This window comes from Macrotis lagotis, chromosome 4 (genome assembly GCF_037893015.1).
Source record: "Macrotis lagotis isolate mMagLag1 chromosome 4, bilby.v1.9.chrom.fasta, whole genome shotgun sequence".
In the NCBI taxonomy this organism is placed as follows: Eukaryota; Metazoa; Chordata; class Mammalia; order Peramelemorphia; family Peramelidae; genus Macrotis; species Macrotis lagotis.
Genome location: NC_133661.1, coordinates 226918415 through 227062593, shown reverse-complemented (window position 1 = coordinate 227062593; position 144179 = coordinate 226918415). Strand labels below are relative to the sequence as shown.

Below are 144179 nucleotides of genomic sequence, written 5' to 3'. Positions count from 1 at the left end.
AATAGTAATTGCTCATAGGTAGCCAAAACCAAGATTTAATAGAAATGAACATTTCAACCTTAATTAATTTACTTCCTTAGCGCCATAACAAACAACCAAAGAATAACTTTATAGAATTAGAAAAAAATAATAATAAAAATCTTCTGGAAGAACAAAGATCAAGAATACCAAAGGAATTAATGAGAAAAATTGAGAAGGAAGGTGATATAGTAGTACCAGATAATAAACTATACTATAAATCTGTAGTCATTGAAAGAATTTGGTACTAAGTAAGAAACAGAGATGTTGATCAGTGAAACAAATCAGGCATCAATATATGGAAACAAATGAGCACAATAACCTAGTATATTATAAATCAAAGATCTTAACTATTGGCATAAGTCACTTTTCCACAAAAACTATTGGGATAAAACTAGAAAGAAAATATAAACTAAGTATAGACCACCATCTCATACTATAGACCAATGTAAGTTCAAAATGGAGAACATTTTAGACATAAAGGGCAAATGATAAGTAAATTAATGTACCATGAAAGAATTTACTTGTGAACTCTATGGGAGAAGAGTTCATGATCAAATCAATAATGGAGCAGTTCAAAAAGAATATAGAATGGATAAAATTCAAAACTTTTTTGCAAACAAAATCAATATAGCTTAGAATGAGAAGAAAAAGCAGAAAATTGGAGGAGGGGGGTTTGCAGCAAATATCTCTGATAATGATCTCATTTCTAAGATATTTAAAAAACTGACTCAAATTTATAAGAAAAGTACTGGGTCATGTGAGCAATAACATAGATAACTAGACATTTTTCTCTGATTTCTGTGACTTCTCAAAATTCTCCGAAATAGAAATTATGCACTAAAGATAAAACAACTTGATCTATCTTCATAATCTAGGACACACAGAATCCAAAAGTTTTTTAAAAATCCAAAAACCTATTAACTAACATTCATAAATTCTGACCTTACTGAGCTCCACTCCCTCACCAATCATGCTTCAGGCAGCAAGGCTGTATTAGCAGACCCACAGAACTGATTTAGGCTTACAACGAAATCCATCTCCATATTCCAATTCCCCTTCCTTCTCTCCAGTACTAAGAAGACCCCAGTTTTAGCCTATGGGAGTTAACCAGAGCTTTGAATGACTGACTGCCTGCCAGTGAAACAGGTTCCCTTCAGGAACAAAAGCCTGCCAGAGACCACAACCCCAGAGCACCAGTGCTGCAAAACTCTAATCTGACAGTACAGGGGTAGAAAACCTTTCACTATCAGTGAAGAAACTCTCTGAACTGTGTTGCCATGGGAACTCAACACTGTACCACCAGCATGAAATACCAGTAAAATGGTAGGCAACCTATGAGATTAGAGCAACAAAGCTCTAAAGTGCCAGTGCCAGGGCAGAGAACTAAAGAACAGAGGGAGTGGGAGAGGACTTCAGGACAGAACCTCATGTGTGTGGAAGCCTGTTCCACACTAAAGGAAAGAGCATAGCATCCAGGGTCAACTTCTGACCACTCAAAAGTCACTTAGAGCAGAGCCTTAGGTAATGAACCATTATTTACCTAGTGTGGGGAAAGATGGAGATATTTTGAGATCCAACCCCTAAGGAAACCACATCAAAAGGGATAGAGTCAGAAACTGAATAGGGGAAATCAGGGTGAAAATACCAACAATATCATTACTAGGCTTATCTTTCAAAAAAGATCAAAGAAAAAGGTAAATATGTATAAAATATATGTATATATGTATTCATATATTTATACATATGTATAAAATATTTATAGTAGCTTTTTATAGTAGACAGTATAGAATTGGAAATTGAGGGAATACCCATCCATTGGGGAATACATAAGCAAGGTGTGATGTATGGTTGTGATGGAATATTACTCTGTTATTTTTTTTAATGACAAGGGTCATTTATTTAACAAAAACTACTGGGAAAGTTTGAAAACAATATAGCAGAAGCTAGATTTAAATGAACATCTCACACTACATACCAAGGTAAGGTCAAAACAGGTACATGATTTACATAAAAAGGGTGATACCAAAAGCAAATTAGAGAGCATGGAATATTTTATCTGTCAGATTTACAAATAAGAGAAGAGTTTAGGACCAAAGAAGGGGTAGAGATCATTACAAAATTGTAAAATAGATAATTTTGAGTATAAATTTTTTTTTAAGTTTTTGTACAACAAAACCAATGCAACCAAAATTATAAGGAAAACAATACTGGGGGAAAGTTTTAAAAGTGGTTCTGATAAAAGTGTCAATTCTCAAATATATAGAGAACTGAATCAAATTTATAAAAATACAAATCATTCTCCAACTGATAAGTGATTGAAGGATAATGACAGGCCATTTTCAGATAAAGAAATCAAAGCTATCTATAGTCATATAAAAAATGGTCTATATAACTATTGATCAGAGAAATGCAAAATTTAAACAACTCAGCAGTACTACCTCACATCTATCAGATTGATTAGTATGACAAAAAAAGTAAAATGTTGGATGTTAGGGGAGATGTGGGAAAACTGAGACACTAATGCATTGTAGTTGGAATTGTGAAGTGATCCAACCATTCTGAACTCAGGTCCTTCTAACTCCAGAGCAGGTGCTGTATCCACTTAGCTACCCAGCTGCCCCTGACCAACCATTCTGGAGAGAAATTTGGAACTAGCCCCAAAAGCCTATGAAAGTGTGTATACCTTGTAATATAGGAATACTATTTCTAGGTCTATATCCCCAAAACAGCCAAAAAAGGTAAATAAATATTTTACAGTAGCTCTTTTTGTGGTAGCTAAGGATTAGAACTCAGGGATGCTCATCAATTGGGGAATGAACAAGTTGTAATATGTGATGGTAATGGAATATTATTAAACTATAAGAAATGATAAGTAGGATGAGTTCAGAAAAACTTGAAGACAACACAAAGTGATAGATGAAGTGAACAGAACCAGTAAAACATTGTAGACAGTTAACTTCAATATTGTTTGATGAAGAATGGCGAATGTCTTAACTATTCTCAGCAACATAGTGATCCAATACAATCCCAAAGGACCAATGATAAAGCATTCAATCTGCCTCCAGAAAAGGAACTGATATTGATTGAAAATCTCCTGAAGAATGCTATTTTTTCACTTTTTTCATTTTATTTTTTTATTTGAATTTTCTTGCATAAAATGACTAATTAGGAAATATTTTGCACATTATATCTCATTGCTTATTATCAGAGAGAGGAGCAAAGGAGAGAAAGAATTTGGAACACAAAGCTTTAAATAAAATATTTTTTAAAATGAAAAAAAAAAGAAACATAAAATGTTAAAAAATTGATGAGGGGGCGGTTAGGTGGCGCAGTGGGTAAAGCACTGACCCTGGAGTCAGGAGTACCTGGGTTCAAATCTGGTCTCAGACACTTAATAATTACCTAGCTGTGTGGCCATGGGCAAGCTACTTAACCCCATTTGCCTTGCAACCCCCCCAAAAAATTGATGAGGGAGATGGTTTCAAAAAAAAGTAGGAAGCCTTAATATGAACTAATGCAAAATGAAGTGAGTGGAACCAGGAGAACATTATACATAGTAACAGCAATATTGTAATGCTGATCAACTGTGAAAGACTAGCTACTCTAAGCTGATCTAAGAAAATTCCAAAGGATATGTGAAGAAAAATGCTATCTACCTCAAGAGAAAAAAACTGTTGAATTCTGAGTGCAGATTGAAGCATATTTTTCTCACTCACTTTAATTTTCTTGCTTTTTTTGGCAACATGACTACAAATGTATAATTGAAATCATATGGCCTGTTTTCTCAATGAATCAGAAAGGTGCTAAAGGGGAAAGATGGAGAGAATTTGGAAATCAAAATTTTTTAAAAAGTTAAAATTATATATAATTTTATTAATAGAAAGAGAACTACGAGAGGGTATAGAATAATGGTGGACTGTGTCCCTTGTAAAATTGACATTGTTCTGAAAACGAGTCACAAGGTAAAAGGGGAATCCATGGAGCAATCTTTACAAGGCAGTGACCAAAACTGTTTAGAGGAGAGGGTCTAGAACGGATTTCTTGGAAATTTTGATTACATGAGGAATATAGAAAAGTGAGAAAGACCAGATATTTATAGGGGTTGTGAATCAAAGAATAAGGATGTAGATAGATAGAAAAAAGAAGAGGGATAATAAAGAGAATGGGAGAAATCCTTTCTGGGAAGGAGCATAAAAAGTGAAATTTAGACAATTAATGGACAGTTTTAGTGAGGAAAAAAATAGCAGGGAGGTATGGGGGAGGACCTCAAAGTAAAATGGATAACATATGAAAGGAGGGGAATCATGGGTGAAATAAAGAGAGCCAGTGAGAACTTAAAAAGATTGAGTTCAAGTAGCTGAAGGAGCATAGTACTGTACTTATAGCAGAAGAAAAAGAATCATAATTTGAAAAAATCCAATATTAGTAACAGAGGCAGAAAAATATAAACCTAACTCTCATAGCTTCAAATGCGAATGTATTAGACAATCCTATAAAACAAAAAAAAAGTGACTGCTTAAGTTAAAAACTCTATAATCTGTTGCATACAGGAAGTACATTAAAAAAATAGAGATGGGGTGGCTAGGTGGTACAGTGGATAAAGCACCGGCTCTGCAGTCAGGAGTACCTGGGTTCAAATCCAGTCTCAGACACTTAATAATTACCTAGCTGTGTGGCCTTGGACAAGCCACTTAACTCCATTTGCCTTGCAAAAACCTAAAAAAAAAATAGAGATACACAAGACAAAATTGAGGGGATGAAAAAATTACTAGCTTTCAAGTTTTAAAAATCAGGAGTTTCAATCATGCATGCAAAGTGAAAGCAAACATTCACAAAATAAAAAGAAAAAAAACAATCTTATCATGTTGAAGAGAAAAATAGACAACAAATGCAGTAAAAAATTTATATACTACAAATGCCTTAGCATCCAAAAAAAATTATCTGAGCTACAAGAAGACATAAATAGTAACATAGTAATTACTAGACAAGAGATTTCAATATCCCTCTATCAGATTTAGATGAACTTAATAAAGATAAAGACAAAGGAAAGTATGGAACCAAACAAATTGCTGCATGAACTACAGTTAAAAGATGTATGTCATCTTTTAATGGGAGAGGGGAAAAAGTACATATTTCTCAACACCAATGGAATTTTAACATAAATCAAACATCTACTAGGGTACAATGATATTACAAACAAGTGAGTACATCTATTACAGATCAAACTGTAATAAAAATAGAAATTATTTCAAGAAACACAAGCAAAAGATATCAGGGTGGCTAGGTGGCACAGTGGATAGAGCACAGAGCTGGAGTCAGGAGTACCTGAGTTCAGATTTGGCCTCAGACACTTAATAATTACCTAGGTGTGTGGCCTTGGGCAAGCCACTTAACCCCACTGCCTTGCAAAAAACCTAAAACAAAACAAAACAAAACAAAATATATGGACCCAAATGAAGACTTAACAAAGAAAGTCTATATAATGAGTGAATCAAAGAACAAATCATAGAAACAGTTATGTAAAAGAAAATGATAATGATAATATACCAACATTTCTGGGTGTAACTAAAGCTGTCCTCAGAGGGGAAATTATATCCTACAAATATACATTAAAAAAAGAACAAAAGATATTAACGCATTTAAAAAATTAGAAATCCAACAAGTTTTCAAAAAGTAGAGCTCTTAGTTGGGAAATAGATAAATTGAAAACAAAAAAGACAGAAATGTTAACTAAATACAGGTTCTGTCAAAAGACTAATAAAATTGATATACTTTTAGATAATCTGATTTAAAAGAAGAGAACAGAAACTCAAATCAATAAAATAACAAATGAGCAAGGTGAAACAGTACCAAAACAGGATGAAAGGAATAATTAGAACATGTTAGACACAGTTATATATTAACAAAACTAAAACCACAAAAATTTATGAGAATACTTTCAAAAATATGATCTAAACTGTCAAAAGATCAGATATAGAACTTAACTCAATCTAAAAAAATAAAAAGGAAATAAATCTAGCTATAAAAGAAGTATCAAAGAAAAAACTCCTCGTCTTGATGGATTCACTCGAAGTTTTTTTTAATAATTATTTTATTTATTTTTTAATTTATTTTTGTTAAAGATATTATTTGAGTTTTACAATCCCCCCCCCCCCCAATCTTACTTCCCTCCCCCCACACCCCCCCATGGAAAGCAATCTGTCAGTCTTTACTTTGTTTCCACGTTGTACCTTGATCCAAATTGGGTGTGATGAGAGAGAAATCATATCCTTAAAGAAGAGATAAGAAGTCTAAGTCACTCGAACTTATAAAGAGCATTTACTACCTATACTTCACAAATTATTCTCAAAAATTGAGAAAGATCTCTATTTGAAACTTTTTTATGAGACAAATGGTTCTAATGACTAAACCAGGAAAAGGTTAAGTGTGACTTAGAAAACAGAGCACTCCTCTGAAGTCATGTAGAGAAGGTGTGACCTTGGGACTCTTTCCTGGCAGCAGCCCAAGCCAGCCCTGGGGCTGACATATTAGGGTAATCCCTGCCCTTCCCAGCTTCCACCAAATTAGAGACCTTTGCCTCATTCTACCTTTTAAGTAGGCAGAGAGCCCACATTTGTCAGCACTTAGGCTGAGACAAAGGACTGTGGTGACTCATTTCCGAATAGTAAGAAATGCCTGAGAAGATTCCCCATTCACATTTAGTTGATGGAGCAATTATTTGCTGGATGGCAGTTGTAATTATTCTTTACTGCAGGTAGGTACTCTTCAAGAATCCAAGCTAATAGGATTACTGGTTACTGACTGGCTTTTGGAACAAGTCATTTTCAGATAATTAGCAAAGCATGTTCAGTGAACTTTCAACCTTGGGTAAATTCCTCTTGAAGACTACTTAAAGACTGCTTGGAGATATGGTAAATGTCATTGTAGTAACAGTGGTATCTCCCCGCCCCGTCCCCATGATTGTTTTAAAATAATTCTTGCTTGGGTAAATTTCATGATTTTACCTTTGTCATTATTCCTCAAATGATGAAATGAATCTGAGAAGGGTTGTCAGAGAAAATGAGTTGTTTAGGTCACATAACCAGTATAGGTTTGAGAAAGAATTTGAACTCAGGTCTTTCTGACTTTTGGTACAATTCTCTATCTGTTGAACCATTTAACTACCTCTGAGGGGCAGCTTTATGGATAGTCCATGACCAAGCAAGAGACAGGCTTACTTGTTGTAAGTTTTTTTTTTTAATTTTCTCATGGTTTTTTCCCCCTTTAGTTCTAATTCTTCCTTTACAATAGGACTAGTAATATATTCTATATAATTATGTATACTATTATGATTGCACATGTATAACCTATATCAGATTACTTTCTGTCATGGAGAGGTTGGAGGGAAATGAAAAATGTGGAACTCAAAAGCCTGCAAAAGGATGAATGTAATTGAAATTTGTATGTAATTGAAAAAACAAAATAACATTAAAAAGAAATCCTGTATGCTCCACAAGAACAGGGACCATGTTTTATTTAAAATTCAATTCTCTCCCAGATATAGATAGATAGATTAGATAGATAGATAGATAGATAGATAGATAGATAGATAGATAGGTCCATTTTGTATTTTCTCTTATATTTTGTCATGGATTGCCATGACCAAAGAAGCTGTCCCTTAATGGCCAATTTTTTTTAGTCATGAATCTTTCAAAACTGAACCCCAGACTGCAAAAGGCCTTTTGCTAGGGATGAAGCTCAAAGAATTTCTGACTTCACAGGATCTGTTACATATAGTGTTCAACTAGTATAGCCTTTGAGAACCCAGGGTCAACCTCTAAGCCACAATGAGACATTGGGGTGGGATTGATTTCTCCTCCATTGCCTTGAAGGTATAGCGCCTCAGTACCATTGACAGTCTACCACTTGTGGCAGAAGGGTATTCCTCTAATTATTAGTCATTTAGAACATTTTTTCATAAAGGCTATTGCTAATTTTTTACTTCTTCATTTAAAATTTTTATTCATAAATTTTGACCATTTATCAATTGGGGAAAAGCTCTTATTCTTATAAATTTAACTCAGTTCCCCTCAATATTTTAGAAGCAAGACCTTTATCAAAGAATCTTGCTCCAAAGATTTTCCATCTCTTAACTTTCTTCTAATTTCAGCTTCATTGTTTTTATTCATGCAAAAAAATTTTATTTTATGTAATTAAAATTGCCATTTTAGTTTCTGTGAGCCTGTCTCTTGTTTGGTCATGAACTTTCTTCCCACCTATAGGTCTGACTGGTAATTTCTTCCATGTTTCACTAGTTTACCTGTTATATCACTCCTTATGTCTAAATCATGCACACCAATAATTTTGTTATTATTTTTCCTATAAGGCAATCCTTTGGTAGTATTAATGATCCCTTAATAACCAAATTTAATGGCCTTTTCTCAGTTTTCATTCTTCTTGACCTATCTGCAGTTTTTTACACAATAGATCAACCTTCCTTCATACTCTCTTCTCTCTAAGTTTTCATGACATTACTCTCTAATGATTCTCCATCTACCTATCTGAGCTCTCCTTCTCAGTCTTCTTTGCTCAGTCTTCACACAGTTTTCTTCTTCACACAGAGCTCTATTTTTGGACCCTCTTCTTAATGATCTCATCAGCTCCCATGGATTCAAATATTATCTCTGAAATTTGAGAATTTACTTATCTAGCCTTACTCTCTTCACTGACCTTCAAGTTTGCATCTCCAATGGCCTATTATATAACTCAAATAGGACATCTTGTAGACATCTTGGACTCCAATGTCCAAAATGTCCAAAACTGAACTCATATTTTCTCCCATAATCTCCCTTTCCAAACTTCCCTTTTTTTCTACTAGAGTACCATCACCCTCTCAGTCCCTAAGCTCAAATTCTGTATTATCTCTCACTCTCCCCTTCCTCAAAGCCAATCTGTTACCAAAGCCTATAAATTTCACATTGACCACATCTCTCTAATCTGCACCCTTCTCTCCTAAGACTGCTTATAATAAGGTAGTCCTAAGACTACCTTATTATGAATCTTCATCTCCTCATGCCTGAACACACACACACACACACACACACATCCCTTCTCAATCTCCTTATACCCTATACCACTCCATATACAACTTGATCCAGTGACACTGGTCTCCTGTCTATTCCACCACCAAGACACTCCTCTCAACTGTAGGCATTTTCACCTGTTTTGTTTCCAATATGTGGAATGCTTTCTCTCCTCTGTCTCTGTCTTCTGGCTTCCTTGACTTTCTTCAAGTCCCAGTTAAAATCTCACCTCTCACCTCACAGTAAGTCTTTCCCAAACTCTTTTAATTCTAGTACCTTATTATTTCCTATTTATTTTTTATGTAGCTTGTTTTTAGATATTTGTTTACATAATTGTTTCTTCCATTAGATGGTGAGCTCTTTGAGTGCAGGTTCTGTCTTTTGCCTTTCTTTGTTACTGTAGGGCCTAGAATATAGGAGCTTTTATAAATGCTCATGGCTGACTGAAATGAATTCATTTTGTTTGTGTAGAAACTTTGCAATTTTATGCAATCAAAATTGGACATTTATATTTTCTGTAGTCTACTCTGTCCTTTATTTGGTCAAGAACTCTTCCACTTTCTCTATTTGTGAAAGATATCTTTTCTCCTTATTCCTCTACTCTATTTATGATTTGACCTTTCATATCTAGGTTTACTTATTCATTTGGAACTTATGGGGTGAGATGATGATCTAAATCTGTTTTTTGTCCGACTGCTTTCTATTTCTTCCAATAGTTTTTTTTTAATCAAATAAGGAGTCCTTCTCCCAGTAGACTCCTTGGGTTTATCAAATACTTATGCTACTCTAATCAATCACTTCTAAGTCTTCTTTACAGAGATAGCTAGGTGGCACAGTGGATAGAATAAAGGATCTGAAATCAGAAAGGTCTGAGCTTAAAGTTTAGCCTCATACATTTACTAGCTGCGTGACACTGGGCAAGTCATTTAATCTTGATTTCCACATCTGTAACAAGGGGATAATAATAGCATCTGTCTCCCAGGTTTGTTGTGAGAACCAAATTAGATAATAATTGTAAAGGTTTTAGCAAAGGGCCTGGTATATATAGGGAGCTATAGAAATATTAGATATTATTACTATCACTTAGATTGATCAATTTTTAGCTATTTAACCAAAAGCAAATAATTTTGATGCCTACTGTTTTGTATTATAGTTTAATATCTAATACAGCTAGGTTTCCTTCCCTTCCCCCCCCTTTTTTTGCATCATTTCCCTTGAGAGTCTTAACTCTTTGTTCCTTCTGATGAATTTTATTGTTATTTTATCTAGTTCTGTAAAGTCAACTTTTGGTAATTTGATTTGGCATTAAACTGTAAAATAATTTAGATATTATTGTCATTTTATTTTATTACACTGGCAAATCTGCCAGTCTTTATAGACTGATTATATGTGATTTATTATATATTTATTACATATTATATATGTATGTGTTACATGCATGTATATTATATGCAAATAAAACTTTCTGAACTTCCACATACACACTTGCATACATATATATATACACACACTCTAAATTACAGTCAAACTATCCTGATTACTATCCTCTAAATATGATATTACATCTTCCACTTTTATATCTTTGTACAGGCTATTCTCCATATCTGGAATGTACTCCCCCCTCACCTCTGCTTCTTGGAACCCCTTGCTGAGATCTGAAGAACAGAGTAATCCTGACCACAAGTGTTTGCTCTTTATGTTCCTCATCACTATTATGCTCTGTCTCCTTTCTTTCCACAGATGCTGTGTGTATCTTTGGAAGACTTCACCCCAGGTTTATGGGGAGAATAGCTATGGTTCTTACTATCCAATCTTACCAATTGCTAAGAATTATTGATGACTGATTGTTATGGGGAAAGAACTATGGTGGGAGTTTATATACTATCATTTAAGGAGTCTAGACTCATAAGGTACGCAAAACCCCAAGGGCAGCAGCTGCTCTCTAGAGACTCAAATTATGAACCTGCAAATGCTAGTAGGGAGAGTATCCTAGAAGAAGCTGCTACATATAAGATCATATTTGTCTTTAAAAATCCATAGTGATCTAAAGGTCTATGCAGTTTTAATTTAATAAAGTTTAAAACTACACAGGTTTGGGAGGGGGACAGAGGCAAGATGGGGGCATGAGAACAGGCTTTCCCTGGAGCTTTCTCAAAAATATTTTTTAAAACCTTAAAATTATGACTCTAAATTTTTGAAAGACAGAAACCACAGAAAGATCCAGTGAAGCAATTCTTCAGGCCAAGGTAACCTGGAAGATTGTGGGAAAGCTCTGTTCCACGGGGTTGGAGGAAGTGGCGGTGCAGCCAGGATCACCATGCTGGAGTGAGGAAGCCTTCTGGGAACAGCCTGCAGGGAGCCTGCGTCCCTGGGAGTCCTGGCTCCTTGCAGCAGAACCAGGTTTCTGACCTGCCAACCCAGGGAACACCAAGCACAAGTTGGAAGATCAGCATGGAGACCTCTATGAGAGTGAGCGGGAAGCCCAGACCAGCTTGGCCCTCAATGCAACCGTGACCATTAGCACAACCCAGATCCCAGGAAACGTAAGCAGGCCCATGGAGCTGCCCAGCAGGGAACTGCCCAGCAGGTGGTACCAGAGAGCTCACCATGGAAAGTAAGGGGTTGGAGGGAGACTGTTGAGCTCTCTCCTCTGTCCCTGGGACAGAAATCTTGTACTTTGTCCATATTCAGAGTCACAGTCTGGACCCCCATACTACCACAGTAGAGCAGGGACCTTCCTCACACTCCAGGGCAGAGGGGGGGTGCTTGTGGTCATCCACAGACCAAAACAGGCAGGAGAGCACTCAGAGCCTCTTATAAAGCCTTGAAGGAACTAAGGTCCTTACGGGGTATCCCAAAAAACACTCAAAATCTCAAGAAGCACCCCAAAACCACAGCACAGACTGGTTAAATGAGTAAACAGAAAAGGAACCTGACCATAGACAATTAATTTGGTCCCATGGAAGATCAAAACACAAACTCAAAAGATGACAAAATCCTAGCTTCTATATCCAAAGCCTCCAAGAAAAATAGGAGTTGGTCTCAGGCTATGGCAGAGGTCAAAAAAGATTTTGAAAATCAAGTAAGGGAGGTAGAGGAAAAACATGAAAATGAAGTCAGCAGCTTACTCAAGGAGATCCAAAAAATGCTGAGAAAAAATGTCAAAAACCAGTTTACATAAAATGGAAAAAGCAGTTCAAAGACTTATTGAGGAGAGAAATCCTTAAAATGCAGAACTGGCCAGATGGAAAAGGAGATAAGAAAGCTCTCTGAAGAAAACAAATCCTCCAAATGTAGGATGGAGCTAAAGGAATCCACTGACTCTGTGAGGAATCAAGAGACAATAAAACAAAACTAAAAGAATGAAAAACTAGAAGAAAACATGAAATATCTATTAAAAAAAACAATTGATCTGGAAAACAGATCCAGAAGAGACAATTTAAAACTTAATGGACTACCTTAAAGTCATGATCAGGAAAAGAGCCTTGACCTAATTTTTAAAGAATTTCTACAGGAAAATAGCCCTGATATCCTAGAAGCAGAGGGTAAAATAGAAATTGAGAAAAAAATCCACTGATCTCCTCCTGAAAGAGAACCAAAAAAAAATAACCCCCAGGAATAATATAGCCAAGTTCCAGAACTCCCAAGTCAAAGAGAAAATATTACAAGCAGCCAGAAGGAAACAATTCAAATATCATGGAGCTGCAGTCAGGATTACCCAGGATTTACAACTTCTAATTAAGGACCTGTAGGGCTTGGAATATATTATTCCGGAAGGCAAAAGAGCTTGGAATGCAACTGAGAATCAACTACCCAGCAAAACTGAACATCCTTTTCCAAGGGAAAATATGGACTTTTAATGAAACAGGGGAGAATTTCAAATGTTCCTGTTGAAATGACCAGAGCTGAACTGAGAGTTTGTTCTTCAAGTACAGGACTCAGGTGAGGGTGATAAGAAGGGTAAATTACGAGGGATTTAATAATGATGAAATGTGTATTCCTGCATGGAAAGAAGATACAGATAATACTCATATAAACCTCATTTATTAGAGCAGTTAGAAGGAGTTTATATAGGGGCAGCTAGGTGGCGCAGTGAGTAGAGCACCAGCCCTGGAGTCAGGAGTACCTGAGTTCAGGTCCAGCCTCAGACACTTACCTAGCTGTGTGGCCTTGGGCAAACCACTTAACCCCATTGCCTTGCAAAAAGCTTAAAAAAGAAAAGAATGAAAAAAATAGAAAAAAAAAAAAGAAGGAGCTTATATAGACAAGGTACATGAGGGAGCTAAATTTGAAGGTATAATATATTTTTTAAATGGAGTCAATGGGTGAAAAGGAAATATACTGGGAGAAAGGGAAAAGAGAGGTAGAATGGGCTAAGATATTTCATGTAAAAAGAGTCAAAAATAGCTTTTGCAATGGCACAGAAGCTGGGAAGGCAAGGAGGAATGAGGGAGCCTTCATTCTCATTGGAAATGATTCAGAAAGGTAACATACATACTTCATAATGTATAGAAATCTAGAAGAAAAATAGAGGGAAAGGATCAGGAAGGGAAGGGGGGATATAGGTGATAGAGAAGAAGGTATAGATCATGGGAGAGGATGGTCAGATATAACACGTTTTTCTTTTTTACTTTTTGCAAAGTGGTGGGATTTGATGGCTTGTCTGGAACCATGGGGCCATGTGGTTGCTGGGTCTCTGGGGTGGGATGTAGGCTTGGGGCCTCCTGGCCCCAGGGTTGGTGCTCTGTCCTTTGTGCCACTTGGCTGCCCCACAGCACATTTTTGAAGAGAGACAGAATGAATGGAGAGAGAAAATATAATAAATGGTAGTGGGGAGGAATGGATGAAGTAACTCCTCTGATGGACTTATGATAAAGAATAAGATCCATCCCAGAGACAGTTGATGGTATCTGAACACAGACTAAATTTTTCTCTTTCTTCCACTTTGTTTCTCATGAGGTTTTTTATTTTTGTGTGAGTAGGAGGATTATGTTTACTCTTATAACAAAACTATTTTAGTAATGTGTAAATAAATAAAAATATAAATTAAAATTTAAAAAGAAAAATAAAAAAGAAGAAAAAACTACACAAGTTTGAAACACCTTATTTAGTCTTTCTCTTATTGCAGATAAATTCCTTGAGAGCAGGGAGTATTTAACTTTTACTGCATTTACTATAGCTAGCACAGTGATAGATACATGGTGGATTGTTAATAAATGCTTTTTGATTAACTCATAGAATCATAAAAAATTGGAATGCAATTTAGAAATACATTTCAATAAAATAGAATAATTCTTTGCTGATATGCAACTGTAGAAGAGAATCCAACTCTTCAATAAACCATAAGTATCCTCTGTATGTATGTAGAATATTATATTGGGTGCTAGAAGAGATAAACAATTTAAATCTGGCAATGGTCCTGTCCTCATGAAACTTGTTTTCAGTACAGTTAGGGATAGAGTAGCATTCTAAGTTAAAGAAAATATTGTTCCTCTGTTCAAATTCCATGGGCTTCCTATTGTCTCCAGGATCAAATACAAAATCCTATGCTTTTTGATGTTCAAAAACCTTACTTAAACTAGCCTGTTCTTTCCAGTCTTGTCACCTATCATTCTGCAACTACAAATGTATACAACTTTATCAATCAAAGATATGCTTGATATGGAATAAATCATATTTTCAAGTTGTCTATGCAAGTAGAATGCTATTTCAATGTGGAAAGAAAACAATTTTGTATAAAATAAAGTGAATTAAAAATAAATTGCCCATGGGGGCGACTAAATGGTGTAATAGATAGAGCACTAGCCCTGGAGTCAGAAGGACCTGAGTTCAAATATGGCCTCAGACATTTAAAATTTACTTAGCTGTGTGATCTTGGGTAAGTCACTTAACCCCATTGCCTTGCAAAAATCAATATTAAATAAATAAATAGCCTAAGTGAGCAAATTCTACCATTCAAGTATTACAATCAACTAAAATTGACTTCCTTTTTTCTGAATTTAAAAAAATAATCTATGAATTTAGTGGGGGGAGAAAAGTGGGGGAATTAAGAGGATAGTATATACATATATATATATATATATATATATATATATATATATATTACCATCTAACATGTCTACCATAGTGAATTCCCCATTCCTATTGAAGCTACAGATTTACTCATAATATGTTCTAGGAAAAAGAGCTATTTATTGCATATTTTCTGTCTCACATACTAAATCCTAATAATTCATTGCAAAATTGTGAAGAGTTTGGTCTATTTTATTTATGTTTCATCTGTTTTCACACTTCTCAGGCAGGCTTGTCACCTTCATTCACTAATGATTTCAAGAAATGACTCAAAAGCAACATGTCTTACAAAAGGTATAACATTTTAGATGTGTACACATAAAGGAATTCAGTCTTGAGCAGAGATTATGAAAAAGGATAAAAACATCACTTGTACAAAACTTCATAGCAGTCCTATTTGTGGTGGCAAAGAATTGGAAATTGAATGAATGTCCATTAATTGAGGAATGATTTAATAAACTATGGCATATGTATGTGATGGAACACTATTGTTCTATTAGAAACCAGGAAGGATGGGAATTCAGGGAAGCCTGGAGGGATTTGCATGAACTGATGCTGAGTGAGATGAGCAGAACCAGAAAAACATTGTACACACTTAACAGCAACATGGGGGCAATGATCAACCTTGATGAACTTGCTCATTCCATCAGTGCAACAATCAGGGACAATTTGAGGCTAACTGTGATGGAGAATACCATCTGTATCCAGAGAAAGAATTGTGGAGTTTGAACAAAGATCAAGGACTATTACCTTTGATTTTTTTTTTGGGGGGGGGGAACCTGATATCTTACTGTCTGATCTTGCTGTCTCTTATACTTTATGTTTCTTCCTTAAGTATATGATTTCTCTCTCATCACATTCAATTTGGATCAATGTATACCATGTAAAGACTGTCAAATTGCTTTCTGTGGGGGGGTGGGAGGAGGGAAGTAAGATTAGGGGAAAAATTGTAAAACTCAAAATAAATAAAACCTTTAAAATGAAAAATAAAAATAAAAAAGGTTTTAGTTTAACTGAGGCAATGCCCATTTTTTTTTTAGATTTTTGCAAGGCAAATGGGATTAAGTAGCTTGCCCAAGGCCACACAGCTAGGTAATTATTAAGTGTGTGAGACCGGATTTGAACCCAGGTACTACTGACTCCAAGGCCGGTGCTTTATCCACTACGCCACCTAGCTGCCCCTCAATGCCCATTTAGTAACTGAGGTTAGATAAAAAAGAAATGAGGCAGTGATGGATCTCTTTAACCTAGTCCAAAAAAAAAATCTGGGAGGGGAAGACCCTCAGGGTTTCTGACCAAAATAGAAACAATTACTATTTGCATCTGTGTTGCTAAGAAAAGTTGGGTCATTAGTAGTTGATTATTGTTCTCTTAACCATTTGTCATTTTTCTTTGGTATCATATTAGCCAATCTGATTGGTGTGAGGTAGTAACTCAGTTATTTCTGATCAAAAATGATTTGGTTCACTTCTTAACAGATCATCTATAAATATTAACTTAGTTGTTTTAGCACAATACCTGTAACATAGTATGCCTTTAATAAATGTTTATTGGTTGAATGCTTATGGATCTTATAATACTATGTGTTTTCTTGATTAGTCTAGAAATTGAGTTCTTTCAATTTTTTTTTTCTTGAGCTCATTGTTGATTCTTTTAATCTATGGTTATCTCTACATGACCCTATTTGGGAGTTTTCTTGGCAAAAATATTGAAGTTAAGTAGAATCAATTTCCTGCCCTGGAAATTCCTGAGTAAAGTTGATTTCTTGTCTTAGAAGTTCAGGAGAAACAGTCAACAAGCTATAGATGTACTATATGCCAGACATTATGCTAAGTTCTAGGAATTCAAAGAAAAGTAAAAAACAGTTATTGCCATCAAGGGGGAGACAACATGTAAAAAAACTAGATGCACTCAAAATTTATATTGAGTGGAGAGAAAGCAATCTGAGAGAGGAAGGCTTTAGCAGCTAGAGTCAAGGAAAAGGTGAGATGATCTCAGTCTTGAAGAAAGGCAGAGAACCTAAGAGAAAGTGTTCAAGGGGCAAAGCATTCCAGACCATAGGAGATAGCTATTGCAAAGGAATAGAGATAGGAGATGGTTCTGCGGGAGGAACTTCAAGTAGGCCAGTATAGCTATACCATAATATATGTAGAGGGGAATAATGTATAAGAAGACTGGAGAAATAGGAAGAGTGAGGGTTAATGAAGATTTTTAAATTCCAAACAGAAATTTATATTTGATCCTAAAGAGAGGGGGAAGCACAATGAAGCTCACTGCTCAGGTTGATGAAGTCCTGGTCAAATCCATGATCTAGAAAAGTCATCTTAGTAGATTTTTTGGGAGATGCTATTAGAGTAGATGGAGAGTGTATTTGCCTGGACTATTGCAATAGCGAGAAAGGTAATGAAGACATGGACTACAAGTGGGTGCAGAAAAGTGAATTTACCATTAAGATCTTGTGAAGGAGGGGAAAAGATCTGACAAGAGATCTTTTCCAGGTTCTCTGAATTATTCAATTGATACATTGATAGATACAGTGACAGTTGCTTCTTCTTCTTAGAAGAGTCATACCTGGATTCAACTCTAAACTTCTGTTTTAACCAAAAGCTAAGGTGATCAAAAGAGCATGGAGAGCCCATGGAAGTGATGGAAACCTTGCCACTGGCCTGACTGCCCTCCTATCTCTTATAGAACCTAGTAAAACATTTCCTGAATGTTTATTGAAATTTTTGAGTAAATAAATTTTCAGAAAGTTTCCAGTTATCTCTCATATCTTTATATGTGTTAACTGTGTTAATAAACCTAGTCAACTAATTTAAAGTCACTCTACAGAAATCCCATGGGGGGTAGGGAACATTAATTTTAATGTCAAATACAGAAAGTATATCTGTTAAGGTATGAAAATTTTACAGGGTTCTCCAGAGTAAATATAGTTGGAGTATATATGGGTACCATATAAACTAGTGCATGTAATAAGAAAGGGTGTGTATAGTGAAATAAATCATGTCAACAGATGGAACTTTTCTCTAGGTTGGACTTTAACTAAAAGTTGGCTAGAGAAAAAGTTATAACCCTGTTTTACCCTGGTCATAATGAATAACAGAATAAAGTGAGTAAAATGTTTATTTAATAAAGGGCAATTTGGCATAGAGTACAAATCATTGGCCTTAAAATTCAGACTTGGTCAAAAATTCCATTATGATCTGTCACTTTCCAGCTGTAAAAACACAGGTAAGTCACTTGAACACTCCAAATTTCAGTTTCCTCAACAGTAAAATGAGTATACTGCTATTTACACTATATACTTTCTAGGGTTATTGTGAAGAAAGCATTCTTTAAACTTTAAGATTATCTAAATGTCAGTTACTATTAATTCATCTAAATGAGAATACTCCAGACAAACTTTTGGATTTGCTGATTAAATGTGGCAAATATATTTTTCCATACCAACTCTTGTGTGCTCATGTATCTGTAGCAGATACTCAAGGTATTTTGGAACCCTAAATATAAGTCCTGTTCACATGAACCATCTGGGTTCTGGAAAGGGTGTAGAAAGAAGCTTTTCTTCCCTTTGCACCTCTGAAGGGACATGTTGTTCTATATTTCAAAGAAAAAAAGGGAGGGCTAGTGTGAATAGTTTTTATAAGACTGTTAGTGACATTGCAAAGAGTGCAATCTAGCATTTTCCCATTTTGTGGTATAAATGTGAGAAAAAGAATCTTTTAAAGAGTAGATAATACTTTAAAATACTTTTAAAAGTAGATAATAAAAAGTAGGCAAAGAGAATATGTCTATGAAACTTAAGCTAGAGATTTGTTGATCAACAAATTTGATTAATTTCCCCACAAATTTTTCAAAAGTGGATTAACTTATATTTTTGAACATAAATCCTCCCCAAAATAGAAAAAGGAAATGGAAATGATTACAAAATGACATTGTCTCTATGTATTTCAGGAGAGTAAAAAAGCAATCCTTTATTTAAAAGCAAATGGGTGAAATGGTCCTTCATGATTCCATATCTATTCACAATCCAAGTCACAGAGATCCAAGAGGCAATCTGTAGCATGTTAAAGATTAAATAAATATCAAGTAGGTAGAATAGGAAAACCACCTATAAAGGTGTGATTTCTGAGATTCCAAAATCCCTGCTAACAAAGGCCCAAAATTTAACAGAAAACAAAGATTTTCATTCCTAAACCATCAGGGCTCCATTTTTATTTTTCATTTTTGTTTTTCTTGGGGCAGGGATGATGTGTGCAATTATCCCAGGGCCTCTGGTAAGTGGGGAATAGGAGAATTAAAATACAAATATCCTTGGGACAGAAGCCACGATGATTTAAATTCATACAAAGATAAGAGTGATTAGTACTAGGGCCTTTCCTGAGAGTGGGGTCCAGTCAAGCAGTATTTATTAAGAAGCTACTATGTGCTGGACATCATGCTAAGTGCTGGGGACACAAAGAAAGACAAAAACAGTCTCTATTCTCTAGGAACTCACAATCTCATGGAGGAGTTCCAAATCTCAAAAGTAAATTTTGAGAAAAATCAGTATGAGATCATTGAATGCCTGAAGTAGAGGAGTAAAAGAATCATATAGAAAGAAGAGTTAAAAAAAAAGTCTAAGAAACAGTGTGATTATAAGGTTCTTCCACTGCCTACAGATGAAAACTAGAAAAATCTTTACAGTTAATTAGCATCTGCTTATTCTTAGAGTACAAGGCACCCTAAGCAGGCAGAAACAGTATCTCCTAAGTATTTCATATTCTAGATATCAACAATTTTCACAGTTATACTTTTTTAGGGGGGAGTCTTTTTTTTTTGCTTTTTTTTGAAAGACAGTGGGGTTAAATGATTTGTCCAACGTTACACAGCTAGGTAATTATTGTCTTCTGAATTTGAACTCAGATCCTCCTGACTCTAGGGCCTGTGCTCTATCCACTGCTCCACCCAGCTGCCCCACTATTATACATTTTTTTTTGGCAAGGCAAATGGGGTTAAGTGGCTTGCCCAAGGTCACACAGCTAGGTAATTATTAAATGTCTGAGGCCAGATTTGAACTCAGGTACTCCTGACTCCAGGACACTTAATAATTACCTAGCTGTGTGGCCTTGGGCAAGCCACTTAACCCCATTTCCTGGCATAATAATAATAATAATAATAATAATAATAATAATAATAATAATAATAGACAAAAACAATCAGGGACAATTTGGGGCTGTCTGTGATGGATAATACCATCTGTATCCAGAGAAAGAACTGTGGAATTTGAACAAAGACCAAGGACTATTACCTTTAATTTAGGGGGGAAAAAACCTGATATCTTACTGTCTGATCTCGCTATGTCTTATACTTTATGTTTCTTCCTTAAGTATGTGATTTCTCTCTCATCACATTCAATTTGGATCAATGTACAACATGGAAACAATGTAAAGACTGGCAGATTGCCTTCTGTGGGGGGAGGGGGTAAGATGGAGGAACTGTAAAACTCAAAATAAATAAAATCTTTAAGCAAAAAAAAAATAATTGGCATAGAGGTAATAGTTGATGAGGTTGCCAAGGACTTTACCAAGAGAGAAGAGGGCCACACAGAGAGAGTCTTGGCAGCAAACATATTTAAGAGAGCAGGAAGAAGAGCATGAACCTAAGAAGGCACTGTCAAGCAGGTAAAAGAAAAACAAAGTTGGCATTAGCTAATAATTAAAAACAAATTGAAAAAGTAGTGTAACTTTTCAAGCTCTATCAGCCCAAGATATTATTATCCACCTCTGGACTCCTGACTTCCTTACAAAACCTTTCCAGAGAGAACCAGTACCTCCATCTTAACCCATCTAAGGTCTCTCCCCACCCCAGGCCTTCTTCAATATTCCAAAAGCCATCTCTGGACCACATTTGCTTCTTACTTATAACTGCTGACCTCTCTTGTCTCCAAATGATAAGTGCTCAGACCATAATTTTTAGAGTTAGCCTCAAAACCATCTGTCATGAGGTTGGATGTCAAAAAAAAAGGACCTTGAAAAGTTTAATCACCTACCTTAAACATAGAACCTTTTTCCATCCACAGATATTCTTCCTGGACTCATTCTTCAATGGTCATACACTTTCATATTCTCATCATCTGAATGATTCTGAACCTTTTGCCAACTCTTACATTCCCATGAATTCTAACCCAGCTCCTCCTTCCATTCAATTTACAAATCTCTTCACCCGTTCCACTGTCCTTATAAAGACCCATTTCATAATACGCAAACTTGCTTTCATCTTAAACCTTTTCTCACTTCCATCTTCTGGTACTCAGTGATATATGACCTGGTTCCCTTCCCTGCCTCCTTAGCCACCCTTTTAGTACTGGTTGGACTTCAAATTAAATTCTCTGATTCACTGTTCATGGTAAAGAGTGAGAATAATTGTTTCCCATTACTACATCTAGACTCTTCCTCTGCCATCATCACTCAACAATCTCTCTTCCATTGAGTTCCACAGTATTTAAATTTATCAACCATTCAGATCCTGGTTGCCATTATCCCTCAAATCTTAAAATTTTCTCCTTCCTTCTTCAGCGAATTCAGTGCCTGGATCATAATCTTTCCCTCTATCATTATACTTGCCCTTATATTAAAGGACTTCAGCATACATACTTACATCTAATTACAATGTTTTATCACTCCATCTTTCACTCTCTGCCTTATAACTCCTAACTCTTTCAATTTCTATAACCTGCACCCCTTGTTCTTTCTCAGACTGCCACTCCTAGCACTGTTTACAGTGTCTTCCTTTCTCTAACTCTTGGTGAATCAGAGCAATTTTACACTATCCCCTAGACTTGAATCTTTTGCCCTTTTGTCCTATGACCAATCATGCTTTGCCAAACTCCAATCTCGATTGCAATGAGGCAGTCTTTTGACACATACCTAAATTAATTCACTATCCCACTCATCACAAAAGTTATATATTTTTCCAAATAGTTTTCTCTCTCCTTAAACCCTAAAGAACACCTTATCCTCTCAGGTGAAGATTTTTCCTCATACTTCACTGAAAAAATTGAAGTCATTCACTGAGAGCTCCCTCTTCTCTTTGCATTATTACACATTATTCAGACATCTTCCCTTACTATCTCCTCCTTCATTCTTGTCTCATTTGAAGAAGAGACCCTTCTCTTTGTAAAAGTTACATACTCCCTAAATCTCATCTCTCTTCTCTAGCAGCTTGCCTCAATTGTCTCCTCCCACCCAACATCATAAAGCTTTCCTCATCTTCTGGCTCTATCACTTATACCTTTAAATATGTTCATATTTCCCCTCATTCTTAAAAACCCCTTACTTGATTATAACCTACCTATTATATCTCTTCATGATTGGTGATAGGACAAAGGATCAAAGGATTCAGTTCTTCAGAAGAGTGTCAAATTACATTGATTCTCTAAGGGATTGAGATAGAAAAAGGAAGACACTTGCTACACTCTTTGAGAAAGCCACTTCTACTCCATGTTCTTTCTTCTTAAGCACTCTAAGCCTTCTGCAGTCTGGCTTCCAACATCATCATTCAATTAAAACTGTTCTCTCCAAAAACACCAAATTTTTAATTGCCAAACTAATGACCTTTTTTTCAATTGTCATCCTTCTTGACTTCTCTGTAGCCTCTAACACTGTTGACCATAATCTTCCATTGAATAGTCTCTCTTCTCTAGGTTCTCTTGACACTGCTCTCTCGGTACTCTTCCTACTTGTCTAGACACTTCTTAGCCTCTTTTGCTGGATAGTCATACACTGACTGTGTTCAGAATTATCTCCCTTTTTTTTCTCTACCTCCTGACTTCCCTGGTTTCCTGCAAATCCCAGATAAAATTGATCCTTCTTAAAGCTAGTGTTTTCCCTTTGTTGATTATCTTGTACATAATTTATTATATGTTATCTCCCTCACTAGACTATGAGAGCCTAGAGAATAGGAAGGTGAGGTTTTTAAATTATTTGTCCTTTTTTTGTATTGCTATTGTTTAACACATGGTAGATACATGTAAATGTTTGTGGACTTGATTTTATTGTTCCCAAAAATCCTATCTTAGATACCTGTCTCTTCTCCCTCTATACTATCTCTTTTGATGATCTATCAACTCCTATGGTTTCAGTATCCAGTCCTTACCTCTCTTCAGAGCTCCATTCTCATATCACCAATTACCTTTTAGACATTTCAAACTGGATGTCCTATAGGCATCTCAAGCTCAATGCATCTATCTTTTCTTCAAAACTTTTCTCCCTTCAAAACATCTCTTACTTTCAAGAACACTACTATCTTCCCAGTCACCCATCCAGGCTTATAATCTTAGTGTCATCCTTTGCTCCTCTCTAAAACTTATTCTACCTATCTAATCAACTGTCAGGCAAAGGGTATGTAGAGTTTAGTGACTTTGTGGATATAATTCCAGATTGCTTTCCTGAACAGTTAGAACAATTATCAGCTACATTAGGAAATTTTCTCTCCCACAAACACCCCCACCAATTGTCATTTTCCTTTTTTTTGCCAAAATGATGTATTTGTAGTGAATTTGTGTGAAGGGTGAGACTACAGTCAAGAAAATCGGTTAAAATTTATAAGAACTACAACATCAAGAGACAACATGATATAGTAGAAAGCTATCTGGACTTGGAGTTAGGAGATTTGGATGTGAATCTTGGCTTCCATAGTCATTGCTTTCACTGGCAAGTCACCTTAGCTTAGACTCAACTTTCTCATATGAAAAATGAATATTTCTATTATCTATTTAACAGTTTTTGAGAGGAATGATATGTAAGCCTGAACATGTAAACAGCGCTTTCAAATTTGCAAAGTGATTTATATACATACTTCTCATTTGATATAAATTATTACTGTAAGCCTTGTCTCAGACTCTCATGAACATTAATGTTCTGTACACCCATTTGGGAATATTTTTTCACTTCTCTTGGTTTGTAAGATTCAACTCATACATGTAACCTGGGGAATCACTCACCATAAAAATTTGAAAGAAGACTTCTTGGGTTAGTTCTAGGAATTTTAACTTATTTTAATCTAGGAATTGATCAGTTTCTTTTACTCATTTCAAATCTACATTTTTCAACAAAATACTCTCCAAATAAGGAATTATGTAGTAAGCCAGCATAAAAACTAGAAGGGGGAAATGAGGAAAACTCATTGACCATTTTGAATTAACATATCCAAATAAGAATTATTGAAGTAAATTCTTTGTAGCTAGGAAAAAACAGGAGATTCTGTGGTCCTTCCGTCTACATTTGAATAAATGGGTTGGTAATATGGTAGCTCTCCTCAAATTGGGTGATGGTGGAAGCTATACTAAAAAAAGGATTCTTAATTTTCTCTTTTTTGTACAGTAGAATTCCCATCTCCAACATGTGTTATAAATGCTTCCTATGGAAGCATAGTCTTATCTATTACCTCTGTATACAGATCTAAATTTTAGGATTTTCTTTTTAGTTCTGAGCAAAGGAGGAAGAATAGAAGGCAAGGATAGTTTCTGGCTTATCTCATGGTTGATTTTGAACCTGATCTCATATATAAAAATGTGTACTCTTTGGCTGAACTTCTGGAAAACTCTCCCTTACACAGGTGGTCATAAGATGATGCAAAGATCAAAAATGCTTAAGTTTGTCATGACCTGCATTCATAATTTAACTCAATTCTCCCAAGAAAGTCTTCAGGTCATTTTATAGCTGCCTCATACAGTGAATTAACATTCACTCAAGTTTTTTTGTTAAATGCATCAAATCTTGGGGTATCTTGCATCTATGAACTGGACTATCAGGTAACTGTCCATAGCTAGAACAGTCTCTAAAACAGATAACCTCAGGATATTGAGACCAGCTCACCATTTGCAAGTTTACAATAGACAAAGAAAAGCTTTATTTTTGAAGAAGGGAAAAACCCAAGTACTGATATGATCAATTATTACCTTTAATGATCTATACAATCTACTTAAAATTCCAAAAATGAGAACTCCTCTGGTGGAGTCAGTCCTATCATGATTCTGTCTTTTCCCTAGGGTAGTGGTGGAGGGGACAAGAAAATTGATAAAATTGTCACAGAGGTATGCTAGTAAATATTTAACAACTGGCTCACTAGAAAGTAGAAAAAAATAAGAACAGTGTATGCAGGACACATTCTTAAGTTTAATCTGCATTCTTAGTATTCTAACCATTACTTTATTAAGTCTAGACAATCAAGAAAACAATAATTAAAACCCTGGGTTGTAACATTTGTTGATTTCCAAGGTGCAGATTCTCATGCTGAAAATTTAATAATTGGCTCTTGCTAGCTGCTCAAAGCTGAATTCAGCACTCCCCTGAATTGTCCTTTTCCTCCTCATCCACTTTCTCTTCTGCTTCCTGACAATCTTCATGGTGCTTCCCCACTCTATATTATGTGAAATTTCTCAAGGATGAGGGCTCACTAATTTTTTGGTTCTATATCCCCTTAGCAAGATAATTCAACAGACATTCAATAAGTACCTACTGGGTACTTGGTAGACTGGGTGATGTAAACTTTGGGTAAGATAATGTTCCTGCACACATGGAGCTTGGCGTTTAGTAGAGGGATAAGTTGTGAACCCTGTCAGCAGTTAATACACATTATATCATAAACACTTGATACATTATTAGTAGCAGTAAATATTCTTTTATTATTAATCAATCAAAAAGAATTGTCCAGTACCTATCATGTGCCAGTTGTTGTGCTAGAAACAAAGACAAAATGAAATGGCATCAACCTTCCAAGAACTTTTCATCAGAAAATAACACATGTAGGGTGGTAAAATATATAGGAAATACAAAAAAGATAATTTTAGAGGGAGGTACTAGAAACTAGTGGGGAGTAGGAAAAGACTTGTGTAGAAGGAGGCATTAAGCTGAACTTTAAAGACAGGAATTCGAACAGACAGAAGTGAGGAGTGGGTTCATTCCAGGCCAGAGAGACAGACTATACAAAAATATAGAGGCAGGAGATGGTCTGCTACATATGGAGGAAAAAGAAGTACATTTTCTGGATCATCAAATGCATAAAGGGGAAAAATGCACAATAAGCCCAGAAAGGTAGGCTGGAGCTAGGTTGTGAAGATCTTTAAAAAGATAAACAGATGAGTTTATAGTTGAGCCTAGAAGTAATGGGAAGCTGGAGGGGGGGTGTCAAATAAGGGAAAGGAATGATTGAACATAGATTTCAAGTACAACAAATTGGCATTTGAGGAAGATGGATTGGATAGGAGAGAAACTTAAAACAAAGGACACCAATTAGGAGGCTATTGTAGAAATCCAGAAAAGAAGTGATAAGGGTCTAAATAAAATTGGTGCTGGGGTACTAGGGGGGAGTAATGAACGAATAGTGTACAGGCCCTGGAGTTAGGAGGACCTGAGTTCAAATTCAACCTCAGATATGTAATATTTACTTAGCTATGTGACCTCGGACAAGTCACTTAACCCTATTGCCTTGCCACAAAAAAAATGGTGTCTGTGTAAATAGAAAGAAGGGAATATAATGAGAAATATGAGGGAAACAATTACAAGATTTACTTAGAGTAGATATATGATGTGAATGAGGGTAGGATGTTAAGAATGAAATTGGAAGTATGATATAGGAATTAACAGTACTAGGAAGGTTCAGAAGAGGGAAGAATTTAGGAGGAAAGCCCTGTTGAGTTTAAGATGACTATAGAACATGAAATGAAATAGCCAATAGTAGGGGCCGCAGGTGGTACAGTAGAAAAAGCACCAGCCCTGGAATCAGGAGGACCTGAGTCCAAATCCTCAGTTCAAATTCTTAGCTGTGTGACTTTGGGCAAGTCATTTAACCACATTACCTAGCAAAAATAAAAAAACCCAATGGTTACACTCAGTTCGGGATCAGCAGCCAGTTAAAAGGAGGAAGAGAAAGAAGAGAAAGATAAAGTGCAAAAAAATATGCTTTTATCTGTACACAGAGTTAATCAGTTCTCTCTCTGAAGGTAGATATCATTTTTCATCATGAGTCCTTTTAAATTGTTGTGGATCATTGTATTGATTAGAGTAGCTAAACCTTTCACTTTTGATCATTATAATATTGCTGGTGCTGTGTATGTTTTCCTTCATTTTGTATCAATTTATATAAATATTTCCAAATTTTTCTAAATTAATTCCCATCATCATTTTTATAGCTTAATAATATTTCATCACAATCATATATCACAACTTATTCAATCATTCCCCAATATGAGCGACCCCTCAATTTCCAGCTCTTTGCCACCATAAAAAGAGCTGCTATAAATATTATTTATATATATACATATATATATGTGTGTTTGTCCTTTTCCTTTTTCTTTGATCTTACATATATTTTTAATTTGAGGAAAAAGAAATGGAAGGATGAAGAAGATATCTCAAAGTTGTATTCAATAGGATTGACAACTAACTTCTTATGGCCAGGAAGGAAAATAGTAAGAGATAGGTTTTAAGCCTAGGAAAATATTGGTAGAAAGAAAGGAACTAATGAAATGGGGAGAATGTAAGGTGATGTTTGTGGAAGGTAATTTGCTGCAAATGATGAAGAGGATTTTTATCAATGGTATATTTAGAGGAGTTGACCTTGGTAAGAAGGGTCATGTTTTCATTCAACACTGGAGTAAAGGAGATAATGGGGGATGCAGTCAAGGGGTTGTGAGATGTGGAAAAGGGTAAAAGAAAGAGGCCATGAATAACATTCTCAAGTTTCTCCCTAAAGTAGGAGTCAAGGTCCTCATCTGTAAAGACTGAGAGAGTGAGTCGTGTGGGAGCCTTGAGGAGAGAAGAAAAGGTTTGATGATAAGGATAGAGAATCAACCAAGAATAGGGACATTAGGAGAAAGGATAGGAATGGTCCAGTGCATGAAGAATTTACCTTAGGTTGTGAAAACCAAAATCTCATTATTATTAGGTAAAGATCAGTTTTACTGAAAATCTGAGAATTGTAGAAACTTAGAATTGAAATAAACCTTAATGGTCATCTAATTTCATCTCTCTCCTATTACAGGAATTCCTTAGAGAGCATTTTTGATATGTGGATGCTTTGATGCTTCCAATGACAGAATTCATGAAAGTCCTTGTGTGACTTGTTACAGGGAAATTTATATAAGTAGTTGACTCAGAATTTAGAGTTTGAGATAACCAGTTACCTTTTCTTTTCTTTAACACTTCTCTAAAAAAATATTAATTGCCTATTTCACTGAGAGATATAGATTTGACAGCAGCTTTATTTTTGGTTTCACAGTCATTAGAATATACCTATTGTGAGAGTGAAAAGGATGTAACATAAGCTAAAGTTGAGAACTCAATACGTAGTTATAAATTAATGTTTCAATATATAATTTTGAAGTCATGATCCTTCTTAAAGACAAAATTTCCAGTCATAAAATATCATTTAAGAGCAATATCTTTAATAGTGACTTTCACAGAGACTTGCATGTACTGATGCTGAGTGAAGTGAGCAGAACTACAAGAACATTCTATATACTAACAGCAACATTGTGTGATAATCAGCTATGATGGACTTGCTCATCTCATCAGTAAAATAATGAAAGACAATTCTAAAGGACTTGTGATGGAAAATACTATCCTCATCCAGAGAAGGTACTATGGAGTCTAAATGCAACTCGAAGCTTAGTATTTTCAATATTTTTATCTCTCTCATTTTTTTCTCTTATTGATTTGATTCTTCTTTCATAACATGCATTAATAAGGATATACATTTAATATATATATATATATATATATGTATAACCTATATGAGATTGCTTTCTATTTAGAGGAAAGGAAGAGGGAGGAAAAGGAGGGAAGGAGAAAAATGTAAAATTAAAACCCTCACAAAAAAATGACTGTTAAAAAAATTGGGATTTTCACAATCTGAAAAAAAACCCTTAAATTTTTCTATTTCCATTTACTTAGTGACTTTTCTGTGCAATTGATTGTTGGCTTGTCAAAGGTTTCATAGAAAGGGATGTCTAATCCTCTCTTTTCACTATATATGTTTGTGTGTGTTTCTATGGGATTCCTCTCAAAGAATAAATATATATTGTTTTACATAAATATATATTGTTTTTTCTAAATAGAGAGAAAAGAAAAAGCAACAAAACCAACCAAAACATTAAAAAATATAATTTCCAAATCCATAGACCTTCCACCTTTTCAAATTGATGGGGGTAGATATATTCTCTGACACCATGTCCAGCTCTTTATAATTTATAATATTCAATTGCTTTGTGGTTGTTGTTTTCTTGTTTATCATTACTGTAATCATTCTGTACATATTGTTTTCTTGATTCTGCTAATTTTATTCTGTTCATGTGAGTCTTTCCACATTTCTCTGTAATTTAGCATTTTCTTTATTTCTCACAGCACAATTAATATTCTCTTATATTAATGAATCTCATTTTGTTTGACCATTCCCATTTGAAAGGCATTTATTTTGTTTTCAGTTCTTTGCTACCACAAAAGGTACTGCTAAAAATATTTTGGTACATATGTGTGTGTGTGTGTGTGTGTGTGTGTGTGTGTGTGTGTGTGTGAGAGAGAGAGACTTTATACCAATGACTTCCATAGGGTATATGCCTAAGATTAGGATCTCTGTGTCAAAGGGAATGGGTATTTTAGTAATTTTATTTTCATAATTCTAACCTGCTTAGCAGAATGGTTGTGTTAACTTATAGTTCCAATAATATTCACTAGTGTTCCTATCTTCCCACAATCCTTCATTTGTTATTTTTGGAAATTTGCTGAATGTGAAGTTAAAACTTGGGGTATTTTTATTTGCATTTTTCTTATTATTAATGATTTGGAACATTCTTTCTTGTAATCATTAATAGTTTACAATTCTTTTGAATGTCATTCCATATATTTGTAATTAGCGCTATAGCTTAATTTTAAAGGGATAATATTTTAAGAGTAGAAACAAATGACACTACAGAATTTTAAAAATTAAAATTGAACACAAATATGTTTTCCCTCCTAAGGAAATTTTTACTGGACTATTTGAACTATAATTTATTTTTTATGTTTACAAAAGTATACTTTTGAGTTTGTTTAAAATGTCTTAAAATTCTGGGCATTAGTACAAAATCCAAAAATATACAACTAAAACAAACAGCACAGCACAAGATGATTACAATCATCCAATAAGAACATACAATTCACTTGGATATGCCAAACTTGGAAAACAGTGTTTTACTGTGTTCTGAAAGTCAATAAACTAGGACTTGGTCTGACCAAAAGTGAGAAAGAATGAAATATATAAAAATAGATAGATAGATAGATAGATAGATAGATAGATAGATAGATAGATAGATGATAGATAGATATAGATAATTATGTTGAAATGATTAGCAGAAATGTTAACCCTAAGAAAGAAGAATAATCAGGTGGCTAGGTAGCACAGTGGATAGAGCATTGGCCCTGGATTCAGGAGGACCTAAGTTCAAATCTGGCCTCAGACAGTCAATAATTACCTAGCTGTGTGACCTTGGGCAAGTCACTTAACCCCATTGCCTTGCAAAAACAAAACCAAAAAAAAAAAAAGAAAGAAGAAGAATCTCAGACAATATTTGTATCCAGCACTAGAAGAAGCTTTGTGCAGCTAAAATGGTAGAGTTAATACCTGTTTTAACTTCTCTATGATATAGTTTGTTCTATGCTTAATACAGATTCAGTGACTCAATCTGAGCCTAATGATTAGCTATAATATACCACACAGATTTTAATAGCCAAATATAGATACTTCTTAATGGATCTAAGTCTCAATTCATAAAGATATTAATAATTAAAATTAATACAATTATTTAATTTACCAAAAATCAATTGGCAGGCAGTATATACTGTGATAGAGTATACAGCATGTTTCTTGGAATAATTTCCTTTTAAGCTTCTGAGTCACTATTTTTGCCACAGATTATGAATGGTCATTAAAAGTAATCCTTGGATTTCTTGGAACTTATCTAAACTGGAACTTGGGAAGGAATAAACAAATTTTTATTTGGACCCATTTAAATCTAAAAGTTTGGATTGAGAGAAACCCTAAGCATAAATTATCAGGGAATATGCATTTTATTGTCTTTTTTTCTTGTGGGAGAAAAATAGTCATTCCATTTTTAATATATGAAAAGATTTCCTATTATTTAAATTCACAAAACTAAGTTCCATGGTTAAAACTTTTGAGGCTCTTTCTGTGACAGAAAATAAATACCACTACATATTGGCAGGGAAACTGAGGGAGTGAATTCTATGAACACAGCCTAACTGACACAGAAAACCAGATATTCTCATCGTTATTCAGCTTATTAAAAGGAAAAGACTCACATTCCACAACAATGGATGAGTAATTGATCATATCCTTCATAAGTGTTGTACGTTCGTAATTACCATGCAATTACTTCAAAGAAATGTTCATTTCAAAGGAAAAAAGAAAAACTATGGATTTTCATTTTGGAAAGGAAATGTCCATTTCCTAATGATTATTGGCAACAATAAGCTTAATGGAAAATTTGAGTGGAAAAGTTTCCAAATTTAGTTTACCAGTAAAAGCTTAATCTAAAGGGGAAAAACATTTTTTAAAATCTCAACAACAGAAGAAAAATGAAAAAGAATGAAAATGCCATCAAACTTGAAGCATAAATGACAAGCAGATATACTCAATATATACAAATATTGTCCACATAAACAAATATATCATTTTTTGGTAGTGTCATTTAGGATCCATCAGACGGCAAGAATACATTTCATCATAATACAGTTAAAGTATATACTAATAGTTCTAAAATAAATAATATGCAGCATTACTATTTGGCTAATAAGTCATGAAACAATAGCAAATAAGGCAATATATTTAAGAAGCATCAATGTTAGTTAATGCATAGAAAACCAACCTCAGATTCAAGAAGATCTTGAAGTTTCAACCCTGACTCAGATAAAATAACTCTCATTTCTCATTGTGCCCAGGTGTCTCTCTAAGACTATAAGTTTAAGAACAGTTGTGAATCTGCATCTATATTTGAATAAAGAGTTTCCTTATCCTGAGTTCCCTATACAAATTAAATCATAGGTTCAGACTTTAAAAAATGCTCTGTCACTATTAATAAGAGAAATGCAAATTAAAACAACACTGAGGTGCCTCATACCTATTAGATTGGCTAATATGACAAGAAAGGAAAATGAAAAATTCTAGAGGGTATGTGAAAAACTAGGGACACTAATGCAATTGGTGGAGTTATGAATTGGGCCAACAATGCCTAAGGACTGTGAAACTTTGTACATCCTTTGACCCAGCAACAGGTTTGTATCCCAAAGGGCCAAAAGAAAAGAAAAAGGACCCATAGATATAAAAATATTTTTAGCATGCATTTTTGTAAAGAATTAGAAACTGAGGGGATACACATCAATTGGGTAATGACTGAAGAATTTGTGATATATGGTTGTGATGAAATACTTTTGTGCTGTAAGAAAAGATGAAATGAATGGTTTCAGAAAAACCTGAGAAGACTTGTATGAGCTGATACAAAGTAAAGTGAGCATAACTAGGTCAATTGTACATAGTAATATTGTAAAGATGATCAGCTAAGAAAGACTTTGTTACTCTGATCAATATAATAATCACATAATTCCAATACATGATGAAAATGTTATCATCCTATATTCTAAGTGAAGATTGAAGCACATTTTCTTTCATTTTTTTGCTTCTTTTTTTCAGTTCTGGCTATTGTGGACATATGCTTTGCATGACTTCACAAGTAAAAGTGGTATTGTATATTTTTATCTTCTCAATGGGTAAAAGAGGGTTCAGGAGGAAGAAATTTAAAAAATTAAAATAAATAGATGCTTTTTTAAAGGAATTTTAAAGGAATTTTTTAAAGGAATCATTAGACTCTTTAAAACCATGATAAAAAAATATGGACATATTTTGAGAAATCATAAAGGAAAACCAGTTCTAATAAATCTTAAGTATAAAATATAAAATGAACTGATCATCTTCTGAAAGAGATCCCAAAAGAAAATGTCCTAGGAATGCCAGAACCCAGAGCTCACATAACAAAGAAAATATACTAATGGTATCCAGAAAAAAAGTCATTCAAGTACCAAGGAACTATAAAAATGATTACACACAAGAGATGGTAACTTCTACCATAAACAAGAGCAGATCTTCCAAATGATAGGCTTACAACCCAACATAACTTATCCTGCAAAGTTCAATATAATATTGCATGGAGGAAAATGAATCTTTAACAGAAGAAAGAACTTTCAGTGCTTTCTGATGAAATGACCAGAGCTAAGTAGGAACTTTGAAATATAAATATGAGTCCTAAAAAATTTATAAAAGTAAATGTATATGAGCAGCTGGGAGGAGCTATATGATGATGATGATACTGTGCTAACATTCTAATAAAGGATGAACAAATGATCTTTCAAAACTTTAAGGTCTACAAAGGATATTGAGGGAGTCATATAAGAAAAAGTGATGACCTGAGAGTGTACTAGTTCTATTTTTGAGGGTTTGAAGAAGGGAAAGATAAAGGAAAGCTAAAGGAATGAAATGCTGTAGAAAGGAGAAATGGGTAAAAATTTGTATTTCTCAAAACTGGAAAATATGAAAAGAGGAGTATACAAATAAGGAAAAATTGAAGAGTGAGGAGAGAGTGAATATCAGATGAAGCTCACTCATACAAATTTGACAAAGGAAAGTTGAAAGCACACATAAACATATACCAATACTCATCTACAAACAATTTGGGGTGGAAATACATCCAATTCAATAGAGACATAATCAGGGATAATTGGAAAGTGTATGACAGAGAGGATAATAAGAGAATAGTTGGGTGCAGAACAAATTTCCTGATATTAAAGACAGAGTTAAAGGGGGAATCACTTCAGATTACTTCTTAAACATTTGGGGAATGTCTAAACAAAGTATTGTATTTAACTATAAGGGAATTTTATTGTAATAAAAGGAATGGTGACAGAGGCTATGTCAGAGAATCAGAGAAAGAAATGAGTGAACAAGTTATACAAGGTCAGGAACATTGCAAAGAAAAAACAATTTTGAAAGACTTAAAAACTCTAATTCACATAATGACCTACCATATCTGCTAAGGACTTATGATGAAGCATGTTATTCACTTCCTTAAAAGAGAGGTGGTAGATACAAAGTGCAGAAACACATATCTGATAACAATTTATTTTACTTAACTCTGCTTAATTTTTACAAGGAGTTTTTTCTCTTTTTTCCTCTGTTCTCAATTTGGATGGGGAAGAATTAGAGGACAAGGTTAGCAATAGTGATTCCAAAAAAAGGAGGACCATGTAACATTTGTAAAAATACATAGAACAGTAAGTTGTTCAAAAAGAAGCACGGACAGGTAGGACAGTTTTGAAAGTGACATGAAGAATTTATTATATTTTTCTTTAAGTCAAGTGGTGTGAAATTAATTAATAGTTTTATGTAAAATCTTTTTCATGTTCTGTTTTATGTATGGAAATGTTCTTTTGGGGGATAAATTCAGAATAAAACCTTTATTTTTTTCCAAAAAAAAGGAGAGAGAATAGTGAGTATAAGAAAAATAGAAATTAATTCTAATGTAACCAATGGCCAAGAATTCCAAGTTCTATTTTACATAGAGTTGGTTTATGATTGAGAGGCTTTGCAAAAGGTATTAAATGAAAAAAAAATTAGTAAGCAACAAAAATCATTGTTACAATGCCTTTCAGCATTTATTTCCATGTTGTTATCCCACCCCCACACCTCATTCCATGTCTAAGGAGCCCCAATCTACATTTTCAATTAACTACTATGTTTTTACATCACAGAGAAGAAGGACACAGATCACTCACAAAACTGTTTTAGGGACTAGTAATGGGGAGATTCTACTTAGTTTCTTCCCTTTTATCTTGGAATAGCACCTGAAGTTTAGGATATGCTGACATTTCTAAAGAAGTAGAGATTATTTGTCTCGCCACCAACTCTACTACCCAGACTAATCATAGCATGATCTAGTAACAATTTACATTTCTTTTTTTATCTTTGGTGTCTGCCCAGGTTAACCTACTTCAGATACTCTTCTGCCTTTTAAAACCTAAATACCACCTTTATTAACCAAAGTGCTTTATGAGTGATGCCATCTTGCTGTAGCACTCATGCACAGGCTTCTGGAAGAAGGTATGAGGTCCATGCCCAGACATAGCCTTACATTTGGGTAACAAGAATCATATTCCAAGTGCCCAATACATAAGTTGTGTTCAACAAATTTTTATGAGAGATGATAATCAAGTATAGCAATTAAACTAAAATCTCTGACAACATTCTTAATGTGTTTAAATTTTAAAAAAACAAACAACATAAAGATTATTCTTAATCTATCAATAGATTTATTTTGGTACCATTCTCAAAAACTTATATTGATTTACACAGGCTTAAGACTATCTTCACTTAACTCCAATGCCTTGCAAAAACCAAATAAAAAACAAAAATCAAAACCCCAATATCTTTCTGAATTATGAGATAGAAGACTCTCAAATCTAAAAATCCAACATTCTAAAGTGATTTTTTTCAAGGCAATGGGGTTAAATGACTTGCCCAAGGTCACACAGCTAGGTAATTATTAAGTACCTGAGGTCATATTTGAACTCAGGTCCTCCTGCCTCCAGGGCTGGTGGTCTATCCACTGTGCCACCTAGCTGCCCTAAAGTGATCTTTTTTCTTTAAAAAAAAAATACATCTGAAATTAAAAGTGTTAGGGGGCAGCTAGGTGGCACAGTGAATAGAGCACCGGCCTTGGAGTCAGGAGTACCTGGGTTCAAATCCGACCTCAGACACTTAATAATTACCTAGCTGTGTGGCCTTGGGCAAGCCACTTAGCCCCATTGCCTTGAAAAATCTAAAAATAAAAAAATTAAAAGTGTTTCCTCATCATCCCTCTAATCATTTTTTATTATTATTTTTACCCAAATTAAACTTTAGAGCAGAAATTTTTTTTGGCAAGGCAATGAGGGACTTGTCCAAGGTCACATAGCTAGGTAATTATTAAGTGTCTGAGATCAGATTTGAACTCAGGTACTCCTGACTCCAGGGCTGATGTTCTATCCACTGCACCACCTACCTCCCCTTAGAGCAGAAATTTTTTGTTTTGTTTTGTTTTATAAACCCCTACAGCATTCTTGGTGAAGCCTATGGGGCCCTCTTCAGAATGTTTTGAAGTGAATAAAATAAAATACATAGAATTATAAAGAAACCAATTACATTAAGATAAAATTATTAAGATATTTCTTAAAAACATGTTTATGGACCTCAAGTTAAGAACCCTTCTTTAAGATGGGAGGGGCTATGCCTTATTCCTTATATATTGTTAGTATTGGGAGGGACTTTGGAGATAATCTTGTCTAGTTCCCTCATTTTACAGGTGAGGAAATAGAAACACAGAAAGGTAGAGTGACTTTTCATGATCACGTGATAACGTAGTGATATAATTGGGACTATAATTTAGTTATTTCTGAGTCTCAGTTCCATGATCTCATACCAAGTTATCTTACCCCAAGTATTACAGTAATGCTTTGCACAATAAATGTTTATTGTTTATGATTTTCATTTAATTAATTAATTAATTCTATAGGTTATGCTTTTTTATGTTAAAGAAATCTTTAACAGTAGAATCAAAGAGGCTTATTTTACAGACTTTTATATAGGTATGAAGAAATCATCCTGGATTCCTAGAAGGCATGTGAAATTTGCTTCCTTTTGGGAAACTTCCAGTTCCTTTGAACTGCAGTGGCCTTGCTTTTGTGCTATAAGAATAGTCATTAAACAACAGGTTCCAGCCAGTGGCAAGGAGTGGTAGATATTTGTAGCCCTTGTTGGGTCTCCAATTATCTCATCACCGATAATTATACATAGGCAGGAAGAAGAGGTTTGCAGTTGTCAGGGTTTCCCCGCCCCCATTTTGGTACCAAGTTTGAAGCAAATGGATGTGTTTCATGTGGTGCCTAGGAGGGGATTCCCCTTTGTCAGCCCGGATGCAACAAAAATTAGCATTTGCTCATGCAAATTTAGAGCACTAGCACAAACAGAGAGAGAGTCAGAGTACCTGCTGTGCCTCCAGCTAAGCAGCTCTGTAAAGCAATTAACTACAAACTTTGTAACACAAAACACATTTTCAAATTCAAACAAAAATTCATATATGTAAACTAGTGTGAAACTTACCTATTATAAGAAATATTTTAAATAAGATTTTAAAAATATAATCATAGGTCATAGGATCAGAAATGGAAGGGCTATTAGAAGTCATCTAGTTCAACATTTTTATTTTATAGATAAGGAAATAACCTAGAGAGGTTAAATGACTAAGGCCAAAGTCAAGTTATGAACTATGAGGGAAGAAAAAGAAAATGTTTCTGATTACCTTTACAGATTCAAGATGAATTAGATTAATAAGTGCTAGATAAAGATTCAGAAGATTTGAGTCCCAGTATTATGGCCTACTTCTTTTTCTCCCGGTCTAAATTTCCTCACCTGCAAAATGAGATAGATTACAATGACCTCTATGATCTCTTTCATTTCCAAATTTTTAATTCTAGGATTGTGGTTTTGTCAGATTGTTAGGTTCACACATCAGCTTCTGAGAGATGGCTATTATGAATGCAAACACCATGATAATAATATAATAATAGTGTTTTGTCCTTCATTTTCAAAGAAGACCATGACCTCAGGTAGATGTCATCTGGGTTCAGTGGTCAGATATGAATCAGGACAACTGGAGATGGCTCTGGTTGCCAGGCAATCAGGATAAAGTGACTTGCTAAGAGTCAAGTATCTGAGACCAGATTAGAACTCCTAGCCTCCTGACTCCAAGGCCAGTGCTCTATCCACTGCTTTGAAGTAAAAAAATCCTCAATGCTTTGAGTTCTATATGTGTCCTTGGGCAACTGACTTCACCACTCTAGTCCTGTTTGCCCACGGTAAACTGAAGGCATTGGAGTTGTAAATCTAAGATCCTTTCCAAGTCTAATGGGTCTACAAGTTCTATGAATTAATGAATTGCAACTCTTGCGCCATGAATATACAAAGAAAAATGGATATTTGAATGTCTTTGCCTTTCCAAATGTCAGTTATAAAATGCCAAGTTATCTAATCATTATAAGCCTGAGAAATTCAAACACTATAGTAATTATCATATTATTAGAAGTAGATTACATGAAAGAGACCTGAGTTTTTTGGTCTTATTTTGTAGGGAGTAGTTTATGGTGGCTTCCATGTTTCCTTGGTATTGCCTTTTACTCTTTCCTCCCCTTTATACATACATACATACATACATACATACATATATATATGTGTGTGTGTGTACACACACACATATATATATATATATGTATAACCTATTATCCATCTTGTTGATTCCTTTCCCCTCCAAGCATCTAATATTTATCCCCTCTATTCCCACCAATACTACCCTAGTATCAATGACTTTTTTTTCAATATTCATATTTCTTGAGCTCTCTGTACCTTTGACATTGTTGATCACCCTTTTCTCGATATTCTCTAGGTTTTGGGGATACTAATTTCAGGGCTTTATTCTGAGATCTTGATTCAATTATCATTTCTATGTTGATGATTTGTAAATCTACTTATCTAACCTTATCTTCTCTGTTGATCTCCAGTCTTGCATCTCTGATTGCCTATTAGTTATCTTGAACTGAATGTCCTATAGATGTCTTAAACTTAAAATATCCCAAACTGAAATCATTATCTTTATGCCCCAGGATCTCCCCTCTTTCAAACTTCCCTATTGTGGTCAAAAACACCTCTATCCTCCCAGTTCTCCAGGCTCATAAACTATATGTCATCCTCACTATCTCTCACTTCTCCATTTCCAATCTGTTATCAAGACTTATTAATTTCATCTATATAACATCTCTTGAAGAGATCTAGTTTTCTCTTCTGATTCTGCCACTGCCTTGGTATACAGGTATTCATCTCCCCATACTTAGATTGTTGCAGTAGCCTGTTGGTTGTTCTACCTACCTTCAAGTCACTACCCACTCCTAGTCCAACCCCTATTCGGTTATCAAAATCTTAAACTTTAGTATAGCATGGATCTGATATATCACCGCCCACTACTCAATAAACTCCAGTGGTTTCCTACCTGTCACTTCTAGAATCAAATATAAAATCCTGTGCTCTTCAAAGTATTTATAACCTATTCCTCCACCTTTCCATTCTAACACCTTAAACTGTCATACCTTGCCCCTACCCCTATGCATTTTTAGTCCAAGAAACTCCTCGCTTTTCCCCAAATAAGACTTCCATCTTATGGCTCTGAGCATTTTTACTAACTGTCCTTCTGGACTTTCCATCTCCATCTCCATCTCCCGACTTTCCTGCCTTCCTTCATGGAAGTTATCCTCAATCTCTCTTAATTCTAATGCTTTTTAGTTCCTATTTATCTTATAAATAATTTTTATAAAGAGTCATTTGCTCCTACTCTCCCATGTTAGATTGTGAGCTCCTCTAAAACAAGGACTGTCTTTGCTTTTCACTTGTCACAGTACCTGATACATGACTTGACCCTTGCAGAACCTCCAAGGTTTTCACAACCCCTCTATAACTCCACATTATAGTCTGAATCCTTTCTTTTTTCGCTTCCAAGTCCTCCGAAGCTCTGCTTCCTTTGCCAATTCTCTGAGGATTTTCTACATTCTGGGGCTGCTCTCTCTTTGCAGGCACAGCCACAGAGGCTGTCTGCCTCACTTCTGTCTGTGCATCCCCCGGGGCTCACCAGAGCACCTCTCCTACAGAGTATGAACTCCATAAAGGTTTGTTGCTTTTTTACTATCCCTCTCCTTCATGCACTCTGTGAACCAGTTAAATAGGGTGAAATCCCTTCCCCCAGCATGATCTGAAATCACATGCCTCTGTGCCTTTGCTTAGGCTTTTTCTCCTGGGACATGGAATGTTCGATTCCTCCTCGTTCTTTTATTGTCTACCATCAGTGCTACCTGGTGCTCTATAAAAACCTTCACTAATGTCTCCAGTTAGCAATAATCTTCTCCCTCAGATCTTACATATTTTGCTTGATAGAACACAAATGTATTATGTAATATTATGTATCACAGTTCTGTATTTTTCTTGGGACAGTTGGAAGGATTGGGAATATTGCAGGTTAAGTACTTTTCAAATTTTAAAAACTTTTTAAATGTGATTCCTCTCCCCTTACTAGACTGTAAGGAAATAGTCCTATATCTTTTATTTATTTATTTTATTTTTTATTTTTTTGCAAGACAATGGAGTTAGGTGTCTTGCCCAAGATCACATAGCTAGGTAATTATTAAGAATCTGAGGCTGCATTTGAACTCTGGTCCTCCTGACTCCAGGGCCAGTGCTCTATCCACTGCACTACCTAGCTGCCCCTAATAGACCTATATCTTACTTACAAATTTTCCTTCAAGTCTAGGATTTTACTTACTACATCTAGCCAGAGAAGGGAAATTATCTAGGTAGTAGCAGCTTTGGAATTTGCCTTTTGAGTAACCCCAACTTTATTTCACCAGTTCACAAATATGGAGTTTAGAATTTCCAGAAAGATTTGTACATTTTTTTTTCATTACAAATGGAGTGCCAAGCTGCAGCATGAACTCAATAAATGTGCAAGTTCTAATGCTCTCTGCCTCTGTTATTTCTAATTCATTGCCTATTTATGTGAAATAAGCAAATCTTGGGGATGAATGAAAACACCAACATTATGGGTTTTTTTCTCCTAGGTTACAACTAGGTTACATTTTGGTAATAACATTTCCTCTAGAATTGTAGACAACTTTCTCACCCTGGAAGCTATATTTCTTGATAAGGCTAGATGGGTGCTATAGAACACAGGATGGGTAGAAATCCAATTATGACTTATATTTGTTTCATTATTCCTATTCCAAGCTATCTGTCACTAGAAAATCAGAACTCAAGCTGATTTGTTCTCTATAAAATTAATGTAACTTCAGCTGAACCTTGACTGCTACATAACATTACAGAAATTGTAGCTTAGTGTGTCTGAAAAAAAAGCCCCAACACTGAATCTGGAGTTATAAGACCTGAATTCAAAGTGCTGCTTCAGTACGTCATACCTAAGAACCTCCTTAGACCTTCATTTTTCTTATCTATAAATTTAGAAACTTGGACTAAGTAATATATAGCTCCCTTTAAAACTAAAATCCTATGATCTTAATCTCTTAATCACTATCTCATTTCTTATGTCTAGCCTAAAATCTTTTATTTTCTACTCAAGTCCCCAACTAATCCCAGATCCTGCAGATATGAACTTTTCACTATATCAAGAAAGACAAATTTTATGAAATGTGAACTTCTATTGTTTAGTTTTCACCCCATTATGTGTAACTTGGGGTTTTTTTTGTATAAAGTAAATTTGACATTGAAATTCCCACACTGTCCTGCTTGTCTAAGTTCCTCATACTCAACTTAATTTCCTTATATTTTTTCTATTTATTTTTAAATGATTTATTGATGCTCTTTTCTTCTTTCCTTTTTTTCCCTATCTCGTATCATTAGCCCTTCAACACCCCCATCTCCTACTCCTAACAACAAAAAGACAAAGAAAAACCCTTTCTTGTAGAACCAGTCATACAAAATGAATTCATATAAAATGTGTCTGCATACTTAATCCATTATTTTTCAACCAAAGGCTGGGAAGCAAGGATCATCATTATTCTTGGGGAGGTCTGACTGGTCATCACGTTGATCATTCTTAAATTTTTTACAGTCATTTTCCTTTACAATGTTCTAATTTTCATATAAATTTTTCTGGGTTCTATTCATTTCTCTCTCAGTCCTCCCAGGTTTCTTTAAATCAATCACTTTCATTATTTCTCACAAAGTAATAATGGTCCATGATATTAATATACCTTAATTATATAGCCATTCCTCAACTGATGGGAACTTTAGTTTGAAGTTCTTTGCTTCGATAAAAAGCATATTTTTCAATACCCTTTAATTAAAAAATATTTATGTACATTTGAGTTTTCCCTCTTTGTTCTGTTGGGGGAATTGCTATTATTGAGTCACAGGGTATATAAAGATAAGTATAATTCCATTTGCTTTCTAGAATAATTGAATCACTGCAGCACCAGTGTGCTAGTATATTCATGGCACTCCAATAATTGGCATTTTCCTCTCCTTTTTGTCATTCCTCCAATTTTATGAACAATCTCAGATTTTTTTTTTTGAGATTTGTTTTTTGAGATGAAATATTAGAATTTTTTAATACAAATTTCTATTTAAAGTAATTTGAAGCATTGTTTTATATGATTGTTGATAATTGGTCTTTCATCTTTAACATAATTTATCTATTGAGGAATGGTTCTTTTTAAATATTTATCTATTTCTTCCATAGCTTAGACAGCAGACTTTTATCAGAAAAATTTTTTGTAAAGGTTTTCTTCCAATTTAATACTAACTCCATTGATTATGTTTGTGTAGTAGATCTCCAGTTTTATTTAGTTAAGAAATGTCCATTTTAACTACTGTGATGCTTTCTCACCCATATTTGGACAAGAACTCTTTCTTTATCCGTAGTTAGGAAAGATGTGTCCTTTCTTTCTTCTCTTTTATGAAATGACCTTTTACTTCTAACTCATATCCATTTGGAGCTTTTTGTGGAATATGGTATGAGATGTTGGTCTAAACTTCATTTCTGTCAGACTGCTTGCTAGATTTCCCAGAAGACTTTAACAAATAGTTTATTCTTACACTAATAGCTGGCTTGCTTAGATTTACTGAATACTATGTTTCTGGGTCATAGAGATATAAATTTTCCCCCAGGGAAAAGGTCAAAGCTGGAGCAATAGGAAAAGTTGCAACAAGATCAATTTAGAATTGATGTCAGGAAAAACTTCCTAACAATTAGAATCCAAAAATGAAATAACTTATCTTTTTTTTTTTTAGGTTTTTGAAAGGCAAATGGGGTTAAGTGGCTTGCCCAAGGCCACACAGCTAGGTGAAATAACTTATCTTGAGAGATTTCCACCTCCTTGGAAGTCTGCAAATAAATACTAGATGACTGTTTATTGCTTATGTTATAATGGAGATTATTTTGTGTATAGGTTAAACTAGATGCTTCTGCAATCCCTTCCAGCTCTTAAATTCTTTGATTTTGAGTGTCATGCCTGCATCTTGAAAATTTAGTATGATATCTCATTGCTGCAATTTTATTTAACAATAAAATATTTCTATAATTTATTCTTTTACCAACCAATAATTTTAGGCTAAAATTTGTCTTCATTTACATTTGAATCCTTGGTCAAAGACCTTTTATTGATTATAATTTAATCATATTGTAGTAAGCAAATGTGTTTAATATTTTTTTTCTGTATTTGTTTATAATGGTTTATACTTTAGCATATGGTCAATTTTTGTAAAGACACTATAATATAAAGACATATGCACAATGAGCTATAGGTAAATTTCCCTTTCCCTCTCCCTAACCCTGCGCATCACTGTTGAGTTTAAGGCATTTCTACACCAAGTTCTTTGTATATTCAACCCTCCTTTATCCAATTCATGTAAGAATGAGGTTAGGAGATGTAAGCTCTGTTTTGTATCTCCATGCTTGTATACTTCTAGCACAGTGGATGAAACACTAGACCTAGAGTTAGAAAGACCTTGGGTATCTACTGGGTGACCCTGGGAAAGTCACTCAACCTTTTTCTGTCTTCTATCTAGGGTTGTTGTGAGGAAAAATAAAATGTTTGTAAAACATTTGGCAAACCTTCAAGTGTTATATGAATACTAGCTACATAATAAATTACTTACTCTTCTTCCTTACTTCCCTGGTATATTTGCTTTTCTTTCCTCTTCAGAAAAAAACAACAAAACAAAAGAAAATCATACCCTCTGTCTTTTTTAACTCCCTTTGACCCTTGAAGATCTATAATCATAAGATTAGGAAGGATACTTTTCTCTTCTTTTACCCATTAAAATGTAAGCACTTCATCTTCTTTTAGTCCTTTACCATTACTAAAATGCATGTAATTTTCCTGGGATCTTCTTGATTGTTTGCATTTCAAGTTTGATTTTTGTTACAATATTTTCCTAATTAATGCTTGAAAGATTTCTGTTATATTAAAAAGTTTATTTCCCCCCCTAAAGTATTATACTCAGTTTTGCAAAGTAAGCCATTCTTGGTCTTAAACCTTTGTCTTTTGCAATTAAGAGGTTCATATTCTGATTTCTCTGTCATCACATTCAACTGAGATCAATGTATAACATGGAACCAATGTAAAGACTAACAGAATGCCTTCTGTGGGGGGTGGGGAGAGGGAAGCAAGAATGGGGGAAAATTTGTAAAACTTAAAATAAATAAAATCTTTCTTAAAAAAAAGAGGGGGTGGCTAAGTGGCGCAGTGGATAGAGCACCAGCTCTGAATCAGAAGTACCTGAGTTCAAATCCAGCCTCAGACACTTAATAATGTGTGGCCTTGAGCAAGCCACTTAACCCCATTGCCTTGCAAAAACCTTAAAAAAAAAAGAGGTTCATATTCCAAAATTTTTTTCTCCTTTCTAAGTAATTTCTGGCAAGTTTTACATGATCCTGACTATGGTTCCTTGATACTCAAAGTCTTTCTTTCTGTCTTCTCGCATTTTTTTTTGACTTAAAAGTTTCAAATTTTGTCTGTGACATAGGCTTTCTTTCAGTTGTGATCAGTGAATTTCTTTCTATGTTCAATTTTTCCTCTAGTCCTAATAGATTTGGCAGTTTTCTTTTTATAATTTCTTGAAATGCAGTATTCAGGATCTTTGTTTGCTCCTGGATTTCAGGGAGTTGATGATTCTTAAATTTTCTCTCCTTAACCTGCCTTCCAGTTCAGTTGGATTTTTGACTTTGTTCTAATATACTTTGCTACCTCATGTAGTCACTGAGTTGTTTGCTCCATTCCATTTTTCAGGGAGTTCATTGGTTGGGTAAAGTTTCAATTTTAACCTTAGGAATCTTTATTTCATATCTAATTTTATTTTTATCTCAAGCTTCATTTCTCCCTGACTCTTATAATCCTGTGACAACTATTTTTTCTTTGAGATTTCTCTTAAAGTTGGGTGGGACTGTTTTTCTACTGGTTTTATCCCTTGGGTTTTCTTTTAAAATTGTATTCCTTCACTGTTATACTTTTTTTCCCTTCTGTGTATTCATATTTTCAGCTTTAGTGAATCACTGTTTTGAAGTTTTGTACTTAGGCTAGTCCCCTACTACTGTCTCAGATGAGGTATATAGGCCGTGATGACCTATACAAAAGCCTAGTTATTGCTATGGCATTGATGGCCAATGCCACTTCATATATAAGGTGTTTGATTTTAGATCCTACTCTCTACCTAAAATCTTGTCTTTTTTTCTCAGGTTCTTGGTGGTCCATGGCCAGTTCTGTGTTTGGTCAGTCTCTGTTTATGTTCAAGATCACACTTCCCTCACTTCTGCATAATCCTCGAGTGCTGACACCAAAGCATTGAGCTGATATTATATCTTGTTGTAGCTCCTCCTGCTCCCAGGAATACATGGTCTCTAGTCTTGTCTTCCTGTAGAGTGAGTTTTAAGAGCTAATTCTGTTGAAGCTCTCTCTACTTACCCCCACCAGCCTCTGGCTCTCTTTTTTATACAGTTCAAGTCTGGACAAAGGAACTTACTTCTCTTTCTTTTCCACTTCCTTTATCATTGGTCTTTCTGATGGTGTTTTCAGATATTTGACAAATTTTATTTTGGAGAATCTAGCATCTTAGAAGGGGTGTGGAGATGGGTTTTGAATCACAAGTACTATATAAGTATCAGCTATTAATTACCATAACGGAAATGAAGACTAGGAAAAGAAGTTAGGACCAGACTTATAGTTATCTTGGTGTTCCATTGATTCCCACATCATGTTGCAAACAATCTAACAAAAAGTTGCAGCAGAAATCCAGAGCCATCTTTATTTTGAATGTTCTTACCTACTTGTGTGCAACATGTGGTAGAGTCTTCCAAATTTGTATTAGATTATTAGTCACAACTGACCATACTGTATCCTGATCACACCATCATTATGTCATTGTTCCCCTTTGAAAACAGACAAACATCAACACAATGTTATGACATCTAGAAGAAAGCCTCCAACACAATGGATAAATCCTCTGTGAAAGATTTATAAGAGAATAGAACAGTAGCTACAAAGAATGAGAAGTTTAGGGTAGGTAGCCAGAAGCATATAGTATTATTAATATCAAAGATTCTATATAACTTGAAAAGGCATAAGAGGTAAAAAGAACTCAGAGGAAACCCAAGCAGAACACGGAGTGGACTTAGAAGACTAGTTAGAACGTAACTATCAATATCAATAGCTCTAACCTCTAGACCTGTAAACTAGCACTGGAAAAACATTATATGGATGTATAATCTACTTTTTTCCTACTATAGAATCCATTCAAAAACTACCCCACTCATACATAAGTAGCTGCCAAGTCCTGTTCTACCTCCACTATATATTCCATTCTTTCCTTTCCCAATATCATCCTACTTCAAGTCACCTAGATTCTCTTTCTCTCTCTCTCTCTTTCTCTCTCTCTCTCTCTGCCTGATCTAATCTATCCTTCAAATTATCAGATTAATTATCCTAATGAATATATACATTATATAAGTCCATAAACTTTATCAATCATTTGTTCAAAAATTTTCAATGGGTTCAGTTTTCAAGACTGTACAAACTAAATACATTCTACCTTTCCAGCCTTACCTTACACCATTCTGTTTACCCCTTATTCTCTGAATCTATCTTTGAATCCATCATTGTTGCCTGTGGAAGTTCTACCTTCATCTCAAATATTCCAATCTCAATTAATGTTAGACCATTGAAATCATCTACTCTTTCATTATAGATGAGAAAATAAAGGCTGAGAAAGAGTAGGCTACTTCATGAAATATTAAAGCTAATTAATAAATTATTTTAAAGGTTACAATGTATCACTACAAACTTGTGAAGGTGGTGACAATATTATTATTATTCCCATTCTACAAAGGAGGATAATGATAGTGACAGCTTAAATGATTTTCCTAAGGTTCCTAGTACAGTAGAAAAATACATTCTATTGTAGACCATGTATTGGGGTTGAAACTGTGGCTCTGCTTATTACCTACCAAACTTGGGGGCAGGTCACTTTCTGAGCCTCAGTTTCTCCATCTGTAAAATAAGGTTATTCACCATGACTTCTATGATTCTTTCCATATCTATATATGTAATTTTTATTAAGTTTTAGAACCAGCATTTGAACCCAGATTGACCTACTACAAGTTCAGTGCTTGCTTTTTTTTTTGCAAGGCAATGGGGTTAAGTGGCTAGCCCAAGGCCACACAGCTAGGTGATTATTAAGTGTCTGAGACCGGATTTGAACTCAGGTACTCCTGACTTCAGGGTCAGTGCTCTATCCACTGTGCCACCTAGCCTCCCCAGTCCTCTTTCTAATGTTATACTGTCAATAGTAGGAGTAGTGCTAGATAATAGGTTTTTGACTCATACAAATTCATATGTATATAAATGTATATGTGACCTATCTGTTTATCATCTATCTATCTATGTATCTATTTCTCTATCTAGTTAAATAGCTATCTATGATGGATATTCCCCTCTTGAACTCTATTCATGAAGCCATAGCACATTGAGAGATATTATTTTATTATTATATTAAAAACAATTATTAAACTAGAATCCAGGTGTTTTTTATTTTCTCATTTATGGCCCAACCCTTGGGTAGGTCAATCAGTTTTCTGAAGGACATAGCTGATTGAAGTGATTACTCCTAATCCCCCCAGGAAACATGCTCTCCAATTTTGGGCCAACCCCACCCAACTAGAATGGAAAGGGAGAAAAGGGAAGTGTAAACAGAATCCAGTTGGAGCCAGTTCTTGATCCAAGGAGAACAGCTCTGTCCTTGAACCTCTCCATTAGAATTTAGTGTGACCTAGCTCATGAAGAAGAAAACCAACCAGAGTGGTCTGGGTAGAGACAGATTCCTTTCTCCATATTGTTGGAGGTGCTGAGTCTCATAATCAAGTCATGTTCTCAACAGAAGGAGCATAAACCACCTAGCCCACCTCTTCATTAAATGTCCAACCAATCAGGGCTGATTTCTCCTGTCAAGGAAATCCTCTTTTTTTTATAAAGGTATTTAAAGTATTCAGTAACTTCATAATTTTGACCTTGGTTACTAAAACCTCTGACCATCAATTTATTATTAGATAATTAATAAATTGATTATTAACTGTTTATTATCAATAAATTGATTATTATGTACCCAGAAACCCAAAAACTTTCCAGTTTTTCATTCACCACAACAAAGTCAGGACTAAATAAATAACTATGTAACTGAATTGAATGTTTTGGTAAACAATGTAATAATGATAATGATAGTTGCAACAGTTACACAGTGCTTAAAGGTTTGCAAAGCCCCTTACAGATATTTCATTTGCTATTCACAGCAACTGTGTAACATAGGTATTATTACCTCCATATTACAAATGAGGAAACTGAGGCTAAGAAAGGACATTTTCCAACAGTGCCAACAGTGGCATCTAGGTGACTGACTATATCCCACCATTGTCATACAGCCACTAAAATATTATGCACAAATATCAACTAACATTTATTTATAGATGATTACTTTTTTGCAGGGGTGGAGGTTCAAACCTGTGATTTTATTGGTATATAGAATTCCCTGGTGTGAAATGTCCATCTATCAATTGAGATCAGCAAATTATGACTTTTAATCTTTGGGACTAAAATTTAAAAAAATTTTTGCATATTTGCAGATAAAATTAAAATAGGTCAGTGTGAGGAGTACACAAAATGCTATGGAATCAAGTAAAGGAAAGAGTTCATCTTGCCTGGGAAGGGGAGAGAATGAGAAAAGGGGAATTAGAGAAAAACTTTGATAGAGAAGGCATTTGAGCTGACCTTTAAAAGATGGTAAAGATGCTTTCGGAGATGAGGAGGGAAAACAGTCAGACATAAGGAACAATATAAGTAAAAGTGCAAAAAAAAGTAGGTAACCCATTTAAAAGATGATGAGTAGTATTTTTAAAATTGCTTTTCATAATTGTACTTTATTTTTTGTGTACATGGTAAAAATGTTATTTATGTTTCCCATTTTTCATGAATTATATGATGAGTAGTATTATGAGATAAGGTAAACTGGAACCAGGATGTGTGTAATGTCTTAAATGCCATTTAAGATTTGTACTATGTATATTCAAGACAAATGAGAGCCCATAAAGGATTTAGACCAATGGAGTGATAGGAAGTATCATAGTTTTAGAGTTGGAAGGACACTTTAGAAGTCTTCAGCCCCCCTCTTCTAAAAGATGAGGAAACTGAGCCCTGAGAGTTTAAATGACTTGCCCAAGGTTGTACAAGTGGTAAGTGGCAGAGACAGTGATTGAACTCAAAACCAGTTTCCTTTCAACAATAATAAAGTTAATCAGCAAGAAATCTCACAGGATAAATTGGAGGGAAACAAGATCAGAAACAAAGGAAACTATTAGAAAGTTATTCTAATTGTCCAGTTAGGAAGTGACTAGGGTTCTGGCCTTGGAAATGGTAAAAAGGGAACAGACAAGATATATTATGGAGATAAAACTGAAAGGATATCTCAAAATAAACAAACAAGATAATAAACAACCACCAGAAAAACATACAAGGGACAATTTTGGAACTCTTTTTGTTAACTGTTAATAGTTTTCATTTAGCACCTGACAACTAATAGGATATAGTTACATGTAGGACCACTTTTTTTGCGTGTCACTTTAATCATTTTTTTCCTTTAGTAGTTTGTTATTTTGCTTTTGCTTATGAATTTGTTGTATTAACTTCAATTCTTGTTTATATATATATATATATTAACAAGTGATAGGGGATTGGCTAATGTGAGTCTAGTCCTGGGTTCATGGGAACATTAGACATAGAATGGAAGAGGCACATTTGTAACCGCTTTCCTTTCAGTTTACTAAATAGGTAAAGAAAAGTCTTTTAATTGACTGCAGAGCTGGAATTGAAGGTTCATTCAAAAGACACTAATTGGCCCATGAATCTCTTCCCTTGGTTGTGTTCCAGTGAGGGCTATGAATGGCTGTAGCCTTCTGAGTCTGACGCCCTCTCCTTTCAGTTGACATGAAGCCAGGAGCATATCTTTTCCATGCTTTCCTGTCTCTCTTGTGTCTATTCATTCCTGTTTAAAGGTGAAGGAATATTGCAGATATCTGTGGTCTTGTGAGCTTTGAAAGTTGACAAGAGTGAATCTCCAGAGATACAAAAACTGGAGTCCATACCAGAGTTTGCCAACAGCCAGTCCTAGGATGCTGACCCAGAGCTGGGGAGCAACCTGCTTTATTCAGTCCAACCCTGAATCTCTACTGAATCCTGCAAACAATGGATAAACCTAGTCCAGAGGCAATGCCATATTCAGAAGTGAAATTGGGGAGCCAATTACTTTTGCAGCAACTATTTTAAGTTTTTGTTCATTTTTCCCCAGAGATCAAGATGGTAGAGAGAGTGCTCTTGGTTCAGAATGGAGAGAGTGATGGGAGTGGGATGGAAATATTTGTACTTTTGTTCTTGCTCTATCTTCTGAGTAAATATCTTTGTAAAATACTTTTGTTAAAACAACTGGTTAAATTGGTAGTGGGGTGGCAAACACTGGATCAATCAATAATATAAAGGAGCTAACAGTAACCAGTGCTGATGATAGGCAGAACACATAGGAATGGGGTTCAAGTTGAGGCAGAAGTGTAACCAGACTTGTCAGTGGGAATGAGAGGTGAAATAAGGTCTTTTCTTCTCACACTCCCCTCCCCACCAGTCTAAATATGTTACATGGATATCAACAGAAGTTAAAACAAACTTTATCAATAAAAATAATGAAAAACAAATCCTGTTTCTGGCACTTACCACTTGTATGACCTGGGGCTGTTTCCTCATCTTTTAGAAGACAGAGTTGAAGACTTCTAAATGTCCTTCCAACTCTAAAACTATGATTTTCCTATCATTCCATTGGTCTAAATCCCTTATGGGCTCTCATTTGTCTTGAATATATAGTACAAATCTTAAATATCATTTAAGACATTTCACATTCTGGTTCCAGTTTACCTTATCTCATACTACTACTACTACTTCCTCAGTCTCAGTATTTCCATACTCTGCCCTTTAGTTTATAACTCCCCTAGAATCTCCTTCCCACCCAAATGCAGTTTTTATTTTTTAGTGGGAATAGCACAGGATGAATAGACACTTTCCCCCCAAAACTGCCCCTCTTCCAATCTTCACTCTCCTCTGAAATTCTCAGAATCTCTGGATTAATGAAAATGGTTTTCTAGAAAACTTTCATATATGATATGTACACTTTAAAAACCAGAAAACAGAATTTTTCTAACCTGTTTAATAGGAATCCATTTGTTTAAAATAGTTTAAAAAAAGAGCTTCCAAGGACAATTGGACAGTAGAGATGGATGAAATTGAAAATTATGATTTAGTAAGCAATAAAGATGCAGTTAAATATATATATATAATATATATATTTGCAAGGTTATCTTTTTTCAGTGATGATAATCATTAAAATCAAGTATCAAAATATCCCTTAGAACCAGATTTCTGAATAACTATTAGTGTCAAACATTTTCAAAAATGATGAAAGCATATTTAATCATGATTTAAAAAAAATCTTTTGTATGGTTATTTTTTTGGGGGGTTTTTGCAAGGCCATGGGGTTAAGGGACCTGCCCAAGGCCACACAGCTAGTTCATTATTAAGTGTCTGAGGCTGAATTTGAACTCAGGTACTCCTGACTCCAGGGTTGGTGCTCTATCTACTGTGCCACCTAGCCACCCCTGTATGGTCATTTTCATATTCTTTCATCTTTATCTCCTTTTAAATTTCAATTTATGTATTTTTATAATTATTAAGTATAACAGGGAACAAACAGAATTTATGAATAAATATATCAGGAACATATTTTTTTTTTCTTAATTAAGAAGGTTGTTTACTCAAAAAGTTTGGAGACTACTGCCTTAAGCAATAGGAAGCCATTGAAAAGATCTGCCCAGAGGAAGAATACAGTCGGATCTATGCCTAAGAAAAAATCTATGTGAAGGATGATTTAGAGGCTGGGAGAGTAAGCAGCAGGCAAACCTGTTAGGTAGAAAACTGATTTTAGAGAGACTGTTGTGGGAATAATGAAGATTGGTATCTGATTGGACATGAGATGAGGGAGAAGAAAGAGTCAGGTATAATACCAAGGTTTCAACCCTTGGAGAGTGATGAAAATAAAGGTACCATTGACAGAAATAAAAAAACTTGAAAGAGGAATTCATCTGGGGGTGGGGGGGAGCGTTCTAATTCCAGAGCCTACTAGCATTAAGTGTATGTAAAAGGACAAAGCAAAGACTGTGATGTCTACATATGCCAAGATTTTAACATCTAAAAACATGATACTAACAAAGCACACTCGGTGGCTGCACGTATGAGTAAATTTTATATGGCGATTATGCAAATATTCAATTTTATTTCCTTCATAATATCAATTAATTCACATCTCTGATTTCAAACTCATATACTTGTAAAAACGCTGTTAATTTTGAAGCAGAATTCCTTGTGGGAAGGTGATGACGCAAAGTCATTCTAAAAGAAAACATTCTAATAGATCAAAAAAGCGACCACTCTTAAGATTGGGTCAAGAAGCTAACTTTTACTCTTTTTCCATTCAAATGGGCAATAAAGCCACTTGCAGATGTTAATGCGGAAACGACTGCAATAAAAGAGCTCTGCTCCTCTAAGCTGGTAATTAGAGAATTAACACTGGCGACGTGAACCTTGGAAGGGAAAAGGGAGCAATTTCTGAAAAATACATTGGGGGGTGCTAATCGCTTTCAAAGCTTCACACGCTGCCAGGGACCCGCCCTTCCCCGGCCACTGCCTCTTTCCTGTAGCCATGGCAACGGGCACCCCGAGCCCCCCGTTCGGACCGGCGCCCCAACAAAAGTCAGCGGGCCTTTTCCTCCCTGGCCAGCCCACGGCGGTGCCCCCGACACCACGTTTAGCCGCTGCCAGGGCAGTGCCCAGCTCCCCGGCTCAGCCAGCCCTATTTGTGGAGAGTTTGGGCGGGAAGGCGGCACAAGGGGCGCGTCCGCGCGGGCTCCCTGGCAGGCTGGCGCCCAGGTCGGGCTCGGCGCGGGACTGCCCCCCTCATAGCAAAGCGGGCACAGACCGCCCTCGTTATCCGCCAGGGTGCCAGCCTGGAGGAGCGCGGGAAAAGGGGCCGAGGGAAGCGCCTGGTCGTTAGCTCCTCCCGCCGCTTCCTGCCGCAGGGCCCCCCGGCTCCCACGCCCTCGGCCTGGGGGGGAAGGGGTGCGCGGACCCTCAAATGAAATAAAATGAAATAAAATCCCCGGCGCAGGATCGTTTCCCCCGCGTAGCAAAGTGCCCCAGGCGCCCCGGGCCGAGCCCATTGCCATCAGTAAAGATGGCGGCCGCTAGGCGGTAGCTCTCTCCCACGAATAGATTCCCGGGCAGGGAGACACGGAGGAGGGGGGCGGGGGAGGGCGGGCCGCTTCGGCCAATCACAGCCGAGAAGCTCCACGGCGCTGGCGGCTGTCATCGCGACTTGACGCATTGCGGGTGCGACGCAACCAATCGGGAGCGCCGGCTCTTTCCGGCCAACCGCTGCAGGGTCGCCTTAGCCTATCAGGCCGCCCTTGACAAAGGGAAGGCAGAGCGGCGCCTCCACCGTGCGCCAACGAAGCAGCCGGCTTTCCGGCGCTGGGCGTGCGTGTCGGCGCTGGGCCGTGGCGCTGAAGCGGTACCCCTCCGCCGGAGGATGTAGTGCGTCCCTGCCCAGCGCGCCCTGCTTCCCGCCGCGCCCCTCCCCCTCCTCCGTGGAACGCGCCTACCCTTGGCGCCCGGCTCGCCGCGCAGCCCAAGCTGCCTCCCCCCCCCCCCTGCCTCTCTCCATCTCCCTTCTTCCTTCATTTCTGTCTTTTTTCCCCTTTTATAAACATAAGTGTAACTGTGCCGAGCCCCGCACCCTCCCTTGTTTGACCATGAATGGGGCCGGCGGAGCCCCTCTGCCGCGCGGCTGCGCACTGCCAACGGGCTCGTGCTTGCCTCCCGCGGCCGGCCGTCGGGGACCCGGGAGCGCCGCCGCCCTTCCTTCCCGGGACGGGGCCCGCGCCCGTGTGCTCGCGGCGCAGCCTCTGGCCCGGGGCGGGACCCGCCGCTCCCGGGCATTCTTGGCGGGGCTGCGGCCGCCCGGGGTTGCCGGGCCCAGCCTTTGGGCCGACCGGGGAGCGGGGGAGGGCGCCCCCAGCACCTGCTCCGGCCGCTCCGTGACCGCTCCTTTCCTCCCTTCTGCCTCTCCCAGGAAGGGGGTTTTAGCCCAGCCTTCACCATCCTCACTTGCAAAGCTAGCCCGACCCTTCCTTTCAAAAGAGAGAGAAAATGAAATCCAGGGGCTCGCTCGAGATGACTTCACTGGGAGGGTGCTAGTTTCCCGGTCCCCGGGGGTTCTTTTCACCACACACCACACCTGAGCCAGGTGTGACATTAAAAAAGGGCAGAGCTGATTTGTTCCGGTGCTTCTCCCGGAGGGCCCTTTAATGTTGGCAATAGGATCCGGCATGCAGAGAGACTAGTCCCGAGCCCTGGGGGTGCCGATGGACTGCGGGCTCCCTGGGAGCCCCCGGGGTGACACAGCTCCCGGGAAAGCGGACTCCCCCCGGGCCGCGCCGGGGACGCGGGGTCCTGGGCCAGAAAGGCCGGAGTCCCAGCCTAGGCTCTGGAGCCGGCCTAAGAGAAAAGACAGTCCGACTTCAGCCCTTGCCTCGCGGGCATCTGCTGAAGGAAACGTGGTTTTGCCCGGAGAAGACTAAAAACGGGACTTCCTTGTGGCTTCCAAACCACAACCATTTCTGAAGTGACAAGTTCACCAGCTGGTGTCCAGATACCGAGCACAAAGACAAGCAGTCCTGCCCCTCGAGGAGCTTGCCTTCCTTCTATCGGGGGATCAGAAGATGGAGGCACATGCATTCCTGGGGGGGTTTAAGGAGGGAGGATCGGGGACCTTCTTTTAGTCGGAAGGGATTTTATGAGACGGAAGGTTATTTGTTCCTAGAATTCTAGAATAGACGACAAGGAAAGCAAATTGCAAGGAGACTGAGTGTTGTGTGTGCCAAACACCAGAAAGACCGATTTAACTGGACTGCTGTCTAATAGGTCAAGAATGTTGATATTTGAGGCTGGAAAGGTAGGTTAAGGGCTAGGTTGTAAAGGGCTTTAAAAGCCAAACAGATGGGTTTATATTTCATCTATTAACTGGTCTCTGGGGTATTTTCTACCTTTGACATTTCTGATTCCGTAATATTAACTGTTGGCAATATTCATCTTCAATCAATCAATAAACATTTATTGAGTAAGTGCTTATTATGTGCCAGACACTGTTAAGACATGGTGAATTGATACAAAGGAAGAATGAGGCGGGGGGGGGGGGGGGGGAGTTTGCCCTCTTAGAAGCTTACATTCATTACAGAGACAACATGGGGATAATTAGGTACATTCAAGATACAAGCTACATGTAAGGTAACTTTAAAGGGGAAAGCACTGGTGATTATGGGGGAGAGGGATGACCAAGTCTTCCACAGAAGATGCTATTTTAGTAAATCTTAAAGAAAGCCAGGGTTTCTAAGAGGCAGAAGTTAAAAAGGGAGATAATTCTAGGGATGTGGACAGCCAGAGAGAGTATATAGGCAGAGAAATGGGAAAAGGTGCAGCAAATATGGCTGGATTGTAGAGGGTGTGGAGAGTAGTGATGTGTAAGAATAGGGAAGGGGCCAGGTCTGAAAAATGCCAAAGGAGTTTTATAGGTAAACCTGGAGGGAACAGGGAGGCATTGAATTGTGGAAGCGTCTTCAAAGCAAACCATAAACATTCAGAAGATGAAATAGTTATTGGCCACTCTGCCCTTCCATATTGAAGGGGTGTATGTGTATAAATATACACATATATATCACATGCATGTATATGCTTATATACAAATTGTACAGCTCTTCCAAACTGAAGTACTTTCAGACTTTACCCATCTTCTAATTCTATTCAGCTTTTGACCACATCCAAATCCTCATAGAAGCTTAACCCAACATGTTGGAGGTCTTTTTTTCCCCCTAGATTTTCTAACCAATGAAAATATAGCTCTAACCCACCTCCTTTTCTGATTATACATTTCTTTAATGTCTTATACTATATTTCTCCATAATGCTTTCTTGGAGACATGTTGTCTCCTACACACACCTACCATATGTCTCCCCAGTGCACTTTAAGATGACGTGCTCCACTAGTATTTTAAGTCCAAAAGTTCTGACTATATTCTGTTTTAATTTTTTAGGAATTTTTAGGATGAAAAACTTTTAGTTTTAAGCTGAGAGAAGCTAAGAGGACTGGCATTCTAAATAGGTAGAAAGACACATTTAATAGCATTATTTTCTATTGTACTAGCCATTTTTGAAATCTTAAAACCATCAGAGATGGTAGCATCATATATAGGGCAATTTTATTGCACATTATTATCTTATGAAGATTACAATTGTGTAATGGCCATACATGGGTATTTTATGTTGAGATTTTTCTTGATATGTGGTTATATCTGATAGCTGCAGTACTTGCTGCTATTTATCTCTTGTCTCTTAGGTTTTTACTCAAAAATTTTGTTCAAGGAGATTTTCTGTTTCAAAAATGTCTATTATTAGGCCTAAAAAGATGCTTGATAAATAAGTGAATATCTTAGCTATTTTTCCAATAGTCTTTGATTCTGAGAAGAAAATAAGGTATCTATAGATAAGGTGTCTGTAAATCTCAAGGACTATACAAATGTTATTATTCATCAGGAAAATCTTTGCATGAATGTCTTTTTTCTTTTTTCATATATATAGATATAGATATAGATATAGATATAGATATGTCATAAGGAATATTTGACCTAAGGCCAGATTATATAGTATCTGAGATAAGGTTGAATTTGAACTTCTCTATTCAATTCTTGGCTTCAGTTTCCTCATCTGTAAAATGAAGGAGTTGTTTTAGATTCCATTCTGTACAACCACCATTATTAAACACCTGTAAGGTACAAGACAAGGAACTAAGGATACAAAGAAAGACAGAAAACTAAAACAGCTCTTGTACTCAAAGAGGTTTAATGGTCTCTAAAGCTGCTTTCAACTCTAATAATCTGATCTTTTATGGAGAACTTAACTTTACTCACAACAGTCCTTCTGTGAAGGCAGATTAAATGAGATCATGGATATGAAAGATCATGGATATGAAAATACAAGGCATAATAGATATAAATTATAATCCTAGTAATGTTTTAGTATAATTGACTACAAATATAGATATTTATATACATAGATATGTGTGTGTGTGTGTATATATATATGATATATGTGTGCATATGCTATAAAGCAATATAGAAATGAGAACACATTATTTGATTCTCAAAATTATCCTGAGAGATGGATAGGGTAGGTATGAACATATATTATCCTCATTTTAGAGATGAGAAAACAGGCCCAGAGAGGCTGAGTTTACTGTGGGTATAATAAACATTTACTATCCAGTCTACTTTCAAGATTTTATCTCTTACCTTAAAGACATTTAAAATTTTTGCTTTAACCTAACTGTATCATGGACAGGTTTCTGATAAAATAGAATGAGGTGCTTATTTTAGATTAGATTAGAATTAGATTCCTTAAGACAACTATTACACTGTTAAAAATATCTTATTCATATGAAGTATTAATTCAACTCCCAAAAGAACCAATCAATATTTGCTACATAGATCAGATGGAATTTCTTTTAATCTTTCAATATAATTTGAATTATCGGGTTCTCAATTTTTAATCATGAAAAATATCATGATAGAGTACTTTCCTTATATATCAGAATCTTCTGCAAAACGATTCTTTATAGGTCTTGCCAACCTTTGTTTTTTTTGAGAAGTCAAAAATTTGGAAGAAAAATAATTGCAACCATTTGACTCATTCAAACAAAAGATTCATTTTCTCTTTTGTACTTTTTTTTTTTTGGTATAGAAATGACCACTTTATGGTGTGGGTACACATGCATATACATATACACATACATCTATACATACAAACATATATGTGAAATCTATATTTATCATTAGCAATATTAAAACAGTACCCTACCTTCCCATGATGTCCTCTACTGAGCTATCAGAGAAACTTCTTTAGAATTTAAAAAAAAGAATTGAGTTCTTTCAGCCTAAGGAGGGTTAAGCAATTGTATTTTAAGCATTTTTAATATAGCATCATTCTCTGGAGGAGGAATTTTTGTGAGCTCAGTTTTCAATCTGTGTAATAAAAGTTAATGTATTAAAATACAAGGGACCAAGACTCTTACAATCTTCCTTCCAGATCATTTCAAGTATATTAGAGGCTTCTTAGGATATTAAGACTCCAACCATATGACCTCTGAAATTCCCAATAAAATTAGGTTAAGATTTGTATCTTACTCTTTTTTTGCATTTAGTCTTAAAAATTTTTTAATTAGGATGCCATTGTAGAGCAAAGGTTCTTAACCTTTTTCTGTTTCAGGACCACTTTGGCATCGTGGTAAAGCCTATTCACTCCTTTCTCAGCGTGTTTTTAAAAGAATAAAATAAAATACATAAAGAGGAAACCAATTATTTTGGAATATAAAAACAATTCACCGACTCTTAGTTTGGAATTCCAATAAAGGAATGTCACAATTCTCCAGGTCTCAAAATGGCTATGGAAAAACAGCAAGATTGCTTTTGGACTTTGTTTTCATATAGGGATAGGCTATCCTGAATTGTTCACAGTGCTTAGGCCTTATCTATACTGCTTGTTTAAAAATCTTTGACCTTCATTTAAATTGCTGACACTTTCCTGTTGTTAAGCATTATCTTATGTTTCTTAGCTTCAGTCTTCTTGGGGCAGTGTTTCCCTTTCTGGTTCTCAGAAATTCTTAGAAGCCAGTTAGTGAAATAAAATCCTGATGTAGTTGTGTATTTTTGCTTACTCTAAGAGTTTTTGGGAAAATAAATAAAAAAGTAATTTAGCTATTTTAATGTCATGTTTTTTAATAGAATGCTGAATTATTGTTGCAGCAAAGTGCTAGCCTTAGTAATCCCCCTATTTTTCAAGGTAAGATTGAAGTTGGCTTATAAAAATCTGAACTCTTATAACCTTAATTAATTAAAATGGTTAGGACTGGGTTCATTAACTCAGTTGGCTATCTTATAATGCTGTTGTTTCATAAAAGGTTATGAAACCTTTTAGTTTCAGTGGAAGAAAAATTCAAGATCATTTTTATGTCCTCCTAACCAAATGATTTTACCTCCACTTGCTACCACCCCCAATAGAAGTTGCTGACAAGGGGGAGGAGGTGATAAAGTGAAAAAGGCTGAATGGAAATCCATGTCACCACTATAAAAGCCAAACCAGAGGACACACTCTCAACTAGATAAGGTACAAAGTACTTAGTGCTGCTAAGTAATGCTTTTGATTTTCTTTTTTTATTTAAGATTTGAGAAACAAAAATGCTTTTGATAATATACATGTAATCAATTTGTTCATGAATTGCTCTGGTCAAAAATATGGAGTGGATCAATATGGGAAATTTATCATGGATATTTATATTTGTCAGTTCTAAATTAAGGTAGAAAATCAAGAGTTGCTCATACTTTTGAGTTTTAAAATAAAAAAAACTTGGCAGAAATATTTGACAATTATTTATTCTGAGACAACTAAGTGGTGCAGTTCATAGAGCACTGCAGGGCCTAGGATCAGGAAGAGTTTAGTTCAAATCCAGCCTCAGACTTTTACTAGTTGTGTGATCCTAGGTATGTCATTTAACCTCATTTGCCTCAGTTTCCTCATCTGTAAAATGAGAAGGAAATGGCAACCATTCCAGTATCATTGTCAAGAAAATGCCCAAATAGGGACTGGAACAAGGGAATATTATTTATTTTAAATGTTGTTTTCCATGTTTCCAGCTTTCCCAGAACAGGTGCAAATGCTAAACTTTGTTAGAGACAGAATTTAAACACGAAGTTTTAAAGTAAATCAGTTTTCTGAGTCACTAAATCTCTTAATGTGTTCTTGAATACCTTTGATGATTCAGCAGCATTCTGTGGGAGTGGAAGTGGGAATAAGGGGAGACCAAAGGAGACCCGTGGGGGGGGGGGAATTTATACAAACCTGAGAGATTAAAGCCTTACTTGAGTTCTTCAGAAGTTCAGAAAGTCTCAGAAACAATTCAAACATTATCCTTATGTCTGAATTCTACCCTGAATTTCTGTATTGAAAATATTTCTTCTAAATTCAGAAGGTAATTTAAATTAGGTAATTTAAATGATTTAAATATATAGATATTTGTATATCTATATATTTGTGCATGCACACACACACACACACAAACACACACACACACACACATATGGATGACATGAGATTTAATTAGTGTAGGGAACTCCCTGTAAGGAAATCCTGTCTTCTAATCTGCCTGTTCTGAAATTTATAGTCTTAGAATTACAGAGGGTAGGGGCAGCTAGGTGGCTAGTGAATAGAGCACCCTCTCTGGAGTCAGGAGGATCTGAATTCAAATCAATCTCAGACACATAACACTTACCTAGCTGTGTGACCTTGGGCAAGTCATTTAACCCCATTGCCTTGGAAGAAAATCTAAAAAAAAGAATTATAGAGAGGTTACATGATTTACCCTGGGTCCCCAAAGCCAGAATATGTAAGAGGCAGGACTTAGACCCAAGTCTTTTTGACTCAGAGGATGGATCTCCTTTCTTTACATCATCTACAGGCATTTAAACCAGAGCAGAAGAAGATTGAATTAGGAGTCACCCCATGAAACATCAGTGGGAATGGGATGGTGAAGGGCCTATGTAGCATATTGAGTGTAAAAACCTATCCCCCCATCCCTTTCCAGTGATACAGATGTGTTTTGACTGATAGAGTAGTGAACCTGTTTTGCTTTTGCTGAAGGAGCATGCAAGACCAAAGATTCTTGATTGATCCCTTGTCCCTATGATAGGAGAGGAACAGCTAGACCAAAAAGCATTGACCATTGAGCCAAAGGAGACTTCCTGCCCGGTAGACTTAAAATAATAATAATAACAATAATAATAATAATAATAATTTCTGCACCTATTTGTCTTCTACTGAATATGTGTTTAGGATGCTGATAGCTCTTCTTTAGACTCCTCTCACAGAAAGAGAGGGAATTTCCCTCTTTCTTCCTCTCTCCAGGGAAGTTTGTGATAGTTGAATGTATGTGGCAGAGAATGCATTATTTGACAGAGTCCCAGAGTGGACCCCAAGTCTTTAATTACCTTTTTCTGATTTATGTTTCATTTTGTTGAGAAGTTGGGAACTTCTGTGCTAGTTGCTTTGAAGGAGATGATCTCTATAATAATCTCTTACTGGAGAAGTTGATCACCAACAGGAAGATGCTACAGATGAAAGAGACCTAGGCTTTCCAGAATATTGGGACCATGAATGAGTTCTTATGCATGTAGATCAGAGTTGAAAGTGAAATGCCTATTCAGCAGTATCACAGTTTTTAAAGGCATATATTTACATACTTTCTGTTTTAAGTATTTCTTTTGTGATGAAGAAATAAATAGCTTTCCTATACTTGATCTTTCTATATTGGGTATGTTTTAGAAGGACTTGTATGAATCCTGTTTGGGGAAACATTTCTGATTTGTTTCAACAATTTCCCCCCAGCATTCTACTCTGGGATGGGGGCATAATGAGTCAGAGAATATTAGAAAAGTCTGATTCTTTCTCTTTAGATATCATACTCCCCTAGATTTGTAATCATTCTATAGAAGTTCATATGCCGAAGTCTTTGTCAGGAAAGGATGCTGCTACCACTGGGACCTGGGTCCCAGTTAAAATTGAAAGCTAAAATTATATAATTTAGAAAAGTTGTTATACTTTTTTTCCTTTCAAAAAACTTTGGATCAATTTTTAGGATATTTTTTTAAGTTGCTGTAATTAAGTAATTAAGGAGAGTGATAGAGAAATGGAAAGTAGGCATTTTGGAACACAAAAAATTTAGCCCTGTAATTTGCAGTCCTTTATGCATAGAAACCATTTTACAGTATAGAAATGATTTCAAATGCAATCATGATTTCTACAGTAAGACACTGCCATTCCCACCACAGCAGTAAACTCTGGGTACCAGGTTTATTAAAAATAAAATGACCCAGTGTCTCTAGTTAGAGTAAATGGAAGAAACTCTAGAAGAAACTTTACTTAAAGGAAATCAGTTCCACTTTCCCAATCGTGTCAAACTCTATTCATTCCAATTTTTTCCACTACTGGAGTCAGAGAATGGATCTATGTGAAAATGTGAAGAATTTCCTAGCAGAGAGGGAACGCTTAGGGAATTGGGTAGCTGAGCAGCAATTCCCACCCTAATTTAAACTTGGTCAGAGTCTCAGTATGAATAAGGGTCAGAGTAGGAAGAATCAGTTCACTAATAATCACTGATCATTTAAACTCTTCCTAGCCCATTTTTAAAAAGAAGTAGAAAAGTGAGTGATCTAACAGAAATCAATCAAGAAGAATTTATTGGATGCCTCTTATGCTCTAGGCCAGTTCTTTATTGGGGTATCCTTGAAGTCAGAACGATTTTTATAATACTAAAATGTCTTAACTTTCTAATACAGTAAATATTGACAAACATATAAACAAATGCTCTTTTTTTAGTTTGTTTTTTGTTTTTTGTTTGCTAGGCAATGGGGTAAAGTGGCTTTCTCAAGGCCACACAGCTAGGTAATTATTAAGTGTCTGAGACCAGATTTGAACTCAGGTACTCCTGACTACAGGGCCGGTGCTCTATCCATTGTACCACCTAGCTGCCCCCCTAAACAAATGCTCTTTAGGAGGTCCTCAACTGATAAGCAGATAGATGATTCCTAAAGACAAAAAAAAATTGAGAATCATAACCATAAATAATGAGGATACAAAAGTAAAGGCAAAAGTAAAACAATCCCTATTCTTTGGCCAGGGGAATGTACCAATTATGTGTTTATAGAAGATAATTTGGTGGGATGGCCCTTGCAACTGGGGATGTGGACGTGGGTCAGGAAAAGTGTCATATAGGAGGTAGGACTTGAGCTGGGCCTTTAAGGAAACTAAGGATTCTAAGAAGTGTGGAGTGGGGGAATACAAATACAGAGGAACTGGTGAGGTATATAAGGAATAAGAAATCCAAGGTGTGTAGACCTAAGTGTATGTGAAGGGAAATAGTACATGAGTTTAGATGATTAGGCTAGGAAAAATTGGGAAAGACTTTAAAAATCAAACAGGAATTTGTGTTTTATCCTAAAAACAAAAAGGGAGTCCTTGGAATTTATTGATTAGGGAAGTGACATGGTTATACCAGTATTGTAGGAAAATTACTTTGACAGTTATGTGTAGGATATTTGGAGTGGGAAAAGATGAGACAAGGAGACCAAATTGGAAGCTCTTATGAGTCCAGGCAAATAGCATCATGAAGGGTTAAACAAGCCTGAAATGACTGAACAGCAAAAGCTCAATGCTATGCATTAAAGAGAGTATCCATGCTAATGAAATGTTGAATCTACCACATGTGAGCTTTATTATTATTATTATTATTATTATTATTATTATTATTATCATCATCATCATCATCATCATCATCATCATCATATCATTCTGCCTTTTAGTGAAGCCTTTCTTAATTTCTAAAGTATTTATTGTCTATGCTACTCATGTCGTTAATAATCTTTTCTAGTGTCTATCCCCTGACCTTCCTAGACTTTTTGAATATATTCCCTTTGGCACTTAACAGAGTGTCCTGATTGAAGTAATCATTCATTATAAACTTTGAAATTATGGTGGATTCATCACTTAACATAAAAACCCTCACACAAAAGTTCAAAAGACTGGAAATTTCCCTCCAATTATTTTAATATCTTGGAAAGTACCAGTATGGCATGTGGGATTATCAGTCAATAAACATGTATACTATATGTCAGAAACTATGGTAAGTACTAGATTGTCAATATTTTTCTTAGTATTAGGACCTAGTTACATTCTTAGAAAATATTTTTTACATAACTTCTTGCAAAAAAGGTTATTTTTGGTTATATGCTATAACCAATTTATGCCTATCATGATCCTTTTTTATTGCTCTTTGGGCAATTTGTTATTAAAATAACAAAATCAAAATTTTATCAAACATTGTGACATTTCACAATTTGTAGCTATATAATATCAATAGAACATTGGTGTTAAAGAAATAAGTTTTTGTGATAGCAAGCCATTTGAAATTACTGAAAATCCTGCAAAATTTCCCAAATGTGATCTAATCCAACATTTTACTCCTTTGGGCTCAATTTATTGTCCATCGCTATTGCTTGTCCAAGATGTGTGTGTGTGTGTGTGTGTGTGTGTGTGTGTGTGTGTGTGTATGTATGAATATGTAAACATATATATGTGTATATACATACACACACACACACACACACACACACATATATGTACTCAGTTGGTAGACCTGGGACTGAAACTGAAATCTTTTGAATATAAAACTTAGGCTCTTTTTCACTACACTACTCTGTATAAGGGCCTAGTGAATGGTTAAGCCAGATTAAGGCCAAAATTAGAAGGACCTTGAATGCCAGCCTGAGAAATCTGAACTTTATCCCGTAGGCTTTAGGAAGTTACTGAAACATTTAGTGTGAAGTAACATGTTTTAGGAAGATTAATATTTTGGGAGAGTAATGTGATGTGATATGACTGTGCCCAACAGATGATAAAACCTAGAACCAAGATCTCATCAGCCTGGAATGAAAGCCTAAAGCTAAAAGGTGAAATTTGCTCTAGCCGTTTTCTGCCTGGCTCAGAAGTCATTCCTTGGAGGGATTAACTCTTTTACCTCTGGAATTTTGTCCCTGAGATCCTACCATACTTATTGAGGAGTACCTCACATCATTAACTATAGGTTAAGGTAAGACTGACTCTAGCCATGTTTCACTTTATTCCCCAGTCATTTTCTCTCAGACACTTTACCTTGTACCTTCCACCTATCTTCTCCACTCCTTGTCCACCCTTTCCAGTTCTGGAGCCATAATCAAGTTAAAATTATCATTGCTACTGAAAAGGGTTATTGATCTATACTCCATGGATACATTCACCATTCCATAACTTTCCAAACCAAAATTCCTTCCCTTTAAGTATTAATGTACTCCAGTAGAATGTAGGTTCCTGAGGGAAGAGATTGGTTACACTCTTGTAATAGTATCTCCAGAGCTTAGTGCACTGCTTGATATATAGTAAATACTCAATTAATGATTTTTCATTCATTTATTTGTAAAGGCAAAATATTACATTTGGATTTTTTTAAAGTACAAGTATAAGATGAAAGAAGAGATAAATGAATGGGAAAAGTATTAAGTACTTATACTAAGTAATTGAAGGATGTCAGTAGGCATTTAATAAATCCTTTTTGACTTGATATATCAGAAGGTTCAACATTAAAGTGGGTGGTAAGACTTGGCTTTCAATCTTATTAAAAGGATTGTAGTTGATGATTCCTTTGTTCCTTTAAGTGATGTGAGTGACTATGTCCAAACACAGAGTGGGGAAGAAAGGGGGCTCAACTGTCTATCTCATCACTTCTGGAAAGGGGGTAGTAGGTTCAAGGGAAGAGGTAGATCATGAACTCTTGGTTCACTCGCAATTGGAGACTAGGGATTAATATACAACTAGAGAGGAAAAGGAGAAGGGGATACTGGTAGGAAAGTTAAAGGGAAGTGCTCCCCATGTTGTTAGCTATGCTGAGCTCTAGGGTACATGTTAGGAACTGGACAGGAGCAGCAAAGCTTGGCTTGACATGGTTGGAAAACAGATCAGGGTTCCAGTAGACTGCAAGCTCAATGTAATCTCAGAACTCACTCAATATCTGAAAATATCATTCATACTGAAGACAATAACATTCCTAATATATTCTGTTCTTGTTAAAACAAAAATCTCTGGTATTGTGTTCAGTCCTAGGTATGATATTATTAAAGGGACTTTGATATGCTGGAATATATTTAGAATAAAACAACTGAGATAGGGAGGGTACATAAAACTATTTCATATGAGAATCAGGATGTTTATCCTAGAGAAGAAGAAGAAAAAAACTTTTTTGGAGGAGAGGTTGATTGTTGTTTTCAATTATTTGAAAGACTTTCTTGAGGAAGAAGGATATTATGGTTGGTCTAGACTTTAGAGAATACAATTAGAACCAGGGAGAAGAAATTATAGGAAGACAGAATTTGGTTGAACTTTAGGAAAAATGTCCTAAGAATTAGAGACCTTTCTCAATCCATTTTAATTCTAGTGCTGTCCCTTTTAATTATTTCCAATTTATTTTTTATATAGCATTGTTCATAATTACCTGTTAGATTGTGAATTCCTTGAGAGTTGGACTCTTTAAAAATCTTTCTTTGTATCTCCACCTTTTAACATAGTATCTGGTACTTAATAGACATTTTATAAATATTTATTGACTGATGAATATGGGAGATAGTGCCTTTGGAGGTTGCACTGGAGATATTAAAGCAAAAATTAGATGATGACTTTTTGGTAATATTGTAGAAGGGATTCATGCCTTCAGATTGGACTATATAACCTCTGAGGTTCTTTCTAACTCAAATTCTATGAGTCTTTTATGGGGATACTCTCTTAAAATATAAGTTTAAGATATCTCATGCTATTATCCAGATAAAAGTGAGAAATCTGGAATACCTGAAGCCTAGTTAATACTCTCTAACCAATAGTGCTGTAAGTAGCAATTTGTGCTTGGGATAAGCAGCACAGAACATATCCTGAATCCAACTTTTTTCAAATAATTTCATTTTAATAGAAGTTAAAGACCCTGGGAGATTACCCCACAGTATGATGACAGCAAGACTCTAAGTGACTATGTAACCTCTCTTGGGGAATCCCTATTAAGAAGGGAGAGAGCAGAGTAGAGCTAGAGAGGAGTAATCCTAGGATACAGTGATGGTAAGGGTAGGAAGGAATGGGGGGTGAAGGGGAAGAATCATGGCATCTAGTAGTAGCCTTTCTAAAAATGAATTATTCTGACGATGCTAGGCTCAATAGTTACTATGCTGCTAAAAGACTAAACATGACTTCTAATTTTTGGCATTCTAAGGCAAATTGGTTACTATTTGCCATTCTGATGCCAAACTTTTTTTTTGCAAGGCAATGGGGTCAATTGACTTGCCCAAGGTCACACAGCTAGGTAATTATTAAGTGTCTGAGGCTGGATTTGAACTCAGGTCTTTCTTCTGATGCCAAACTTAATAAGATCATTAAATTTCCATTTGAACTAATTAGTTGTATCACTCTATAGGATCACGATTAGCATTAGCTAGTACTTCTGATTTATATCTCATTTCATGCCTACTAAAGACTGTATAAGGATATATGGATACCTAAGAGATCACCAAGTCCAATCAATATCATTTTACAGATCATAGAATAGAGACTCAGTTTTGTTCAGTCATGGGTACAGAATCAAGTTGGAACCCAGATTCTATGACTCTAAGTCCCATATTCTTTCAATGTTTTAAATTAATTGCCTACTATGTAATAGTTATTAAGGCTACAGATACAAATGAGACATATTTCCTCCCCTCAAAGAACACATTTTACCAGCCCATCCAGTGACAGCATTGTCAATGAAGTCCTGGTTTCTAATCAACCTACTGGCAAAAATGTGAAATGTCTGCTTAGCAACTAGATAAGAATTAGTTTCTCTGTTACAAAACCTAGCCTTTGGTCATAGGAATAAAGAAATACATGAAAGTCAGTATGAACCAAAGTTTTTATAAGTACAATGCAGAGAATATATTGCTTGATTCAATGGCATTTCTATACTTTCTAGAATGGTGTAGACTATAGGTTTTGGAGATGATGTTAGTCAATTTAATCAATAAACAATGTACAAAAAATAATACCCACTATGCCAAGACCATTGTTTTATATTTTGCAATTCTCAATTCTGGTTTCTTAAATTCTACAAAACCTTTATTTATCTGTGGTTTTTAGCTCAGTTGGTTAAAGTACAGTACTAATGAAGCCAAAGTCATGGGTCCAACTCCTTTAATTGCCAGTTAACTTTGCTTTATTCCATGGCTATGGAAGTCTCCCCTGACCCCTGCTAGCTGTCTCACGTATTCATGACTTTGGTCACAAAGGAGGACCAGGAAAAGAGTCAAGAATTTTATCATTACTAGGAAAACAGCGGAAAGCTCATGCCCTATTGATGTTGGATCATTTGAGTCATCTTTGCATATAAAGGGTAACACTTTTTTTAAAAAAAAATTACATTTGACCAGTTACTTACATACTGCTTTTCATTATTGTTTGATTATCCAGAATATGGAGACAGACTGAAATTAAAGTGGCTATACAACATAGTAAAAATTATGATATTCTTTGGAAATATGGTCCCTCTCATTAGAAGTGTAAATTAATTAGAACTGTAGCTCTAACAGGTAGCAATAAGTATACTTGTGATAAGTTACTTTGTATCCCCAGTCTAGCAAAGTACTCAGCAACAATAAATACTTGTTAAACGTAGAGCTATTCTAAAGAAACAGATACAGTATTTCTTAGAATGATACCCTTTTCTATATAAACACAGTCTAAAATTTAGTTATTGCACAATTATGCATTTATTATCAAACAATTGAGTTAAGTGGCTTGCCCAAGATAACACAGCTTGTATGTATCAAATGTCTGAGAGTGGATTTGAACTTCTCCTAACTCCTGGGCCAATGCTCCATCCATTGCATCACCTAATTGACCCTGCATAAGTATTTAGCCATTACATTGGTACATGATTGATAACATCAAATTTCAAAGTACAAAAAATAAATCTTGTTGATGAGGAGAATAAAGGTTAAAGTATATAATCCTGTACACACATAAATCTAAGTTAAACTCACATAAAACACAGAATTCAATACGAATGACTTTGATCTAAATACTGTCTCTAACCACTAGATAATTTATGACACTTCATCTCAGTTTACTGATATGTAAAATGAACTTGCAGTAGATGATCTCTGAAAGTCCCTCTGTCCAATTTAGATGTCTGGCTATATAGAGGCACATAATGAATACAGGTTCTTGAAAGCTCTATTAGTGAAAGGCTTGTCAGGTTCTACCAGATCAAATATGGGTTGGTGATGAATTATATCTCTATTGTCCTAAGACTTGTCTAGCTAGGTCTGACAGAAGGACTCACCAGAGTTCTGACAACAATGTGGTGATTTTGGGGTTTCTTTTGGCTATAGCTATCTGTAAGATATTAGGAGCTAGAGCCATATAGATGAAATTACGGATAATCCAAAGTATCAGAAAAGAGAAATATGGTATAATTATTTATTTTGTTTTGTTTTGTTTTGTTTGTTTTTCAGTTTTTTCAAGGAAATGGGGTTAAGTGGCTTACCCAAGGCCACACAGCCAGGTAATTATTAAGTGTCTGAGACCAGATTTGAACTCAGGTACTCCTGACTCCAGGGTCTGTGCTCTATCTACTGTGCCACCTAGCCACCCCTTGGTATAATTATTTAAAAACAATTTTTATATTTCACTTTGGAATTTTTTTTAGGGGGGGATATAGATTGCATTTACTAATTATATGTGTTAACTTCCCTAAGACAATTCAGAAGGATTCTGGTTGGTCAGGGAAACCAACATGTAGATAATAGATTCATTGATAATTTACTATAATAACTTTTATTATAATAATACAATTAAAATAATAATTACAGTAACATAATCACATAATAAATTTGACTGGATTACTCTATAAATAAACCTCAATGTGAAACCCTTACTTACTCTCAATGCATGAGATTTTTATTTATTTATTTAAGGCAATGGGGTTACTTGCCCAAGGTCACATAGCTAGGCAATTATTATGTGTCTGAGGCTGGATTTGAACTCAGGTCCTCCTGACTCCAGGACCTGTGCTCTATCCACTGTGCCACCTCGCTGCCCCCTTAATGAATGATATTTTGAAGATGCCTTTTAATATATGTATAAGTATACATACACACAAATGCTCACAAATACACATATATGTTTACAGAATTAGACATCATTTAATTCAATCCATACCTGAACAAGAATATCCTCTCCTGAAATCCCCAACCTTTGCATAGAGACAGACCTCTTATAATATGTGAGGACCCATTTCTGTGAAGCATATGAACTTAAACATCTTATCTCAGTATATGGGGTAATAGTGTTCCCTTAAATATGAAATAGATGCCTTTAGTCTTTGAACATTGCAAATACAGTTTGATTTTATTGTAGTTCTAATCATTTTGTACTTTTTTCCATTTTCCTGGTTCTCTTGATTCAGTACTTACATTCAGAGACAGTTCTATGATATTTACAAGCGAGTTAATGACAAAATGATATGCGAAGGGCTAAGGTGAAAATAATAATGGACTGGGAGTTACTAGTTGGATGTTCTAGTGTTTCTGGCACTAACCTAGTTGTGTAATCCTGGGCAAGCTAGTCATGTAAACTCTGAGCATCTTTATTAGTCTGTGCAATGAGGAGGCTAGGCTACACTTGATGACCTCTAAGGTTCCTTTCAGCACTAAAATTTCATGGTTCTGTGAAATAAATATGCAATGCAATAATGCAATGCTATTTATATAGTAGAGAGATTCCCTTGCCATAGCATCATGCATTTAGAGCTAGAAGGAACCTTAGAGACATTCTTATTTAGTCCCTACATTTTGCAGATGGGGAACTATGATCTAGAAGAGTTAATATAGTCACATAGCTAATAATTATTGGTAAAGTTTAAACTCAGATCATCTTGATTCTTAGGCCAATGAACTATCTAACTATACCACAATGCCTCAAATACATCCTCCAATTACTGGGACTTCCTTTCAAATTACTTTGAATTTATTTTGAATATATTTTATACCTACTATCTAAATACATATTGTTTCCCCAAGTAGAATACAAGTTCCTTGAAGACAGAGATTGCTTTACTTTTGTCTCTGTATATCAAGTCTAGGATAATACCTGGCATGTAATAAGTGCTCAGTAAATTCTTATTTATTATTAATTGATTTTGTAAAAAAATGTGATATTAAGACAAATGTTAATTGAAACAGTTCTATGGGAATAATGTTATAAGCAGCTGATCACTTTAAGGGAGTATTCGACTGTAATATTATCTTGTTCCTTGAGTGTTGTACACTGGCACATTCTTATATATTCCCTCCTTTTGTGAATCTTAAGAATTTTGTTTTTACATCATCCAATACATTGTGTTCACACTACTTTACATTCTGTTTTTAAACCCTTAACATCATTGTATTTATTTATTTGTTTAGGTTTTTTTGCAAGGCAATGGGGTTAAGTGGCTTGCCCAAGGTCACACAACTAGGTAATTATTAAGTGTCTGAGGTCGTATTTGAACTCCAGTCCTCCTGACTCCAGGGCTGGTGCTCTATCCACTGAGCCATCTAGCTGCCCCAACATCATTGTATTTAAACATTTCCATAAAACCTGTTCCACTTAAACATCTTGGCAGCATGAAATTTTTTAGTCCTCACTGATTTATGATCTAAATTTATGGGAAAGCTATAGAATTTTGAAAACTGGAAAGGATTTTAGAGATTATCTAATATAGAGATTAGTATAACTTCTTTTACTAGATGAGGACATTGAAGCACACAGGGATGAAATGATTTTAAATTCACACAGTTGGCTAGGAACTAACCTAGCATTGACTCTCATGCCAGTTTTCCTATTTATCTTCAGCATCAGGAGGTTGTATTAACTTTAAAGATTCTGTATGACATTAGAAGGAACTGAGTCCATTGCAAAGAGAAGTCTGTCAGCCAGAAGAATTACCTCCTGAATTAGAACAATTTTTAACACTGTTCTTTGAAAGATTTGTATTAGTGGTATCATTCTGATTCATTCATATAATTCATAATGTTGGAACCCCAAAGGAAGAAGCAAAATAGGGCCCAAGTTTAATTACTTTATGCTCCAGCACTGAGTCACTGTAAGATCTTGGGCAAGTCACTTGGATCCTCTTATATTTCAGCATGTCAAACTAACCATAAAACTTAATAAAGCATGACCTCATTAAAAAAATTCCAACAGATGTGACAGCTAAGATAAGTTTTCATGTATTGCAGAATGACCCAAGCAACTCTTTAACTGATTTGTAACATGGTGAATCATAATTAGTGTTAATGTATTAAGTAAAAAAAATCCCTTTTGGAGATTGTGTTTTGATCATGAAGAGAATGTTTTACACACACACACACACACACACACAGATAGAATTGTACTGAATTGTATTTTGAAGACAGTTAAGGCTAAGTTAATCTTTGAATTGAAACAAAAACATAATAGAATCATAATTTACTTCACATTTTAGTATGTTTATTATTCTAATACTACTAATTATAGCCTATTACATATTATGCAGGGCATGAAAATGTTGCATTTAACTTAGAAAACTAGAAAAAAAGATGAGTACAAAGTATCTGATGAGCTAAATAGATTATTAAGTGATGGAATCATTCTTAGACACTTTTTCAGACTTGTAAGGCACTGGATTATTAATATTTCTTGAACTGATTTTTATAGGCCCTCTTTGTTTATTAACAATTTTTACATTAATTTACAATTATTTACAATTTTCCCATTAAAATGTACTTTATTGCTATTAAAATTCCTCCTTCCTCTTCCCACATCTCCAGATCCCAGTGAACATTGAAATTAGTATCTCTTTGTAGATTTTGTAAAGGGAATAATTTATTCCTAAATAAAAAAGGTAATGATAATCTTTCGTTTGTTTCAGAAACCACTCTAAATTGAGTTGAAGATTCAGTCTTTCTAAGACGTTCCAGAAGCTGATCCATTAAGAAATTCACAATTGTACTCCAACTAATTGCATAGGTGACTTGCATAGGATTCCCCTGTTAAATCCTGTAATCTCGGCAAGGTACAGAACATTCGTATTCTTTTTAAACTATTTTTTCTGCAGTCAGAAGCAAACACAACCAGGCAAAGCACTCTGGCCCACCACGTCAATCAAGTACTTTGTAACGTTCCCTGAAAGACTAAGCGAAGGATAACTTGCAACTGTTGCCCTGGCCTTGTAAACAAAAGATCAAATTCTGTGGTCTGTCTGTGCAAGGGCTGAAACTGTAGCATTTTTGTCAAGATTAAAAAAAAGAAAAGCTGGTGTTTAAATTGAATGACTGAAAACACCATTTTACCACTTGGCAATACAATTGAAAAGAAGCCTTAAATAGATTAATTCAAAGATAAAATATCGTTTAGAAGGCCTGGCCTTAGATTTTAAATGTGATCAAGCCATAGTCTGGGGGTGTGTGTGTAATTCTTCTGCGTTTTAATTTTAATACCCTTCTGCTGCCTCCACCTATGATAGGTAAAAAAATATATATTTTTAAAATATGACTTTGCAAGCCGTTTAGGTGTCCTTAGGAACTCCAGTTTTTGCACGGATAAAAGAGGAAAAAAGCAGCAGGGGAAGGGTAAATGTAATTCAGGTTTACTGAAGGGACTATTTAGTGGAAAGACATGAAGAATTAGGCTGTTCAATATTTTGAAGTTTAATTGACAGCCAAAGCAAATCCCTCCCACCCTTAGCTATTCCTTCAAAACCGGGGGAAAATATGGAGAGAAAACCTCCAGTCAACTTCTTCCTCCTTAAAACTGCAGCTTGGCTTTTCTTTCCCCTCGGATGTTGCTTTTTGATGCAACTCATTTCTGGCCTGACTCCGTCCCCAAGGGGTCCCAGCCCCTCTCTTTCTGTGTGTGTGTGGTGTGTGTGTGTGTGTGTGTCCCGGGAAGCAAGCGGCAGTGTCGATGCGAGCAAAGTTAGGATGCCCAGATGGCGAGCCGCCGGGGACCCCCGCAGCAAGGGCATCTCTCCCGGGCCGGAGGCACATCTTGCGGCAGGGCGCCCTGGGGGCGAGGCTGCGGAGAGTTTACCTTTTCTGGCTACTGCGGGGCACCTTATGCCACCCAAAGCTCCCTGACGGACGCGCTGCCAAGCGCCCGTTCCCTAGGGCTCCCGTGCCCGTGCTACAGCGCTCTGCGGCACCGCGCGCCCAGCCCCGGCACGGGGCTGCCCCGCGGCCGGAGCGGGGGAGGAGGGGGAGGGGCAGGAGGGCGGGGCGCGCGCCGGGGGCGGGGCTCCGCGGCGCGCCGCAGCCAGTCCCCTCGCCCTCGCCGCCCGCGGCCCCGCGGCCCCGGCGGAGGGATACGGCGCGTTATATATAGCGGCGGCGCGGCGCAGGCTCACACCTCCGGCGGCGGCGGCAGCGGCGGCAGCGGCGGCAGCGGCGGCTCCGGCACTCGGGCGGCGGTGGCGGCGGCGGCAGGCGGAGCGGCCCGAGCAGCGACCTCGCCGGCAGCCCCGGAGGCCGGAGCTGCGAAGGGGACGGTGGTCCGAGCGCCAGCGCAGCCGAGTCGCCTCCCCCCACCTCGCGGGCTCCCTCCTCGCCCCTCTTGCGCACCATGGTAGGTCGGGGCCCCGCCGCGCCCCTCCCCCGCGCCCGCGCCCGCGCCCGGGGGGCTTCCGCCGCGGGCGGGGGGCCGCCCCCGCCGGGCCGCGACCCTCCCTCCCGGGCAGCCGCCCGCTGCGCCCCGGGCCGGGGGGCTGCGGAGAATGAATGAGCGCGGCGGGGCCGGGCCGGGGCCGCGGGGCCGCCCCGGGCGCAGCCGCACCGCCATTTGCGGGCCGGGTGACATCATGAGGCCGCGGCCGCCGCCCCCTCCCCCCGCCTTCTCCCTGCGCGCTAATTGGGGCGGGAGCGGGAGGGGGAGGGGAGCCCTCGGTTTCCATTCGAGACTGCAAAGTTTCTGCCGGGGTGGGGGCGGCCGGGCCGCTTCCGGGGCTCCTCCGCCGCTCCCCGGGGGCCGCGGCCGGGGGGGGGGGGCGGGGGTCGCCTCCCCGACCCGGGGATGAGGTGTGGCCCACCAAGCCCTGCCCCGCCGCGCTTACAAAAAGCATCCGCTCTCGCCGCCGACAAGAACGAGCGCACCTTCGGGTTGTTTACAGACCCGATGCGAGCTGGGGTGAAAGACTCCCCAAGCAACAGAAATTATGTTGCAAATGTATCCGTGAGAGTTCCTTAATTAGCAGCAAGAGACGTTAATCAACCTTGCCCCCTTAATTCACTTTTGCTCGACCATTCAGGACGCCGTAGACCAAATAGTGCAAGTGAAAATTAAAGCTCTCGCCATTTACAGCTGTGGTTTTTATTTGGAGACAGTCTTTGTGATAGCCTTAAAACGGGTGAGGTGCGTGTTGTACAGCAAACAGCGCAGTTTCTTTCCCCTGCGAGAAAGGCAGATGAATAGTCATTGTGTGGTTTCTTCGTGTTACTGTGTTGTATAGCAACTAAGTTAAAAACACATTCTCTTTGTCGCTCAGTCACATGGTGATTGGCTGGGAGCATTAAAAAGTGGTAGGCTTTTAACAAATAACTGCCTAATTAAAATAAGCATTTATTACAATAAAAGGAAGCTTTGAGGGTGGAGGAAAAACCATGGCTATACCTTTGGGTTTTTCATCTCCTATAAGTGGATTAACGTGCTTTTATGTTCAATACAGTAAAATTACATAACCTGTATTTAGAATGCCAGCAGCAATACTCAAGGTACTATAAAAGCCTAGACCTGGATATGATCCTGTTAGCTCTGGAGCTGCAAAGAGTTGGGCTGGGTCATTTCTTGGATGCAGGAAGCTGTATTAATGATTCAGTAGATGGCACTCTTCTGTCTCAGTTCTCTATAGATACCTTTAACTTGATGCAAAAAAGCATTCTGCCACCAGAGGTGCCATTTTTCATCTATCAAGTCAAGCACTGACCTCTTCTGGTTATTGAAAGTTCTCCTAGCATATAGGATAAGCTACCAATTTGAAGGAATCAAACAGCAGTTGTCACATCCCTTTACAGCAAAACATTTTAGAATTGAATACCGGATATTCCTATTGCTTGTAAAGCAAAGTCAACTAGCTGACTTCTAGGATTTTTACAAAAGATTTTTTTTTCATTTTAAGGACTTTTTTGGTCATAGGCCATGCAGGGAAGAAAAAAAATCAAACGGCAAACATTTAAGGGCACATCATGTGCCAGGGACTGCTAATTGCAAACAAGCTTGAATTTAGGAGCTAGATTTTAACATTCTTCTTTTTCTTCATATAGGCTGATCAGCTGACTGAGGAGCAGATTGCTGGTGAGTGTCCCAGATGACAGGGAAGTACCCTATAGATTAGAGCTAGTGATTATTGAATGGAAAGGCACAACCGGTCTTCCTGAGCGGGTGGGTCCATGATGAAAGAAAGGAATAATATCATATGTAACAAATAATAAAACTTAGGTTTCTAGGAAAGGAAGAGAATGCTTGTCCGGAGCTGCTTAAAAGCAAACCGAACTGATAAATTAGTGCATTTGCTCCTTTTGGTTCATTCTTTGGTTTATTTAACTAAATGAACCAAGCAAAGTAGGACTAATCTGGTCCCCTTGCAAGAGTTTAAAAATGATAAGTGTACATTCTGTAATTGCCTGCCTTTGAAGTTTTAGTGGAAATTTCTCTCTATTTTTATGAATTTCTCAATTTTGGGGATTTTGGAAAGTCTGTGCTCTCTCTGCCAAGAAATAACCTAAATGGAAATGAACATGTTTCTTCACTCTAGAGCTATAATTATTGAGAAATTAAGCTACAAAGCAAGTCTCTGGAGTCATTAGTAAAAATTGGTTTGGTTTTAACATTAATTATATTTTGTTGATCCTATCTGCAGAATCCTTAAAGTAGTCTTCTTTTCAAATGTTTCCAAAGTTATTTTGTGCAGACCTGTATAATTTCCTTTTTATTCATATATAGTCTTTTATCTAAGAAATTGTAATGAAGAGGTTTTTTCTTTTAATCAGACTTTATAGCTGGTTAGAGAATTGAGAGACAGACATCATTTAGTTCTGCTTGTGAGCAAACCTAGAAATAGGTATTAAACTACAAACTAGTAACACACATATATCATTACTCTCAAAACTGTTTCTAGAGAGAAAATATTGCCCACAAATAGATAATGTATGCATTTTAGGCAGCTATGACAATTTAGTCTCATAAAAAATTTTATTAGAATATTTTGATGAGGACTTTTTTTTTTCAAATATACGAAAGGTCTTGAATACGTAAGCATTGCACTTTAAATGTTCCTGATTATGCTCCATAGACTGAGGTGCTTTGGTGGATCTTGTTTTCAGAATTCAAGGAAGCCTTCTCCCTATTTGACAAAGATGGCGATGGCACCATCACGACAAAAGAACTTGGAACTGTCATGAGGTCATTGGGTCAAAATCCAACAGAAGCAGAATTACAGGATATGATCAATGAGGTGGATGCTGATGGTAAGGGCTTTGGAAATCTGAATGAGCTCCAGGGTTGTGTAATTTTCTCCAGTTAGAACATGTTCTAAGTCTGTCTTTCAGGCCCGTGAAAGGACTTTTATATAGTTACTAATGTCTTCATAAATGTTTATGGGGGTAATCATATGTAATCTGCACCAAGAAATAGAAAGTAAAGTGTAGTTCTTCATTGTCCTTGCCTGTTGAAGCAGCTTTCAAGGAGTAGTGGATAGAGGGCTAGAATGGGAACACAGAATATCTGAATTAATGTTTTACCTCTTAACACTACCAGCTACATTGTCCATTGTCCTGGACAAGTCCTTTAACATGTCTGACCCCAGGTAAATCAGTTGAGTTGTCAGTATAGATAAAGAGGGACTTGGCATACTGGAAGTTCCCCACTCAGGTGAAAACACAAGTCAGAACTAAAATTAAAGTCAGATATTTTATTAGTATTGCTTATATATCTGAAAGTTAGATTCTTGTTATCTATTTGGATTGGTTTTTAGTTTTGCCATGACTTACTAATAAAAATTTTTATATCATACAAAACATTTTACCATTTAACATTTGAGAGCCTTTCACATGCAGAACATTGTCCTTAGGTGAATATAAAATAAGGATAAATGGTCTCTGCATTTAAAGGAGCTTATTGTTTAGGTCTTGGTGTACAGGATTCTTATTTGCTCATTTGTCCCCTTAAGCTGCCCTTTTATTGAGTCTCATCCATATCTACGTCAGTTACAGTATAGATTTAAGTAAGCACTGAGAAGTCAAGTTTGTGAAATGGGCGTGAGGCAGACAAAGAGAATCAGTAATGGAAGGCTGCTTACAAGAGAAGAAATGAGCTGAGAGGTTAGTGGTGGAAAACTAAGCAAACAGTAATCCAAGGCTAGCAGTTTTTTCAGAATGACTAAATGGATTGTATTTTAAAATTTGTTACTTGGATAAATTAGCAGGAACCACATTTGCAATGTTAAATTGCTAGAATTTGGGGGGGTGCTTTGTAAAATTTCAATTCATGGGGTTCTTAATATGCCTTACATTTCTGTTGTACTTTATGTTTTCTGTTGTATGCTTTATATACATTATCATTTGCTACTCAAAACAGGATAACTCTGTAAGGGGGAAGATGGCTCTGTGTTTGACAGATTGAGTAATTGAGACTCAGAGAAATGAAATGATTTTTTTTCAAGGTTCATGGAGAGAGCTAGTCTAAACCTCAGTTTATCTCATTAATCTGGTATTATGTTTACCTATAACTGGTTTCCATTTCAGTTATTTTGGAAGATGAGCCTAACAAATAGTTTCAAATAGTATTAGTGACTACTGAGATACGTGAGTATCTAGAGTAGGTGATTCTTTACTTCCCACCTTTGAAGTGTTTTTTTTTTTTTCAAGACTGAAAACCAGCTAGGTGTCGCAGTGGATAGAGAGCACTGGAGTCAGGAGGACCTGAGTTCAAATGTGGCCTCAGACACTTAATTGCCTGGCTGTGTGACCTTGCTCAATTCACTTAACCCCATTGCCTTAAATTAAAAAAAAAAGATTGGGAAGCTCATCTGCTGAGGTAGACAAAAATTGTGCCCTTAGGATAGAAGCTGTAGGAATTGAGGTTGATGTGCTGAGAAGAGATCATGAATAATCAAAAATTTAAGGTATTGGCAATGAGGTTTAAGTACTCCAAAATAATTTAATAAATATTTTAATTTTTGTTGTTGCTTTTAAATTGCTTATATAAATGAGATTGGGAACTTTATCATTTGAACCCCAAAAGGTGATAGAGTTAGAGAGAGAGAGAGAATTCTAGTTTTAGTTTTACTAGAAAGGGGCATACTTAGAAATGCTAACAGTGTAATACTATTAGTATCTTGTGATTTTTGTTCCTTTCACTTAACATTAATGATTTAGCTTATCATTTGGAACAAAGGTCACTTTTTTTACAAGTTGAAGTATCAGTGATACAATTGAAAAATGTCACTTTTGATGGTCCAAGATATGTGAAATTCCCAGACATCTTCAGAATGAAAGACTGAATGAAAGATAACAATGACCGCTGTTTGGCAATGGGTACGGTGGAAACATCATGAACTAGAAGTCAGACAACATGGGTTTGAACCAGGTCAGCTCCCAACTACTGTGTAACCTTAGGCAAGTCAATTACCCTGGAGTATAAATGCTAAATGAAAAAGGGGGGAGTTACAGAGAGGGAATTGGCCTCAAGGACTTCTTAAAGTCAGCTTGGTGAAGGAAGTAGATATTGTGTAAGTCTGTGCATAGTGGACATCGGTAAGATGTGTGTTCAGATCTTGTCTCATATATAACCTCTCTTTCAGAGTCAGTTTTTTTTTCATCTGTAAATTGAGGATAACAGTTCCTACCTCCTAGGGTTGTTGTGTGGATCGAATTAAATACTGCCATTCTGAAGTGCTTTTCAAACTGTCTGTCAATGCTAGCTCTCATTCCATTTTGTAAAGCTCCTTCCAGCTATAAGACTAATGATAATTCCATTATCATTACCTTAATGTTCTTGAGAAAGGAGGATGGGAAGCAGTAGAGAGAGTGTAATAATCAGACTTTATGGGCTAAAGAGGAAAGGGGAATAAAATGACTTCTCAGTTCTTGTCCTTCCAAATTTAATGCACCTCATGTTAATCATTTTGGTGAAAGAGATGGTATCAAAATGCCTGTTTTTGAGGCCTATACTAGTCAGTGAGTTAGTTTATCAGTAGCATCACAGAGGCCTCTATAAATTCCTACCAAGTTGAGTAGATGGAAGGAGAAACATCTGTTCCCTTTGGGAAATGAGCTAAGGAGCCAGGCTCTTGGGAACATGAAGATTCAGCTCATATGATATTGTGATTTCTCCTGTTAATTTGTTCTCTTGTTTTGTTTTATGAGCAATACAGTGGAATTTTGGAATCAGTTGTGTACTTTATCTATAGATTTCTTTGTATTAAAAAGATGCTGCCCTGAAAGCTAGCAAATGCATAAAAGTATTTACTGGTTCTGAAATAGTATCACTGACTATCTCTTTAAAAAAAAACACACCAATTTTTAATTAAAATTGAGTAACCTAATCTCTGGGTTTGTTTTTATTTTTTTGAGGTAATGGCACTATTGACTTTCCTGAATTTTTGACCATGATGGCTAGAAAAATGAAAGATACAGACAGTGAAGAAGAAATTCGTGAGGCATTCCGAGTCTTTGACAAGGTATTGCTGAATCTATTATGAATAGCAACTTTAACAAGGCTACCAAAAGATTATTAAATCATCTGTAAAATATGACAGACATTTATTTCCATTAGTTAAGCTTTTCAAATAGTCTTTCCAGTATCCTGTCTTCATGGAATGTCTATTTTTGTGCTGGAGTAGAAATTTCTCATGGTTGTAGAGATGGAACTTTTTAACTAGTCTTGAGTTTTTTATTGGTTTTAACAACTTCAAACATCTTTGCTACAGCTGACCCAGGTTCAGAGTGTAGACCCAGATGATGAAGAAGTTGTTTATGTGAACACAGATTGAGTGTAGAATGTGTGTGACGGATTGAACCTTTTTAAAGAACTGCATAATCATTAACTATTCACAGGATGGCAATGGTTACATCAGTGCAGCAGAACTACGTCATGTAATGACAAACTTAGGAGAAAAACTAACAGATGAGGAAGTAGATGAAATGATCAGAGAAGCAGATATTGATGGAGATGGACAAGTCAACTATGAAGGTAAAACACTCATTACTAGACCTCTCAATGTGGCTTTTAATTTGTTTAGCAAAATAGACAATATATAGACAATTGGGTTTTCTTTTACCCAAAGTAATTGTGTCTGTTTTACTAAAAGTTGCTTTGAAGATAACCAAAAGCTGTGGCTATTTGTCTTTTCAGAATTCGTACAGATGATGACTGCAAAATGAAGACCTCCTCTCACCTTTTTTCCCCCCCTCTAGATGAATCAAATTGAATCTTTTACTTACCTCTTGCAAAAAAAAAGTTCATTTATTCATTCTGTTTCTGTATAGCAAAACTGAATGTCAAAGTACCTTCTGTCCACAAAAAAAAAAAATCTGCATGTATTGGTTGGTGGTCCTGTCCCCAAAAGATCAAGTTACACATCAGTTTTACAATATAAGTACTTGTACTACTACCTTAAATGATAAGGAAGCACTTAGTGAACTCCTTAAAGTTCCATTTGCTAATGATTATTACACTGTTTGGGCTGGCCAGTTTTTCATGCATGCAGCTTGACAATTGAGCACAGTCAGACATTTGTATTAAAAAAAAAAAAGAAAAACAAAAAAAAAACAAAATTAAAAATGTACCCATGTGGGTTATTTAGTTCAATTTGTTAGTATAAATTGTCATAGCTGGTTTACTTTAAAAAAAAAAGTAAATACAATAAAGTAAAATTGGTTTACCTCAGGATGGTATGCAGCAAAATGGTGGAAGGATGCAGAATTTCAAGATGTAGCCCTAATGGTGGTTCTTCTGTACTTGTGTGCTCCAAACCCTAATGATGATCTCAAACTCTGGATGGCATGTCTGTGTTTCTATTGGTTTAGCATTGTCTGCATTGCACTATAGTGAAACGGATGTCAGGCTGTTACCGTTCACACAAAATTTTTGAAAAGAAAACTTCACCAAGGGAGCATCTTTGGACTCTCTATTTTTAAAACCTTCTGTACCATGACTTGGAGCCGGCAGAGTAGGCTGTGGACTTCAGCACAACTATCAACATGGCTGTTCAAGATATTACAATTTATGTCCATTCCAAGTTGTAAATGCTAGTCTTTTTTTTTTTTTCCAATAAAAGACCATTAACTTAAAGTGGTGTTTAAATGCTTTGTAAAGCTGAAGTTTAAATGGGGACAGGGCAGCTGAGGGCTTGGGGGAATCTGGGGAAAAGGGGGAAGTATTCTGCTGGCAGACCAGCATGTATTCAGATACCAGATCTCTGCCCCCCCCCCACCCTCTCAGTAATAAGAATTAATCTCTGAATCCTAAGATTTACTAGAGAAAAACATGCTGATTGGTTTTTTTTCCCCCATGCAATAAAAAAATGTAAGTCTAGTTACCTTTTTTACTGCTAACAACAATCAGTTCAGGCAGAATAGTCTGAAGAAGAAAACCATTCTCTAAAGCATGTACCTGGGATTCCTTTAAAACCTGCTGCTGATAATTTGTTTTATGTAACTTACTGACTCCATCTATGGGAAAGTCATGATTCACGATTTAGAAAGGCAATGTAACTCAATCCTTGCTGTGTGTGATAGAAGCAGGAGGCCACTTTTCTAAACCAGTCTCTTCTTGCCTAATAGACATTTCACCATGCAACTCAACTAATTTATATGTGCTGTCCATGTAGCATCTTTTTCAAGTTTCTTCTCTTCTCCCCTCCCCCAATTCTACCTTTCTGTTTTATTTCCAAATAGAACTGTGTCCTCTGCATGTATACTAGTTCGCAGCTTGTAAGTAGAACTCCAGCCTGGAGTGAATTTTGTGTCTAATTATAAACCCTGTAACCAAAACTATTAGAAAGTGCTGACACCAAACTTTGTGATGGCATCAGCTCATACTTTAAAAAAAAAGTCACTTTAAACCCATGTAACATTAAGTGGGCCACACTTTGTAGGAGGCTGGATGTTTCTATGTGTTAAATTAGATTTATCCAATTAGTTTATGGGTTTTAAGTTCCTGTGTGTTTCATGAGTTTGTCTAGGGCATGGTGGGATACTGCTAGGGAAATCTGAGAATGAGTGCTGCTTTGCAGCTAACTAATGTATGAAGGGGCTGATCCCTGAAGCATTTTGCAGCTTTTACTAATGTTTCTGCCAGAGGATGGTTAGGAGCATTGAGGTGTGATAAAACTCAAATTGGTTCTTATGTTTTTGATATTTTTTTTTCTTGAGGTTAAAAGTTAGTAATCAACCTGAGGTTTGGTTTGGAGAGACAAAGTTTCAGTTATTCTTGTTTTGTTACTGAACCCATGAGCATTAAATTTCTGTTTATTTCTCTCTAACAAGGAGAAAAATCCATATTTGGTCAGGTGATTGTGAACAATAACTTAGACATCAGATCCCCTTCTAGTGCTGAGAATTTCCCCCACTGGAATTGCTACTGGAATGGCTCTAGCTAGGAATTTTAAAACTTGATAGCCTATGATTTTTTTTCCCCTGTGTGTATGTATGTGTGTGTGTGTGTGTGTTTATGGGGGAAGAGGCAGGCATGTAGTAGTTCATTCTTAACCTATCTGGTTTTAAACCTGTGACAAAATAACTGTAAAATGCCTCAGTTGATGACTACTTGATTTTTATGAAAGATGACTTTAAAAAAAGCAAATCACAAAGACTTTCCAACTCATCTTTCTCCAATGGCTTCTTTCCTAAGGGACTTTTTGATTCGAATACTAATGGTCCACCTGAATCAAGTATCTAGAGAATTTGATTCTTAGCTTTAGAGTAATTTTGAGAAGTTTCCATCCTGTTCCGAACCCAGGAACCTTCCCCAAAGAATGTCTACCCAACAATAAATGTGCAGAAGTGAAGAAAAAAGCTGGTGAGAAGTAGGCAAACATAAGGTAGCCTTTTCCCCCTCCTGGTGTTTGGCACCTGAACCAAGTATCTAGAGAATTTGATTCTTAGCTTTAGAGTAATTCTGAGAAGTTTCCATCCTGTTCCGAACCCAGGAACCTTCCCCAAAGAATGTCTACCTAATAATAAATGTGCAGAAGTGAAGAAAAAAGCTGGTGAGAAGTAGGCAAACATAAGATAGCCTTTTCCCCTCCTGGTGTTTGGGTAGAGAAAGGAACCATTTTTTGGTCAGAATCAAAGTATTTGGTGTAAACAAAAACTGAATTATGGGTGAATGTTTTTGAGTGAGTTGTATACTAGTGAAATTACTCTTGGGTTTGTTAACACTTCCCCACTACACTTGTCCCTAACCCTTCCTGCTTTAATGAATATATGCATATGTATAGATATGCATATATATGTATGTATATCTTCATAGATATACATATATATGTATATATATATATATATATATACATATCCATATAATAGTTACTAGTCTTAACTGGCATCCTGCTTTAACCTAACATGCCATAAAACCATTGAGTACTTGGCATGCACTTTCTCATGGCTTTGTTCTCCATCTGTTTGGGGGTAGGTGTTGAGAGAGAGAGGCAAACATCTTGATATTTCAGATGGGTTTTTGATGCACTATTGCCAAGGAAGGCTTTTTCTGATTTTTTGACAAATGAATTTTTTGCACACACTTTAATTGATGTCTTTCAGCAACCTAAAACATTGAAAATTAGCTACTGTACATATTTTTATATTCTCTTTATAAAATGCATGTTTGATTGTATTTGTAACAATATTGTAATGGCTGTCCAGTAGGGCCTAGAGCTGATGTACTTTGTCTCAAAGCAGTAGCAAATGATCCCCTCAACATACTGGGAATTTATTCCTAATCAAAGAATGTAAATCCGGTCGAGCCTGTTTTTCCTTTACTCAATTATTCTTTTAAAAATTTGACTTTATTGTGCAACCCTCCCAAACTGCTTGTTCATCCTTTGACTAGCTAGCTTCCACTAATTTGTCTCAATCTGTCCCTTCGGCTAGCAGTTTTTATCCCCTTGAAATTGACTTTTAGGAGAGTCTATGCTCTACCATATGTATCTCTGCAGTGGAAGGTAGTGAAATGTGTGGAGTGGTGTTTTCCCCTCCCCAAATTCAATATTATATCCATTAAACACTTCTGTAGCAAAACTCATAAGTAGTTCTTTTGTTACCAAAGTTGCCCTTCATGATGACTTTTTGGAAAAGATGTGATTGAAAGTTTCTGTAACTTGTGGAGGTTTAACCAACTCTTTGATGGGGGACCAACTTATGGAAATATTGTAAATAAGTTTATTTATAAACCTGGCACTGTATTCAATAAACATTTCTGCAGCCTTTCATCTCTAACTGTGAAGTCTATAGGTTATTAGATTTTTTTTTAACTAAAGCTTTCACTTCACACTTCACATGTTAGACCCATGCTCTGTGTAAGGTAATTCTAGAGGTCTCCGACTAAAAAGGGGGAGTGATGTAAAAACCTTTCCTACATCCACTGTGACTTTGATGTGCTGACTGTTTACAGTATCCTATTCTTTGTAGAACCAGATTTAATGTATATGCAGCTACAGTAAAACTCACTTTCCTATTTGCCAGTAGTGCTGGCCTCATATTAGAAACGTGCTTTGGTGTGAGCCCAATAACCAACTGAGGTATTGTAGAATACAGCTGAGGTCAAGGTTATTCAGTATGGGTTAAGCTACTTTTCCGAATAAGTGGAGAAAAAAAAAACAAAACTCATGGATACAGACCATATCTTTAAACCCATTTCCCCAAGTTTTTGTTGTTAGCCAAACCTGACCTGTAATCAACAAATACTTATTTATTGATCTGTAAGATTAAAAAGGAAGTAACTCAAAGCATTCTGATCATCTATCTTTGCTGCAAAAAAGTAGAAACCTGTCACTAACCTGGCAAGTGATCTTGGGCAAATGAACACTTCAGGGAAGGGGCTGGACTTAGATGATTCTCCATCACTTGAACTGGATGAATTTAATAGAAGTATCTGATGGTTATCTGGCAATTTGAATTTACTCATCTCTTCCCAGTTCATTTTATGTAGCCTGTGTTTTGGTAGACAATTGGAATGTGTTGGAACATTTGGAGTTAAGATTTAGGTATGAATACTGCAGCTATGGTCACTGGGTTTGGAATCAAGATCTAGATATGAATTTCAGCTCTGCTTTGGGAAAGTTACTTCATTTTCTCTAGACTTAAGTTTTCCTTTTACTACAAAGTGAAGAGTTGAACTAAATGAAGTCAGCTTCTTTGCAGTCTCCTGTGATCCTACTTAATGCCAGTGGGTAATTGCCAAAGACAAGTTACTTTACCAGTCTGGGTTCCATCTACAAATGATTAGTTGGATCAGTCGTGTCTGACTCTTTGGGTCCCGATTTGGAGTTTTCTTGGCAAAGATACTGGAGAGGTTTGCTATTTCCTTCTATAACTCGTTTAATAGATGAGGAAATTGGGCAAATGACTTGCCCAGGGTCACCCAGCTAGTGTCTGAAGCAAAACTTGAACTCTGTGTTCTGTCTACTGTGCCACCTAGCTGCTCCTACAAAATGAGGACCTTGAACTAAAAGTTTTCTTCCAGCACTAAGATACTATGAATCTTTTAAGTTCAAATTAATTTGATATTAAATGGTATGATTATATGGTTGTTTAGCCATATGATGCTGCTGACATGTGAGTATCACCAAGAATGCTAAGAATTGGCATTTTGGGATATCCTATGAGAGAACCCTTTTTTAAATATAGGATTTAGGATCAAGGAGATTAAATAGTCCAAGATTCTCCAATTTGCAATGCAATGATACATCTACTCTATATGGCAATGTATTCTTTGTCAGAACTAAAGGATGGGTCTCTTCTGGGTCACTGGATATCTGTGCCCCCGTCAAGTACAGGTCATTTTTCTCTTTTCAAGCTTTTGGTTGACCTATGGCTTAATATGATGTTTTGTGAGGAGAGGCAGGAGTTGTTCACCTGTGTCCATCTTTGAGTACAGAGAAAGCAATTCCCATCTCTTGGAGGTGGTCTAGCAGATGACAGTTCAGAATGCCATGTTTGGGTTGAACTTTTTGATGTCTTCTAGACTAAGAATCATAGAATTATAGGAATAAGAGTTGAAAGAGACCTTAAAGACTATGGAGGTGGCCCATTGGATAGAGGGCCAGACAGATGTGCGGTCAAGATTCTTGTTCCTGAGTTCAAATCTAGTCTCAGACATTTAATAACTGTCATCCTGGACAAGTCACTTAACCCCTCCTTTTCCTCATGTAAAATGAGCCAGAGAAGGAATCTTCTCCAGTATCTCTGCCAAGAAAATCCCAAATGGGTCACGTAGAGTCCGACACAACTGAAATGACTGAACAACAATAATCAAATGCCTCATTTTACATATAATAATAATAATAATAACAGACTGACATTTATAGAAGTGTCATAAGGTTTGCAAAGTGCTTTACATGTTATTAGCAACAACCTTGTAAGTCAGGTGCTATTATTATCACCCCTATTTTACAGATAGAATAGCTGAGAGGTTAAGTGATTTTATTCAGGGTCACATAGCTAATAAGTATTTGCAGCCAGATTTGAACTCTGGTATTCCTGCCATCTGGTCTAGTGTCCACTGCACTACCTAGCTGACCAGATGAGGAAATACAGGCCCAAAAAGGAGAAACAACTTTTGTCCATGGTCCCCCAGATAGCAAATGGCAAAGATGACACTGAGACTAGTTCTTCAGACTCAGAACTTTGTCAGCAGTCTACCTCCCACCTGGGTCCAGGAGTCTGAACTCTGGTACAAAGAAAGGGAGCAGCTTCCATGATCTGGGAACCAACTCTAACACTTTAGATCTTTCTTAAGCTTCATTTTGATTTTAAAATTCAAAAAATTGCAGCCTCAGAGAATACAGTGATGCCACAGAGCAGGGCTGTTAGAGTCAAATAGGGAGGTCACCAGCCCCTATATAAGGATCTACATGGACTGCAGATTGGCTTAGAAAACCATGTATTATATATTATTTATGTTCTGGTCTATTTTGGGAGAAGCTTGAAGGCTCAGTAGATAAGAGTACTAGGCAGGGAGTCCAAAAGACCAGAGTTCAAATTCAACCTCAGACACCTACCAGCTGTGTAATCTTGGGCAAGCACTTAACCTCTTTGTCTAGGAACCAGCTAGGTAGCTCAGTAGATAGGGCATTGGGTCTAGAAGCTGGAAGGCCTGAGTTCAAATCCAACTCATACACTCATTAGATGTATGACCCTGGGCAAGTCTCTTAAACTATTCGCCATAATCCACTGGAGAAGGAAACGACAAATCACTCTAGTATTTTTTGCCAAGAAAACTATGGAAGGTAGGTCCTTGGGGTCATGAAGTGCAGCCACAACTCAGCACTAACATTGTATTTTTATTTGTTTTGTTAAGTATTTCCCAATTACACTTTGTTTTGCTTTGGTTTGTACTTAGTGAGTATGAGTTCCAGGCTGCCTGTGGGTCATGTAATGGTCACCTCTGCTATAGGGACCTGGGAGATCACTGTTTTACAGTGGTTTACCCCTCTGTTTTACAGATGGTTGAGACTAGAATTTAGGAGTCTGTGCTCTGAGCTGATGAAATTATTTTTAAATCCGCAGTTACACTGGGGGTAGGAGTGTGTGTGTGTGTGTGTGTGTGTGTGTGTGTGTGTGTGTGTGTGTGTGTGTGTGTGTGTGTAGGGAGGGAGGATGGGGGGTAGATGTTCATCTTGCTATTAAAAGTGATACAATATTGGAACAGAGGACAGAAACTGGTGATTAAAAGGCTGGTCAGCTTACTTTCCATCTTTGTCCCAGGGATCCAACAGAAATAGAAAGCTCTCGTGGGAGCTGGGTGAGATCAAATGAAGTGACCACGTCATCAGGTTTCCAAAGCTCTTTTTTCTTTAGAGGGGGGTAAAAAGAGAAAATGTACATTTCTACTTTGAGCAGAGGCTCTGAGCTGAGCAAAGTGGCAGGAATCAATGAATCAGGATGCCTTAGAAGGAAATGAAGATTTCTGTTTTCTAGAAATTCGAATCTCATCTTGGAGCCTCAAGCTAAGGTATCAGAGAAGAATTCCATCATCCTTGCAAGCCTCCCATTTGAAATGAATTTAAAGCAGGGGGTATTGTCCTGGCATTTAATGTCTCATGACACAAGAGGAAAAAGTTACATCTCCCTTGCAAGAATGAGTTTTTAGGTCATGGTTGTTTTAGAGTGGACTTGTTCATGTACATTTATACACAATTAGGTGATGACCTGAATAATTCAAATGAATATTCTAAAGTCTTGTTTTCATGTTAATAAAGATAGAAGGAAAAACTTGTCCCAAATCACACATCCTACAGTAAGATTATTTATGAACATCATATTGCAATCTATTAATGTTTTTATCCTCTAGTGTGCATCAAAAATGGCAATAATTTTCCATTTTTATTCAAATTATTTTGCTTTTCTTTTTAACAGTTAGGAAGGATACCTCCTAAGTAATTTTTATATGTGTGGGATGGGGCTCAGGGAGAAGAGCATTATTCTTCAGGGATAACAGCAACTACCCTAGAGTATAGTTTCTCTGGCAAATGCTGCATCTCAAATTCCGTTTTCTTCTTGATTAAGCTTGTTCTGCTTTTTTATGGTTTGAAGATCCATACTTGATAGAGAAGAGAGCAGGAGAATGAGGTAAATAGTTGTACTTTATCTCTGTCATCTGCTAATATCATACCATCTGTCCTAAGCAGTGGGGGACCATTTTTCCTTGTTCTTCCGTTATTATGAACACAGTGGATAGAGCTCTGAACTCAGAGTCAGGAAAAGCTGGCTCAAATATGGTTTCAGACACTTACTAGCTGTATGACCCTGGTTAAGTCATTTAATTTCGCCTTGCCACTCTTTCTTCATCTGTAAAAATGAAGATAATAGTATATATACCTCTAAAGGTTGTTATGAGGACAAAAAATATTTGTCAAACACTAAGCACATGCCTAGTATTTATTTTCTTCGTGTAAAATAGGAATATTAATATCTAACTTTCAGAATCTAATGAGATATTTGTAAAGTGCTTTGCAAATCTTAAAGTACTATTTAAATAGCTGATTATTATTAATAATAGTAGTAGTAGTAGTATTAATACTAACTTGCAATGAATGTTTGCAAATTGGTTTCCTCACAATGCCTGTGAGACAAGATGCAAATATCTTTATGCAGATCAGGAAGAAAATGAGGTTTGAGAGGTTAGATGACCTGTTTCCCTTTATTCAGCTCGTGAGCTGTCCAAGCTGGGATTCAAATTCAGATTTTCTGACTCCTAGTCCAAGAGAAACTCTTCCAATTATACCTTATATCTATTTAAAAGTTTTTGTTGTAGTCGTCCTTGACTCACCTCAGCACATTCTGAGCTTCTGCATTTCCTGAGGTTTTTTGTGAAAGGTTGCTTAAGTTAGTCTTTAGATATGTCTCTGACTTTTTTAAGTGTCTTTTTTATAATTTGAGCTTGTGAGAGAGAGAGAGAGAGAGAGAGAGAGAGAGAGAGAGAGAGAGAGCCCTATGCAGCTGTATTATTTTCTTTTTTTAAATTTATTTTTCCAACAATGTGCAAAGATAGTTTTCAATAATCACTTTTTGGTAAGGTTGTAAATTCCACATGTTTCTTCCTTCCCTTCCCACTCTCCCCAACAAAGAACAATCTAATATATATATATATATATATATATATATATATATATGTATCTATCTATCTATCTATATATGTTACACATATTTCTTTATTAATCAGTTGAGATAACCCCCTCAACTTGTTTTAATCATTTGTAGTTGTATAATCAGAAATTTATATTGTAATGCTTTTCATCTTCCCTGAACTTTTTTTTAGAGTATCCAGCTGTGGCATCATATTCAGAGATATGCTGGCAAATGTTTAATAACTGATTCCCTGAACATAGAAGATGGACTTTTGTTTAATTTGCACCATTTACCCTTTTCTATATCATTTTCTTAAACCAAGACAATCAGCAAAACAATAAATCAAGTCCTGATTTATAGCATTTGCCAATTTCTGAAATAAATGCTCACACTGAATGTTTAATATTTTTCTCTTGTGAGCTGGTGTGAGCTGGTTCCAGCATACCATCGGTCATAGACTTTTTGAAATCTTTCTATGGGACCCCTGAATTGTGATCTTTGTTTTTATTTTTATTTTGTTTTGTTTTTTAGGTTTTTGCAAGGCAAATGGGGTTAAGTGACTTGCCCAAGGCCACACAGCTAGGTAATTATTGTCTGAGACCGGCTTTGAACCCAGGTACTCCTAACTCCAAGGCTGGTGCTTTATCCACTACGCCACCTAGCCGTTCCTCAAATTGTGATCTTTAAGGTTATTTCCAGTTCTAAAAAATTCTATGATCCCAAGGTAATTGAAATTTTAAAAATCATTCACTTTATATTAATTACAAAACATCCCCCTCCCCAATCTTGTCAGAGTTTAGAGAGAATACCTGAGGGTTTCATTTCTCATGGTGCTTGAGGCAAAGAGGGCATCATTCATTAGGAAATTTTTCTGGAGTCTTATCTTCTACAATACTTGAGGTGTACATTAACTCTCACTGTGGTCATAGGATTAAAATGCATGCTCATTGGTGAGGGAGCGCACTACAAAGTAGGAGGCTTACAAAAGCAGAGGTGAATGAAGTGCAATGTGGATTTCTGGTAGGAGTGAGCAAAGAGAAAATGAAACTTAGCCAGGACCTGAAATATAGTAGGCACTTAATAAAAGCTTGTTAACCTGGAATGTTATGAACATGGTGTCCTTGAACCACCTTATTGAGTCTGTATTTTGATAACTTGGAGTCAGGAAGACATGAGCTCAAATCCATACCCAGACACTTAGCTATATGACCCTGGGCAAGTCACTTAGTCCTATTTACCTCAGTTTCCTCATGAGCTGAAAAAGAAAACAGTAAACCATTGTAGTATCTCTGCCAAGAAAAACCCCAAATGGGGTCTCAGGGAACAACAGCTAAGGATCCACTGGGACTGAAAAATCTAAAGCAACTGTACCCACCCCATCTCCCTAGAAGTACAGGGGAATTAATAATACCCCTGAAGGTATAAAGACATTGTACATAGAGAAGAGAACATTTTACTACTTCATTTCCATAGTTATATTTCTCAACCAAATGCTTTTTTTCCCACTGTATTATTTGTTTCTGATATGATTCAACAGTAGAATAATACAACATTTGGGGTCTTGGGCCATGAGTTTTGAATAGTTATTACTCTCCAAACAACTATGCTGAACCTGAAAAGTAGCTAATGGGCACTATGTGGGGATTCCTCTGATTGGCTCAGATCACCTGGAATTATAATATAGGCCTTCAAAATGATCATAGCTCTTGCCAACTTTATATCACTTCCAAACACGTTAAGTGCCTTTCAGCCATATTTCAGTAATTGTCCAGTGAATAGATCATGTAAACTATTACTAAAAGCCTTTTCAAAAGTCAAGTTATACCCCATATTCTGCTTTTACCATCTGCAATTCAATTACGTTGTTAAGAAAGGAAATAAGGTTTGGCTGACCTGATTATTTTTTGACAAATTGGTGTAGACTACAATTCAGCACCCCCACCCCCCACCCCATCTGCTTCCAGTTGCTTGCAAATAGATATTCTCCTCAAACATTGCTTACCAAGGCTTGGTAGGCTTGTAATTTTCCATGTATGTACTTATTTCCCTTTGAAAAATAAGCAAAACATATTGGACATTCCAGTGTCTCTAACTTGTAGCACTCTATTTCATATATAGATCAAAAAAGAGGATGTGAATTTTAAAATTGGATATTGGTATTAATAGAAACAATCACCCTCAAGACTATGTAAAAGTGCCAATCAGAGTTAACAAAATTGGCAGTCATGGGATTGTAGAATGTTAAGCTGGAAGAGACCTTAGTAGATAATAATAAAAACAATTCACATTTCAATGACACTTTTTGATTCCAAAATGCTTTACTCACATCCTCGTGAGGCAAATAGTGAAAATATTATTTCCATTTTAGACATAATCATCATAGCTGATAGTTGTATTATGTTTTATGATTAACAAAGCACTTTACAAATATTTAATCTTCACAACAATCTTGTGAACTAGGTAGAGCAAGTATAATTAACTCCATTTTACAGAGGAATTAATAGCTTGCCTGGGGTCACAAGTTGAATCTGGTTTTGCTGACCACAAGACCACGATTCTTCCCTTTGAGCTATACTATTCCCTAGGATGCTAGAGCTGGAAGGGCCCTTCCAGTGCAAGTCCCTCATTGTACAGATGAGGAAATGGAAACTCAGAAATGGAAATCATTTGCACCAAGTCATAAAGCTGGGTCTAGAACCCAGTTCTCCTGATTAGCTAATCCAGTTCTGTATAAATCTATACCGATCATACAACATATTTCTTGAGCTACAAGTGTAGACCTTGAGACAGTGATTTCTGTAGCTGTCTAGAAATCCTTTAAAGTCACCAAAATAAGGGTCTTGTTAAACAATATAGCCTTTAAATTTTTGGAGCAGGATCAGACATATTGGAATGGTCAGATATCAGATGTCAGATTCTCCCCAGTCTTTGGAGAGGTGAAAAGTGTGGTACAGAGGAAAGATCAATTGACCTCCTCTCAGTTTAAATTCAACCCCTCTATAGCTTACTATCTGTCTAACTTTAGGTAAATTACTTAACTGCCCTGTGCCTCAGTTTCCTCATCTATATAATTGAACTAGATGGAAACAGGTCCCTTCAGCTCTGTATCTGTGATCTTATGTTCTCCTTTTCCCATGCTAAAATTTATCGCCTCTCCTTGCCCTACTTTAAATTCAAGTGAATTGAACATTTTTTACTTTTTTTTTCCTGAGAATTTTTTCAGTCACCCATTTAAATTCATTGGTAAAAGTCCCTAGTGTCACAAAATGCCACAGGAAAATTGACATCTTTTCACTGTTATTCAGTCACAGCTGCCAAATGCATGGCAAAAATTAGGTACTCAGAACTGCCATTGGCAAATGGACTAGTGGCTTTTAGGAATAGGGGTGGGGAGGGGGAGGAATTGAGCTATAAGAATCAGGGCAGAGGCAGCCCCTTTCTCCTCCCCACCTCCACCTTCTAGACTGTGGAGGAACTGGTTGTCCCCAATGTACCAAGTTTCCTTTTTCTACACCCTTTTCCTTGCTTCACCAGTGGTGTTCCCCTTTCTGGATACTCAAGCCTTTATGGCACTCCATAAAAACCTATTGTAAAAGAGGCTCTGAGAAGGAAGAAAGGAAGGTGTCAATGAGTGATACTTCAACCTCCTCCCCTGGGGTGGGGTTGTACTTTTACCCAGGACCAAAGGCTTATGTTCAAGTGAGGTGGGGACATGATCTGTGCTTCTATTGGCATTAGAAAATTCCAGGAGAGGAAATTTCCTGTTCTAGAGTAAGTTGATAATTCCTCTGCAACTTAGAGAGTCTTAGTCAATCTACTCAGGGCTCTGAGAACTGGTGACTTGCCTAGGGTCACACATTAGTATGAGTTAGAGACAGGTCTCAAATCTAGGTTTCCTTCTATCCATTATCCCACACTGCCTAAAGTAACACATTGCCATAGCAACACAGTTTAAATGGAGGAACTTCAGGCAACCATCAGTGTGTGGGAAGACTTTTGAGGGAGTATAAAAGCCTTCTAATCATACTTGAAATCATCCCAAACTTCTTTAGCCCACATCTAAACTTGGTTCCTGGGGAAGCTTGGTGATACATAGAGCATCAGGTCTGGAGTCAGGAAGAGCTGAGTTCAAATCAAACCTCAGACGCTTAAGCTGTATGACCCCAAGCAAGTCACTTAACCTTGTTTGTCTTAGTTTTCTCATATATAAAATGAGTTGAAGAAGGAAATGGCAACTACTCCAGTGTTTTTGCCAAGAAAGTCCCAAAGGAGGTCACAAAGAGAGTCAGATATGACGGAACAACAACAAAACCTGGTCCCAGGGAGAGGATTCTTTCTCTCTCTACCCCCCTACTCCCACCTACCCACTTTTTAAGAAGCAAAAGCTTGAGACCAACCACAAGAGGCAATCCAAGATGGTAACAGGATATACAAAATGGAAGGGGCCGGGGCAGCCACAAAACTGACATTTTCACTCGGTGGAACCTACTTTGGAAAGGATGACTGCTACATCTGCATGTGTAGACAGTGGCCATTATGATGTGGTAGAATAAGCTTGGAGTCAACTGACCTGGGTTCAAATCTTAATTCTAGCACTTTGCTAGTCACTAAATCCTCTGAGTCTAACTTTCTTAATTTGTGAAATGAAGTAATAATAGCTGTCTTCCTTGCCTCAATTGTACTATTAAGAAGAATGAATGCAATAAAATGAGCAAAAGTACTTTTCTACAATAATATAAGCTGTTTTTGTTTGTTTGTTTCTCAGAAACAGAATATTAGAATCAGAAAGAACCTTAGAGATCATATCTTCATTTTTAGGAAGAATCAGCTAAAGCTGCAAGTGAAGTGATGCCTCAAGTGGTCCCATTCAGAAAATAACAGAATTGCAATACAAACCAAAATTGAAGAAACTTTCTCCTTTTTCTTCTTTAATTTTTCATATGTATATTTTTTCATATGGATATTTCCTATCAAAAATGTCTGTTTCGGGGCGGCTAGATGGCGTAGTGGATAAAGCACTGGCCCTGGAGTCAGGAGTACCTGGGTTCAAATCCGGTCTCATACACTTAATAATTACCTAGCCGTATGGCCTTGGGCAAGCCACTTAACCCTGTTTGCCTTACAAAAACCTAAAAAAAGTCTGTTCCTGGGTGGCTAGGTGGCACAGTTGGGTAGCTAGGTGGCACAGTGGAGGGCAGCCAGGTGGCTCAGTGGATAGAGCACCGGCCCTGGAGTCAGGAGTACCTGAGTTCAAATCTGGTCTCAGACACTTAATAATTACCTAGCTGTGTGGCCTTGGGCAAGGCACTTAACCTAACCCCATTTGCCTTGCTTAAAAAAAAAATGTCTGTTCCTTCTTTAAAAGATTGCTCTCACTGCCTCATTTTGGTGTGTTGGTCAACCTGAGTTTTTGAAGGTTGTGCCAACGAAGTGCAATTTGGACAGATCCAAACAATCTGGAAAAGTTTTCAATATGGACCCAGTGACAATCTACTTCTATCTTCTGAGAAATGGTATAACTAAGTTTGGAGAAACTTTGAACAGATGACTGACCACAAGGTGATAAATTATTTGGCTCCAGCAATGCATGATACTACTAGGCTATGGTGGTCTTCAATTAATTTATTTACTTAATAAGTCTTCAATGTACATATACATATATATATATATATTTAACCCCCCAATAATATCTGCAAAGTGCAATAAAATGAAGCTTAATAAAATAGGATATTCCTGTACTTGTGTGAGTGAAAGAAATGGAATTTTGCCTATGCTCATTTCAATTAACAAAATTCTCTTCACTCTTACCTTTATCAGATGAAAAATGTCTCTTTGATTGAATTCCAGAATTAATCAAGGGATATAATGTATAAAGAAGATTGTTTATACATTGACATGTAAACCTCTGGCTCAATAAAAGAAAAACAAACAACTATTGACTAACTAAATAAACTAATGACTTTTCCTGGAAGCTTTAACTAAAAGGTGAATTTCAGCCTTCTGGATCATAGGTGTCCAGTCCAATGTTGGGAGATTTAAATTCATGAGTTGAGAATTCCAGTTTGAGCAAACCTCTGTGATGGAGTTCTCCCTTTTGGGAAGAAGAATTTCTCCATCTCTTTCCTTTCCCCTTTCACCAACCATGTCATCAGTGTGAAGGGATCAGTAGAAGATAACACATTTAATGTTCCCTCTGTGTATGCTGTACCATTCTGGTACTTTAAGTTAATCTCAGTTTTCCCCAGGGATTTTGGGTATAAAATGTTTTACGCCAATAATTCTTACTTATTTACTTATACCTTAGCAAATACTCTTTTCTAAAAGGTAATTGAAACTATTTGCTGATTAACAATGGGAAAGATACTGGTGAGGGTTCATTAGTACTAGAAAATCCATTCTCTCATAGTTAATCAATAGAAACCAAACAGAAATAGTCAGTTGTCCTATGTGGTTCCCCATTTCCTGAGCAAAACTGTATGAAATGAGCAGTGCTTCCTCAGCAAGCATGTTAGGGGGAACTTCAAGGAACAATAGAAATCTAAAACAATATTTGGGTCAACCATCTAGAAGTGGGTAGACCTTCCTGATTTTAGACATTGCAAAACCTAACCATAGAAAAATTAGACCAGAAAAATTGAATGAATTCTATTGACCATCAGTCACAGAATCCTAGAATTTTGGTTCTGTAAGGGATTTTAGAGTAATATACTTCAAGAAGCTCTAGCTCTCTGTCAGGAACTTGCTGTGCCTTAGAGTCTCTGCTATCCTGACTAGTTATAAGACCACACCTGTGAACCCTGATCTACCTGTACTAAAAAAGGAGTAGAGCAAAAAGAATCTATTCTAGGCATTGAATCTTATCATAGGATATAGAGCTATAAGGGATAACACGATAATTTAATCCAACTTCCCTGTTTTATAAATAAGGAAACTAGAGTCTAGAGAAGAAGCCTGGTCAAAGTAATAAAGGCAGTAAGTAGCTGATAGAGAACTCTTATCAAACCTATCTTCATAACCTTTCTCCTCTATGCCATTTTCTCTCCTCTGACCTTGCTACCACCATGGTGCAGGTCTTGCTCACCTTTTTGCAACAACCTTCTGGTGGTTCCCCCTCCCTTAACTCTCTCTCCACTCTAGTCCATCCTTTATTCATTTGTCAGATTGATCTTCCTAAATCATGTGTCTGACCATGTCACTCTGCCTCTTTACTCCATTAACTCCAGTGCCTCCCTATCAAATATTAAATCCCCTGGTTGACTTTTTAAAGTTTTTCTTAACTTAACCCTTTCCTACCTTTCCAGTCTTCCTACACTTAACCTTGCCTCTCACCTACACCCTCTCTCTGTGATATAGAAAGACCCATCATCTTGTTATTCCTTTAATTGGATTTGCCCTTTCTCTCCTGCTTGGACATTTTCATTGATTGACCTTCATTCCTGGAATTATTTTTGTCTTCACCTCTGTCTCCTGGCTTGCCAGGCTTCCATCAAGAGAAAACTAAAATTTCATCTTCTATAATCGACCTTCCTTATCCCCCTTAGTATAAATGTGTTCCCCATGTTGATTTATCTCCAAATTTCCTACATATACCTTATTTGTACACATTTGTTTGCATGTTATTTCCCCCATTAAACTGTGAACTTTTTGAAAGCAAGGACTATTTTTTTTGCTTATTTTTGTATTTTCCAGCCTTAGCACAGTATTGCCATATAGGAGGTCCTTCGTAAATGCTTATTAATTTGACTTTAATTAAGCAAGGATTCCTTCCCAAATGTTCTGATTCTACTTTTTCCATCTGGTGTCTTCTTTTGACTCATGCTACTAACTCTTACTTTCTGGACCCTATGCTTTTCTAGGTCTTTGAGACCTGTCTGAACCTTTTCCCAAATCACTCTTCAAAACAACCCTAATGGCTCCAGTCCCTGGCTGGGGGAGAACTATTGAGGGAAGTACCTGCTGATATTCTTACTTAAGGCAAACAAATAAAAAGATCTTACAATGGGCACCACCAAATAGCCTTTCCTGTGTTTTTTTCTCCCTCCTAACTCCCCTCACAGACCCATCACAATTCTCATGGAAGAGGCCAGGGAATGGAGCAGCCTGGATTATTGCCTCTACCTCCTTTCCCTCAAGTTCTTGAGTCTTAGGAAAGCTTCTCTGCTTATTTCCTCCAAGATCCTCCAATATCAAAAACTTTTTAGCATCTGATAAAGTTGCAATTGCCTCCTTCCCTTTCTCCCCAATTCTTTTTGGATAGAGCTCCTATGGTAAAAGGAATGCTGCACATACTGCAGGTTACTTGGAATTTCACTAAGCGATGGACCAAATATCTCATTTTGTGATTATGGATCAGTTAGAATAAATCTATTAAACAAACATTCATCAAATGTTCACCATATGTGAGCAACCTAGAATACTGCCCTCTACCCCATTTCCCCAAACCAATGGGTCTTAGGGAACCTTTTAATCTTTGTCTAAACATAGCCTTGTTTCTTTGTGATTTCTCCTTCACATATCTCAACATTCAGAAACCTTTGGCACATGACCAGGCTTCAACAGCCTCCCCTCCACTTACTTCTTTTTTTGTTTTGTTTTGTTTTTTGCAAGGCAATGGGGTTAAGTGACTTGCCCAAGGTCACACAGCTAGGTAATTATTAAGTGTCTGAGCCTGGATTTGAACTCAGGTACTTCTGACTCCAGGGTCTGTGCCACCTAACTGCCCTGTTTACTTTTTTTAAATGGACTTCTTAGACTGATAGGTAAAGGAAATGCTTAAGCACAGTATATCTGGATGAAAGGAGGCATTACAGAAGGAAGAGTGCTGAATTTGGAATCACAGAATCCAAGTTTAAATCCTGATTCTGTCTCTTATTTTCTATGTGGTTGGGAGAAAATCATTTACCGTCTTTGGTTTCCTCATCTGTAAAATGAGACCATTGTACTACATTAGTTCTAAAGTCACCTCATCATTTCAGTTCTAGATCTATGGCTCTATGAATTCAATAGGCATTTGATAAATTACCTCACAGTATGATTATAGAGAGAGATACAATTCAAATACAAGACACTGCTGGCTTTGGAGAAATGAAGACAAAAATAAAATAGTCCCTGCCCAAGAAAAAAGTATTTATTGGAGATTCAAATGAATCTGACAAACTCAATTTCATTCAGTCATCACTAGCTTCATCCCTTCTAAGTGCAAAGCATATGCTAGGCTATTGAATTAGGTGGATGGATGAATGACTAAGCCCAAGGAGTTCTGAGTAATAGACTACAACTAACAGGAGTAGCATCTCTAGTAGTTTGTGATGTCCTTGACCCTGTTCTTTTCAATTTTTCTTTCAGTTACTTGAAGGAAAACATTATTCTTACTTTCATGACAAAAATAATGTGCATATTATTGTGACATAAAATAGTATACATTATGACAGAACAAATACTAAAAGAAATCTGGTCAAGTTGGGATTGTGGGCTGAGGTCAAACAAATACCAGATTTCTGTTTTGACCAGAAACCCTGGGAGATCTTCTTTTCCCAGAATGATTGCTTTTGGGAGTGAACATTCTTGGCCTCTTCTCATCTCTCTTTTACCTAACCTTAATGACTGAATGGGCTTTGTATCTGAGAAAGACCTGGTTTTTAAAAGTTCAAGGTCTTGTATCCAAGGACATCTCCAGTCATTCTGATCCATAGCAGTTCACTGGACCTAGATGACTCAAGGAGAAGGTGAGACTGGTGATTTTTTACAACATCCTCTCTTTCAAATTCAATTCACTTGTATATCATGGCATCATCTCCCTGATGTCATAGTCTTCTTCGAGTTTGAAGGATGAACATCAGTCCAAAAGAATTGGAAATTAAGATTATTTGAATTTTAACTCTGATACTTATGTGTGACCATGAGTAAATCATTTGACCTGTTACAAATTTCCTTAAAGTTAGGGGAGGGCAACTAGGACACTGGACTTGTAATCAGGTCTTTGATGTCAATTAAAATTTTTTTGATAATTATTTCAGTATAATTCATTTTTCTTTGTAATCCTTTGTATTTTATTTTATGCATTTAAAAACATTATTTATTCTGCAACCTGAGTTCATCACCTTTATGTCAGAAACTGGGTAACATTATTTATCACTGGTCCTATGGAGTTGTGGTTGGTCATTGCATTGCCAGGACCCTAGAGTCTTTCAAAATTGTTTTCAATAATTTTATTGTTTTGTAAAAATTATTTTCCTTGTTCTGCTCAGGGCACTCTGCAATCAGCTCATATGTCTTCCCAGCTTTCTCTGAAACCTTTCCTTAGATAATTTCTCATGAAACAATAGTATTCCATTACATTTATATACCATAATTTGCTTAGCCATTCCCCAAATGATGAACATCCCCTTAATTTCCACTTCTTTGTCATTGTGACTACTATAATTGTTTGTACATATAGTTTCGTTTCCTTTCTTTTATTTCTTTGAGAGTAGACACTCAAGTTATAGCTACACTTTGTAAAAATTTCCTCTAGTAGAACAGAAACTCCATATAGTTAAGTACTTACTCAATGTTTGATGAATGATATAGATGAAAGCGCTTTGCAATCTTGAAAAGCCTGTGCAGATTTGATGACAGGTATTATAATATTTATGATTATTATTCTCAATTTTCCACAGGGCTAGCCCTAGTGCTGAGGACAGAGTGGGATGTTTCATGCATTTTCACTTCTTCTTGCTTTTGTTTTTGCCTTATGAAATCCTTTTCTCTGAAGATACATTATGGTTCTGGTGTTGGCTGGATCAGATCAATGCCCTGAACTCTGTAGAGGGCTCTAAGGGAGTTCACCTGACAAGGGCTGGGTGAGTAGCAGCTTTGGAAGAAACAGCTACATATAAGCTGGTAATTTATATCCTAGGAAGGAAATTAAACCCATTTGAAGATGTATGTAAGATATTTTTAGAATTTTAGGGGAAGAGGATCTATTCATTCCAAACATTAATTTTTATTCTTTCTTTAAAAGAAAAAAAAAAGCCCAAAGCTCAGTTTGGGAATTAATTATCCAGGTGTTACAAGCTGTATATCCTTGGGTAACTCACTTCTTTCTTACCTTCAGTTTCCATACTTTCAAATTTAGGGAAGTTGAACTAAAGGATTTCCAAGGCCCCTTCCAGGGTTAATACTCTATAGTCTAACTTTTCATTTCCATTTTGTCTTGCCATTGAACTTTGATGACTCTTGAAGAAAGAGGAAAGCTGACAACTTCGCACAGCTTTGCCTCATTTAAATCCAATTCACACAACCAATCCTCTTCAAGAAAGACAAACAACAACAACATACTTTGCTTTACAATTTCTTTCACCTCTAAGGTCCTTTCCAGTATTTCAAGAATCTTTGAACTTGATATAATGAAAAGAATGTTGACCTGGGACTTTGAAACCGAAGTTCAAATACAAAGTTCTGGGACCTACTAGCTTTGTGTAGATGGGCATTGAAATTTTCTGAGGCTCAGTGTCTTCATCTGCAAAGTGAGAATAATTATACTTGCACCACTGATCTCAGAAGGTAGTAAATTTATTGTTTTGTAAGTATTAAAGTACAAAAGAATTAGAAGTTATTTCATCAGTTTAGGTATTTCCTATAATACACTGACACAGATTATAATAGCTCCCAACTTGAAGACATTCTTCCTGAGTCGCTATGGATATATAACTCACCATATGGTGACCAGCTTTCTGGAGAAGAGTTTTTCCTGAACTCAATTACCATTGTCTCTACCATTTTAAGGTTTGCAAAGCACTTTACAAATGTGAGGCAATCAACAAACATTCATTAAGCATCTGTGATGTGCCAGGCAAAAACTCCCAGTCTAAAATAGGGAGACAACATGCAAATAGCTATGACCAAACAAGAGATGGACAGTATAAATTGGGAATAATCTCAGGAGGAAGTCTCTAGAACTAAGGGGCATCAGGAAAGATTTTCTCTAGATGGTGGGATTTTAGCTGGATCTTGAAAGAAGCCAGGTAAACTGGAGAAAGGGATGAGGAAAAAAGAATTCCAGGAATGGGGTAGAGCTAGTGAAAATTTCCATTGTTGAAAGATGGTACATCTTTTAAGAGAAGCAGAAAGGAGGCCAGTGTCACTGGATCAGAGTATGTGGGGATGGGTGGTGGGTTGTAATATGTCAGAAAACTGGAAAGGTAGGAGGGTTCCAAATTATGAAGGACTTTGAATGCCAAACAAATATTATGTGTGTATATGAATGCCAAACAAATATTATGTGTGTATATGAATGCCAAACAATATTATGTGTGTGTGTGTATATATATATGTGTGTGTGTGTGTGTGTGTGTGTGTGTGTGTGTGTATAAATAAAATATATAAACTTAAGACAGCTAGGTAGGGTAATGGATAGAGTCTCCAGATAGATCTGAGTTCAAATGTGATCTCAGACCTGCCTTTGGGTGACTTCAGAAAAGTCACTTAACCTCAGTTTCCCCATCCATAAAATGAGCTAGAGAAGGAAATGGCAATCCATTCTGTGATTCTTCCTCTCTCAGACTTATTCTTTTATGAAGGCAAACTAAGCCATCTTTTGCTTCAATCTTTACCTTCCCTTTAATTACTGAATAGGATCTGATTGCCTCAGATAAACTGAGACCTGGGAAAGACCCAAGCTTAAAAAGGCTTAAAAAGACCAAGATCTCCTACTGTATCTGAGGCCATTGTCAGTTGTCTTGACCTATATTTTGCTTCTGGACTCCAATGATTCTGAAGGAGAGAGTAAAGCTGATGATTTTACACAGCTCTGAACTTAAATCCTTTTCTTAAATCCAATTCACTTGCAAGTTAAATCCTTATGTCATTGGTTCTCTTTGAGAACAAAGCATGAACAATACCACCAAGTAGTTGTTTTATAGTCCAAGAAGATTAGATGACTTTGCCCAGGGCAATACAGGTACTAAGTGTCTGAAACAGTATCTGAACTCCTCTTCTGAACTCCAATTCCAGTCCTCTATTGGCTATCCTTAGACTGGTCCTTAGGCACAGACATACATCAAGGTCTTTCCAGCTTGGAAGGACTTGCTGGAGTGTGCTGCTTGCCTAGAATAGTCTTGGAGACTTGAAATAACTGTCTTCAAATATGTGAAGGTTTGTCATAGGAAAGAGGGATTAGACTTTTGTTTTGTGCCAGAGGGCAGAAGTAGGAGTCTGGGAAGCTTCAGGATGGTTGTCAGGACCAAACTTTCTTACATTAGGTGTATGGAGAGGTAGTATGTGTTTCATCATAGGCAATCTTTGAACACAGACCAGATGACACTTGTGGAGAGTTTCATATAGAAATTCCTCTGAAACCCTATCTACCTCTGAATTTCTGAGGGTCTGACTTTCTTTAATCTTCTTTTTATATAATGGATCTTTTTGGCCAACTAGTGAAACCTTTGTTCCCCTTCTCAGAAGGTTTTTAAATTTCTGAGAAAACAAAAGGCAATTGCAAAAGAAAGTAAAATAAAGATGGAAATTTTTTCCATCCAAATTCACAGTCTCCCTGACATCTGTCTACACATCCCTTTCAAATTCGTGTACCTCAGATTAGGAACCCATGTTTTAATTTAGGATGAATTCCCTAAGTGCATAAACTAGGATTCCATTTTTTAAAAATGCAACCTTTTCAGGAGCACACATATACTGCAGAGTGAGGCTTAATGCATTAGAAGAACAGATTTCCCTGAGGACTCTGGGGAGACAGTGTTTATGAGTTTCAGGTCAGAGTTACATTTGCGTGGGCCACATTCTTAGAGGTAAAAATCTGAAGCCAAGAGCCATTATTACACCAGAGAGGCAAACACCTCCACTTTCTCCTCTTGCTGAGAAACTATTCAAAATGAGAAGCCTTGAAAAAATTTTTTGTATTGACCTACTATGTTGCTCTAGCTATTTCTCTATCTAGAGGTCACTTGGAAACTCTAAAAGGAAAGAAAAAACTGGAGAAGGTCAATGAAGCAAGGTCTTTATGATTCAGGTTTCTTCACTGTTCAGCAAACTATATCAGAAGCAAAATTTCCTGCCGCATTCAAACTTCTGCTGTCCTGGTAGAAAAGACCAGCCTGGCTAGCCTTCCTGGCTAGCTAGGGGGTGGGAGGGATCCCTTGTAATTTTGTGGAGAGACTAAGTTTGTCTTTGGGGCCCTTTCTCTGTCTTTGCTTCCTATTTAGAATTGTAGGATTCAGAGTTGGAAGGAACTTTATAGCTCATTTAATCTAACCTCCTCATTTCATAGATTAGGAAACTGAAGGGGGGCATGATTTGTCCAGGGTTTTAAATGGTAGTAAGGAACTTAGAGAATTCCTTGGGAGACATACATTTCTGGATATAGCCAATGGAGGAATATATTTGTCTTGGCTGTGCATATTTGTTTCAAGGATTTTGATTTTCTTCCTTTTTCAAAAGGAGAGGTAGGATAGAGGGAAATGATGAATGCTCATAAAGGATAGGACTCAAAACATATTCTAGGGGTTGTTGTTCAGTTATTTCAATGTGTCCAGCTCTTCGTGACCCCATTTGGCCTTTTCTTGGCAAAGATACTGAAGTAGTTTACCAATTTCCTTCTCCAGTTCATTTTACAGCGGTGAAAATTGAGGCAAATCAAATTAAGTGACTTACTCAGGATCACACACACAGCTAGTAAGTATTTGAGGATAGATTTGAACTCACAAAAATAAGTTTTTCTAACTTTGGCCCTGATCCTCTATATCCACTGTGCCACCTAGTTGTCCATTCCAGAGATGTTTCTTTTAAAAGAATAACTCTGTTATTCTATATAATATGGTCAAAGGAAGAAACAATTAATAATGTAATTTGCAAATTTGATTACAGGTAGCTTTAGGCAATGTGCTCCTAGAAATCACCTAGTGGGGTGGGGGAAGGTATTAAAAGGTGATTGACTCTATGACTTGAAAGGAGCAACTGTATCACCCCCCTGGGGTTCAGGAAACCTAGGTTCAAAATCTTGAAATTGCTAGCTCTGGGACTTTGAGTAAACTTTCAGAATAGTCCCTGAGTAAATCAATCAATAAGTATTTATCATAGATCAGGCACTAAATTTCTGTGCCTCAGGAAGTATAGGTTTAACACCCCTGAAGTTCCCTAAATTGAAGGTGAAGGACCCATTTTGGGGATTGTTGACTGTAGAGGAGGTTCTGATAGGGTCAGTTTTGAGATTCTGTAATTTTCTCTGACCTGTAAAATGGAGATAATAATGGTTACTCTGCTTCCCTTACAGGGCTCTCATGAAGCTCAAATGTGACATTGGGTTTGACAAGAACTATACTCAATTAAATGATTAATTTTACACCCAATTGGTCCTAGCCTCACAGAATATTAGACCTGGAAGAAACCTTAGAGATCATCTAGTTCAGCTTGTCCCCTACCCTATTATTATTGTTGCTTGTCCTTTATTCGCAAAGAGATTCAATGCTATCATGAGGGTGATGGTTGATCTTCACTCTCTCCTCCAGAGTCTAGTGACAAGACAAAAGTCAAGACAATTGGCATGGCCTAAGTTGCAGTGGGTGTCCTTGGTCTTTCCTAATTAAAGTCTTTCCTAGGTTTCAGTTCAATGACTAAAGGATAGGTAAAAATTGAGACAATAAGGTCTAATTTACCATTACAAAAACAAACAAGCAAAAAAAACCCCAAACCCAAAGCACAACACAGTTAAGAAAATTTGGGGCCCAGGAAGTCAAAAATTAATTAACATTAATTCAGTAGTAGAGGTAGTGGTAAAAAAAATCCAAGTCTCCTGGGTCCTGGGCACCATATCTTGTTTTGAGGTTGGCTCTGCCTATGTACGGCTCTGAATCTATTTTTCCTTCCTCATACCAGGCTCTCAGGAATTTTTACAGGAACGATCCCAAGCATTCCAGAAGGCTTCTCTCAAATCTGTAACTCTGGATGATGCTCAGTGAGAAGGCACAGCATAACCCACAGGGACCTTCTGCACCTGTGGTCCACTCAATCTCCAGCTGCTATTCCTCAGCTTGCATCTGGCTAAACTACCAGATGACTCAGCAGAGTCTGTGGCGCTGTGGAAAGAGAACTGAATGGAGAACCAGATACCCCCCAGTCTGCTTCTCAACTCTGTTGCTTCCTAGCTGGGAGATCTCTTATCAGCCACCTTCTCTCTCTTAGACCTCAGGCTCCTGTGTATAAAAGGATCAGGTTGATCTAGATCTGGGATTGTTAACTTTTTCTATGCATGTGTCAGGGATCCCTTTGGCAGTCTGGGAAAGCCTGTGGATCCTTTCTCAACATAGTATTTTTGAAGTCACTAAATAAAATATATAGGATTACAAATGAAAACAATACCAAAAAATGCTAAGTGAAATGACCGTTATCCAAAGATTTCAGAAACAAATTTGTGGACTGGTTAAGAAGCTCGGGACTAGGGTCCCCCTCCAGTCACAAATTCCCTTAAATGCTCTCCCCCATCAGGGTCGAGGTTGCAGAGAGATAGAAAATTTGGCACACTGAGCCTCGCTGAACACTGTGGGTTCCCTTGTCTCCCAGATCCATCTTTGCTTGAACAAGGCCAGATTTGGTCTGACTTGGGTGGCAAGCAGCCAGATTGCTGATATTTCTCTCCTCTGAGGCTTGGAAGGGGCTCAGGAAAATGCTTCTAGACTCCAAACACACCTGCTCAGTAAGAGGCGGAACCCACCTGCTCACAATGCTTAACTGTGGGCGGCTGACCCCAGGCAGAACTGTATTAGGTGTGTTGACAATTGCCTGGAGTTTTTCCCTTCTGCAAAACAAGTTTAAAACATGAAAACACAGAGTACTTTGTCTGGAGGCTTCTTTTAAATCCTCCCAGAATCCTCCTTTAGGAGTTCCTATTTCTGTTTATGTTATGTTTTGTGTTCTAATTAGATTTATATTGTAAAGGTTTATGTTTTCTGTTATTGTTACCTATGCTTGCCTTTTAGCCTCCTTTTAAATGAGTAAGCTTCATGAGGGCAAGGATCATGTCTTCATTTTAAATTAATTAAATTAAATTCTTTTTTATTATGATCTTTAGAAATATCAACAAATAGGAACATTTCCATATATAAGAATAGAAAAGATGATGTTATATAAAATTGTAAGAGAATATTCTTTTGCCACATTCTCAACTTCCTTCTGTTCTATTTTGTGTAGAGTGTTTTATTGAAGTTCTTTCTTTTTTCCTTTTTTCTTTCTCTTTCTCTCCTCTCTTTCCTTCTTCCTTCTTTCTTTCCTTCTTTTCTCAATTTCTTCTCTATTTTGGGTAGAATGTTTCATTGATGTTCTTTATTGCTTCCATTTTTCTTTCTCTCCTCTTTCCCTTTCCCTCTTTTTCTTCCTTCTTTTGTTTCTGTCTTTTTTTTTTTAGTGTTTATTTTGGCAAGGCAATGAGGTTAAGCGAGGGCAATAGAGGTTATTTCTTTGCTTCTTTTTGCCTATCTACAAGTTACCTTCATCTTAAATAGTCAATAAACTTAGTCAAGCAAAACAAATCAACCCATTGGCTATCATTGGAACTATGTTTTTTTTTCTTTTTTCTTTTTTAAGGCAATGGAGTTAAGTGACTTGCCCAGGATCACACAGTTAAGCAATTATTGAGTGTCTGAGGTGAAATTTGAACTCAGGTCCTCCTGACTCCAAGGCTGGTAATCTGTCTTCTGTGCCACCTGGCTGACCTAGAATTGTTTTTCTAAAAAATATTTTTATTGATAACTTATGTTATCTTGCCTAGATTGTTCCCTATATTCTTCCTTCCACCCTCCTAGAGAGCCACCTCTTATAACAAAGGAATTTTTTAAAAGAAAAGGAAAAAAATAGCAAAATCCTATAAATCTATTTATTGAATCATATGATATATGTAATGTTCTGTACCCCCTGAAAACTCCTTAGGGACAGAGACAATTTTTTCCCCTTTTTATCCCTAGCACCTTGTTTAGCACAGAGTAAATATTTAATAAATGTTAACCGATTGTTGGTTGATAGTTCACTTCACCCTCTCTCTGAAGTAGTGGTGTGTCTTTTTTCTTTGGGGTTAAGCTTGTTTCTTGTAATTTTTCAACATTCTCTTTTACTGTTTTATGGTTAGTTTTTCCAATTACATTGTTGTAGTTATTGTATATATTGTTTTACTGATTCTGTTTTGCATCAGTTCATGTAAGTTTTTCTTTGCTTCTCGGTATTCATTATGTTCATCATTTCTTAAGCACAGAAATATTTTATTATAGCTAAGTACCACAATTTATTTAGTCATTCCCCAGTTAGGTTATCTTTGTTTCTAGTTCTTTACAACCACAAAAAGTACTGCTAGAAATATTTTGGTGTTTGTGGAGCCTTTTTATGGTCAATAACTAATAATGGATTATTTGGGTCAAAGGGTATAGACATTTTACATTTTATTTTCATTATTACACATTGCTTTCCAGAATGGTTATATTAATCCATAGCTCTATCAACAATGTATTTGTGTGCTTGTCTTTCTACATCCCTTTCAACATCAACAGTTTTCACCTGTCAAAATATTTTTGCAATACCTACTAAAGCCCAGAAAGCAGGTTGTGTCCTGAGTTTGGCATTACAATAATCCTTTGCCCCTGGAGGATATCACCCTCTGGCAAAATAAATGCTTGGCCCAGCACCAGATGTTCACTGAGGGATTTAGTTCCCCTTCTTTCCATCACACCTGTGTCTATGTAACTGTCAAGTGATCCAAACCAGGTTGTGCTCTCCCGTTCCTGCCATGCTACAACTTGGAGACTGTTCCCATGAGACCCAAGAATACCTGTATTGTCCCAAGAAATACCAACCATGAGAACTGTATCAAGACCTAAGAGTGATTGTATTATGGTTCAACCCCTTTCATGTATACAAGTGGCCCCAACCTCAGCAGGTTAAGTTCTCCTTTTTAGGAGGGAGGGGAAAGCTTCCACCTGCAATCATTTTTCTCACTTTGAAATTAAACATCTGTTTTTGTCCTGATTTCCCTATCTCCAGCCTACTTTGTCTGGTTCCAGCCATCCACAGGTTAGACGTCAGTTCTGGTCCTGTTGGCACATACCTTTTGCCATCTTATCCCATCAGCTGGATTTGAGGTAAAATCTCAGGGTTGTATTGTTGTATTTCTCTTATTTGGGTCATTATTTCATTATGGTTGTTGACAGTTTGCATGCAATTCTTCATTGTTCATATATTTTGACTACTTATCAATCAAGTAATGGCTTCTGACTACATACATTTTTTATTAGGAGTTTGTAAATCTTAAATAATAAACTCATATTAAAGATATTCAATGTAAAGCCTTTTCCCCTGCTTCACTGCTTCCTTTTTTTTTTTAATCTTAGATACTTTAATTTTATGTTTGGAGGTTTTTTAATTTCAAAGCTACTTAATCTTTGCAATTACCTTTATCCTTTGTTCAGTTAGGAATTCATCTACAACCCATAGCTATAAAAGGTTTATAATCTTTTGGTCTTCAACTCTTGGTATCATATAATTCAGATCAGGTATCCATTTTGAATGTATTGTGGAATATGGGATTGGCCTAAGCCAAATTTCTACTAGGCTGCTTTCTAATTTTCCCAGTGGTTCTTATCAAATAAGGAGTTCATTCCTAAGCAATTTATTCTCAAACCCTAATTTACTAAATGAATTAATGCTTGAAAGCTTTGACTGGGTTCACAGAATCTGGAACTGAAAGGAGCTTTAAAGTTCTTGGTATTACTAGATCCATATGACCCTGCCTAAGGCAGTTTGATTCTCTACCTTTGAGAGCAGAGAGGTAAATAGAAATTTTTTCTTCTGGGGCAAAAAAATAGTGTGTGTGTATATATGCAGGAGTAGGAGATGGAGTGATTTCATGAGTGTGGATGTGTGTGTGTTTGTGATTATAAATGGGATTGAGAAGGTAGGACCAAGAGAAGACCATTCTGGTGACTATGGTGGGGGGAGTGGAGTAGCTTATATCTCATGGCAGCTCTTTGACCAGCAGAAGGCCTCAAATTGAGGCATAGAGATAACTGTCCCCCAGGGAAGAAAGTCTACCCTGTTTACCTACTGCTAGTCCTGACTGTAAGAAGGATTTGAAATGGAGTCCACTCTCCCTTTTATTGTAGGTAGGAATTAAAGAGTAACTAATGAGTTGATTGAAAAACTAAAGGTACAAACTGCCCTGAGCTAAGGTACTCCCTTTCCCAAGTAAATAATGTTATTATTGTATGCTTCAGGTGTATGCACTCAACCCTTCACAATCAGAGTAGAGGCTCACCTGCCAACCCCCTCCTTAGATCCCTACATTAATGCAGTTTCAACACATTATCTCTCCATGCTCTGCAAGAAGTGACTTGATGGGGGGCAGCTAGGTGGTGTAGTGGATAAAGCACCAGCCCTGGAGTTGGGAGTACCTGGGTTCAAATCTGGTCTCAGACACTTAATAATTACCTAGCTGTGTGGCCTTGGGCAGGCCACTTAACCCCATTTGCCTTACAAAAACCTAAAAAAAAGCCAACTATCTGTACATAATAGAGACCTGTAGTTTCAAGCACTCTCTTCTTTTTCTGGTCTAGGTCAAGGGTTTTTTTTTTTTTTATTTTTATTTTTTTGCAAGGCAAATGGGGCTGAGTGGCCTGCCCAAGGCCACACAGCTAGGTAATTATTAAGTGTCTAAGGATGGATTTGAACTCAGGTGTCAAGGGTTTTTAAAATGAGATTCTAGAACTTGTTTTTTAAAATATTTTTGAAAACTAATTTCATCATAATTGGTTTCTTTTTGCAATCCTTTGCTTTTTTTTTAATTTATCACTCTTGAAACATTATTCTGAGAAGGGGTCCTTAGACTTCAGCAGACTGACAAAGGGCACCATGACACAAATAAGTTAAAAGCCATTTCTTCAATATGTGAAAATGCTCATTTTGTTTGGTATTTATTAGGTTCAGAATGAAAATGAATTAGAAGAAAAAGAAGAGAGAATGAGGCTTCAAAGAGGAAAAGTGACCAGTTTATGGTGACACAAAAGAAGTGGTAGTGGCCTCTAAGAGTTTCTACTTAGATCACGTTGCCACTTTAATCCCAAACTGTATATTTCAGACTCTAGTTTGGTTTATTTGATAAATTTTTCTTCATATCTGAACAACTCACGTGAGTTAGTATCACCATCTTTAAGGAAGATTCCCTGCCTCTCTCTTTTTCTTCTAGACTTTGATTTTTTTTTTCCTTAAAAATTTGAAATGACATTGTTTGAGGAAGCCTAGGAAAAAGGTCTATAGTTTGGGGAGAAGTTGGGGTAGGACAGAAAAGGAAAGTTTCACACTTATTTCATAGTATCTACTCACAACACATATAGCATAAAGCAGGCTCCTTGTTTTCTATTGCTGATCCCAGGCTGACATTGCTTTTGAAGTCCAAGAAGAGAATGAGAAATAGGTAAATGAGAGAGAAATTGCTGATATCATTAAAAGACTAAGCCAAAACATTCCTTTTGGTTTTGTGGGTCTGTGCCTGGATGGGACTCCTAGAAACAAGAAAAGGGAAAGACCAGATCCTGTACCAACCACAAATTACTAATGCATTTTCTTCCAAAATTACTTTTTATTCACTTATTTTTGTGTACATATTTCTCCCTTGCACAATACAATGTAAGCTCCAAGAGGGCAGGTACTGTTTCAGTTCTGTCTCTGATTCTCCAGATATTTAAAAAATATTTGTTGAATGAATATTGAAATAGTCAAAGGATCAAAGATTTTTCTGATCTAGAAGAACCTTAGAGAGTCAACCCCTCCATTTTATGGATAAGGAAATTGAGATCTATAGAACTCAGGTTCTCTGATTCCAAAGCCAGAACTCTTTTTAACTATCTTATTTTCCTCTCTGTGATAGTTCCCTAAACCAGCCTCATCCCCCATCAGGTTAGTTTTTGGTCCCCCATACTCCAATTTGTCATATATGTGACTTACACTTACCATCCTGAAGGATATTGTTTTAGAAAAATGGGAGCAAGCTTCCCCCATTAAAGACTCCACACAGCATAATGGAGGAATACAGAAGTGCTGTCCTGACATTGAAGCTATGCTGATTGGTATCTAAAGGAGTGAAAGTTATATGTGATATTCCAGGACCTGGAAAATGGCAGTTTGACTGAAAATTTAGGATTATTTTTACCAGTCTCATATATGAATGAGTCTCATGCCATTGAAACAATTTTCCTTTCCTCCAGTGAAGACAGCAAAAGAATCAAGTTGTCTGTGGATGACTGGCATTGCATAGAGATCAGATGGTAAATGAGGGACCAAGAAAAGTCATGCAAAAGCAAAAAGTGAGGAGGAAGTGATGATAAAAAGCCTCAAGTTCTCTTCAGTTCCTTGAGGACGACTTACTGATGAGTCAATTGCAGAAGTTTGTACTGTGCAACAGAGAACTGTCTCATAACTGATCTCATACATGGTACCAGGAAGGAATTGGTGATAGCCGAAGCTTATCACTCTGTGGCTACAGAAACATTACACAACCAAATACGTCTGTCATCTGAGAAAGAAGCCAAAAGCAGCTTTCCACCTAACCTTACTATCTCACGCAGGCTCAGAAGACTGTTGACGGAAACAAATGTCAGTGTGATGCTTTAATTTATTGTTAATACCTTCAACAAGGAGACAGCATTTTGATGAGAAAACTTGATATTCAGGGAGATTTGAATTATTAGAATTGATGAAAAGATGTTCTTTACCTGCATATGGAGACTGGGTGACTTTCCTGTTTACAAAATAGGTTCAGACATATGGGTTGAGAGAATCTTAGCTCTACTAAGAAACAGATTTTATTTGCCCAAGATGGCTACAGATGTCACTAAGAATATGAAAGTTATATATGCTTGTTGTCTACAAAGAAAAATGCCACCAGCTCTTACTGCATATTTAGAAAAAATATATCTAGCTATAGGGCAGCTAGGTGGTTCAGTGGAAAAAGTACTAATCTTGGAGTCAGGAAGACATGAGTTCCAATCCAGTCTCAGACACTTACTAGCTTTGTGACCTTGGGCAGTTTGCTCAACCCTGTTTGTCTCAGTTTCTTTATCTTTAAAATGATCTGGAGAAAGAATTGCAAATACTCCAGTATCTTTGCCAAGAAACACCCTTAAAAGGGGTCACAAAGATTCAAGCACAACTTTAAAAAGATTTTTAAAAATAAATAAATATATCTACAGTAGCATTTTCACCACCAGCCTATAAAAACTCTAAGAGAGAAGCTAGGTGGTGTAGTGGATGGAGCACTGGCCTTGGAGTTAGGAGGACCTGAGTTCAAATGTGACCTCAGTCAACTTAACAGCCTTAGCTGTGTGACCTTGGGTAAGTCATTTAACCCCATTGCCTTAAATTAAAAAAAATTTAAAGAGAGCAGGGAAACATTAACCTGGAAACTTGGTGTTCTTTTTATACTTTTCTTGCCCACATGGGCTCAAGATAGAAAATGAACTCCCCAGTCCTTCTTTCACAGAAATTTTCAAAAACACAGTCCTACAAGTCCAAGTTTAAAAACATCACTAACTGCTGAATTCTGAGATTCATTTGCCCAAATTTCTCTTTTTTTTTCCACAGTAATGTTGGTATTTCTTTTTGTACCAGCCAAACTTTAGAACTTAATCTAAACATATAGAACATATAATATAATGGTGATAGACCATTTCCAACCAGAAAGCTGAAAGCTTCCATGATAGCTATAGTAGCATGGGAAAAATATTTTTTTCAGGGTACAAACTTCCTTCCAGGAAAGGTCTTTGAAAGCACATGTGTTCAAGATGTTAGCTTTGGCTAGCATTGAGAACTCTGGAATAATATTTTACTACCCTCAACGGGAATCACATCAAACTTCTGAACATTACAGGGACGTCAATGGGGTCAACTTGTGGCATTCTTAACACATGTATACAGCCTCACTCTGTTGATGTTTGGGTGAAAACCTTCCCTATCTATTAACTTCTGTTTTGGAATCCTTGAGACTGGAATGGAAAGACTGAAGATACTCACAACTAAATATATTTCTTATCCGAGAGAGAAGTGAAAGCAGCTTAACACCTCACTCCAGGAGCTCAGAAGACTGCTGACAGAAACAGTCTCATACTTGAATCCATTGTTGAGACCTTCAATAAGGAGATAGTATTTTGCTGAGGAATCATGGTATTCGAGGAGAATTGAATTACTAGAATTGATGAAAAAATATTCTATACCTGGTTAAGGAGAGAATGATAAATTTTTTTTTTAATAAAATAGCCCAAGCCTGGTAAGGAATCCTGGATAGATAATTCACTATAGCCATTAATTGCCCATAGACTAGTTGGTTAGATTTTTCTGGTTTAGATTCCCTAGAATTGACTAAATGAACATCTATCTCAGAAGTCTCTAAGCAAAAGAGACCAACTAGTTACAAAGACTGAACAGAAAGAATAATCTGTGTTCTATAATGCAACATTTAGTTCAAATAGGACAGAAGCAGATAGGTCAACAGGTCATAGAAGAACTAAGTCTGTTCAACCAGTGACCAGACTAATTTATGAAGAGAGAAACCAGCGATGCAGTTATGTATGTAGCCAGGGAACAATGCTAATAATGTGTACAATATATGTAGTCAGGGATAAAGATACAGATAAACAATAGACCTATGATTTCTTTGTTTTAGAGAATTCACAGTAAGGAGACTATCAATTCTAATTGGTACCTTTCCAAAAATTTAGTATTAAAATAGTTGTCAAATATACTTCCTGCTAGTTTGAATCAGATTAAAATTTAATTGGGAAATATTCAACAAAATAAATAAAAATATATTAAAACATAGATAATATTACATTTTTAAAACTGTCACTATGTGGCCAGTAGAAATCTTTATACAGGAATTAGTGACTCCCAAGTTTCTAGTTGAGTTTGACACCATTGGCCTAGAATATTGAGAGGTTAAGTCTAAGGATCCAGAGTCACTATATAGTAGGGAGGGGGCAGGGCTGGGGAATTCTAATCTAAATCTTTCTGACTTCAGATCTGCTCTTTATCCACTATGTCATATTGCAGATAAATCTGACTATGTTGTTTGTTTTTTGCAATCAATCAATAAGGTTGTAGAGGAAATACTCGATCAGATATGGTATTAGGTAATCTCTTCTAATTCTTAAGATTTTACCATTCTAGAGCTATTTTTTCCTTTCAATTACCATCAAGATATTTTCATGGAGAATGAATGAAGGAACTCTATATCCTTGCCCTAACTAATTTCATATTACATCCTCTCCCTGACATGTCTTGAGGCAAACAGACTTCTGTTTTGGGTCAAAACACTCTGCTTTCCTGATTTGTGATTCCTTCCTCCAGGCCACCATTTTAGCAAAAACTCTCATCGTGCTTCATCTCAGTCACACCTGGACTCACTCTCTAGACTTCTCCTCTTTGTCCTGTTATATCTGCCACAGCTATTCTTCCCTCCTACTTTCCCCATATATCTTTTAAGTATTATTTTTCTTTAATTAAAATGAAAGCTCCTTATGGCCAAAGACTGTCCTCTTTGCTTGTATTTGTAACCTGAGGGCTTAGCATATTGAAAGGCACATAATAAGTGCCTAATGTGTGTGTGTGTGTATATGTATATACATGTGTATATACATACATATATATATATATATATATATATATCCATCTATGCCTACCTTTGTCTCTACTTTTCTCCCCACTCCTCACCTTCCACTTCACGCTCTGAGAACTGTCATCAACTCAATAGTCACTATTGTCTCTAGAAAGGGCATGCCAATCTATTGCCTTATTGTTCCATTCATCATCCATGTGAATTCTCAGGCCAAATAACCATACCACAACCACCACTTCCCTATATATTGTCTCCTCCATTAAAATATAAGCTCGCTCTCTCATATAAAGTATATGTATATGTATATGTATATGTATATGTATATGTATATGTATATCTATATGAACAAGATGAACTATTGAGTTTCCTTCCAGGAAATTCTAGCTTCTTTTAGAAGCAGGAGGGTGGGCATAGGGCAGTTTGTCTAGGTCTGTTCTACATGGTCTCTGGAGTTAGTACCCTTTGTTACCTACCTCATATTGTTAAGGAACATCTCAATTTCTTGAGCAAATCTTTGTATTTTTCCAATTCTATGCTCTGATTTTTCAAGGACTTCCTGTTAGAATGCCTGATCCTTTTCCAGATGTTCTTTCCATAGAGAGGGAAATGGAGGAGGGACAAGAGCCTAGCCTAATTAATTTTCTTCCCTTTTCTTGACCACTGACACTTGTATTTCCAAACCAAGCCAAACCTTTCTGTTAAGCTTGTTTAAGATGCAAGAATTGCTCATTAACATTTTTCAGCCTGTTACCAGAGCTGGCTGACAGTTTCTTTGGGAAACTCAAGATAGCAAGGAAGCAAACTTGATGGTTGCTATGGAGACCATCTAGAATTTAAAAAGCTAAAACAACAGTTTAATATCTTGAAACACTGTTGTTGGTTTGAAAAAAAAATCCAACAACATGAAAATCCCGTTGTAATGCATTAGTCTGTATAACCAATTTGCTTGGTGTATATACACACTGAGTGGGGACAGAAATAATTTCATCTCTCTAACTGTGTGGAAAGCCAAGCCCTCAAAATTAGTCTCAGGGGTTTAAATTAAGCACTGAATAAATATTTAAAATGCAAAACTAAATCTTCTAGCTTGCATTCTGGATTCAGAAAGGTAAAAAACCAGAACAACAGAACAACAGAAAAAAGCCCCAACAATCTCCAAACCAAGACCACTGCAGGGTTGTCTCCATCTGGTTCATCATTGGTTGGTGAGATGTTGGTGAGTCCCTAAAGCCTGGACCTATTCATCTAAAGCTAAGCCAACTTCTAACCTTCCTGTTTTTCTGATGATTATGTAACCCTGATTTAAGGAAGATTGCAAATTCTTATGTCAAATATGTGTAAAGGTCATTGAGCCAGGAGTTGGGGAAGAATCAGATAATTTTTCCTGTTCTCTGAGACCATGTATTTATAGCCTAAATTATATTATTTTGCTTCAACTATCTTGAGATTTGGGGATAAATATACCTGGCTGATCTAGTTGAGATCACATTATACCTGCCATTCTCCCATTCTCGTTCTATCAATTTATCATGACAGAAACCTTGTGAGGATGTACAGGATTTGGTATTATTATCCCTGTTTTACAAATATAGAAACTCTGGCTAAGTTGAATTATATCTCCATGAAAACATAAATAGATTTGGGAAGGTAGCTTATCTTTTCAATAAAAGTGACATTTTCATTATCATTATTAACATCAAACACCAAATCTTTATGGAGCAAAGCTTTATTATACTCAATAGTAGAAGGGAAAACATTGTTTCTACCCTCAAGGAATTTAAGATCTGGTTGGGAAAACAATTCAAACACACAAGTACATATAGTTAACAACCGAATGAGACCCTGAATGTAATATAGGAGTAGGTGGTGGAGGCAGGATTAAAATCTTGCTCTTCTGATTCCTTGGTAAGGGTTCTTTCTCCCATATTTTTGGGCTATGTCTTTACTGAATTTCCTTTGCCCCCCAACATGGGATCATGGGAAGGAAGGAAACAAACATGTATATATTTTTAAAAAAATATATATTTAAAAGACAATATATACAATATTGAATATGTTAACATTTATTTTTAAAATTTCTCTTCCTTCCTCCCACTCTTCCTCCAACCATTGAGAAGGCAAACAATATGATAACAATTATACATGTGAGTTTTTGGAAAACATATTTCCACATTATCAACATTACAAAAAGAAAAAATAAGCAAGAAAAATAAAGTTAAGTGAAAAAAAGCTTCATTCTGAACTCAGAGTTCATTGCTTCTTTCTTTGGAACTGGACAGATAGCATTTTTCATCGTGAGTCCTTTGGAATTGTCCTAGGTCGTTGTATTGATCAGAGTAGTCAAGGCTTTCACAGTTGATCAAAATTTTAGTTACTGTGTGAGTTACTGCTCACTTCACTTTACATCAGTTCATCTAAGTGAGAATCACCTCTCCCCTCTTCTCCCATACCATCTGGCCACTTGTAACATTGTCCTCATGGGATCAGCCAGATCAACTTAATATTGCTTCCACTAACTATGTAATGCTATTAACAGCAGTATCCTTATAATATTCCAGCAAATCAGAGGGTAGGATGTGGAGACAGTATTGGATTTGGCACCAGAGAACCTGGGTTCCAACCCTTTCCCAACTACTAATTGTTGTTGTGACCTTTGGCAAATTACATCTGTGCCTGGCCTTCTTCAATTGTAAAATGAGGTAAGATTACATGATCTGTTGTACATTTGTCCCATGCTTTTCACATTCATAAGGAAAGCATGAACTGGGCTTGAACAGGGGAAAAAAAAGAAAACTTTATCTGAAAGAAGACAGGCAATATTAGGGTAAACTGGAGTAAAAAAATATGTAGATGTTTAATAGAAAAATCTGAATGTTTAAAGTATAGTTTTTTTTCTCCAGATTCACTAGTTTGCTGGTAAACAACACATTGTCATCATAATTTTTAAATTCTCAAAGTGAGGAAAAAATATCTGTGAGCATTTGTAATGGCTCAGGGCAAAAATTAGAGGAATTACTGTCTGTTTATTTATGCATTATGCTTTACACTTGTAAAATGCTTTGTAATAAGCTTATCTTCTTTCCAAATGCCTTCTAACACACTGGAAATGTAGGATAATTTAATTATCTCCATTTTATGGACCAGAAAACAGGTATGGAATTGTGGGAAATGTCATTGACCAATGATCACACAAGATGTCAGTAAATGTTGCTTACTAATATATCAATTGCTAACTTGCTACATCAGCAATCAATAGTGATGAGATCATTAGTTAATCAATAAACATTTATTAAACCTATGTAGCGCTGTGCTAAATGCTGTAGGCATAAAAAGAGACAAAAGACAGTCCCAGACCTCAAGGAACTTAAAATCTGAGGGAGCAAGTGTGGTAAGAATAGCATCTTTTCATATGGTCCAGGCATTAAGGGAGAGGAATGGTCAGATTGTTTGACTTCTTTGTTGTCTGAAGCATTAAAGAACCCAAGATACTCCCATAATTTCTTTTGAAACTCCTTTTCAACCAGAGGGATTGCAATGGGTGATAGGTGCTGACGAGGGGGGGAGTAAAAATTTTATCTGGATCTTTATGGTTTTAAACTTTGAGAATTGTATCATTTTTTTATCCTTTGTCACCAGTAAAGTTATTCCTATTGCATTTTAAGGTTTATGAGTGCTTTATTGCATTCTAAGTCTGAATCTGAATCCCTAGACTAAACTCAATTAGTGGCTGAGACTAGCAAATCATGTAACCTTTCAAAGCCTCAGTTTGCTTATCTACATGAAAGGTCTTGTCCTGAGGAGATCATAGGATCATAGATTTAGAGCTAGAAGTATCGTTAGAGGTCATCTAGTCTAACTCACATGTTTTATAGATGAGAAAATTAAAACCCTTTAAGTGACTTGCCCAAATATAGAGTTCTTGCCTTTAAGGAACTTAGCCTAGTATAACTTATGAGACACATACACTTAATATCTACAGGGGATAGATGTTTGTCCTTTATATTTGAAGAAGACCATGACAACAGATTGGTGATGCCATGACATGCCTGTGAATTGGATTTGAGTCAGGGGGCTGTGCTAAGTTACCAGCCTCACTTTCTCCTCTGGAACCCATCTGGGGCCAGTGGTCAGATATGAATCGGGCAGACTGGAGATGATCCTGGACTTGAGGCAATCAGGGTTAAATGACTTGCCCAAGGTCTCACAGCTAGCAAGAGTCTGAGTTCAGATTTGAACTCAATTCCTCTTGACTTCAGGGATGGTGTTCTAACCACTGTCCTGTACAAAGTTTAGATAAGAAGAGGACCTTCTTTCTCATAATAAGTAGAATTTATACGACAATTTGTATATTTGATCCTTACAACAACCCTGGTAGGAAAGTACTGTTATTGCTCCCATTTTATAATTTAGGAAGCTGAGACTAAGAAATGTTAAGTAACTCATCCAGGGGACACATTTGGTACATGTCAGAAGCAGATTTGAACTTGGGTCTTCTTGATTCTAGGACCTGAACTCTATTTGAAAGCATCCAGTCAGGTAGGGAGGTAAGACAATAACAAATATAATTTATTATTCAGCAAGCTAAATGCATCAGAGAGGTATAAAACACAAAGCTCTGATAGGAAAGATCATTACAGTATTTTATAGAAAAGACAAATCACTTTTGTCTTATAGACCAAGACAGATTTGGAAATGGTGGTCACTGAGCTGCCTTTGGAGGTTTGAGCAGGATTTCACAGTTCAAAGATGGAGAAAGAGGGATATTTTAAAATAGAAGGATGTGATCCAAGATGCAGAGAGCCTAGAATGTGGGAGGAGTTCAGGAGCAGGAAGAAGTTCACTTTAGCTAGAGGTAAATAAATTGAAGTCTATTAAGGAATAAATAAGAGAGAATAAGACTGTGGACTCAAAGTGGTAGTGGTCTCAAGATGCCTGGCTGAGAAGTTTAAACATTATTTTTCGTGCCATGTATAGAGTTCTGGGCCTGAAGTCAGGAGGAGCTGAGATCAAATCTTGATCTACAACACTTAGTAACTTTATGATTCTGGCTAATCACTCAACTTCTTTTTGCCTCAGTTTTCTCACCTGAAAATGACACCTACTATTCAGGATTGTTGTGAGGATCAAGTGAGACAATATTTGTAAATGCCAGTAGACACCATATATCACTTCTTTCTCCTCCCCTTCCCTCCCTTTACCTTCCCTTCCCTTCTAGGGAAGGACTAATGAGAACTTCAGGGCATTACCATGTTGACAGCAGAGCAATGGGTTGGAAAACTGCTTTATCATTGGAGTCATGAATCAGCTTTCTTTGTGGTAGAAATGCCCATGACTAGCCTGGGTGATCCTGAGGAATCTATTTTTTTTAATAGTTCAAATCCTGGGAGGATAAATGCTTGGCCAAGCCCTTATACTCCTTCAAGTATTGATTCCATGACAAATTGGCTAAAGATCAATTTGGAATTTTCCAAAGAGTCTTTAATTTGCCCAAGTCTCTTCTGTAGAAATCCTTAAACTGAAAGCTTTTGGAAAGCCAAGAAGACATCGGTAGATGAGTTGGCACCAAATATATAGATGTGCCCTTCCTCTTCATTCCCTACTTCTTCATTTTTTCCCACTCACAAACAGAAAGGAAGTTTTGGAAAGTGTTGTCTTTTGAACATTACAACTTGAATTAGTTTCTAAGTGTTTTTTTGTTTGTTTTTTAAAAAAAAAAATTAAATTTTATTTAAGGCAATGGGATTAAGAGTGACTTACCCAAGGTTACACAGCTAGGCAATTATTAAGTGTCTGAGGTTGCATTTGAACTCAGGTCCTCCTGACTCCAGGGTTGGTGCTCTATCCACTGGGCCACCTAGCTGACCCCCCCCCCCCCATTTTTCTGTTTTTTAAGCCTGGCTGTTAATTTGCTGTTTGCTCTTAGGCAAAGAAGTACTGCCTCTCTCTGATCTGTTTTAGGTAGTCTGAGTTCCGGTCAACCTGGCCCTCTTTTTGTTCCCAGTATTGACATTCTATCTTGTACCTCTGTGTTTTTGCATAGGCATTTCCCTGTCTGAAATGCATTTCCTCCTCACCTTTGTCTCCCCAAATCTCTAGCTTTCCTCAAAGTGAAGGTCAAAGTACTCCATCCTACAAGAAGTATTTTTGATCTCCTCAATTATTAGTGCCAGCTATACCCCTAAATTACCCATTACTTTATCTGTCTGTCTCTATCTATCTCTGTCTATATTGTTTGTTGGTGGGTTCTTGTCCTTTATTTTTGAAGGAGACTGAAATGACATCACTATATTTGGGACAAATTACAGTGTGTCCAACTGTGGTTGATTAGACCAAATATGAGCTCGGAATGCTCTACCATAGTTCAGGCACAAAGAGTCCATGTGAATACTGGGGTGGGTATTCTAAACTTATAGATGTCATGTTTCCTTTGTGCTGCTTCAATTTTGCCTTCTTCATAGAGCATGGCACCCTCTCTGATGAAGGCACACCATGCTGGGTGGTCCTGTGCCAATGTCTCCCAATCAGTTCTGAAGTTCTTCAATGAGACCTTCAGGGTGTCTTGGTATCATTTCTTCTGACTCCTTGGTGAGAGCTTACCCTGTGTAAGTTCTGCATAAAATAGTTTAAAATTTTTTTTTAAATTTCTTTAGGGCAGTGGGATTAAGTGACCTGCCCAAAGTTACACAGCTAGGCAATTATTAAGTGTCTGAGGTCACATTTGAACTCAGATTCTCCTGACTCCAGGGCTGATGCTCTATCCACTATGCCACCTAGCTGCCCCCCAATTTTTTTTTGCTAAGCATATGTCTGGCATTCTAACAACATGTCCTGCCCATCATAGTTGAACTCTCTGTAGTAATGTTGGAATACTAGACAGCATTGGGATGTAAGGCATGTTCAAGGAAGACCAGTACCTGGGTGTGAGGGCTGCTGAGCCCTTTTCAGGGCTGTTTCCACCTTTGGTGTTCACCTGAGCCACCTAACTCTCAACTGTGGGTCCAAGAAGCTGTAGCATGCACAGTGGTCACACCCTGGTAAACTGTTTTGGCAGGCAGACTAAACCAGGTTGAGGATAACTGAGGGAGTCTCAAACTCATCTGTGAGTAGTAGGAGGGGGTGTCTACCCCAAGCATGTGAAGTCTTCCATTGATGAAGTGGGTAGAAGAGAACAATTCATTTTAATGGTCATGAAGCCAGCTGAAGCAGGTGCTATGGAACATTGTATATATGTAATCAATTGACATCAGTATACATGTTGTTCCCTTAAATGAAATGTAAACTTCTTGAAGGCAAGTACTTTTTTTGTCTTTATATCTTTCCATTTATTACAGTGTGTGACTGATGGTTAGGCAATCAATAAATGGTTATTGAATAAAATATGAGTCTTTTATCTCTTTTTGTATTCCCATTGATTGGTATAGTGACTAGTATATAATAGGTACTTAAAATATTTATTGATTGGTCATTGATTGAGCTGATGAATAAAAGATAATGGTGTAGTTAGTTTCTCTATATGACTTGTTGACCTGTAATTTGAAAATCACAATGATATAAAGGTCTTAGATTCCTTAGTTCTGGGTACAAATCCCGGTTGCAAACTGCAGCATAGATGTTGAGCTATATTGATAGATAGTGTTTTCTAATAGGAAATCTCTATATTTTTGTGGAATTATAAGTTTCAGGAACAAAGACGGCAGAATAGAGAAAACACTCAACTGAGTTTTGCCAACATTCCCTCCAAACAATTTTAAAATAATATCTCAAATTGAATTCTGGAATAACAGAAACAACAAAAGGTCAGAGTGAGACATTCTTAAGCCCCAGACAATCTAGGAGGTGAAAAAGAGAGACCTGTGACATGAGAGAGGAGATTGGCCTAGAGCTCAGGTGGATGAAATACTGGTGGAGGGCCTAGGTGGTGAAGTCAGAATCAGCAGAAGCCACAGAAGTTCTTAAGTCAGAGATAGGGAACTAGCAAATAATCACAAAAACATTACAGGGTATCCTTGTGTTAGCAATAGACACCGTTTGGCACCTTCATTGCCTATATCCAAATCTGGGTTGTAGTTCAAGGTTGAAGAGGAACACTTTCAATTAAGAGGGAGTGAATGCTCATAGAGGCTGTTTCATTTCCAGATACTGAGGAACAGTATCATTTTGGGTCCCAAGAGAGGAGGGTTCCTGAGAAGCAATATAGATTGATATCTCAAGGGTTTAGGGGCCTTTCCTGGTCAGGGACCAGAGCGCAATCACTACTCTCCAGACCACCTTGGAAACACCAAAAACTTCCAAACCCCTGGAACTAGTTCTGAAAATAGTAGTGAGAAAAATTCTGAAGTTTGAGACAAGATTTTCTCTCCTCTCCTCTCCCCCCATGCCAGGAATAGAGTCCAACATTAATATAAAGTTCCAAATAAAAAAATTGAGTGGAAAAATGAGGTAGCAAAAAAAAAAAAAGAACCTGACCATAAAAAACTACTATGGTGACAGGGCAGATCAAGATACAAACTCAGGGCAAAAAATGAAGTCAAAATATCTATAAGCAAAACCTAAAAGAAAACAATGAATTGGACACAAGCCCAATAAGAATTTCTGGAAAAGCTGAAAATTATTTTCACAATTAAAGAGGAGAGGTAGAAGAAAAATTAAGCAAATAAATGGAATCAAAAGAAGAAAATTATGAAAAGACAATTAACAACCTGGAAAATATATATACAAAAATACTGAAGAAAATTACATCTTAAAAAAACAGACAAATGAAAATGAGGTACAAAAACTCACTGAAGAAAGTGAATTATAAATTAGAATCGGGCAAGTGGGAGGTTATGATTTCAAGAAACATCAAGAAAAAATAAAGTCAAGAAAAAAATAGAAGAAAATGTGAAATATCTCATTGGAAAAACAACTCTCCTGAAAAATAGATCATGGAGAGATAAATTCAGCATTATGGGATTATCTAGAAGTCATGATCAAAGAGCCTAGTCATCAAATTTCAAGAAATTATCAAGGAAAACTGCCTTGATATCCTAGAATTGAGGGAAAAAATGGAAATTGAATGAGTGTACTGATCATCACCTGGGCAAGACCCCAAAATAAAAGCTCTCAAGTGTATTAGAGTCAAATTCCAGCACTCCCAGGTCAAAGAAAAAATACTTCAAATAGCAAAAAATAAAACATTCAATTACTATGAGGTCACAATTAAGGTCACACATGACTTAGTAACTATTTTAAAGGCATGGAATATAATGTTCTGGAAGGCAAAAGATGTGAGATTACAACTGAGAATAACCCACCCAGAAAAATTGAATATAATCCTTTAAGGGGGAAAAACAATATATTTAATGAAATAGAGAACTTTTAAGAATTCCTGATTTAAAAAAAAACAACTGAATAGAAAGTTTGACTGAATAGAAAATTTGATTTTCAAATATAAGACTCAAGAATAATAAGAAAAACATGAAAGAGAACTCATTAGGGACTCAATAAGGTTAAACTGTTTACCTTTCTAAGAACTTTATCATTATTAGGGCACTAAGAAGACTGTACATAGAGAGTTTAGAAGTAAATTGATTATGCTGGCTGATATAAAAAAAAATGGATAGTCAAGAAATAGGGATGTTCCCTTCTAGGAGAAGGGAAAGGAAGAGAAAGAATGGGGAAAATTATCTCACACAAAAGAGGCATTCAAGTAAAAGCTTTTGTAGTGGACAGGGTGTGTGTGTGTGTGTGTGTGTGTGTGTGTGTGTGTGTGTAAAATGCTTGATCCTTATTCATATCTAATTGGTTTAAAGAAATATTGGCAATAGAAATCTATCTTATTCCAATAAAAGGGATATGAAAAAGGGTATGATAGTTAGAAGAGGGAGAGCAGATAAAAAATGACAGTGGTCAGATGTAAAATGGATAAAGGAGGGATAAGATAAAAAGAGAGAGATATACAGAAGAAAATAGGAAAAAGGGAAATGCATAATTATTAATCATAACTGTGAATATCAATGAGATGAATTTACCCACAAAATGTAAGCAGATAACAGATTAGAAACCAGAATCCAACAATATGTTGTTTACCAAAAAAAAACAAAACAAAAAAACTTACATATATTTGAAACAGGGAGATATACACAGAGGTAAAGCAAGGAACTAGAGCAGAATCCATTGTGTTTCAGTTAAAGTAAAAAAGGCAAGGGTAACAATCATGATCTTGGGCAGCACTAAAGCAAAAATAGGGTGGTTAGGTGGCATAGTGGATAGAGAACTGGCCCTGGAGTCAGGAGTACCTGAGTTCAAATCCGACCTCAGACACTTAATAATTACCTAGCTGTGTGGCCTTGGGCAAGTTATTTAAACGCATTTCCTTGCAAAAAAACTAAAAAAAAAAAAACTAAAGCAAAAATAGACCTAATTAAAAGAGATAAACAGGTAAAACTACATCTTGTTTTTTTTAAATAAAATTTATTTGGTATTTTATTTTTCCCCAATTACAGGTAAAAAAATTTTTTTAACATTTGTTTTTAAAACTCTGAGTTCCAAGAAATGACATCTTATTAAAAGAAACTATAGACAAAGAAATATTATCAACACTAAACATACATACACACACACACACACACACACACACACACACACACACAAACACACTAAATGGCATAGTATCCAAATTCTTAAAGAAAAAGATAAAGGAATTACAGGAGGAAATAATAAAACTGTACTAGATGAATCCTCAATTTTTTTCCTCCCAGAGCTAGATAAATCTAACTATAAAACAAATAAGAAAGAAGTCAAAGAGATGAAAAGTTAAATATGATGGACCTCTGAAGAAAACTGAATAGGTACAAAAAAAAAAAGGAAAATACCATTTTCTCAGCTGTACATAGCACCTACACAAAAACTGACCATATATTAGGGTATTAAAAACCTCACAAATTCAGGAGGCAGAAATATTAAATTTACCCTTGTCAGACCATAATGCATTAAAAATCACATTTAATAAAGAACCACAGAAGCAAAGATTAAAAGTAAATTGAAAATTAAATAATCAAATCCTAAAGAATGAGTGGGTCAAAGAACAAATTGTAAAATCAACTAACAGTTTCACTGAAGAGAATGAAACAACATTTGAAGACTTGTGGAATGTAGCCAAGGAAGAACTTAGGGAAAAATTTACATCTTTAATAATAAATACTGTGTGTGTGTGTGTGTGTGTGTGTGTGTGTGTGTGTGAGAGAGAGAGAGAGAGAGAGAGAGAGAGAGAGAGAGAACGAACAAATGCAGATCAATAAACTGGCTATGTAGCTAAAAAAAATTAAAAAACAAGTTCAGAATATTCAATTAAATACCAAAAATCAAAGAAAAGGATTAATAAAATTGAAGGTAAGAAAAACATTGAACCAATAAATGATTGGTTTATTTGATTTTAAAAAATCAAGAAGAAAACCAAATTATTAAAATACCAAAATGAAGAGGGTGAATGATCCACCAAAGAAGATGAAATTAAGGCAATTATTAGGAGTTATTTTGTCCAATTATGTTTCAGTGAATGTATAAGTGAAATGGATATATATTTACAAAATAAAATCTTCCCAGATTAACAGAAGAAATAAAATATTTAAATAAACCTATTTTAGAAAAAGAAATTGAACGAACTATCAATGAACTTCCTAAGAAAAAAATCTCCAGGACCAGATGGATTCACAAGTGAATCCTACCAAATATTTAAAGAGCAATCAATGCTAATATTATATAAACTATTTGAAAAAACAGATTCCAAAAAACAGATACCAAATTCCATTTATGGCACATAATTGTAGGGTATAAAATAAGCCTACATAAATCATCCACATTTCTATATATTACTAATAACACTAAGAGAAATTTCATTTAAAATGGTTGCAGACAGTATAAAATACTTGGAAGTCTACCTGCCTAGACAAACCCAGGGATTATATGAATACAATCATAAGTTAGTTTTCATACAAAGAATGTTCTAAACAAATGGAAAAATATTAATTGCTCATGGGTAGGCCATGTCAATATAATAAAAGTGACAATTCTAAGTTAACTCGTTTATTCAGTGTCATACCAATCAAGAGCAAATAGTAACAAATTCATCTGAAAGAACAAAAGAATATCAAGGGAATCTAGCAGTTCCATATTTCTAACTATATTATAAAACAGTAACCATCAAAAGAATCTAGTACTGGTTAAGAAATAGAGTAGTAGATTATTGAAATAGATTAGGTACATAATAGTAAATAAATATAGTAATCTGTGTTTGATAAACCCAAAGATCCAAGCTTTGGGGGTAAGAACTCACCATGAGACAAAAATTGCTGGGAAAACTGGAGCACAGGTAGTCATAGATTGGTATCTCACACTATATACAAGTGGATAAATGAGTTGGACATTAAAGTGATGTCCTAAATAAATTAATACAATATGGAAAATTGTACCCATCAGATCTATTGATAATGGAAGAACTTGTGCCCAAACAAAAGATAGGATCATGGATAATTTTAATTATGTGAAATTAAAAAAGGTTTTTCACAAACAAAATTAATCAGAAGGAAAGCAGGATCCTGGAAAATTTCTTTTTCTTCTCTTCCATTTTTTTTGAGACAAGTGTCTTTCATAAAGGCCTTATTTTTCAAATATATAGGAATCTGAGACAAATTTGTAAAAATATGAATTATTCACCAATGGATTAGTGGTCAAAAGATATAAGCAGGCTGTTTTCAGAAGAAAAAAATTGAAGTTCTCAATGATAGCATGAAAAATTACTCTTAACTCACAATTGATTAGAGAAGTGCAAATTAAAAAAAAAAACTCTGAGATACCACCTCACATCAATCAATTTGGCTAACTTAACAGGGAAGGAAAATGACAAATGCTCAAAGGGATGAAGAAAAATTGGGACACCATTGCAATGTTAGTGGAGCTGTGAATTAGTACAAACATTCTGGAGAAAATTTTGGAGCCATGCCTAAAGGGCTATAAAACTGTGCATACCCATTGACCTAGCAATATCATTATTAGGTCTGTATCCCAAAGAGAACAAAGGAAAGTGAAAAATACCTATTTTATAAATATATTTATAATTCTTTTTGTGGTGTCAAAGAATTGAAAATTGAATGGATGTCTATCAATTGGAGAAGGACTGAACAAGTTGTGGTATATAATGGTGATGGAATACTGTGCTACAAGAAATGTTGGGCAGAGTGGTTTCAGAAAAGACTTATAAGAACTGATTCAGAGAAGTGAACAGAACCAAGAGAATATTGTACACAGTAATAGCAATTTTGTAAAAATATTGTGAAAAACTCAGCTACTCTGATCAAGACAGTGATCTAGGACAATTACAAAGGGCCCATGATGAAAAATGCTATTCAGTTCTAGAAAGAGAACTTATTAACTCTGAATGAATCTTGAAGCATACTTTTAAAAATTTTATTTTTATTGTTTTTTTGTTGTTCTTTTCTTTTGCAACATGACTTATATGGAAATATAGTTTGCATACACATACATACACATATATATGCATATATATATATATATATATATATATATAATTGAAATCAAATTGCTTCCCTTCTCAAAGGGGGGGTGAGGGAGAAATTAAATTGAAACCAAAAAACTTTTTCTTTCTAAATTAAATTACTTATTCAGTGCCATACCAATCAAACTATCAAAAATTATTTTTAAGAGCTAGGAGAATTTTTACAATTCATGTGGAGGAACAAAAGGTCAAGTATACCAAGGGAATTAATCAGAAAAAAAAATGCAAAGGAAGGTGGCCTAACTGTGCCAGATCTAAAACTATTTTATAAAGTGGCAGTCATTAAAACTGTCTGGTACTGACAAAGAAATAAAGAGATTGATCAGTGGAATAGATAAGGCACAAAAGAAACAAGGGTAAATTACTATGGTAAATGTATTGTTTGATAAACCCCCAAACTCTAGCTTCTGGGATAAGAATTCACTATTTGACAGAAACTTCTAGGAAAACTGGAAAAGAGTATGGCAAAAACTAGGCATAGATCAACGTCTCACACCCTATACTAAGATAAGGTTGAAATTGGTACAGAATTTAGACATAAAAGGTGATACCATGAGCCAATTAGGAGAACATGGAAGAGTCTATCTATCATATCTATGGAATGGGAAGAAGTTGATGACCAAAGAAGAGACACAGAACATGACAAATTTCAAAAATGGATAATTTTGACCACAATGATTAAAAAGATTTTACACAAGTAAAATCAATGCAATCAAGATTAGAAGAAATGCAGAAAGCTGGAAGACAATATTCATAGTTAGTGTTTATGATAAAGGACTCATTTCTAAAATATATAGAGAACTGAGTCAACTTTATAAGAATACAAGTCATTCTCTAATTGATAAATTATCAAAGGATACGAACAGGCAGTTTTCAGACTATCTAGAGTCATATAAAAATGCTCCAAAACATTATTTATTAGAGAAATGCAAATTAAAACAACTCTGAGGTACTACACAAACTTATCAGATTGGTTAAAATAACAAAAAAGGAAAATGATCAATGTTGGAGAGGATGTGGGAAAATTGGAACACTAATGAACTGTTATGAATTGCTCCAACTATTCTGGAGAGCAATTTGGAATTATGTCCAAAGGGCAACAAAACTGTGCCATACCCTTTGATCTAGCAATACCACTACTAAGTTTATGATTTCAAAGAAATTATAGAAAAGGGGAAGAGATCCACATATACAGAAGTATTCATAGCAGCTCTTTTTGTAATGGCAAAGAATTGAAAACTGAGGGGATGCTCATCAGTTGGAGAATGACTGAACAAGCTATGGTATATGAATTTTATGAAGTACTATTATTCTGTAAGAAACCATGAGTGGTCTGACTTCGGAAATGCATGGAAGGACTTGCATGAACTTATTCTGAGTAAGTGAATAGGATCAGAAGAAGATTATACACACTAACAACAACACTGTGAGATGAGCAACTATGATGGAAGCAACTCCTCTCAGCAATTCAGTGATCAAGGACAATCTTGAGAGACCTGTTATGGAAAATGCCATCTACATCTAGAGAAAAAAACTATGGATTCTGAATGAAGAGCAAAGTATACTATGTTCACTTTTTAAAAACTTCTTTTATGTTTGTTCTTTCTTTCTCATACCCCCCCCTTAGTTCTAGTTCTTTCACAACTTGACTAATCTAGAAATATATGAAATGTGATTTTACATGTACAACCTATATGAGAGTATTTGCTGCCAAGAGGAGGAGGGGTAGGAAGGGAAAATGATGGGAAAATGTGGAATTCAAAAGTTTGCAAAAGGATAAATGTTGAAATTATATTTGCATGTAATTGGGAAATAAATAAATAATAAGGGAAAATTGATTGCTAAATTTTTTTACATGTAATTGGGCAATATTTAACAAAAATTTTTTTTAAAAATCATATTTCACTAAAAAAGTTTTTATTTCTATAGCATCCTAAAATTTATAAAGTGTTTTTCTCCGAGCAGTCTTGTGAGATAAATAAATAGTAATGTATTATTTCCTGTCCCCCACCCCTTAAGAGAAATCTGAGGGTTTAAGAGGTAAAACAACTTTCCTGGGTTTGTATGATTTATGACACTTAAGTATTCTGGTTCCAAGTCCGTGGCTCTTTCTATTGTGTCCAATGGCCCGTCAGCATTTTGTCTTTGTTTTGTCTCTTTTACAATAAATTTAATTACGAACATAAAAAAAGTCTACCAAGTCTTTACAGGTTCTTTGTGCCATTGAATCAAAATGAAATATTTTCTGCTTGAAATACATTTGAACTATATTAAGATGTTATAAAACAAGTACTTGATGATGTGGAAAGAATGTTGAACTAGAAATTAGGAAAGTTTGACTTTGAATCTTAGACCTTTACTAGCAATGTGACTTTGGCCCTCAGTTTCCTCATCTGCAAAATTATGATATTAGCAAAACCTACCTGAAAGGGATGTTGTGAGGACCACATGAGCATGTAAAACTTAAAGCACTAGACAAATAACTTTTAATATCATCATCATCATCATTACCAAAGACCAAGCCAGATACCAATTATGTGAGAATTTTGCTATATCATTAACTTGAGTCCCTATTCCATATTTGCTGGTTCTACTTAATTACTTAATATCATGTAGTTTCTTCAAAGGGATATTTACTTCAAAATATAGTAAGAAAAAATGTACAAATATTTTGTCATCCTGGAAATGAATTTCTCTTGTATATAGGCATGCTTTTGATAGAACACTGAATCTTGTACTTTTTGTTGCTCCTGTTCAATAGTTTCCATTGTGTCTGACTCCTTGTGACTCTATTTGGGGTTTCTTTAGCAAAGATACTGGAGTGGTTTTCCTTTTCTATCTTATTTTACAGATGGAAGCAAACAGAGTTAAGTGACTTGTCCAGGGTCACACTGCTAGGACATGTCTGAAGCCAGTTTTGAATTCAGATCCTCTGACTCCAAGCCCTGCACCCTACTGTATCACCCAGTTGCCTCAGACTTGCACTTAGTAGGTCCTTAATAAGTGTTTGTGGAACTGGAATCTGAAAGATAAAAGAATGGCATTACTAGCTTCTCAGGGAAGCCAGGAAGGCAATGTTCATAGTGCCTTAGGGCTGGTTTTGGAGAGATAAGGTATGTATTCAGAACCTGCCATCTATGTGACCTTTGCTCAACTACTGGAACTCAGTTTTTTCATTTGAAAAACAAAGGTCCTTTCCAGCACTAAAGCAATGCCCCTCAGATCCTGTGGCACCCATAGTAGTGATAAGGCTGAGAGAAATACCAAGAGATGATCTCATCTAATCCTCTTCCTCCAGGCTGGGGCTAGCCCTCATCTTGTAAGATCAATTTATCCAACTGATAGAGATTCGAGGAAACCATATAACTAATCCCCCAATGTCCTTTTTGTGTGTGACCAATTTAGCTCTCTCTTGTTTAAACTTAAAACATTTCCTCTTCTTTATTTTGTTTTTGGAGGTTTCTGGCATCTTATAGAGGTGACATCCCCTGGGAAGGGAGTTAGACCAAATGACCTCCAAGGTCCTTCCCAACTCTAAGAGTTAGAAAACATTTACCCAGCACCTTTCTACCTAGGAACTAGAAGGGACTTGAGAGTCCATGTAGTCCAGCTCTTCATCAGAGATGGTATTTGCCCAAAGTCACACCGATAGCAACAGAAACAGGATTTGAACCCAGACTCTCTGGCTCCAGAACTGGTTACTTTTTCTTCCATATCACAAATAGGGAATAAATATTTTTAAGTACCTACTATGTGCAGCCCTGTTAAATGCATTTGACAAATATCTCATTTGATTCTCACAATAATCCTATGAAGTAGGTGCTGTTTTTAATCTGGTATTTGTTGCTGTTTAGTCATTTTGAGTCGAATTCTTTATGGGTACTTTTTTAGGGTTTTCTGGCAAAGATATTGGTGGTTTGTCATTTTCTTCTCTTGCTCATTTTACAGATGAGGAAACTGAGGCAAACAAAAATTAAGTGACTCACCCAAGGTCACACAGCTATAATAAATGTCTGAGGTTGAATTTGAATGTAGCTTTTTTCTGAGTCCATGACCAGTGCTCTATTCACTGTACCACCAGCCGTCTTAATGCTTTTCAAAATGAATAAATGTTTAAAGGGAATGAATAAATGAGTAAAATTTTATTAATACCTTAGTTAATTGTCAATATCATCTCTATTTTTTTATCCTATCCCTAATGCAAACAATTATTTACTTGGTTTCATTTTTATTATTGAATTCATAGAATCATACTCATGGAATATTATATACAGAAACAATATTAGAGATCATCTCATCCTAATTCTTTCTTTTAGGGAAGGGAAAATTGAGACCTAGAAGAGTAAAGATATAGTCAGTTAACAGAAGAGCCGGGTGTGATTTCCAGACCAGCGCTTTTCCCACTTGAATATACTATTTAATACAATAAGTAATTATTAGGCTAGGGGTTTTGTGACTCCAAAGATGCACAAGATAGATTCCCTACCCTCAAAGGGTTTATTCCATAATACAATTGAAATCTCATACAAACAAGAAGTCAAAGAATGTCAGAATAGAAGGAACCCCAGAGGTTATCTCCTTTAAGCCTTTTCTTTCTAGAAGAGGAAATTCAATTCAATTCTACAAACATTTATTTAATGTTTATTCTGTTTAAGTAATGGAAAGTTAGCCTTAGAAGTAGGAAGAGCTGGGTTCAAAATCTACCTCTGATGCACTGTTTGACCCTGGGTAAGTCACTTGAACTCAGTGTACTCTTAAGGCAATTTTCTAAGATTATAGCTGCAGAGAAGATGCTGCCCTTTTCAGAGAGAAGGAGTTTCCTCATCTGAGAGCTTCCAATAGAAATGAAACCATGGCCCTTCCATTTATACTGAATAAAATTAATAATACCAAATGATTTTTTAAAACAATTTTGTTTTAATTTAGTTTCTGTTTTCTGGTACTATTCTGAAGTCTCTTTTATTTCTATTTTTCTCTATTCTCCTTTCCTGTTTCTAACCGGAATGTAAGCTCTTAGCTAATAAGTTAACAGAAGCTGCCACTTTAATTAATGCCAGTGACAGCGCCACTAATTTCAGTTGTTTGACTGCTTCCTTATTCTGAGAAGTTGAGCCCATATCTCTTCCATCCTCTTGACATTTCTATGGAGGGAGGGGAAGAAGGAAAAAAAGGGAGAAGAGATATTAGAAAATGTCATGGCATAAATCATTAACAGGAAATAGGAGCATGATACAGAGTTTAATTTGATTAAAAATAAAAATTGGGACAACAATGATGACCAAAATCCCCTCACTTTTCTCTCAAGGAAGTTACATTGTGCTGGGCTGGGGAGTGGGAGAGGTTCAAACAGTAAACATGCAAGTGAAACATGTTTATTTTGTCTTCCTCTCAGAGCCAGGCCTGTGGAATTTGGGGGTAGATCTTTGCTATAGCATTAACTTGAGCCCCTATTAGTGGTATTTCATATTTATGAAGGGGCCTAGTTCTACTTAATAACTTAATATCATGTAGCTTCTTCAAAGGGATATTTACTTCAAAATGTAAGACGAAATGTATAAGCATGTACATATAAACGTTTTTGTTTACTTTTTTTTTTAATTCCCTGGGGTTGTTCATGTAAAGCAGGTTGAAGACAAAAGATAAGTAAGTTATTTATTCTTTTTTGTCTTCCTTACTTGTTTTCAGAAGCTCAATTTCAAGAATCACGGAGACAGGATGTGCTCCCTGATTAACTAGGGGTAAGGGGGAACACTGAATTTTCGTGAAAGAATTTGACTCTATTGAGAAATTATATCTGGAATGGATTAAATGGAGCAAAACGTGGAGGGGGAGAGATGATGGGGGACCATTAGTATGTGTTTGGGGACTGTTATTCAACACATATACATATATGTATGTGTATATATATATGCATATATATATATATATATATATATATATATATATATATATATATGAAAATCATCCATCCACATTTACACATTCATATCTGTAAGGATGAAAAAGGCTGATTTAGACTGGGGATTTTCACTGACTCTCTTCCTTAGTGGGACTCAGACTGAGTGACAAATATAGTTGTACCCAATGTTTACATTATAAAAAGTCCTAGTCCTTGACCCCAAGAACCACTGGAAGGGTCACATTGGAATTTGACTCTCAGGTTGAAGTCTGTTAGAATCTGGTAAAATGTGATAAGATTTGGGAATCCTGAAACCCAGGACTTTGGGCCAAAAACTGAGTTCGTTTTTATGACACACCAAAATGTTTTTGTATATTCTTGTTTGGGAATTATAGAAATAAAGTAAGTTTCAGAGGCCTTCTAATTTAACCATAATTTGAATAGAAATCATATCTATAATATCCTTGAAAAAGCCTTCACCTGAAGGTTTCCCTCCAAGTGATGGGGAATATGTTACTTCCTGCAGTGGCGTATTCCAATTTTGGACTGTCTTAATTTAAAAAAAATTTAAAATTAGAAAATAAACATTTATAATGTTTAAAATGAGAAAATAAGTATTATAAACATTTCTCCCCACTGGGGAAAAACAAATAATAGTATTTTTATAGTGCTTTAGGATTTTCCAAAGTGTTTTGCAAACATCTCATTTGATTTCACAATAACCAAGGGAAATTGGCACTGTTGTGATCCCCATTTTACAGATGAAGATCATGACACATAGAAGTTGTGACTTGCCCAGGATCACATAGCAATGGAAAAGGTCATGAGTTTTGTTTTGGGTAAGTTGAACTTTCCTTCCAAGTTGTTTGTCTTGACAATATTATTATTGAATAAATTGCTCTCTTGGTTTTGTTCATTTTGCAAATGAGATGGCAGGGAGACCAACTAGGAGGTTATATGATAGACCAGGAGTTAGGTGATGAAGGCTGGTATCAGGGTAGTATCAGTATCAGAGAAAACAGCTTTCATATTTCCTTTGAATCTTTTTCTCCATGCAAATTATCCCTAGTTCATGTCATGTCATGGTTCCAATTCAAACCATTTTGGGCAAATTCTCTGTCAATGACCTTCCTAAAATATAATGCCCAGGATTGAACACAATCCTCCAATTTTTTTCTGCTGAGACAGAGCACTATAGAATTATTACTTTCCTTATTTTGTACAAAGTTTCTTATAATCTGCTATTTTATTAGCTTTTTGTCTTCCATGTCATATTGTTGCTTGTAACTCATACTGAGTTAGCAATTCTAGATCTTTTTCATACCTTTTTCATTTACCTTTGTCTTCTCTATCTCATGCTGCCAATTTTTTTTTAACACTAGATGAGATTTTACATGTATCTTTATTGACCCATAGATATATACAATTTGACAAGACAAGCTATTTTGGATCCTCATTCAAGTCCAAGGTTATCTCTCCCTCTTTGCTGTTTTTCTCTTCTGAATTTGCTAAACATGCCAGTCATTCAGCAAACATTATTAAACACTTAGAGTGTATAAGATACCATTCTCTTTGCTGGAACACAAAGTTAAAATTATTTAATTTAAATATAAATAGCACTAAACAAGATTGGTTCTTTGTAATTGGTTTCAATGTTAATTTTCTAATAAAATATTTAATAAAAGAAAAGATAGATATGATACAGTTTCAAGGAACTTGCAAACTATGAAAAGGGGGAAGAGATCTGCCCAGTAGTTATTATTATTTACCCTTCATTTCTGAAGAAGACCAAAATCATCAAGGGGTGATATCTTGAGTTGCACATGAATTGGATTTAAGTGAGGCAGAGTTGTACAAACTCATCAGCCTCATTCTCTCTTCCTGAGTCATTGAAGTTCAGTGGCAAGGCAAAAGTCAGGATAACTGGTGATGGTCCAGGATGCAAAGGGTGATCTTGACATCTTTGATGTCTGTCCAAGTTCTAAGCACTCCACACAACCTGCTTCTACCACCTTTATGACTTTTGGAACAAATTGTTCCCATCTACCCATTCTTCTAGGGGAGGTCTCCATATGCTTGATATAGACAGCCCTCCAACTCACTGGTAGGTTTGAGGTCCACTGAATAACTTCAATATAGTTTAGCCCATTTGCTAAGATGTTTTACTGGGGTTTGGGTGCTGCCTATGTGGCAGCTTCTTGAAGTTGTGGATAAGAATTGACACCAAAGGTGGTTGAGCCCTGAAAAGGGCTAGGCAAACCTTACACTAGAGGTATTAGTCTTCCTTGAACACCCGATATAACCCATCATTTCTTATGTGTACATATATATACATATATATATATATACACACACACACACACACACACACACACACAGAGAGAGAGAGAGAGAGAGAGAGAGAGAGAGAGAGAGAGATGGGAATGGTGTGATTTAGCAGCTCATTGGATTATGGGGAAGCAGCAAAAGGGAGAGGGAGCACGTAAGGTGATACTGCTTGTAATTCTAAGGGACTAGGAGAATGGTGGTGGCCTTGTCAGAAATAGGGAAGTTTGGAGAAGGTGTGGGTTTTATGGAAAAGGTAATGAATTTTGTTTTGGATAAGTTGAACTTGAGATGTATAGATGGGAACAAATTGTTCTCATCCATCTATTCTGCTGGGGGAAGTCTTCACATTCATGGAATAGATATCCCCCTTAACTCACCGATGTGTTTGAGACCTGCTGGTTACCCTCATCCTGGTTTAGCTTGTTTGCTGAGACAAGTTTCCAATCGAGGTGTGGCTGCTGTGCATTCTTTAACTTCTTAGAGCCACAAATGAGAATTGGGTGGAAGGTGGACATCAAAGGTGGATGAGTAGCCCTGAAAAGGGGCTTAATAAGCTCTCTCACCAGAAGGGCTAATCCTCCCTGAATGACTCACAAACCCCATACACTTACATAGAAGACAAAGAGATAATGTCATAGTAAAGAAATCCAGGCAAAGTAATAGAAAAAGAAATCTGAGTAAAAAGAAGTTACACGGAAGCACATGTGGCAGGCATCCTTTGAAGTGTGCTTAGATAAAAAGGGATAGTTGTTGGATTTTTTTGGTTTTTGTTTTTGTCTTTTTATAGGAGGAGATAGAGGAGGGGGATGGAGGATTATATTCTATGCATGAAAGATTCTAAGGCATGCAAATAGGACAAGGAGAGATTGGCTCAATTTGATAGGAATGTAGAGTATAACTAGGTGGTGCAGTGGATAGAGCACAGAACCTGGAGTCAGGAAGACCTGAGTTGAAAACTGACCTCAGACACTTATAGCTGTGTGTGACCTGAGCAGATCACTTAATCCTGTTTGCCTCAGTTTCCTCTGTAAAATGAACTGGAAGGAAATGCTGAATCACTACAGTATCTTTGCCAAGAAAACCTGAAATGGGGTCAGAAAGAGTCAAACACAACTGAAATTACTGAATAACATCAACAAAAGTAGAGTACATGATTTGATTTTTGATAAAAAAAAAGAGTACTTGATACAGTATAAGATTAAAAAGTACTCACCATAGGGTTAAGGAGAGGTGCCTAAGGCAGTTCATTTGCTATTTTTGAATCCTCATAAAATGCACATCATTTAACCCTCATCTAACTCTAGTGAAAGCATGATAATTTGTTATATGTTTTGCTGAAATCTAGGTATGCTATGTCTATAACTTCCCTATTCTACAAACGTATTCATCTTGTTGAAAAAAAGAAATGTAATTAGATCTCTGAATGATCTCTGACTTGAATCATGGATGTTTTTCCATGTTTCTAAAATGGATCCTCCTACCTTCTCTTTCTCTATACATACAATTTTTGGTGAGTTTTTTCGATTTCTGAGGATTTAACTCTCTATGCAAATGACTTCCAGCCAGACCAAGTCTTTCTCTCCTTACTAACAACTGTCTTGGTTTTCTTCAGGTAGCTGCCTGATAGGCATCTCAAACTCAACATATCCAAACAGAATTCATTATATTTCTCTCCTAAGTCCATTCTTCCTTCCTTCCTCTCTTTCTTTTTTTCTTCCTTTCCTTCCTTGCCTTCCCTTTCCCTTCTCCTTTTCCTTTTTTTCCTTTTCACCCTGTTTTCCTTTTCCCTCCCCTCCCCCTTCCTTCACTTTCCCTCCTCTCCTTTCCTCTTTCTTTTCTTTTCCATTCCTATTTCTTAATTTCTTTTTCTCGGTAGATGGTATTGTCATTCTTCCAGTCTTCAGGATTTCTCAAAATTATCCTTGACTTTTCATTCTCCAGTCATTTAGGTTCTTTCCCCACATTTTACATGTTGGTTCCTTCTCTTCATTTACTGTGTCTTCAACCTAGTGTAAGCCTTTATTACTTTTTTCTTTACAATAGCCCCCTAATTGGTCTTCATTCTTCAAATCTTTCCTGAATCCCACCCATCTTTCACACAGCTGTTAAATTGACATTCCTGAAGTTTGAGTTCAGCCGCATTCCTCTTTTGCTTAAGAAGCTTTAGTAATTCCCATTTCCTCTGATAAAATACACACTTCTTTGTTTAGCATTTAAACTTCTTTACCATCTGGCTCCAAGCTATCTTTCCAGATCTATTTCAAATTACGTCTCTTCATATATTCTACATTTGGACCAAACTAGCCATCTCTTCTCCTTCTTTGTGACTTGACAGTGCCTAGAATGTTGTCCCTTTTTATTTCTGCCCCCACAACATTCTTAACTTTCTTCAAGGCACAACTCAGGTGTCACTTCCAACAGTAAGCCTTTTGTAATATTTTCAGCTTACTAGTATCTCCTCCCATTACTTTATATTATTTTGTATTTATATATCTACTTTCCCCATTAAAATGCAAACTTCTTGAATTAAACACTATTTTGGCTTAGTTCTTGGACTAGTGCTTTGTATGCTCTCAGTGGTTAATAAATATTTATTGGTTAAATGAATGAATTGAAATTTTTTAATATATCCATGCTGACTTTTAATAATCTCTATTTTCTAAATTCTCACAAACCATCTTTCAATAATGTTACATAATAACAGTTCTTATTTTTTCTCAATATTTGGATCACTTAAAAATTTTTTAAAATGTATGGATCACTTGGAAATTAAGGGATACCCATCAAAGAATAACTATAAGAAATGATGGGCAGATTGATCTTAGAAATGCATGCAAAGACTTGCAAGAAAAATGAATAGTGAAATGAGTAGAACCAAGAGAATATTGGATACAGCAACAGCTCAAAGAATAATTGTGAATGACTAAGCTATTCTCAGTAAAATAAATATTCAAATCAACTATAAAAGACATATGAAAGAAGATGCTATCTACATCTAGAGAAAGAACTGATAAATAGAAATATGCATAGTATGGTTTTCGATAAATCCATCTATCAATGGATATTGATAAATTGACAGCTATTTATCTATCTGTCTGTCTGTCTATCTATCTATCTATCTATCATCTATGTGTTAAATGGTGGCCTTCTCTAGTGTTGGGTAGAGAGGGAGGGAGACAATTTGTAACTTAAAATGTAACAAAAAATTTAATTTAATTTTAAAAATATGGATCACCATTTGATATTGGTGAGTATTAATTATTAATGGATAAAAATATACAATAGCAAAATGACCATAACAAATAGATTCATAGACTCCCCCCAAAAATAATTGCTGCTTTGTTATACTGTAATATCTTGCTAGATCTCATTTTCCTCCTCTGTAAATCTAAGGTCTTTTCAAGCTCTAAATCTTCTTACAGGTTGGAAATGGCTTTAATGTACTAGAATTTTTGCCAGGAATTGAAATCAAGCTAGCTGATCTATTGTTTGAAGAACCTTTTTAAAATTATTTATGTATTCTGAACTTAACTAAAGCAAACATTTCCATAACTTAGTTGAATAGGGGAAAAAAGATGATTGTATAGGAAACTGCAATCTATCTTGTACAACTTGCAATTCCTTTAAATATATATAATAGTTGTGTAATTTTCTTTTTTCCTCTTTTTTTTCTTCTCTCCTCCCCTCCCATTGTAGAGATTAGACACAAATTTGTCTAAAACATTCTATCTATACTTCTGTTTATCAATTCTTTCTCTGGATGCAGGTAGTATCTTCCTTCATAGGTCCTTTGTAGTTAATTTGGACATTTATAATGGTCAAAATGACTTAGGCACTCAAAGTTGTTATGTGTATACGGTGTTTACTTGGTTCTGCTCATTTTGTTCTTCATTATTTCATGCAAGTCTATCTGTGTTCTATCAGTTCATAATTTCTTTTTTATTTTTATTTCTTGCAAGGTAGTGAGGTTAAGTGACTTGTCCAAGCTCATACAGCCAGGTAATTAATAAGTGTCTGAGGTCATATTTGAACTCAGGTCCTCCTGACTCCAGGATTGGTGCTCTATCCACTGTGCTACCTAGCTGCCCCCCCCCCAGTTCATAATTTCTTATTCTATCATGATCATATGCCACAACAGCCATTCTTCAACTGTCAGAATCTTTTTTGAACTCATACCCATTGCACCTCTCAAGTCTACATCATTTTTCAAATATGAGTGACAGTAGCTCCTCAATCTGAGTTTCAAATTCTTACTACTGTGGAATATTTTTTGGTCTGGAGCTGACTTAAGATCCTTGAGTTTACTTGGTTAATAGAGACTTTGGAGATCATCTAGTCCAATAACCTCAATTTTTGATAGTCAACTGGAGGCCAGAGAAGTTAAATAACTTAGCTAGCTAGTTACCTAGCTGGTCATTGTCAGACTGGGGATTGGAACCTAGGTCCTCTTACTAGCTCTAAATGCAACCAACTTCATTATATAAAACTGATCTCCTGGTGGCCAGCTAGATGCTTTCTTACCATCATTATTCTTGCATTTCAATTTCCTGCTAATCATATTTTATAATCCATTCTTCCTAGTTTGAATATTATTATTTGTCCTTTGAAGAGAAAACAAAAGGAAAATAAGTTAAGAAGGGATGGAATGAGACTGTTACCTATTATTACTGTCATCCACTCAGAATAGTGATTCCATTTCTTCCTTCATCTTCATCTTTTCCTTATCATATCCTAACATGATTATAGAATCTGTACCCTCTCTTCCAGGCAGATCAACATTGTCTGGGCTGCATTAAATTTAGGACTATTATCACTTCCTTTTTCTCCCTTATTTTTCCTAGGCTTTCCTCTTAGCAACTGGCTTCTTTTCATTTTTCATCTACTTTCCCTCATTTATAATTATTCATAAACATTTTGAAGGATTCTCTTCTTTAATGCTAATGAATTTTAAACCTCTCTGGTCTGTGAGACCTTGTCTTCCCTTGCACTAGTGGCCATGGAGCAATGCATCATAAAACTTGGATGGGTTTGGTGATAAAGAGATCACATTAATCTATCAAGGGGGCATGAGCCCTGGGGTGATGAATGAGAGCAATGCATCATTGACACTCCATTGATGTGACTGCTTCCTGCTCAGCAACTGACCAGCTGACCCACGCTTAGATGTGAGACAGACTGGCTAATACATAAAATCAATGTGGTTTTTTCCCATGGGCATAGCAGCCATCCTGGAAGAGTGATAGCTAATCACCATTAAAAGAAAACAGAGTCTGGATGCCAAGAGGCACAGAGAGAGGTTTCAAAGATCTTGAGGAGTTTTTAAAATAAAATCTTTTGCATTTTCAATGACAGTAGTAGAAATGATTCCTCTCTATTCACCCACTTAATTTTTTTTTAACTGAGGGGAGATGGAGAGAAAAAATATTTTATATATGTATCTAGATATAGATCCATATAGATCTGTATCCATGTCTAGATATAGATCTATGTGGATATCTAGATAGACATGTCCATGTGGATACATGTTTGTGCATATATATATATAGACACACATATGTATTTATATATTCACATAGATCTATATCTAGACATGGATACAGATATATAGATAGAGATACAGGTATGTGTATATACATGTGTGTATATATCTATTTAGCTATGTCCACGTCCATGTATATCCATATATAT

At 36.4% G+C, this 144179-nt stretch overlaps 1 protein-coding gene and 1 long non-coding RNA gene across 2 annotated transcripts; both read left to right on the top strand.

The window, feature by feature from the left end:
• Positions 1 to 54544: 54544 nt before the first annotated feature.
• LOC141520326 (uncharacterized) lies at positions 54545 to 73463 on the top strand. The gene is made up of 4 exons (XR_012477586.1): positions 54545 to 55475; positions 59628 to 59733; positions 65069 to 65266; positions 73175 to 73463. It is a non-coding gene; the product is annotated as an uncharacterized LOC141520326 (long non-coding RNA).
• A 1232-nt stretch (positions 73464 to 74695) lies between these two features.
• On the top strand, positions 74696 to 82584 carry CALM1 (calmodulin 1). The gene is made up of 6 exons (XM_074235513.1): positions 74696 to 74865; positions 76557 to 76587; positions 77616 to 77759; positions 80865 to 80971; positions 81348 to 81483; positions 81646 to 82584. The coding sequence occupies exons 1-6, from the start codon at positions 74863 to 74865 to the stop codon at positions 81672 to 81674; spliced, it is 450 nt and encodes a 149-aa protein (XP_074091614.1). The 5' UTR covers positions 74696 to 74862; the 3' UTR covers positions 81675 to 82584.
• The last annotated feature ends 61595 nt before the right edge of the window (positions 82585 to 144179 follow it).

What these genes read in the sequence shown, in the direction of transcription:
- CALM1 (XM_074235513.1), top strand. An exon ending in GACTGAGGAGCAGATTGCTG is followed by an intron (nt 76,588 to 77,615) that starts GTGAGTGTCCCA and finishes TCTTGTTTTCAG; the next exon opens with AATTCAAGGAAGCCTTCTCC. An exon ending in CATTCCGAGTCTTTGACAAG is followed by an intron (nt 80,972 to 81,347) that starts GTATTGCTGAAT and finishes AACTATTCACAG; the next exon opens with GATGGCAATGGTTACATCAG.